This window comes from Eschrichtius robustus, chromosome 3 (genome assembly GCF_028021215.1).
Source record: "Eschrichtius robustus isolate mEscRob2 chromosome 3, mEscRob2.pri, whole genome shotgun sequence".
NCBI classification, from domain to species: domain Eukaryota; kingdom Metazoa; phylum Chordata; class Mammalia; order Artiodactyla; family Eschrichtiidae; genus Eschrichtius; species Eschrichtius robustus.
Window position 1 is genome coordinate 125,377,180 of NC_090826.1, and position 144,179 is coordinate 125,521,358.

Here is a 144,179-nt window from a genome sequence, read left to right on the forward strand (position 1 = left end):
GGTGAAAATGCCATTCATTCCAACTGTTTTGAGTCCCTACTATGGGCATGAAATCATGCTCATACTCAGGGGAGGATCCAGTGACTGAACGTGTGGCTTCTACCCTTTCACACTCAACTATAATAAAAATAATCATGCTATGGTAGAATGAGAGCCAGACTTGGTGTCAAAGGTCTTGGGTTCAAATCCTACCTCTTCTGCTTGACGGCTGTGTAGTACTGAGCAAGGTAGATTTTCAACCTCCGACTCCTCATCTATCAGTAAGGAAGTCATAATATCTGCTGGCAGTGAGGTTGGGTGAGAAATAAATACAGGCAAGTTGTCTATGTGCCTGCAACATAATAGATGCTGAGGAAAGGTTTCCTTCCTTCCTTCCTTAAGGAGTTTAGAGGCTGATAGATAAGAACAGGTTCTGCTATAACTGACACCCACTGTAGACTGACATACAAGCTCAACTAGGGATGCAAATTATGCTAAGACTGCATTCTGTGGTTTGTTGCGCACAGGGTGGGGAGAAACCGTTCAGATTGGCATCACTGGGGACTGTTGGCTGGTTTCCTTCCTGCCAGTTCTGTTCCAGGGTCTCCACCCAAATCCACTTTGTGAGGAGTAAGTTTCAGGGCTTTCATCAGCCACGCATGATTAGAGCACAGAAAGGGCCAGTGGGGCAGGTTACCAGTGACTCTCACCCCAGAGAAGGATGAGAGCCCAGGCACCTGGGGAGAGGTACTTGGTCACAGCGGGGCAGGCTAACCAGGAGAAGCAGATAAGACACACCAAAGTATTCCCCTTTGAGTGGAAATACAAAATAGACATTCCAGATATGTGGTTTTCATCCTAAACCAAGCTGGGGAGCCAGCACCAAGTGCTCACAATTTAAAAAAAAAAAAAAAAAGGAAAACCACATCTGGGTGTCCTAATGCAGTAGCATTTCACTTTTCATGTGACCTCACAGCCTAGGCTCTCAAAGATGTGAGTTTGTTTGTACCTGCCAGCACACCAGTGAGTTAAGCCGACTATCGCTACCTAATTGTACAGAGAGAAAAACTGATATTCAGAGAAGTTACACAGCTAACCAAGATCACACCTAAGTGGCAAAATTGTGGCCCTAAGCTAAGTGATCTGACTCTAAATCCAGACTTCTTACAGAAAACATAATGACTTATCAATTCATGCAAGAGTTTCCCAGTTATTGTGGTGGTGGCTATCTGATCTCTCCAATATCTATTCTCTTTTTCATAGTAATAGAAGTTTTTACTGCACAGGTGACAACTCAGCTGAAAACTACATTTCCCAACTTCCCTTGTAGCCATAATCATCCATGTAACTATGTTTGGATCAATGTGAGATATAAGTAGAAGTGATATGTGCACTCTTCCAGGCCATCCCCTTAAAATGAAGGTACGTGTTCTCCTCTTTCCTGATGGCAGGGATGCAGAATGTGATGGTAGGAGCTGAGACAGCCATTTTGGGGTGTTTCACCTCTGGACTACTCATCTGGAATTTTATATAAGAGAGAAATAAACTTAAGTTTAAGTGATGTATTTTGGGTCTCTTTGTTACGCAGCCTAACTAACTCTTAACTAATGTGGGTATGTGTATCTAATAACAGTAGTAATGAGGAAAGTAGTCTGTGGGATGATTTAAAAAAAAAAAAAAAAGGATGGGAGTTAAAGCAGAACATTCTGAAGGATTTGATACCAGTAGGTTTTGCCTGAGGCAAATCACCTGAATTATAGCCACTCACTCTTAGGCACACAGATGGTGCCTCCAAGTTCTTATTGTATTGAAATTGAGCCAGTGATTACCTGTCTTCTCAAAATGATTTCAAGTGGCATAATTCAAAGAGCACCAAACTTAAGGTCAGAAAGCCTGAGATCTAATTCTAGCTCTGCTTTTTCTGCCTTATACAAGTTATTTAATCTCTCTGAGTTTCCTTATCTGTAAAATGAAGATGATGGTACCTGCCTCCTGGATCACTGTAAAGTTTGGCTTAGCATAACAGACATCACTACTGTCTCCTGCCCTGCCCCTCTGCCTTGCCCCCCACGGAACAGCCTTGTGACACATGAGTGTTGGACAGAGTGGTAGCCCTACCCCTACTGTCTCGTGTCTCATCAGCCCACTGTGGACAAGCACACAGGGATGCATCAGCCCTTACCAAGGAACCTGAACTTTGATGAACACAGAGAAAGTCCCAGAGTAATGCTGGCATAGTCCAGGAGTCTTTTTACAAGCAGAGTGGATCAGCGAAACCTGGAGGGAAGAGAGCATTGTGGCATTTGGGAAACATGACAGTGGGGGCCATTATGTGGCTGAAGTGCTGAAATCATGATCAGAGCCACTGGGCTCTCAACATGACCCTTGGGGTCAGAGGTGCCTGAGCAAGAATGGCTGGTTGGTTTGAGTTCAGGGTGCCCCAATTCTGGTGGCTCCAGTCTCCACCGAGAAACCTGGGAAAACCTCTCTGTTGGACAGCCCCGGGACTGACATCAACCTGAACTGCTACCAAGTATCAGGAGAAGCTTTCTTAACAAATCCAGAACAATTGGACATTGTGCGAGCAGGTAGATCAACAGTCTGTATCCAAATCCCAAAACAAGCATTCTTGGATATCAGCTTACAGCCCCTGGGGAGAGAGGTTGTTCCTCTGGGGATGTAACTCCTCAACCCAACCTCCAGCTAAGTTCTCAGCCCTGACTGGTCCTCATGCAGTTCTTCTCAGGCAGTGGGGCTCCACCACATATGTGCCTCTGCCCCTCTGGGACCTGCTGGACTCCTGGAGGCTGAGCTCCAGTCCCCACTGGCCCGATCCTTATCAGGGGCCTGTCCATCTCCTCCTAATCTAGTAGAGTCAAGTGCAGGTTTATAAGCACACCAGGCCATCCTCCTCCTCATCTGGACAGGGATCAGGGCTCAAGACTGGTTGGGTGGGAGTCAGACCAGCCCAGGCATGGCCCTCCCAACTTTACTGGAATTTCCCAAAGTGTGTATGCAAATCTTAGTTTGTAAGGGAATAAAAAATTTACTTCACAGTCATACATTTATTTTAACTGGTATAGAAAAAAATAACTAGCCCACTAAACTGGTGATTTCATGGATATCATTACTTAGGACAATGCTAAATTTAAAATTGAGTAAATTTAGTATAGATCTAAAAACCATATTGAATAAATGATGCTACGGGGCTTCCCTGGTGGCACAGTGGTTAAGAATCTGCCTGCCAATGCAGGGGACATGGGTTTGAGCCCTGGTCCAGGAAGATCCCACATGCCGCAGAGCAACTAAGCCTATGCGCCACAGCTACTGAGCCTGCGCTCTAGAGCCTGCGAGCCACAACTACTGAGCCCACATGCCACAACTACAGGAGTCCGCATGCCTAGAGCCTGTGCTCTGCAACAAGAGAAGCCACCGCAATGAGAAGCCTGCACCCTGCAATGAAGAGTAGCCCCCGCTCACCACAACTAGAGAGAGCCTGCGCGCAGCAACGAAGACCCAACGCAGCCAAAAATAAATAAATAAAAATTTAAAAAAAATTTTTTTTTAATTTAAATAAAAAAGAATGCCTAAGAAGCTTTAAAAAAAAATGATGCTAAAATAAAAATGATGCTCTTCACTAGGCTGATTGTCCAGCTGAAAGTGAGAAATATGATTGCTCAGTTGACACCAATACTCTTTCCCACTAACAAGTGCAATCTCTTTCCAGGAGGATTATTTACCTGGGGAGTCGAATTAAGATAGCAACGGTTTACTCTTGCACTGTTGGTGGGAATGTAAATTGATACAACCACTATGGAGAACAGTATGGAGGTTCCCTAAAAAACTAAAAATAGAACTAATATATGACCCAGCAATCCCACTACTGGGCATATACCCAGAGAAAACCATAATTCAAAAAGACACATGCACCCCAATGTTCACTGCAGCATTATTTACAATAGCCAGGACATGGAAGCAACCTAAATGTCCATCAGCAGAGGAACGGATAAAGAAGATGTGATACATATATACAATGGAATATTACTCAGCCATAAAAAGGAATGAAATTGGGTCATTTGTAGAGACGTGGATGGACCTAGAGACTGTCATACAGAGTGAAGTAAATCAGAAAGAGAAAAACAAATATCATCTATTAAAGCATATATGTGGAATCTAAAAAATGATATAGATGGTCTTATTTGCAAAGCAGAAATAGAGATACAGATGCAGAGAACAAACGTATGGATACCAAGTGGGAAGAGGGGGTGGGATGATATATAGCTGATTCACTTTGCTGTACAGTAGAAACTAACACAACAATGGAAAACAAGTATACTCCAATAAAAATTTTAAAAATATATATAGCAATGGTTTAAGCAGATCAGATTTGCATTTTAGGGAGATGATTCTGAAATAGAGTTGCCAGATAAAATACAGGACACCCAATTCAGTTTGAATATTAGATTAGTCATTGCATGGGACATACGTATACTAAAAATTATTCACTGATGGTCTGAAATTCAAATTTAAATGGATGCCAGTCCTGTATTTTTGTTTGATAAATCTGGCAAGCCTACCCTGAGAGTTTAAGTTATTCCCAGCTCCTCCTACTTATCCTGCACGCCAGTCCTGGCAAATCAACCTTGTAATATCTTTCAACCCCTTTCCTCCTCTCCAGTTTAGGTCTTTATTGTGTCTCAGCTGACGTCTGCAAACATATTGCCTCTGATTCCTTCTGCTGCCGGAGTCATCTTCCTAAAATGCCATTCTGGCCCCTGCAAAAACAACCTGTGCCATGTTGCCCCCTTTTCTACTAGAGTCCAAACTCCTTAGCATATCCAAATCCAGTCCCCGTTTTTCTCTACCATCCCAGCCACACTGGACTCTGCGTTTCCCTCCCTACTGTGTACCCTTTCACGTATCCTCTGATTAGCTTCTGCTGACCTCACAGCCTGGAAAAATCTGCTTTTGGTCTTCATCCGTAATGCCAGTGTGGACTCCTCAGTGAAGCCTCCCCAGGGCCTAGCTCTCCCTGCACCTGGCAGAGGGCGCCTGGAGGCCACTGGTCACATCTGTGACTCCCCACCCCAGGTCTGCAGTGGAGCACCTGAGAGGAGGTGGCTGAGTGGGGTCCTGACCACAGCAGGAGGGGTCTGGGGACCCTCGAGGCGCTAGGAGGTTAGGAGCAGAAGAAAAGGGATGAGCAGAAGCATGTAAAGAAGAAACTTGTGGGGCTTCCCTGGTGGCGCAGTGGTTGAGAATCTGCCTGCCAATGCAGGGGACACGGGTTCGAGCCCTGGTCTGGGAAGATCCCACAGGCCGCGGAGCTGCTAGGCCCGTGAGCCACAGTTACTGAGCCTGCGGATCTGGAGCCTGTGCTCCGCAACAAGAGAGGCCGCGGTAGTGAGAGGCCCACGCATCGCGATGAAGAGTGGCCCCCGCTTGCTGCAACTAGAGAAAGCCCTCGCACAGAAACGAAGACCCAACACAGCCATAAATAAATAAATTAATTAATTAATTGATTAATTAATAAAAAGAAGAAGAAGAAACTTGGACATGTGGGCGCTTCCTCCTCCTCTTCTATTTTAATCACCCTTTATTGAGCAACAGGAGCTCACTAGCCGCTCTGTGCAGACGACCTCATTAATCCTCATGTCAGCCCTGCAGACATCGCGCCCAATTCTCAAACGGGGGATTGATGATAACAGAGGTTGCATGATTTGCCCACAAAGGCATAACTCGTCAGAACAATAGCTAGACTCAGAGCCCAAGTCTTCTTACTCTAGGTCCAGCACTGTTTATGGAACTCTGCATCCCCCTCCCCCATGTCCCCTCCTCCTCGACGCCCCTGCTATCCCAGAACGAGTTCCTGGAAAACAAACCATTTCTTCTTCGCAGGCTGTATGTTCATTTTCTGAACATGACAGCTTCATTTGGCTTAATATATTGACTTGGCGATGATTAGGATTTTGCCATGAATGTTTTCAGAAAAAAAATAAATAGGAAAAAATAATGGACTCTTTAATTGCTCCTGGGGAAAACAGCTGGCTAAACAGGGAGCTGATGCATTTTGCAAAAGAGAAAAGCAGGATGGAAGTCTGGGGTAGAACAGGAACCCTTTCTCTGACCCCTGGGCTATAGAACATTCCAGGCAGCACTTCCCTAGGAAGAGATTTTTGCTTTCTGAGTCACAAGATCAGAATGGTTTTTTAGACCCAAAAAATATTGTCTTACATTTCACCATCACTTAGGTCTCTCTTGAAAATTCAAAATACTTCTAGGGATTTTTTTCTTTTCCTATTTTTAAAAATTATTATTTTAAAAATTGAGTTATGACATATACTATAGCGTAGACTTCACAAAGCACACTGTTAAATGTCCAGGTCAATGGGTCCTTGCATATGTACACACCAGCACTCAGATCAAGATGTAAGACATTTCCATCGCCTCAAAAGGGTTCCTCAATGCTCTCCCTGGTCAATACCACTACCCAGGAAGAGTTATTCTGGCGCCCATCACCCTCAATTAGTTGTACCTCTTCTTGAACATCACAATATGTATTCTTCTGTGCCTGGCTTCTGCTCTGCACCATGTTTTTTGTTTGTTTGTTGTTGTTTTGGCCACACCGCGTGGCATGCGGATCTTAGTTCCCCGACCAGGGATCAAAGCCGGGGCCCTAGCAGTGAGAGCTGGGGTCCTCATCTCTCCACCGCCAGGGAATTCCCTGCACTATGTTTCTGAAATTCACCTATGTCATGTGTGTCCGTAGTTTGTTTCTTTTAATCGCTAAGTAACGTTTTATTGTGTGAATGATCCGCAATTTATTGACTAGGTATGGGGTTGCTGGGTTATGGAGTTGACTCTCAAAGTTTTAAGGGAATGAATAAAGTAACTCCTCCAACAACCATATGAAGGAAACTGCCTTTAAGCAAAGCTGTAATGTAGATAAAGATGTGTTTGTTGATCTTGAAGCTTTTAGTGCCCCTTCCCTCTCCTACACCAAGACCTGTCCTGGGTACCCAATCAACCTGAGTCTGTTCACTGTTTTCCCGTGACTATGGAAATGTATAAGGATACAGAAACCCAGAGAGAATAGTGCTACGAATTCCCACATGCCCACATCCAGTTTCAACAATGATCAATACATTCCCAGTCAGTCCTACCTCATCTATTCCCCTAACCATTCTTTTTTTCTAGAATATTTTAAAGCAAATCCTGGACCTCACATAATTTTAGCATGAATACGTCAGTATGTATGTCCAACACCTAAGAACTTTTGTATTTAACATGACTCTCACACCTAAAAAAGATAACATGGATTTCTTAACATCATCTGTGTTCAAATTTTCCCATTTGTCTCAAAAACATTAGTGTGTTTGAATCAGGATCCAATGAAGTTCTGCACATTGCATTTTGTTGATTCTTCTCTTAAGTCTTTAAATTTATAAAAGTTCCTTCTTTCTCTGTCTTTACTTTTTAAGTGTTATTTATTCATTGAAGAAACCAGTTCATTTGATCTACAGAAATCCCCCATCCAGGCTTTGTTGATTAAATCCTCATGGGTCATACATGGGCCATATGCCATATTTCCTATAAACTGGGAGTTAGAACTAGAGGCATGATTGGACTCTAGTTTAGTATTTAGGTTTTTTTACTTTTGCAAAATCACATCATATGTGGCCCCATGTACTCCTTATTGCATCATATCAGGAGGAACATAATGTCTTGTTTCCCACTTTGACAAATGCTAAGATTGATAGTGCTATCCACTTTTAAGCATCCCTTCCCCTCTCACTCCTCCCAAGGCTTTGCTGGCTTCCTGATCTACTCCTTGCCCCTCCCTCAGTGCCTGAATACTGCCCCCTCCCCAACCCACCAGACACACCTTGAAATAGCTCTCTTACACCTATCCACTCAAATGGGGCTTCAGTCTGTGGCTGCAGCAGTTAATCTTATGGCCTAATCAGAGAGAATGCGATAGTGTGCAAAGCCAAAGGGCCTTCTGCCTCTCCTATTGCCACTTCTCAGCCCAATTTTGTGGTTTATAATCCAAGAATCTCCACTTTCTTAGTTGGGAACTAAGAAAGTCAAGCAGTTTGAACCTATCGGAACCTGGATGCTTTATAACATCCCCCTAAGTGATTGCCTGAGATTGGCTTGTGATCTCTGCTACTGGAGAGCACACTTCTTCTTCAGAGAGACCACAGCTGGAAGGCTAGTTGTTATAGAGGTTGATGCCTCTTTGTTGATGACAAATCTGCTTTTTAAGAAATTTTTACTCAGTCACAGGCCTGGCCTTTGAAGTAAACCCAGAGGAGTGGCACCAATGGAGGCGATTTATGGTTAGGCACATTCAAAAGTTTATACTTATACTTCTTGTTTTCTCTTTTTTAGTTTTAATTGTGGTAAAGCACACACACATACACTATAAAATTCCTCCTCCTCTTCTTGGTTTTGTGTTTTTGCATTTTTTGTTATTTTTCTCTTAACCATTTTTAAGTGTACAGTTCAGTAGTATTAACCATACTCACGTTGTGTAACAGATCTCTAGAAATTTTTCATCTTGCAAAACGGAAGCTCTATACCCATTGAATAACAACTCCCCTGTTCCCCGTCCCCCAGCCGTGGCAACCACAATTCTACTTTCAGTTTCCATTAATCTGACCACTCTACATACCTCATAAAAGTGGAATCACACATTGCTTGTCCTTTTGTCACTGAATTATTTCACTCAGCAAAATGTCCTTAAGGTTCATACATTTTGTAGCATGTGACAAGACTTCCTTCCTTTTTAAGCCTGAATATTATTCCATTGTGTGTGTGTGTGTGTGTGTGTCTGTGTGTGTGTCTGTGTGTGTGTGTATCACATTTTCTTTACGCATTCGTCAATGGACATCTGGGTTGCTTCTACCTCTCGGCTATTGTGAATAATGCTACAGTGAACATGGGTGTGAAAAAAACTCTTTGAGATCTTGTTTTAAATTTTTTTGGATATATATACTCAGAAGTGGGATTGCTGGATAATATGGTAATTCTATTTTTCATTTTTTGAGGAAACTCCATACTGTTTTGCATAGTGGACGCACCATTTTACATTCCTACCAGCAGTGCATAAGGGTTCCAATTTCTCCACGTCCTTGACAACACTTGTTATTTTCTGTTTTTGTTTTGTTTTTTTTATAGCGGCCATCCTAATAGATGTGAGGTGATGTCTCCTTGTGGTTTTAACTTGCATTTCTCTAATGATTAGTGATGTTAAGCATCTTTTCATATGCTTGTTGGCCATTTGCATATCTTCTTTGAGAAATGTCTAGTTATGTTCTTTGCCTATTTTTAAATTGGGATACTTGGTTTTTTGTTGTTGAGTTGTAGGAGTTCTTTATGTATTCTGTATGTTAACTCCTTATCAGATATATGATTTGCTATTTTCCCCCCCATTCCATAGATCGCCTTTTCACTCTGTTGATTGTTTCCTTTAATGTGCAGAAATTTTAAAGTTTGATGTAGTCCCATTAGTCTATTTTTACTTTTGTTGCCTGTGCTTTTGATTTCATAGCCAAGAAATCATTGCCAAATTCAATGCTATGAAGTGTTTCTCCTATGTTTTCTTCTAGGAGTTTTATAGTTTTAAGTCTTAAGTTTAGGTTTTTAATCCATTTTGAGTTAATTTTTGTATATAGTATAAGGTAAGGGTCTAACGTCATTCTTTGCATGTGAATATCCAAACACGGTTTGTTAAAGAGACTCTCCTTTCCCCATTGTGTAGTCTTGGCATCCTGTTTAAGAGCATTTGACCATAAACACAAAGGTTTATTTCTGGGTTCTCTTTTCTGTTCCACTGGTCTTTGTGTCTGTATTTATGCCTGTACCTCACTGTAGCTTTGTAATATGTTTTGAATCCATGAAGTGTGAGGCCTCCAACTTTGTTCTTTTTCAAGGTATTTTGGCAATTTGGGGTCCCTTGAAATTCCATATGAATTTTAGGACTTTTTTCCTATTTCTGAGAAAAAATGTCTTTGGGATTTTGAAAGGGATTGCATCGAATCTGTAGATAGCTTTGTTAGTATGAACATTTTAACAATATTGTCTTTCAATGCATGGACACATAATGCCTTTCCATTTATTTGTGTCTTCTTTAGTTTCTTTCAGCAATGTTTTGTAGTTTTTAGTGTATTGGTCTTTCACCTCCTTGGTTAAGCTTACTCCAAAGTATTTCACTCTTTTTGATGCTATTGTAACTGGAACTGTTGTCTTAATTTCCTTTCTGGATTGTTCATTGTTAGTTATAGAAATGCAACTGATTTTTGTGTGTCGATTTTGTATCCTGCAACTTTGCTGAATTTGTTTATTAGTTCTAATAGGTTTTTTGGGGGGCGGTGGATCTTCAGGGTTTTCTACATATAAGATCATGTCATCTGCAACAAAGATAATTTTACTTCTTCCTTTCCAACTTGGATGCCTTTTATTTCTTTTTCTTGCCTAATGGCTCTGGCTAGAACTTCTAGTACTATGTTGAATACAAGTGGCAAGAGTGGGCAAACTCGCCTGGTTCCTGATCTTAGAGGGAAAGTTTTATGTTTTTCATTGTTGAGTATCATGTTAATTGCAGACTTATAGTTTACTTTTTAAAATATAGAATTCCTGGACAAATTCTGAAATATAAAATTTGGGCAAACACTAGCAGGCATTTGAAATGATAGCTCAGGATTACCAACTAGCAAAAGAAGATCTGTATATGGATTTTCTAGATGTGGTTTTATGGAGACATATGGTACCATACCTGTTTTGTGAGCTATGTTTTCTCGGACTTAGGTTTCAAGGACAGGGATTGACAAAGCATATCCAACCTGTGTGACTATAAGTCATTTGCCTCATGTGATCCTTTAAAAACCAACCTTGGCAGTTTACACATGTAAGTTCAATGGACCAGCTACTATAATGAATGAGGGATACTCTCTTCTTGGGTCTGTTGAAGAAGAACTTGGAGAGAGAATAATCACCACTTTCCTTCTAGCCACTTAGTGGCTTTAGAGGTTCATGGTCTCTAAGTTTAGAGGTCCTTCCCCTCTAGACTTGAATGAGAGGCAGTAGGAAAAAAGCAACCAGGACAGAACAAAATAATGCCCTCATGAGTCTTGGAACAATGTGCTGCGAATAAAAAATAGACTTTCAGCAAGTAAGGAACTTGCAGGTACAAGAGATTCCGAGATATTATCTTGAATAGACCAAGTTGCATTTGGGAACTGTCTTGGCTTTTTAAGTGTTAGGCTGACTTGGGATAAAAGGAAGGAGAGAAGCTTCATTTGTTTATTTCCCAACTGCTTCCTAAGAGAAAATAAGTATGAATAAGCCATCTGCTGAGTAGGCACTGTAGAATATTGAGAAGACATGCCCACGCATCACTCTGATATGAGGTGCAGATAAGCAATGAGGAGGGGTGGCTCTGGAAGTGCACATTGTTCATGGTTTAGGAATTCCTCCTCAGCATTTACAGTTTCCCCTCAGTAATGATTCCTGAGCAATTGGTCACCTTCCTTAGCTCATCAACAGCTAGTATTACAGTCCCTAAAGTGCTTTCTTCCACCCCCTCCCCATTTCCTTCTTACCAACCCTACTTCTCATTCTGGTCCACCAGCCTTATGGTAACCACGACTTGGTGCATGGGTGTGAGAGAAAAAGCACCAGGCAGACAGTCAGACAGTCCCAAGACACAGAGCCAGACAGAGAATTCATGAAGCCTTAAACACAGCTGCAGAATTAAAACAAAAATGTCAAGGGAACGGAGTGTTCCAGCTGACTTAACTTCCTGTTGATAAGTCTCTGGGGAGGAGGGGTGAGGTCTGGAGTTCTAGAATTGGAGTAGAGGAGTGCAGGGGGCCTGGCCAGAATGGGGTGGAACGCCTTTGCAGGCATGGTCACTAGGAGTCGGGTTCCCATCTGCAAGGCTGTTGACACTCACTTCCTGAGCCTGGTCGTGGTCAGAGGAGGCTTTCAGCTACTGATGTGCCCAACTTACAGAAAAACAGGATATTAGCTTTCAGATCTGATTAAGCCATGAGATGCAAATTCCTTCCCCACCCCCACCCTGCTCCCCGACCACTGCCATCCACACCATTCCCCCTTCCACAGCAGAGATGCATCCATCTCCCTGTGTGACTTCCAGCAGGGGCTGTCTGCGTCCTGTGCTTCATTGCCAACTCGGCTGTGCGAGGCCAGATTGAGTGCTTAACCCATTACATTATGGCTTTAGATTTATGGTCATTTTGATTAGGAGTTCCTTGCCACATCCCTGGGTGACTAATGAGAACTATCATCAATTAGGAAATGAGAATGGTGAAGTAACTTTGCCCTTTAGGGCTTCCCTGGTGGCACAGTGGTTAAGAATCCGCCTGCCAATGCAGGGGACACGGGTTCGAGTCCTGGTCCGGGAAGATCCCACATGCCGCAGAGCAACTAAGCCCACGTGCCACAACTACTCAGCCTGTGCTCTAGAGCCCGCAAGCCACAACTACTGAGCCCGCGTGCCACATCTATTGAAGCCTGCGCGCCTAAAGCCCATGCTCTGCAACAAGAGAAGCCACCGCAATGAGAAGCCCGTGCACCGCAGGGAAGAGTAGCCCCCCGCTCGCCACAACTAGAGAAAGCCCGCGCACAGCAACGAAGACCCGACACAGCCAAAAATAAAAATAAATAAAATAACTAAATTTATTTAAAAACAACAAACAAACAAACAAAAAAACCTTTGCCCCTTAGAAAGCACATATGTGGTAGGGTCCTGGAGTCCCCAGTCCTCAGCTTGGTCCCTTTGCCTACAGAGTCTTTACAGGTAAATGGTTGTCATGTCTCTTTCCCTACTCACTCTCACCCCATCTCTTTGTCTTTATTGCTGCCTAAAATCCCCACCACGTGCAATAAAGGAAACAAGAAACAGAAAATATAAATCAGAAGCAACTCTGCTCAGGTCAGTAATCTTCAAAATGCAAATATCACCTATTTTTACAGAGGCAAATACCAAGCATAAAACATTCTCAGAACAAGACTCCAGGGGCAGCAGGCTCCCTATAAGGAGGCCAGGAAGAATTCCAAACTTAATGCCCACTTAAAGGGCTAATGTGTGCCCTGTTGGAGCCGACACTGCAAACCTGAGAAGAACGGTCAAAGCTGGCAGCTGGGGCTTCCCTGGTGGCGCAGTGGTTGAGAATCTGCCTGCCAATGCAGGGCACACGGGTTCGAGCCCTGGTCTGGGAAGATCCCACATGCCGCGGAGCAACTGGGCCCGTGAGCCACGATTGCTGAGCCTGCGCGTCTGGAGCCTGTGCTCCACAACAGGGGAGGCCGCGATGGTGAGAGGCCTGCGCACCGCAATGAAGAGTGGCCCCCGCTTGCCACAACTGGAGAAAGCCCTAGCACAGAGGCGAAGACCCAACACAGCCAAAGATGGGTAAATAAATAAATTTTAAAAACAAAAAAAACAAAAAAAATGATGCAACTCATTTGAGCAGCTAAAACAATTATTTAAAAAAAAGAAAGCTGGCAGCTGACAAACCCTCTTGCCCCTCTCCACCCCCTCCTCCAGGCTCCTGAGCCCTCTGCTCACACGACCCTTCAAGGCACCCAGAGCCCCACCATCCCCATCTCACCAAGCTCGCCTACGTCAGCTTCCTCTTCCTCCTGCCCCCGAGGCTTTCCTTGAATCCTCCATCCTCGTCCCTCTGGCCTTCCTCAGGACCCAGCAGCATTCAGTTTTATACTGCTTCAGGACATTTAGCATTTAGTTTGCATTATGATTCAAATATTCAAGGGTCTATTAATTATTGCCTTCTCAGATAAATGATAAGTTTATATGATAGGGACCCTCTGTGTGCCTCATGGGCTGAATGATGCTGGAGAGACCAAGATGAGAAAAATATGAAAACATCTCAAATACTATCACAGGGCAGAAAGCAGAAAAGGCGAATGAAGGTGTATGAGGGTAGGAAATGTAGTAATGACATACTCCAAAACTGGAAAAACTTTGGCAACAGGAGTTATGAGGTTATACAATGGGATGAGAGCAAGTAAACTAGTCAATAAGTGGTAAGATTTAGGAAAGAAAGTCAAATCCTTGACTACGCCAGAAAAAAACCATAGTTTAGTTGCATTAAATTTATGCATTATTTAAATCAGTGTAACTTAAAACTGTTTTCCAAAATGAAACACTGTTCAAGATAGTGAAATTTATTCAGAATTGAGATGTGAGGAACTCCCCTCCCACCATTTTTTTTATTTTTGGCATGTACAAGCAAAAAATACAGAATTGAATCTGAACTTAGAATATTCTAGAACAGTCAGGTGGGGAGAAGTAAGACAAAGATGAATCTTTCCTCCAAGGTGAGGCTGCAGCCAAGCAGATAAATGTATTAAAAGTAGGTGAAAATTGGGAATTCCCTGGCGGTCCAGCAGTTAGGACTTGGTGCTTTCACTGCCGAGGGCCCGGGTTTGATCCCTGGTTGGAGAACTAAGATCCCACAAGCTGCGCAGCCTGGCCAAAAAAAAAAAAAAAAAAAGTAGGTGAAATTCATGAGTGGATAGCTTGGGATTGAGAGATGAACATGGAATCAGGTGGCGGCAGCTGCATTTGGTAACTGCCCCTGATTAGAATCATTTCTTCATGATAAAATGCTACTGCTCCTACTTTGTTATAAAGCAGAAGCTAACACACCATTGTAAGACAATTATACTTCAATAAAGATGTTTAAAAAAAAAAATGCTACTGCTCCTATTATTTCTATGACAATAATGACCCAGCCTTTATCCCACTCATTATTTGTTAGCGTTATTTTAAGCATTTCACATGTATTAACTCATTTAATCCTTACAACTCTATGTGGTAAATTCTATTATTATCCCCATTTTACAGATGGAGAAACAGAAGCAAAATTAAGTAACTTGATCAAGGTCACAGTTAAACCCAGGTAGTCTGGTTTCAGTGCTGATCTTTAAATCTCTGTGCTGTCATCTGTGTTACATCTTTCCATGTTTGTACTACATTTTTAAAAATTAATTTATTTTATTTTTGGCTTCGTTGGGTCTTTGTTGCTGTGCGCGGGCTTTCTCTAGTTGTGATGAGCGGGGGCTACTCTTCACTGCAGTGCGTGGGCTTCTTATTGCAGTGGCTTCTCTTGTTTCAGAGTACGGGCTCTAGGCGCGGGCTTCAGTAGTTGTGGTGCGCAGGCTTAGTTGCTCCGCAGCATGTGGGATCTTCCTGGACCAGGACTCAAACTCGTGTCCCCTGCGTTGGCAGGCGGATTCTTAACCGCTGTGCCACCAGGGAAGCCCTGTACTACATTTTTAGGTTGACATTCAAGAACTGGATTACAAAATGGATTATCTACCTCTTTTGCATGGAGCCAGTGTCCATTCACTCATCCAACATGTATTTACTCACCAAATTTGAACCCAACATCAATCATAGGAACTTAACCAAGACAGAATGGAATGTGCTCTCTTTAAGAATAAAGTTTTGTGGTAGGATAAAGAAAGTAAACAAGTAATTATAAAGTAATCCTTGCAAGGACAGGAATAGTGCAGGCATGAGGTGCACATAGGAAGCACATCTCTTCCAGGTGGTGGGAATTGGAGGGGGGTGGTCAGGACCATCTTCCTGGAGGAAGCCTAATCTGAGAACGAAGAGATGAATAAGAGTTAATTTTGTTCTTTGTGCAAAGCAAGGAATGTGTTCCAGGCAGAGCAAAGAGCTCATTCAGGGACCTGAAAGCACATCAGGATGGCTTGACTGTGCAGTACTGGGTGTTCTCTGTTGAGAAGAGGCTGGAGAGGTAAGCATTACCATGTCAGGAAAGTGTGTGAGTTACACCCTCCAAAGTAATCTTTAGAAAGATTACTGCCTGTGGAGTGGAGAATAGATGCAGGGAGATGGTGAGTCACGGTTGGAGTCAAGGACAACAATTAGCAGATATGCAGATGAACTACGACACTGTTTTCTTAATCCAGATGAAAGATGGCAATGACTGTGATTGGTGGGAGGTTGCGGGGAGTAATGTCATTATCTTTTAGAGCTAGAATTGTAGCACCTGGTTGGTGAAGGTGAAGAAAGAATCAAGAATGACTCCCAGGTTTCTGGCATGAACAAATGGATGGATAGCAAGACCACCACACGAAGGAAAGAGAAACAGGTGGGGACACAGGTTTTTAGTAGAATTTTGCAAATGCATACTTTGTGCAGAAAACTTTCCACATAATTCTTTGCCTGTTGCCCATGAAAAAAAACGAAGAGGATGAGTGACCAGTGGGAATTGGGTACTATTCTTTCTTATAACCTGTTTCACTTTATTAGTGTAGAATCACTGAAGATATTCATTGTAAGGCCATGTGGGTAACCTCCAGCTTTGGACAGCTCCTGCCCAATTCAAGCTACTGATTCATATTAGCAAATGCCTTTAGTGGCAAAACTGCAACATCACTTGACGTTACTAACAATATCCTAAAAGAAACTGTGATATGAAATTACTTCATGAAAACATACATTTATTTATTTATTTATTTTTGGCCAGGCTGCGCGGCACGTGGGATTTTCCCCAACCAGGGATCGAACCCGTGCCCCCCGAAGTGGAAGCACGGAGTCTTAACCACTGGACTGCCAGGGAATTCCCAGTTCTTTTCCTTTTTAATAATAAGAAAAGATAAAAGGACTGTATAGCACAGGGAACTATATTCAATGCCCTGTAATAAACCGTAATGGAAAAGAATATGAAAAAGAATGTATATATATATATATGTATAAGTGAATCACTTTGCTGTACAGTAGAAATTAACACAATATTGTAAAGCAACTATACTTCAATAAAATAAATTTTTGAAAAAGAAAAAAGACAAAGGATTATCTAGACCACCTGTTGTCTGAAATTTAGGTAGGAATTAAGACATTTAAAATTCTGACAGTACTCTTATTTTTTCAATCTGAATTTTTTTCTTCCCCAATGGATATTAGTTAGGTTTCCCACTCTCTTTTTCTGTTTCACATTCTCCCATCTCTGTGTGTGTGTGTGTGTGTGTGTGTGTGTGTGTATGCACTTCCATGCCAGTCTTTCTCCACATCTCTGCTGGACATTTATCTGAGGGACTGCTTCTTTCTCTGTACTGGTATATGTGTCTGATTTTGTCTTCTTCTTGTCAGTTTGTGTATATCTGAATCAGTTGGATGCTTTTAGCTATAACAAAAGATCATGCACAAATGGCTTAACTTTGAAATAAAGAAATTTATTGCTTCACATAACAAGAATTCCAGGGATAGTCCCTCCGGAGTTGGTCAATTCAGTACCTCGACAAAATCATTTGGTCAACAAAGCCATTGGTTCCTTGTTCAATGAATATTTATTGAATGACTATTTGTGTCCAGCCTTGATTTAGGTACATGGGATATACACTGACAAAAAAAAGAAACAAAAATCTCTGTCCTCATGGAGTTTATGTCCTGAATCTTCCCAGCTTTGTCTCATGTGGTAGCACAATAGTTGCTGTAGTTCCAGGCATTACATCAGGTAGGACAACACCTTATGTTTACACGGCATCTCTTTGTATGTGTTTCTTTAGCAGAAAGGATAAAGATTTCCCCTTTTATCTCATTGGCCAAAATTTCCTCACATATTTCTCTCTAAACCAATTTCTGGCAAGAGGAATGTTATTTCCATAATTGGCTTAGACTATTCAAGATTTACGTCTTTACTGAAGCTTAAAAATAAACTGACACACCAGGCCCCACTCTGTGTTCACCTACAGGAAGTGGGCGGGTCAGGCATAGCTATTTTTTCAAAGCTCCCTGGGTCATTCTAATCTACATCCAGAGTTGAAGCTGGTGCTCAGATGCTCTGCATGATACACTTTAAGGCTGAGAAGGTTTGGGTTTCCTTGTAGATCTGTATAATTTCATTCCTGAACTTGGACTATGCCTCAGAAGGAGAAGGCTGCAATCTGTTGAGGCCTCCAGGCCGTCCCCTTTGGTTTTTTTGTCAACACTGTTCTTTGGCTTCCCCCAGCCTCACCCCAGGAAATCCCTAGTTGGCCCTTCTCAGCCGTAGACTCCCAACCCCTTTCTCAGTGTATGTCCAGCCTTCCTTCAGTCCAATTTGCTTTGGTTCTTGTGTTTTCTTTCTTCCCTTTTTTTTTTAATGTTAAATCTCTCCTCAAAACTTTAAATATCCATGTGTTTGCTTCGACCACTGAAACATCACAAAGATATTTGTACAAAAAAGATTTGAATAATTTTCCCTTCCTGTCTCCATCCACTATCATTCCAGAAGACTAGGCTCTCTCTCTTCTCCCAATATCTATCTGTCTGTCTATCTATCTATCTATCTATCTATCTATCTATCCATCTATCATCTATCACCAGTGTCAACAGGCCCCTGGCCCATCCTATGGATCTCTGTGGGGGGGGGATGGGGGGGAGGAACAGATGATGAAGGGACTGGGTAGGGAGTTAGTCTGGAAAAAAAAGAAATGGAAGGGCTCAATTCTTATCCCCACCATCTTTTTTCTTAATTTTTTAGTTTGAAATAATTTTTTATTTTATTTTATTTATTTATTTTTGGCTGTGTTGGGTCTTCGTTGCTGCGCGGGCTTTCTCTAGTTGCGGCAAGCGGGGGCTACTCTTCGTTGTGGTGCGCAGGCTTCTCATTGTGGTGGCTTCTCTTGTTGCGGAGCACAGGCTCTAGGTGCACAGGCTTCAGTAGTTGTGACATGTGGGCTCAGTAGTTGTGGCATGTGGGCTTCAGTAGTTGTGGCTCGTGGGCTCTAGGGCGCAGGCTCAGTAGTTGTGGCGCACGGGCTTAGTTGCTCCGTGGCATGTGGGATCTTCCCAGACCAGGGCCCAAACCCATGTCCCCTGTATTGGCAGGCAGATTCTTAACCACTGTGCCACCAGGGAAGCCCTGAAATAATTTTAAACTTTGAAAAAATTGTAAGATTAGTACAAAAGAACTCTCATACATCCTTCACCCGGAATTTCTTACAGTTTTGCCAATTCTAATAATCTTTTTTCAGCTTTATTGAGATATAATTGACAAAATTGTAAGATACTTAAACTATACATTGTGATGATTTGATATGTGTATATAGAATAATTCCTTTAACATACTTTATAGTCAAAGGAGCCAACCTAGAAGCACATGGTCAACCCAATAGTCATGTGGTTCTAGTCTCCTTTAACCTAGAACCCTTCCCCAGCCTTCCCTTGACCTTCTTGACATTGGCACTTTTGGAAATCACAGACTAGTCACTTTAAGGAATGTCTTCCTATTAGACTTGTCCAGTGTTTCTTCATGATTACATTCAGGTTATGCACCTTGGACCAGAATACCACAGAAATGATGGTGTGTTCTTATTGCATCCCATCAGGTAGCATGTGATGTCAATTTGTCCCATCACTGGTGGTGTTTATTTTGACCACTTTCTTAATATGGTGTCTGTTAGCCTTATTCTCTGTAATGTTACTTTTTCCCCTTTGTAATTAATGAGTAATTTATAGGGAGATAATTTGAAATTATGTAAAATCCTATTCCTCATTCAATTTTTACCCACTAGATTTAGCATCCAATGATGGTTCTTGCCTAAAACTATTATAACCGTAATTGTTGTCATATGGCAATTTTCTTTTCTTTTTTTTTTTTTTACATTTGTTAGTCAGCACTGTGCTATGAGAAAGAGCTTTCTCTTCTTCCACTTATTTATTCACTTATTTGTTTATATCAGTGTGGACCCATGAACTCCTATTTTATTTAAAGGGCATAATACATTGCTATCATTGTTTATTTTGATCCTTTTATTATCCCAATATTGCCCTAGGAGTCCCTGCAATCTGTTTTCTATGTTTTTTTTAAACATCTTCCTGTCATTTATGGAGCACTTCCGTATTTTCTGGCACAACAAGATGTTCCAGGCTCATCTGCTTCTTTACCTGCCCCAGCCCTGTAATCAGCCATTTTCTCCAAGGACCCTTGGTTCCTTTAGTGGAGAATGGTATTCAGAAACCAAGATCTGGGCTCTGTGTGCACTGATTGCTACTGGCATATCATTTCTCCCAGGCACTCTCAGTGAATCAAACTAAGAAATGTATGTATGTATGTATACACATTTATATCTACATCTATGTATTTACAGACTGAAAACCATGAGTTGACACCAATACCTCCCACTCCAGTTCAGCACCACAGGGTTCATTCCAGTCCCCACTCCCCTTGCATATTTGTATCTCCCTTCCCCATCAGAGAGAATCTTGTCTCCCATTGGCTTCTACATGTCAATTTCTTTGCTCAATTTCCATACGTAATAAATCTCCCAATCCCCAGAGGGCCAGTCAAAAGACTGCCTCATGAGGTCGCCAACCCCTGCTGGCTGCCTGCTGCACACTTCAACATCCTCCCTGTGGCCCAGCTGTTACCCTGCTACCTTCCTCCTCAATTTACCTTTCGCATGCTACCATCTTCCTCTGAGAAACCCTCCACTGCCATTCCTTGAACACAAAAGCACTCAAGCCTTGGTGCTTTCACTTCAGTATATTCAACTCTGTTCCCCACTGACAGTCACTTGTAGCGGAATGAGTTGTTTTATTTTTGCCACATTCCCAGGACTTAGGGCTGAAGTATATATGTTTTAAAGTTAGTATTTATAGCCATGAAAGAACATCTACTTCTTGCTCTTAATTTTTAAAATGGACAATCAGCAGCACAGTGTGGCCACTTACTAAGAAATGACTGACTGGAGCTCTTTGCAAGTCTGCTTAAAAACTTAGTAACTGCTTAACTGGTACCCTTCCACGATCTTTTCTCCCACGGGGTCTTTTCTCCCACTGAAGACCCATCTATGGAAAAACGCTCTGCCTTTGGTTTAAAAGCAAAGATCCTACTAATTTGCTTCATTCATCCATCCACTCATTCATTCACCAAATATTTATTTGGTGGTATTTGTTTGATGGTAATATGGGCTCCCCTGCTCAAGCTGCTCTGATGTTTCTTGTTCTTCATTCTGCACTGGCCTTTATTTACTGCTTGGCTGATTCAGACTACCAGGGTGTGTGAAGTGGGGAGAGTAAAGGAAGTGGGTCCTTGTGAGCCAACCAGTCACCTACAGAGGGAGGGGGACCACCCCCTCAGAGCCACTTTCCCTTCCCCTTGGGTTGTCAGCTTCTCCCAGCACACAGAGCAGCAAGTCAGAATCCCAGGTAGCCCAGCAAAGGAGGCCGAGCTTATTTGCGTTGTGGGTCATGGGTTCTTACACGGCTGAGGGAAGGCCTGAGCAGGGCGTGGGCTGCAGCTGCAAGTCACCTTGAGTAACTGTGATGCTATCTAAAAGTCTAACGGTTTCTTTTGGGTAGGCACTTCCGCCATCCTGTTTGTGAACCAGAAGCCTGTGCTGGGACAGCCCTGTTCTGAGCAGAAAGGAGGACTAGATGGAGGCAGAAAGGAAAAGGCCCCATGAGTCAGAGTTAGAAGATATGGGAAGAGACTATGCTCCCATCACCAACTCAGTCCTGCACCTGTAAAAAGAAGAAAAGGAAAAAAAAAATCACAAGCACGAGTATGCATCGCAAGGTACCAAGGAACTTCCTTTCTTGCTGCCAACTCTGCCCTAGTGCCCTCACCTCTGTAGCTGTGTGGCTGGAATGAGAAGGGACTCACCATTAATTCCTGGGAGTGGAGGCCCCATTCACTGGGCCTTAGAATGCCTGGCAATAAAAGAAATATTGGGTCCCTATTCATTTGAGCTTGTACATGAGGCTAAGCATTATAAAAGTAGCTACTGTTTTCAGAGTGCCTACCAAACTATGTAGGTGAGGCAAATGAGAATCAGAGTGGGTAAGCGACTTGTCTCAGAAAACATAGCTAGAAAGTAGAAGAGCTGGAATTCAACCTTCAATCTGCTTCTGAAATCGAGGGTCTTATCTTTACACTCAGCTGAGTTAAATGAACTAGAAAACACTTCGGCATTAGGGCTGTTAGTGTTTTAGAGAGACAAGCCTTAGAAGATTCTACAGGGAAGAGGTCATGTTTCTAAGGCTGGTACCCAAAGAAGCAATCTAAGTGCCCGAAAGTCTGCAGGTCGTGTTGGGATAAGGAGCAGAATCAGGGCAGTTCTTTGCAGTCTGAGCAAACTCTCAGCTGGTTTCTTTGATCAGTTTCTCCATATGTCTCTCTTCACAGTGCTGGCGATCACCTGGCCCACCGTCCCTTTCCCAGGGTGAGTTGGGTCAGGGTCTGGGGTAGGGGTGGGAACACTGCAGAAAGACACAGAGGCATCCCTGCCAGCCAATGCCCTTCACACTCACAGGTCCCTGAAGGCATTCCCCCTCTGCCTCTCTGCGAGCAGTGGGGGGGATCCAGAAGGGGCACCTAGAGCTGATGGCCAGTGTTCGAACTGGTAGCAGAGAGAGAAACCGCTCCGGATTCCAGTTCCCCTGTCCCTCCCATGCAGCTTTGTTTTCTTCAGCCTCTTTGCTGCCCAGAGAGCTGGGATGGCCCTGGGGGAGGATTGCTATGTTGGGCCTATGGGAATCGGAAGTTCAGGATCTTGTCCTTTGCGCTATTCCTTAGAGTACACTTAGGAACAGCAAAAGGGCCCTAAGGCAACAAGAAGCTTATGGGGGCTGAAATTCCACAAAATCGAAAAACGCATCAATCGTTCGGGGTGAGAGAAAGATAGACTGCTACAGGGAGCCTGGAAAACTCTGCTTGGCTTACTTTTCTCCTCCTCCTCCTCTTCCTGATACATAGATGAGAGATGGATAGATTGAGAGTGGTTTCCTGAAAATCTGAGACTGCGAGGTGGAGAGGAAAAGAGATGACAGAGGGGAAGGTGGTCGACGCCGTCCAACACAGAGCATTGAATGCACTGTCTGAACAGCCCCTCTTGCGGGTGCGGGGGGTGCGGGGGGCAGTGGGAGAACAACGTATCAATCAGGGAGGGTTCTCACTCTCCGGCCAGGAACGCCAGGAAAACCAGGTATGCTGTGAGTGCAATTTTTCTTTAAATGAGGAAAGACAGGGGGTAGGAATGTACATAAAAGAAGTAAATAGAAAAGAGGGGAGATAAAAAGAATGAAAGAACGACTCTAACCTTTAGGGCAAGAAAAATGAAAGGAGGCATGTTAAAGGAGGAAGAGGTTAAGAAGGACTGACACCGAGGCAACGACCAGGGTCTTGGAGAAACTAAGAGAGAAAGAGGGGCCAAGCGGCTGTCCCATCCCCATGTTTGGGCAGATTAATGGAGTCGTGGCTCCCTCGCTTGCGTCCTGCCCCGGGAGGGGACAGTATCTGTTTAGATTTGTGTCTAAATTTAAACCCTGATTGCCGGCCTCCTTGCCCCTCCCTCCCCCTCCTCCCCCCTCCCTCCTCCTCCTCCCGCTCCTCCACCTCCTACCCCTCCTCCTCCTCCTTCCTCGTTCTCTAGCGCAAGGCGCGGGCGGCCGGGGCAGTCCCGCAGCCAGCGAGCCGGGCGCGCAGCCGCCCACTTGCGCTGTGCCCGCCCCAGCCGAACCCGGCCCCGGCGGGAGCCGAACGGAGAGCGGGGATCGCGAGCCCCGGCCAGAGCGAGCGCGCGCGGCCGCCGCCGAGTCGGCACCTGGAGGACATGGAGGTAAAGGAGCCGGTGGCGCGCGGGCGGGGCGGCGAGCGGGGCCGGGATCCGAGCGGGGAGCCGGGAGCGCCGGGCTCATTGCTGCCGCCCCGGGAGCACGGCGAATGCCCGCCGCTCCCACGCCTCCTGGCCAACTCCGGAGGCTCGCCCCTGGTCCTACCTAGGGGACCCCTCTGAGCAGGCAGGGGGTTGGTGGGGGAAGACCTCAGGGAGAGGGGAGGGGCCTTTCTAGAGATGCAGGTATTTTGCTTAGGGACTTAAATGCTTCAGAAAAAAAAAAGTGCTGTAAACTTTGTAAATGGGCAAACGTGTGAGCAGCAACTCTCAAGAAAGCAGAAGCCGCTGGATCTGAAGATACGGGTATTGAAAGAGAAACAGAACTGTTAACGTGAGGCACTTTTTTGGCCGGTCCGTTGGCTTCCCTTTTCGATGAAAATTGGATTTAGAGTCCGGTCGCCCTCTTGCTTCTCAAGTCCCGCTTCTGTCTGTCACATCTTCTTTCAGAACTTTCTGAAAGGCTCCCCTCGTGGTCAAATGGCGCTCGTTCTGATCAGACTTCAGACTCCCCTGTATGTCCTGCGTGCACAGGAGTGTGCTGGCCACATATCTGTGGGGGGCTCCAGGGTGAAGCCCACCACTGCCCGGCCTGGGATTTTCCTGGGACCGCTCCAGTGGGATCCAGGAACCACCCTCCAGTGGAGGAGTGGCTGGGTGTATTCCCCTCCGCCCTGCCTTCTCCACATCCTGAGACTTCCCCAGATTTTCCCCTTGAAACTGAGGCCTGACATTTAGCCCTAAGCCACTCTTAGCCAGACTTGGGCTTGCTTTTGAAAAGAAGAAAAGAGAAGGTGTGAATGTTACCTAGCTTTCAAGGTGATTCCCACCCTTTTCAAAAGCTGAACTGCTGCTCCCAAGGCTGTGGTCAGCACTCTCAAGATTCACAGTCAGTTCTGCTAGCTCTTCCCCGCTCCTGGCTCTACACCAGAGCCCAGGTTGGCTCTTCTAAGTGAACCTCACTGCTTGGCCTACAAAGCGCTGTGACTTCTCTGTGAGGGCAATAGGTCTGTCCTGGGCAGTTGCATTTAGGCATCCGGCTCTACCAGTTGTCTCCAGATATCACCCTCAGGGAGGCCTTGTAAAGTGCAGGGGACCGTGGGATCCACCAGAGGCTGAGATGGACCCTCTGGAAACATCTGTAAACTGGCGAAACTCCACGCAGATTAGGGCTGGGAAAGGGTGGGAGGGAAACCCAGCAGTGGGTGTTCGCAAGTCTACTCAAAGATAGCCCAGAGAGATAAGATCCTCTCTGGCTGACTACAGCTTCAGGGCAGAGGAGAGAGATGGCCCCGGGGATGCCCACGGGCTGAGTGAAAGTTCCTGAAGAAGTTGCTTTAGGAGTGGGTTTCCTCCTCTGAAAGTACAGGGTGCCTCAGGCCCCCAGGTAGAGGTACAGTGCGATTTAGGACCTGTCTAACCTCTTGCAGAAATGGATGGAAGATGAGAGCAAAGATTTAGGCTTAAAAGCAGGTTGCTTGCTGCTTGGGGGCCAAATGCAAGTTTGAACTTTGTTCTCAGAAGGCACAAGGGACCCCTTCCTAAGGTACTTTTTTCTCCCTCAGTTGAGGAAGGAACAGTGTGTGGCAGAGGCCCTGAAACTGTCGCTTAAGCAACTTCCTGTGTTTGGGGGGTGGTGAAAAGAGAAGGTCCTCCAGTGTACAAACCAAGACGTGTAGTCATTGATGGGGGATTCTACCAAGATGGGGGCATTGCTTGGCCAGCCAGGAAGCCTGTCAGTTCGCGCTGAGTCTGTACAGGGCATGGATTTGCTGGTTGGCAGTGACTGCTTTTGAAGTTCTTTTGTCAAAATGCCTGGAAAAAGAACTGCAACTGCTAGCACTGGTAAAGGAAGTAAAGAGGAAACCAAGAGGCTGGAGAAGTGACGTTTCTCAGCCAGGACGTAAACTTTTCACGGTGGGACATGATATGCAGGAGTAGGGTTTGGGAATTCCTGAAAAATCTCAGAGTAAAACCCTCTTTTGAGAGGTGAAACCCACTTTTGAGACATGCAGGGACCACTATATTTGGTGAGAAACTGAGTTATGTTACTTCCCAGTACTAGGAATTTAAACCAGGCCAACAAGAGTTACTCAGCATTCATTCTCTAGAGCCCACTTGCCTGCTGGAAGTCTTTGGGAAATCTTTTCTTTTTTTAAGTTACTTTACTGCTATCAACATCAATCATTATTTCAGCCCTCTTTAAGCCCTCTGCAATAAACAAGATAAAGATGCCTTTTAAAAGTTCATGATCCAATAGGGAAAATGAGACTTACTATTATATCTAATCATGTATATAATTTTCAAATGCTTAAGTGCCAAAGGTATGGCAGTTGCAGACCAAAAGTTCCACAGTATTTCAGTGTTTCTATTAAGTCTCAAAAGAAGTCATAAAAGAAAGGTAGGTGGTGAGGAGGAGAAGACATAAGGAATGGGTGCCCGGAGAACATGCCAGCTTTGTGTAGGAAAGCAGGCCAGTTGGCTGGAGAGGAAAGTGGGGAAGCAGAGAGAGAAAAAAATGAAAGTAATAAGATAAAAACCACAGGGCCTCTGAGTATAGCGGATGCTGGCCAAGTGGGTGAGTGGGAGCTGGAATTCAAGCCATCTGGAAGAAAGGGTTACTTTTTCTTTGTAAAAAGTCTCCTTGCCTAGCTGTGCCCCAAAGGGGGCCTTTTTCTAATTTAGACAGAGGCCAGCTGCAGCCCTCAAAGGCCAGATAGTGAATGGCCCTGGATTCTGCTCCATGGACAGTAGGAAACTGAGTGGTGTTGAGTAAGATGGCGGCCACCATGTAGCAGGGATGATGTGGCAGAAACACCAATGTGTAGAGTGAGCAAGGAAACCAGACTCAGGAGCTTCTCTGAGAGTCCAGGCATATTCTGACTTTGAGAGAGAGCAAGAATGGAAAAGATGGAAGAGTAAAGGCCACGTGTTATACGAGGAACCAGAAATGACTTCTGTGTTTGAGCTTGCCAGGGTGCCCAGATGAGTAGAGTTCTCTAAGATGCCAAGGAGAATGGCAGTATTGTTTTTATGCTTCTGTAAGCCTTTTGTAGGCAGGGACTGTCTTATTGGTCTTTAGGTCTCCAGAGATTTGCACAGTGCCTAGATGATCATATAATTTCTCGAGAAGAGCTTGCTTGATAAATGAATTGACAGAAACAGGGAACTCTTCCCCTCTCAGCCTGCAGCTCGAATATCTCTACCTTGGGAACCTTCACAGATGCCCTCAGACTCCACAGCACTCTCGGCACTTTTTTCAAACTGGATTAGAGTACCAGGCAGAACTGTAACTGTCTGCTTACCTGGCTCTCTCCCTGGAAAATTCCTGGAGGACGGGGACCATATCTTATATATCTAGGGCCTGATGGCACTCAAATGCTTGTTGAATGAGTAAATAAACGGTTGAAGATGGGAGAAAGATCAGATTTTTTTTTTTTTTAAAAAACAAGGTTTAGGTATGTTAGTTTTGATTGTTCTAAGTAGGACTGTCCAATACTCCACGAGAAGTACAGACCTCTTATGATGAAAATATGATTCTTCTCTAGAAGAAATAATAGGTGAAGTTACTCTGGATAGGAACCCAGAAGGGAGAAATGTATAATAAAGAAAGAGCTGGAGACTTCGGACATCAAAATTAAACTAATATTCTTAGTTGCTTAAATATAAATGGTAGGCAGTACCAAATAGCCTGAGAGTACTTGAAAAAGTTTAATTTTCCACTGAACAAGTAATGAATTTCTAATTTAGATGAAGACAGTTAAGGATCCCTTTTCCTTAAGGTAACTCCAAGTCCCTTCCAGATATTATTTGTCATTCATCCATTTGTTCAGTGTTTATTGAGCATTTATTATGTACTAGATCTTGTGCAGTAAATGTTAATTAAATATTGGGCTATCATGTCTTTTCATCCTCACAGACTATCAGTTTTACTGATGATGGGTCTGTGTGTATGTGTACATACTGGTACATATAATGTGTTCATTTGGTAACCTACTTTTTCAATGATATCTTTTTACTTCTTTACATTTTTTTTTTTTGGCTGCGCCAGGAAGCTCAGAGTCCTAACCACTGGACCGCCAGGGAATTCCCATACTTCATTAAATATTTTCTACCACAATTTCACCCAACAGCCTTTGCTGGTTCTGGACCCAGCCTCTCACTGAGCCATATGTTGGCTGCTGGCTGGAGCCTGTGGGTCATAATTAGGGATTGCTTGGCCTCTGGGAGCTGGAGCATGGCTGGTGGACTTGCAGGCCTGGCCAAATACCCCGCACATTCCTGTCTGGCTCCCACTCTTTGGGACCCTCAAAGTACCACCGGCTTCCAGTTAACAGGCACTTGCATTCACTGGACCGCAATGACAGGGGGAGGTTCGGGTAGGCAGACTGGAAGGGCCCAGGCGCTATCGCAGGAGGGGGTGAGCGTGCATTCCTGGAGCGGAGTCGGGTTTCAGAGCCCGATCCGCAGCGCGGCTGCTCACAGCCAGCCGAGCCAGAGTCTGGCGAGCGCGGCGGTTCCGTGGGAAATCTGAACACTGGAGGCTCAGCAGCCCGGTAATCTTATCAGGGCCTCAAGAGAACGTTTCAGTTCCAGAGAAATCTGAAGGCAGATCTGCCTTCCTCAAGTAATAGTTTTGGGTTTGCAGAGTCAGCTTCACCACCTCTACGCAACTCATTAGAATCTGAACATCTCAGAGCTCTGGGTGGAATGAAACGATCTCTAACTGCCATACTGTAAAGGAGAAAACAAGACGCAGAGACTGAGGCTGCCTGGGGATTTAGGCACCACTGGACCTTTGGAAAGCCAACAGCTTGCAATTTTTCTCTCACCTGGGGAGGAGGAGTTCAGCCTAAACCTTAAGAGGGAGAATGGTCAGTTTCATCACAAAATCAATATCCACCTCATGTTTGGCCTTCAGAGAGTTATGTAGACGTTTTTAATCTCTCTCTGCAGAAGAAGATACAATGAAAATGCTAATACAGTACTAAGGCTTGGTCACCAGCATCAGTATTATTGCTCTAGGGCCCTACAGGAGCTCATCTCCCCAGTGGATCTGCCTGAGTCAGACCAGGGGGGACACTGCCCTCATACCGTGGTCTTTTGGGGAGTGAGCTCCCCATCTATTTCCCTTTGGGTTTCCTGAATATCTGTCTCCTGGGCATTGTGGGAAATGACTGCTGAGCCTCTGAGGCTCACCTGTAAAGTCTCACTTGCATGGGTCAAATCTTATCTTGAGGGAAGGGGCTCCAGCCTCTGCAATTGCAAGCTCTGGCGCCTCCATAGGAGGGGTGAGATGGGCATTCAGGGCCTTTACATCTCCAAGAGACCCTCCTGAGATGCCATCAGAACCCATCCTTAATGGAGAGTGTTGTGGACCCCAGGCTGGAAGCACTGAGAAGTTCCAGACCTTGGAACTGGACATTCTTTCCAGCCAAGATGTCCCCAGCCCTTCATTTTGAACCTGCTTGTAACCATATCAGGGCCACCTTCTTGGCCTTGGGGTAGCAATCACAACTCTCTCCTAAGCTGGATCTTCCATAATCGATTGATAGCAAGTCATAGGACACCACACACTAGCTCTTTAATTAGGTCCAACAGACACGCATTGAGGCCGTACTGCCTGGCAGGCAGTGGAGATACGTGGCAGGCAGTGGAGATACGAAGATGAATGTTTCACACTGCTGGTCTCTGAAGAGCTCGGGTCGAAGAAGGGGGTCAACCACCTACAGGCGTGTGGAGAACAGGAGTTTGAGTTCATGTGGACAGAGGAGAGGTGTCATACCCAGCCTGGGCTTCAGGGGGCTTCCTGTGAGAGATGTTTCTAAGTGGAGTCTGGAGGGATGCGTAGGAGTTGATCAAGTGCAGAAATTTGGGAAGAGCCTTCCAGTCAGAGGGAATGACGAGCAAAGCACTGATGCTAGCAACAATATGGTATGAGTTACGAGCGGTTTGTTTCCGGAGGATAAAGCAAGATAAAGGTACTTGAAGTTGGGGGACTAGATGAGGGATAAGAGAAATATAAGTTACAGCTCCTGCCATAAAAGGAGCTCTCTTCTGTTTGGGGAGACAAGATATACACATATGACACAACAGAAAAAAATACAACATTGTATCTTGATAAGCTCTCAGGTGTGTGGGAGTTCAAAGTCAGCTTCTGTAATGGAAGCTAGAGAAAACTTGCTTTCTGTGCTGGGGATTCCCCCTACAAGTGTGGCTCTTCCCAGGCCCCCTGGCAGCCCTGGTGATGCACAGCTAACAGGGGATTTCAACCCAGTGATTAGCACACTCGGCCTGGAACCTGCACCTAAAAGCTTTTGCTGAGGATATCTAATTTGAAATAGGCTCCAGGCCCCAAGGGAATGCCTTTGGTCACCCCCCACAAGGCCCTCTTGCCTTCTCTGACAGAAGGAGGCCTCTGGGAATAAACCACATTCACACAAAAAATCTCCTCTTTCAGTTCACACCTCCACCTGCAGCCCCATTCATTCCTCCCGGTGTGATCACACATCCTGTGCATGCTCCAAGAAGACAGCATTTCTCCTTTTTGTCCAAAGGCAGCACAGGGACAAGCTGAGGTGGGCCCAGCAGCAGCAGCTAACCACGTGCATCAGCCTGGGCTGGGCCCAGCGAAACAGTGCAACAGAAACGAGAAGCTGAGCCTTGTGGCTGCTATTACACAACCCAAGCACCCACACCAGAGGTCACAGAGAATTTGTATCTCTCAACATGCCATACAGGGCTTCCAGCTTCCTTGGGGCCTCCCTGCTAGACCCTTACCCTCCATAGTTCATTCCAAGCACATGAGCCAGATGGACAGTTCTCCCACCTTGATGGGGCCACGCCCCCCCCCCTCCCCGCCTCCCTCCTCCATCTCTGAAATACATTTCCAGGCTTCAGGCTCCTGGCTTGTCTTGCTTTCGAGATATGTTTTGATGGATAATGGGAAATCCATTTCTGAGCATCCATACTGATGTCAGTGTGGGAGAAACCTAAAGCTTTCTGCATGGTAATCACTACCACTTGTTGAATGCCTACTTATATACAGAAGTTTTGCATAAGTTTATCTTTTTAATCCTCATAAAGTCCTATTCCATCTGTTTTCTCTTTTTTGTTTTAAGGGTTTTTTTTTTTGAAAAATTTATTTGATTTATTTGATTTTTGGCTGTGTTGGGTCTTCGTTGCTGCACGCGGGCTTTCTCTAGTTGTGGCGAGCAGAGGCTGCTCTTCGTTGCGGTGCGCAGGCTTCTCATTGCGGTGGCTTCTCTTGTTGCGGAGCAGGGGCTCTAGGTGCACAGGCTTCAGTAGTTGTAGCACATGGGCTCAGTAGTTGTGGCTCGCGGGCTCTAGAGCACAGGCTCAGTAGTTGTAGCACGCGGGCTCAGTAGTTGTGGCACATGAGCTTAGTTGCTCTGCGGCATGTGGGATCTTCTTGGATGAGGGCTTGAACCCATGTCCCCTGCATTGGCAGGCGGATTCTTAACCACTGCGCCACCAGGGAAGCCCCTTTATCATTGTTTTAAGCAACAAGTGCCAAGAGATCCGGAGCTAAGTCTGGGAGGGCCCCACCCCACCAGGGGCAGTACTACACCCTGTCCTACTAGCCTTCCTTTCTGTGATGCCCTCAAGGGGTCTCTCTGGAGGAGTCCTTGGCCCCTGCTGCCTAGTCATGCCTGAATCCCCTCACAAAAGCCTGAATTGAAGTACTTGGGAGGAGAGGAACAAGGATGATTCCAAGCCCTTGTGGAAATGCATGGGAGACTCAGAGGGATGCCAGTGCTCCAGGCTACTATAGACTGAATGCCAAAGTGCTGCCCAGATGGGCATCTAAAACCAGTGGAGTTGGCAGATGCGTGAGTTTTCTAGGACTGCCATAACACATGACCACAAATGAGGTCACAGAAATCTATTCTCTCACAGTTCTGGAGGCCAGATATCTGAAATCAAGGTGTCACAGGAGACCCTAGGGGAGAATCCATTCCATACCTCCTATAGCTCCTGGTGGTTGTGGCTTTCTTGGCTCGTGGCCACTCTAGTCTTTGCCTCTTGTTCACTTCACCTGCTCTGTGAGTCTCTCACAGGGACATGTGTCATTGGATTTAGGACCCACACTGATAAGCCAGGATGATTTCCTCATCTCAAAATCCTTAGCTACATCTACAAAGATCCTTTTATTAAATAAGGTAACATTTACAGATTCCAGAGACTGGGAAGTGATCATATCTTTTTGGGGGCCACCATTTAGCTCATGACAGCAGACAACGTGCTGTCCATTATAGGCGCAGGGCACTTGGGGCTTGGTAGGGTCAATCCTTGGTTATTGCTAGGTTATATTGTGACACTCCTCCCCCTACTGCCCTGGGGGTGAATAACCCATGAATATTCATTGATTACTGTTGTGTGAATAATTTCCTGTCTCTGGGGTAGCCCACATACACCCTTATTGGCATGGGTCACAGCTACAGTCCTTTCTGTTCAGAACCACAGTTGGGAGAGGAGGCCATGCGGGGCACTGTGGAGTCTTTCCATGTGGCTATGAGGATCATCTCCCCCCTGTTCTGATCCCTTTCCCATGAGATAACTACGGGCGGCGTCAGCAGGCTGGGAAGAGCTACTTAAGATTATCTGGGATCAGGACTTCCCTGGTGGTCCAGTGGTTAAGACTCCGCCTTCCAATGCAGGGTGTGTGGGTTCAATCCCTGGCCAGCGAACTAAGATCCCACATGCCTTGGGGTGTGACCAAAAATTAAAAAAAAAAAAAAAAAAAAGATTATCTGGGATCATCTCCACCCTCAGAGAAGATTGTGCCTAGCAAGATTATAGAATTACATTTTATGTGATCTCATTTGATATTCTGTGATCAAGTACCTTATTCATGCATTCTTCATTCATTTAAGGACGTGTACTGAGCAGCTACCAAATGAGAATTTACAAGACACAGCACCTGTTCTCAAGATCCATACAGTCTGGAGGAAGAGAGCAGGGCAGAAATGGAAGCAATGATTGCAGAACAATGTGATTGGCTCTGTAAAGGCAGTGTGTAAGCAGTCCAACTGGACAAGTGAGGACAGGTGATTGCAGTGGTCCAGGCAGGCTAGTGTCACTGTAAAACAATTCCATAGTCTTACTTGTTGAAAACAATGAAGGCTTATTTCTCACTCTGCGGAGGGTTGGCTGGGGGCTCTGCTGCATGTCACTGTCGTCCTCCCTGTGGGACCCAGGTTGACAGAGCAGCGACCATATGGAACGTTGTCAGTTATCATAGCAGAGGGAGGGAGGGTTCCAAAGGACTTGCCCCAGCCGTGGCTCTGGCCTGGAAGGTTTGGAACTGGCCACATCAACTCGACCACAGGGATGAGGAAGTACAGTCCTCCCACATGCCCCACATGATGAGAGCTAGATACGTTTCGTGAACATCCTTTGGGTCCTGGTGGAATCTTAGAAGACTTCACAGAGCAGATGATCTTTGAGTTGGTCTGGAAGTAAGACTTGTGTCTTTCAGGCTGACAAAGGTGTGAAGGCTGAGGAAGAAAGCATTTATCTGTGCCACTCCGGGCTCACTCACTTGAGACTTAACACAATTCTCATGGTAGGAGATGTTCTTCCTGATTAAAACGAAAGCTGCTTTGCAAGCACAAAAAAATGTTTTTAGTGATTTCAGTTATTCTTCATGCTTTGAGATGTGATAAGGAGGGGCATGTAGGTTTGAAAGGGAAGTCAGAGGGTGAATAGAATATATGCCCCATTTCTATAGGTAAAAATATCAATGAAATAGACATAAGCCATTAGGTGAAGCTGTTTAAAATGTTTCTCAAATATCTTAGCCCCAGAACAGCCAATACCATAGACCATGCCATCAAGAGAGACAGCTTACAGGCATCCTTTTTGATTTGGAAGTGCTCCCCCATAGTGAATAAGGGAATCTATGCCTTTTTCTACATGTAGTTATATAACATTCGGAATTGCCTGTTTTTCCCCCTATAAGCCTGTAAATAAGCCCTGCCCTTGGTGCCTGAGGAAGGCGTTAGTGAAAGTCAGCCTGTGAATAACATGGACATTAGGCAATGGAATTTGAAGGAAATGGAAACACCAGGCTGCCTTCTGCCCTCTGTTCTTTTTAGGTTTCCTTTGTTGGTTGATTGCATCTGGGATAGGCCAAGGGGGTTGCTGTGTAGAGAGATAAACCATGAGACCTGAGTTTCAGGTCCAGAGTCAGTGACTAGCCTTAGGGTTCTGGTTGGTCCCTCCATCTGTAAAACTGGTACCTGCTTTCCCTACCTTATAGGGCTATTTTGAAAAGGAAGTAAGATCATGCATCATAAATAAGATTTAAAAATTTATTTATTTTATTTATTATTTTTGGTTGCATTGGGTCTTTGTTGCTGTGCGCGGGCTTTCTCTAGCTGCTGCGAGCGGGGGCTACTCTTCATTGCGGTGCGCAGGTTTCTCATTGCCGTGGCTTCTCTTGTTGTGGAGCATGGGCTCTAGGTGCGTGGGCTTCAGTAGTTGTGGCACACAGGCTCAGTAGTTGTGGCTCGCGGGCTCTAGAGTGCACGCTCAGTAGTTGTGGCACATGGGCTTAGTTGCTTCATAGCATGTGGGATGTTCCCGGACCAGGCCTCAAACTGTGTCCCCTGCATTGTCAGGCGGGTTCTTAACCACTGCGCCACCAGGGAAGCCCAAGATACTTTTATAAAGTACTTTAAGGTACTTTATGAAAGTACCTTAGAAAGGTAAAATATCCCATAAAGTCATGGTGGTATGATTATTAATATCTATTAAATGGATATTGTGCAAAATTGTGACAACCCTGAGGGTGTCTTCTGTAAGAAAGCTCTGGTGTTCTCTTTGCCTAATAGAAGGTGGCAGAGGGAGTGCAAAGAAGGTGATGTTGGAGAATATGAGCAAAGCTAAGACTTCCATTATGGACCAAAAAGGACACACAAAAGAGGCTTTGATTTGTGCAGAGGTGATAAGGAAAATACTTTACAATTCTGCCATGCTTTTTTGTCAAAGCACTTTCCCATATCTCTTAATTTAAAGCTCTAAAAACTCCCATCATTGGCTCTAGTATGCTACAATGAACATAGTACAGTTGAACCTTGAACAACATGGGTTTGAACTGCATGGGTCCACTTATACTTGGATTTCTTTCACTAAGTGCATCGTATTATAGTCCTACATGATCCATGGTTGGTTGAACCCGTGAGTTCAGAACTTTGGATACAGAGGGTTGACTATAAGGTTATATATATGGATTTTCACAGATTATTGACTTGGGGGAAGGAGGGGGTCTCTAACGCTCTCGTTTTTCAAGGGTCAACTGTATGTATCAACACACCCTTTTGAATGAACACAGGAATGCTTCATATTGCTTCAAGGCAGCACAATGTAGGGGTTAAGAGCACAGATCCAGGAGCCAGGCAGCTGGATTTGAATCCTGACTTTGCCAGCTACTAGCTTGTGGCCTCTCTGTGCCTTGGTTTTCCCATCTGTAAAAATGGAAATAATAATAGTACTTACATGATTGAATTGTTGTGAGGCTTAAATGAATTAATACCAATGTACCTCAGTATCTACAGGGGATTGGTTCCAGGACCCCACCCCCCTCAGATTCTGTGGATGCTCAAGTCCTTATATAAAATGGCATGGTGTTTACATATAACCTACACACATTCTCCCATATACTTTAAATCATCTCTAGATTACTTATAATACCCAATACAATGTAAATGCTGTGTAAATAGTTGCTGACACATGGCAAATTCGAGTTTTGGTTTTTGGAACTTTCTGAAAATTTTTTTCTGAATATTTTTGACTCACAGTGGTTGAATCTAAGTTTACAGAACCTGTGGATACAAAGGGCCAACTGTATTTGTGTAAAGTGTTTAGAACAGTGCCTGGCGCATATTTGATGTGATATGATTGTTGAATAAATAAAGTTTTTATAGTCATTTAAAAGAGAATGGCCTCTTTTGCTTTTGGTGCAGCTTTGACTGGGACCCAGGATGGGCTGAAGTTCTCCTCCAGCCTGAGAGTGTTGGGTGGAGGGGTGGTTAGTGCCCGCTGCGTGCTGACCTCTGCTGGTGGAGCTCTCTGGACTTCTGTATGCGGTTGGTCCTCGGAGGCAGTGCTGGAACAGGACCCACATAAGTCCGGACTAGAACCAAGGAAACAGCCCTGGGGGAGCCTTAGGCATGGAATAGCAAATCCAAGCTGCAGGCTCACAGGGCATCCAGGGCCTGCAAGAAGAAGGGAGTATTATTGGCTCAATAAATGCATTTCAAAGAAAGGGAGACAGCAAGTCTATTCTGTGGTTCACCCTGGTAGAGCGGGTGAAATGAGGAGGTAGGAAAAGGGAAGACAGTCCAACTGAAGTATGGCATCCCTTCCTCTTCCTCCTTCTTGCTTACATTGGTCACCCCTTCCCTGACCTGTCCTCACCTTTCACACCTGCATGGGAGTCCCCTGCTGGGGTGCTGAACAGGGTGGGATTCTGTGATTGCAAAGACAGCTGCAGGGATTGGAGACTGAGAAGCTAACCATTCAGAGCCCTTCTCAGCTGACATCAGTCTCAGCTTGACATCAATCCCGAGCTTCCTGCTGTGCTGAAGGAATTAAGTGCCTTCATATGCCAGCAAGGGTTTTCTGGTTTCTCGAATGGTCAGGGTAGCTCAACCTGCTCTGAATTCATCCTGCCAAAATAATTACTTGCAGTAAGTAATGCAAGTAAGGGGTTTTGGTAAGATGGACTCAGAGGAGGTTGAGCTACCTAACTCCTAGCGTAGCTTCACTGCACTTTTTTTTTTTTAAATAAATTTATTTACTTAATTTATTTTATTTTTGGCTGCATTGAGTCTTCGTTGCTGCACACGGGCTTTCTCTAGTTGCAGAGAGTGGGGGCTCTTTGTTGCAGTGCGCAGGCTTCTCATTACGGTGGCTTCTCTTGTTGCTGAGCACGGGCTCTAGGCTCATGGGCTTCAGTAGTTGTGGCACACGGGCTTAGTTGCTCCACAGCATGTGGGATCTTCCCAGACCAGGGCTCGAACCCGTGTCCCCTGCATTGGCAGGCAGATTCTCAACCACTGAGCCACTAGGGAAGCCCAGCTTCACTACACTTTGCGTCCCAGGTCCTTCCCAAGGGAAGTCTCCAAGGGCAGGACACTGGGCTCTGTTGTTGGCCCTGGCTTGTTAAACATTTTTGTTAATGGCTTGGATGAAAAATAGAAAGAAACCAGATGACCCACAGCTGGGATAGTTAATATGATAGATGACATATTCAAGTTCAAAATGATTTATATAGGATGGTATGCCGGGGCCAAAACCAACATAACGAAATTAAACAGGGATGAACGTCAAGTCCTCTGCTTAGCTTTGGAATGTCAGGCACCAGCGTAGGACAGACCTGGCTTGGAAGTACACACTCATTTGTTCAGTCAATTCCACATATATTTATCGGGCCCACTGTGTGAAAGATGCTGTCTGGATCCTCAGAGGGAGTCAGATATAAAAACAGGATCTCAATAAGCTGAAGGTTTAGTAGCGGTGCAGGGATGTAATACGATGCATCTCCAAATAAATACAGGGTGCCGGGTATGAAGTGTCATGTAAGTGACAAGACCACAGGGCTGGGGGGCTTCCTCAGAGACAGAGCATGCTCAGCTGGTGCAACTGGAAAAGGCTTCATGGGAGAGGGTGAGTTCACAGTGGGCACTGAAAACCAGGAGTTTTTTCCTAAGCAGGTAGCTATAGCGAAGGGCAAAGAAGTAACCGTAGTGGGCAGCTAAGTGATAAGTTGGGGGAGTGGGGAGCTATGAGTACCCTCAGTGACCGAGTGGGTATGTGTGCACACATGTGTGCGTGAGTGAAACTGCCGAAGAGAGAGGATAAAACTGCACTGTGCACAGACCAGAAAGACAGTGTTGATAACTTGTTCTTTCTTCAGTAGGTACTGAGGGTCTTTGAAAAGGGGGCCTTCCGGGATCAAAGGAGCGCTGGAGGCCCGTTCACCTGGCCCCAGTGTGCAGGATGAGTAGGTGGGAGACTCTAGAGGCTGGAATACCAGTTGAGAGGCTAAAGCACCAATGAGAGAGGGCCTTGAGATTGGAAAGGCAATGAAACTGTGGAATAAACCGAGGCAAGGACTCGCAGTATTTGGCATTTGGTGGGAGGCTGCCGTGGGTGTTAGGGTTAGAGAGAAAGTGATCAGCGTGACTGCATTTTCAGTCTGGGAGCAAGGAGAAGAATTGGGCTGGTTTGGGTGGCGGAGGGGCTGCATTTCGGTTGAGGCCTTGACAGGACATTCAGAATTGGAAATTCAGAACTGGAGCATGGAAGGGCATTGTGCTGAGATGGGTTCAGCAGTCATCTGCACAGAAGTGGTCTCTGCAGCCCGAGCAGTGAGAGGCCACTGTAAAGCAAGGAGCAGGCCAAGGACAATGCTGTGGGCATCCCTCGCATTTGAGGAACACCAGGACGACTAAAGTTAGTGAAGGAGCAGTTTATGTGCAGAGGGCTGGGAGTTTTAGCTGACCACAAGCTTCCCGTAACCTAACCCTTTTCTTTAAAAAAAAAAAAAAGGTTCAGTCTCAGGCTTTATCTCTGTATCCCACAAATGTAGGACTTAAAGTTTTTTATCCTGCCCAGATGACCTCTCCAGGACTCTCTGTGTGATCACATCTCCTTTCCCCTAACCCTCTCTCAGCTCCAGGAATGGAGGCCTCAAGGGAATGGGCCTCAGTACTTCTAGACTGTCACCTGAGGCTGGGATGTGGTATAGCCGAGGTGCAGAGAAGGGAGGGAGAGGGGACAGAATTATTTGTCCATTAGGCAAAGGTCTTTTAAGTGCTTTCAGTGGCAATCAGGTCGTGGGTCCCACATCAGATTAATTTATAGAGGCACAGCCACACACTGGGAAGGTCTGAATGAGGCATGTTCTTGTTATTATTTTAAAAACAATGATAAAACCACAACCAACAAAAAAATCCTTTTTTGAAAATCCTAGGACTTGGTGTTCAGGGGTTTCCCTTTAGTCTTAAAATATTACTTTATTATTAAGCTAATATTAAACATTTTAAGGTAAAATTATTAGAATTATCATCCTAACACAGCTATTTTTTTCTCTTTTTCTTGCTCCCTTCTGATCCTCCATTTTACCCCCTTTATCATTTAAAAAAAACAAAACTGGGAGAAAAAGACAATACTACTTAATATAACGACTATGTCTTTATTATTTTTAGCCATATATGTAATTCTTACCAAATTATAATGTGTCTATACAACTCTGTACTGTATCTTTTCACCTAATGCTATTTCCAAGACAATATCCTTGTTCTACAGAGTCACATTTTCACTTAAAATGTCTGCATGATATTATTCTATTACACAAATATAACATCATTTAATCATTTTTCTATTTTGGGACATGGCATTTGCTTCCCTTTTCTCCTTATTGTAAATAACATAGCTATAAACAGTACATGTATCTTTTTTTCTTCTCTTGAATTATTTCTTTGGAGGCAATTCCCAGGAGTGGAATTATTAGGCCAAAGGATATGGCTCTTGGTAAATGTTGCCAAATTAGCCCTGGGCTGCCTTCCTTCTGCAAAGGCTCACTGTACCTGGTACACAAATTGCAGACTTAGCGAGGTGTGCCAGGAAGGGAACGTGAGGTGAGAGCGCCCTGTGGAGGCTGGTTCAGCACAGAGCCCCATCTTCCCACTGTACTCCTGTGGGTTCCCCATCCTGCCAACAGGGAGGGGGAGGGGAGGGCAGGAAAGGGGTGTGGACACCCTGGGAAATGAAGCAACCATCTGGACTTCCTGCTGGAGCAGCTGCAGATAGGGGAAAATTATGTACCAGTGAGAGGGGGGCAGGGCAGAGTGAGCCTGGGGTCACCCAGAACCTCACCCACCGTCAAGGATGGAAGCAGGATAGCCTGCTTGGGCTGGCCTCTAGGAAGCAACGACTCGCTCCTAGGAAATCCCTTGCTGTGGTGGGCAGGAGTGGTCTGGGTTAGGAAGGAGAAGCAATCACCCACTCACTCCCTCACTTCATAAAGATTTCAGGAGTGCCCACTGTGTAAGGTTCTCTGCTGAGAATTCTGGACACAAAAGGGAATACAACTGGGATCCTGCCCTTAGAGAGCCTGCGGTCTAGTAAGGGAATCAGAAGGATAACAGGTGATTATAATAGTTTGGTCAAGTATGCTGATAAATCTGTGCTCAGGACACAGATTTGGGTATGACCTGGGGGCAGGAAAGACTTCCCAAAGGAGGAAGGATGAGGAGGAGCTGGAGAGCTGAAGAGGGAAGAGAAGGATGTTGCAGCTGGAGGGAGTGGCAGGAGGGAGGAGAGCATTTGAAGTACAGTTGGATTTACTGGGTAGGCCATGCTTGACTCCCTAGAACTTGACCTCGGAAGCTCCAGGATTTCCACACGGAGGCCTCTGGAGACACAGTCCTGTTGCACAGGGAGCGCTTACGGGGCTAGCCTTGAAGCTGAACCTGTAGGGCAGGCACACTTCTTAACTTAAACTGGATATGTATTTGGCGTGGCTGCTGAGATTACAGGGAACGTTCGAGCTCTCAAAAGCCACCTCTTTGTGTTGCCACTTGTTTTATTCCCCAAGCTATGGGGGACGGGGGTTAGGTGATCAGATTTACATTTTAGGAAGTTCACTGTGGCTGTGGTCCCCAGAGAATGGATTTGGAGAGAGACCTTTAGGGGGCTGTTCAGTCACCTGGACTAACGACCAGGCAAGGTGGGCTTCGGAAAGGACTGGAGGCGGAGGCGGAGAGAGGAGATTGAGCGGGGACCCTTCCTCACAGGCCGAGAACTTTCTACCTAAGCCCTAGCTGAGGACTAAAAGAAGAGGCAGCACGGTTCCCAGGGGCCTGTGCGCTGATGGGGATGCCCAGGTGTGGCCATAGCATTTAAAGGGCATCAGACGTGGACCTGGGTTTCTCGTGTCTGTAATGAAGAGCAGCTCACCTGTGCCTCCTGGGCACCTGTGCAGGTGCATTGTGTATGCGTGTGGTGGAGGAGAACCAGGTGAGTGTTCCAGTCTAGCTGGAAGAAGCCAGGCATGGTGGTGCAGGAGTTCAGGGCTGTGGACCAAATTCCATTGCTGTGGAAATTGCTGTGCGGTCTTGAATCAATGGCACAAGATTTGGGGCTCTCACCAGGATGATAATTCTGTCCCTGCCTGGCTTACTGGGGGCATTAAATGAGTGAATGTGTTCATCTCCAAGGACTTGGAAGAGGTATAAAGGACTGGACAGATGCAAGGTGTTGTCACCTCTGTGTTTTGGAAAACACAGGGCAATATCTGGAAATAACTTGGTGCCTCAAAGAGAAGCAGGCGCTCTGGAGCGTGTGGGGCAGGGTAGGGGTGAGGGATCTGTGGGGCATGCACTCCCCTTGGGGCTCTGCTTCCTGCTCTTCTTGTGGCGTTTCTTTGAAGCTCAGAGCAGCTGTTACAGATGAGAGGCCAGGTTGGGCCCTGCCCAGATTACTGCTCAGAGGCAGAGGCCGTGTTTGAAGCTACAAAGAGGCAACCAGTGGAGTGGGCAGGACTTCCTGACTCTAGCACGTGGGTCTGTCCCTGGCCTGACACCCCAGGGGCCCACCAGGAGGCCTGGGTCCTGAGGAAAGACCTGCCGTCCACACCAGGGAGACCACTGCCCCGTCCCTCCATGCGAGAGCTCTGTTCCAGCCACAGTCAAGGACAAAGTTCAGGAGCTATAGGCATTCCCCCTCTGTCCAGTGAACTGTTTTGAGTTTTAGAAGCAAAAGCACCAACTAACAGAGCACGGAGGGGAGAGGGCCAGAATTGCAGCCCAGCCAATGGCTCTGCTTGTGTGAAGTTAGGCAGTTTTTTCTTTTGGCCGCGCCTTGCAGCATGCGGGATCTTAGGTCCTGGACCAGGGATGGAACCCGTGCCCCCTGCATTGGAAGGGTGGAGTCTTAACCACTGGTCCACCAGGGAAGTCCCTGGGCAGTTTCTGTAGAGTAGGGAAGAAGGATTCAAGGCGCTTTTACCCTGACAGCATGCTGTGAGTGTGAGTACACATAGCATGATGGGGCGAGGAGGGCATGGGGGCTCAGCCCCAGACGCAGCCTCCACAGGCCAGGTGCAACGCCCGTGTTAGTCTGCTAGGGCTGCCAGCACAAAGTACCATGGGCTGGGGGGCTTCAACCCAGAAAGTTATTTTCTCACACTTCTAGAGGCTAGAAGTCCAAGATTAAGGTGTCAGTAGGATTGTTTTCTTGGGACTTCTCCTCTTGGTTTAAGATGGGCATCTTCTCCCCGTGTCTTCACAGAGTCTTCCCTCCCTGAGTCCTAATCTCCTCATTTTACAAGGACACCAGTCACACTGGATTAGGGCCCACCCTAATGCCTCATTTAACTTATTGACCTCTTTAAACACCCTATCTGCAAATACAGTCTCCTTCTGAGGTACTGGGGGTTAGGACATCAACATATGCATTTGAGGGACACAATTCGGTATATAACAGCACCCCCAGACCCAGAGCCTCACTTCCAGCTGTGAGTGAGAATGGAAAAGTTGCACTGGAGATCACCAAGCCACAGGGGCAGAAATGGAACTCAGAGGGCTCTGAACACCCCGTCTGTGGCCTTTCCCTCCTCGCCTGGCTACTTCCGCCACTCCTGTCCCTCAGCCACATGCTAGAAAGAGAGCCCCAGGGCACCCTGCATTCTGCACTGGCGGTGTTGCTGCGCGGCTCTCCTACTCTCCTGCTCTCCCCTGACCCCAGGCACAGCTTCCGTTACCCCCTTCTGGGTAGATAAACTCATGTCACCTCTCCTGCCAGCACAGAGTGCAACGCGATGGACTCCGACCGAGCTCTCGGCATTCTCTGTCTTGTGGAGCTTTGCTCCCGCTGGTCTCGCTGCCCCGAACTTCCCCATCCTCCTGTGAGTAGTTGCGTTACTCTGGGGCTTTTACTTCCCAGTCACTAGTCCATTTATGGGGCCAGGCCTGCCCAGCCAAGACGAAGGGGTGAGGCAAGACAGGGGGCAGGCATGGCAGGGCCCATGGTCAGCCCTGACCCACCAGCTCCCTGTCTCCCCTCTGTTCTGAGATCACTGGGCCGGCAAGAGGAGGCTGAGCCTCTGACCGGCGTTCGTTCTCCCGGTTGTCCTGAGAGGGACCGCACTCCGCCCCCATCTCCACCCTTATCTGGAGGGTGGGCCTCAGATGCTTCCTCTCCCCCAGTCACCAGCGCCTTTTCCCACAGGAGGGTGGTGCCCTGTTACCAGGTCCTGGGAGGAGATTTCCCCACCCCTGACTCCCATCCCTCCTCACTCTCCATTCCTCGTGGAGCCAGTGATGCCCCCCTTATCATCTGGTCTGGAGAGGATATGAGTTTAAAAGGAACCGGGCCCCTTTAAAGTTGAAACCTCACCATGGCCAGATACTAGAGTGTATTTTCAGCCAAGAGGCCTAGGTAAAGATACAAGCAGTTGTCAGACTGGAACCAGGCCTGCCCCTCCGTAGAGAGGGACCGACCAGTTGCCGCCCCAGCTGGGGGCACACGTTTTCTAATGACAAAACCTGTGAACAACTTCAAAGCTGATGGACATGACGTTTTTTTCCCCCCATCTTTCCAAATTCACTTCCAGTTTTTGTCAAAGGGTATTTGTTTGTTTTTGTGTAACTCTCATCACTGTGTACAAAACGCTGTGAATTTCTCAGCCCTTTTTTTTCCTTTTTGTTCCATACATATCTCCGTGTGTTAGAAAGGGTGAGTGTCATTTTTAATAGGAACATGGTGTTTTATTGCCTTTATGGTCTATAATTTACTTCAACTGTTCTCTGAAATGTAATGTTCAGATGGTTTTTAAGTTTTCACCTCATGTGAATAGCAATGCTATAGATGATTTTGTATAAGCTGCATTTTTCTTTATTTCCTTAGCATATATTCTAAAAATAGAACAAAGCATTTTCAAGCTCTTGTTACATAGTCCCAGATTATTGTCTTGAGAGGGCAGAATTAATCAGTGTGTAATGCTAACAGCAGTTTTTAAGGGAACAGTTTTCCCCATAATCCTGGCAGCTCTGGCTTTTTATTATTATAAGCTTTTGCCAATCTGATAGTTGTGTACTGCTACCTTAAAGCTCATTTGCATTTTAGTATTGACTATCAATGTCCTGTGTCTTCCCAAATGACAACTTTGGGTCAGTATTTTCTCCCCATGCTTTGGAAATTTATCTTTTTTTTTTTTTTTTTTTTAATATATTTATTTATTTATTTTTGGCTGCATTGGGTCTTCGTTGCTGTGCGCGGGCTTTCTCTAGCTGCGGTGAGCGGGGGCTACTCTTTGTTGCAGTGCGCGGGCTTCTCATTGTGGTGGCTTCTCTTTGTTGCTGAGCACGGGGTCTAGGTGCGTGGGCTTCAGTAGTTGTGGTTCACGGGCTCTAGAGCGCGGGCTCAGTAGTTGTGGCGCACGGTCTTAGCTGCTCCATGGCATGTGGGATCTTCCCGGACCAGGGCTCAAACCCGTGTCCCCTGCACTGGCAGGCGGATTCTTAACCACTGCGCCACCAGGGAAGCCCTGGAAGTTTATCTTCTTTGATGCTTTCTGGTGTTCATTTTACACAGATTTCACATGCATAAATACGTTGTGTGATTTCACTTAGCAAGCCTCTCCCTGGCAGGCTTTGTCTCCACTAAGTCTTCTTCAGATCAAGGCCGTGGTTCTCAACCCTGGATGCATGTTAGAGTCCCGTGGAGGGAGTTTCTAAAATACAGGACCTGGGGTCCCTTTGGAAATAAAGGAGAGGAGCTGAGCAGACTGCTGGTCTCATCTAACAGATGGAGATCCCAAGGCCCAGAGACTTGATCCAGAAGCCAGAGCCTCAATCTTTTACAATGGCTGGTGTCTTTAAACAAATAAATATTTATTGCACACGTACTATATGCCAGCCACTCTGCTAGGAATAGGGGAAAGTCGAGATAAAGGCTGTGGTACATGCCTTCAAGGGGCTCATACTCTGGTGAGGGGGACAGACAGCTCAATGTAGCAAGGGAAGTGCTACGAGAGAGGTTTGCATGGCTGGCTGTGATGACACAACCCAGGGGAGAGGTCCATGAAGGCTTTTGGGAGGACGTAGCAAGAAGATGGGTCTTGGATGAAGAAGAAGAGCTATCCAGGTGGCAGGAATAAGGATAAAGGCATCTGAGGTAGAGCAACAGCATGTGTAAAGACATAGAGGCATGGAAATGCATAGTGTGTTTAGAGGGCTTCGGAGAGGTTCACGGCGGGAAGAGTGGGATGTGGAGTTGGACTGCCAGGGTTGGAATCCCAGGTCCACCGCAGCTTTGTCAGCTTGGGCAACTCATTTAGCCTCTCTAAGCTCTGATTCCTCCATCTGCATTGTGACAATCATAATACCTGGCTGGTTGGTGGTAGATCCAATCAGCATCTTTTTTAAGCACTGAACATAGTATTTGGCACATGGTAAATGTTCAGTAAGTGTTGGCTGTTCTTATTGAGAAAAATTATTATCTTCTAGGGAGGAAAGATGGACAGGAGCCTTACATTCTATATACTAAGAGGTACTCTATAGTAGGTAAGCCAAGCAAAGACGGTCAGACAGATTTTAGACAGATTGTTTGGGCAGCAGAGGGGAGAATGGACAAGAGGAAGGAGAGCAGAGGCAAAGAGACCAGTTGGGTGACCACAGTCTCTCCCCACAGTCAAGAGAGAGAGGATAGGGACCCTTAAGTGCAGTGACCACAGTGAAGATGAAGATGCCAGGCTGGAAATAGAGCTAGAAGACAGATGACTAGGCTTGGTGACCTACTGTTTGTGAGAAAGCAGGGGAGAGAGTAGGATCTGAGATTTCCTAATTCCACCACCTTTAAATCCGCTCCTGTGCTCAGCCAGGTCCTGCAGGCTCAGCAATCATGTCCTTTCCGAATGGGCCTGCCATCCCTGATCTTCAGGGCTCCAAGGAACTGACTGCCTGGGATTGGGAAAGCTGTGGAGGAAAAGCACAAGGGCCTTTTATGTCCTAAACTAGATGGAGGCTACCCCTCTCCCCAAGGAAATGAGCTCAGCTTCCTCAAACCCTCCCTCCTACAAAGGAAATCTGAAGCCTGGGGACTTGGACCCTACTCAGGACCCTCACTGACAACCATCTCAGGCATCCGGATGCCCTGGGCTGTCAAAGCGTGTGGTCCAGGCCTATGTCTGCCTGGGGAGGGTGGCCCACAGGAGGGATGTGCTTTGCAGAGCGGAAATGGCTCAAACCAGATATTACCTTGTTTGTTTTCCCGTGTGAAGAAAAGAGACCATTTTACTTTCCTCTTTTATTTATTTTTTAGGGATCAGGCAGATATTTTTAATTCCTCTAGTGTCCTGCTCTCTACAGGTGTTTCCTATGGTGTTGCTCTCAGAAAGGACAGAGCCGTGACATAATCAGTTTTGTTCCTGAGATTTCCAGAAAGTCTCCCCACTCTGTGTGTGCCGCCTCAGGTCCCCTGTGGGCAAGGTGAGGTGAATACAGACCCCCTGCGTAACGGGCTCTGTGTTCTCCACCGTTCACCTGTGGTGCAAGGCAGGGCTTGCTCTGAAGACCAACCTAAGCAGCACTGTTGGGGAGAGAGGATGAGAGGAAGTCTTTGGTTTCCAGCATTACTCTGGTTGTTGAGTCCCTAGCAACTGTGGCCTTACAGAGATGCCAGGTAGCTCCAGTAAAATTACTCTTTTTTTTTTTTTTTTTTTTTGGCCGAGCCACGCGGCATGTGGGATCTTCCCCAACCAGGGATCGAACCTGTGCCCCCTGCATTGGGAGCGCGGAGTCTCAACCAGTGGACCGCCAGGGAAGTCCAGAATTACTCTTTACTTCTCATACGTAGGACAATTCTCCCATCTCCAACCAATTATGACAGCCTCGTAGAACAGGCGAGAATGTCTTTGCTATTGAAAGGGCAGAATGCTTGTTCATTTTTACCCCCAAAGAAGTTATGCATAAACTAAAATTTTAGGGAAATCATCATGTTTTTCATGCACGACAGAAGGCCACAATGGGAAACCCTTTTATCAAGTGAAGAAACCATTGGTAAAGCAACATTATCTCTCTCAATTGATCTGTTTTACAATATTTATGGAGCCTTACACCTGTCTTTTAGGAGGAATGGAACAAATATTTATTGAATACCTTTACTACACAGCTTGTCTTTTAAAACCTTCACAGCTGTCTGTGAGTTGGGTATTACTGATCCATTTTATTGATTAGGAGACCAAGGCTAAGAATGGTTAAGGGGTCTAGTAGCCCTGGCGGGCAGGAACAGAACTTGAACTCTTCTCCTTCCATCTGGAGTTCTATATTCCAATCCCCCTTAGAATTCAATGAGGAGGTAATAATACCTTTGATATTATTTAATATTAAGAACAGTGATACAATGATGTGCATGTAATAATTAAAAACAGATTCATATATTAAACCAAAAGATACCTCCTGGGATTATCCAGGAAAACTGGTCGAATAGGGTAAAAACATTCTTCCCGTGAATCAGAAGTAGCAAACTGGTAGCCTTCTGGGCCAGATGCTGCAGGCAGACATTTTCTACCCGCACTGAGGTTTTCCTTTTTTTTTTTTTTTTTGGTAACTGAGATGATGTTAAAAACGGAATCAATACATGGCACTTAAAAATCTGGATTTTAATCTCTTGAGAATCCAGATCATCTGGTGATGCTGGGCCTTGAATGATCGTTTGAAAAGTGGCTCAGGGTTGCCCCAGGCAGGCAGTGGGCTGGAGCTGTGCAGCAGGATCGCCCACCCCCGCTTTCCATTTCCTGCCTGGCCTCTGAAAGCACTGGAGTTTGCAAGGCCCACCCCAGATGATGCGGGGGAGGGGTGTGGAAACAGGCTGCAAAGTACACCCAGGATCTGCATGGGTCTTACACATTGGGAAAGTCTCCGTCTCCCATCTGCTCCCAAAGAGGTCATTGCTCCCAGCTGTCAGGCTGCGTTCTCAGAATGAAGTTACATCGTTGACATCTAGAGTAGAAGTAGATTTCATAGAAGGGAGGATGGCTGGCTCGTATTAAGAGTCCGAGTGGCCTGGTTTTGAACCCAGCCCCACTACATCAGCATGTGACTCTGAGGAAGTGACTTTATCTCTATGCTTACTTGTAAAATAGGACTAATAATCTAACAATATCTACTTCTCAGGGCTGTTGAGAGAATTCAGTGAGCTCCGTCTGTGATGTGCCCTGCACATAGTAAGCACTCAGTCAATATTGATTCCTGATCTCTTTTTCCTTTCCAAAAGTGATGAATACATAACCCCCCTGAGGGCATTGTTTATCACCAGGGATGTAAATGAGCCCACGCTGAGCTGTACAAGATCTTTAGAAAATCAGGGTGTGGGGTCGAAAGGAAATCACCCTATTTCTTTCACTTTTCTCTGGTCTCGTAATTCGGTTTTTCTTCGTATCTGCTGAGATGGAAGGGGACATTTTGGCTTCACATTGATCGTTTCCTTGAGCAGACAGCAGTTTGTAATAGCGAAGAGAAAACATTTTAAAATGTTTTGGGAGCTACTACAAATGGGGTAAGTGGCCCTAGATCTTAGTAAACCTGAAAACAGCTTTAGGGTGCATGTATATAAACTTAGTGGCACAATAGCTTTATGGAATTATGAAACTCACCTCCTCCTTCCCTCTGGGCATGTGTGTCCTGTCCCCAGATGCTGAAGCCCTTGTTTTGATATTTTGAGAAGACTGACAACTCACTACAAAGTTGTTTTCAGGTATTTGTTCACACCAGACTTTCCCAAAAGATTTGGGGAGTAGAGCTTGAAACTCTCATTTCAGTATTTAAAAAATTGTTTTAATTTGATGTTTTTCATATTATGTCTTGGTGACTTGCTTTCTTTTCCTTGAAAATGTATCATGGACGGCCCTGTGAATTAGTTCCAATTTACTCATTCAAATACACGTACACAATTTTACATGACTGAGATCATAGCAGGCATGCTGGTTTTTTACAGGCAGTGTTTTTCTTTTGGTTTGCCCCTCCCAAGTCATCTCTCCTCCCTATCACCTCAGCTTCCAGAAACCTCATATATATACACCTTTCTGTAGGATATTTCATATTCTTTAACTATATAAATTATTACCTATACATTATACACACACATATGATGGATAGGTATGTGTACACATAGACACATATGGGGGTAGACTGTGTTGCTTTATAAAACTGGGATCATATTATACACATTTCTCTGCATCTAACTGTTCTCACTTTACAGTTTTTCATGGAAGTTTGGAGTGCTCTAATTCATCCTTTTTAGTGGTTTCATGATAGCTTGTTATGTGAATGGACCATAAAACATTTCCCTTTTCATGCGTATTCACTTTGTTTCCAGAGTTTTGCTGCTGTAAACAGTGCTGCAATCAGCCTCCACGTCCTTATATACCGGGGCTTGTGTGTCGGTGGAGTAGATTCTCAGGGGTGTGGGGTTGAGTCGAAAGATTTGTGTAATCTAATATAATAAATGTTCCCAGATAACTTTCCTAAAAGGCTGTACAACTCATATTTCCTCCAGCAATCTGTGGTGGTTCCTTTTTCCTGTTTCTGAAACGGCAATGGCTGTTTTTTTCTCTCTCCCCTCTCCTTGCCTGCCTGATAAGCATAAAGAGAAATCTCAGTGTTAATCGAATTTGCATGTGCCTGACAACTAGTAAGTTTGAACATCTTTTTATGTGTATTGGCTTTTTGAATTTGCCTTTCTATGAATTGCTTATTTATATCCTTTCTTATATATTGTTCTTGTCATTTTGTGAGAGCACTTTGTATAACAGATATCTCCTTTTCATCTGTGTTACAAATAATTTTTCAGATCTATTGTGTTCTGTTTACTTCATTTATAGTATTTTTGCCATTAAAAAGTTTTGCTTTTTTTTTTATAGTAGAGGGGCAAAAAAATATATATATGTGTATGTGTGTGTGTGTGTGTGTGTGTGTATATAAAATTAGCCTCTGGGATTTCTTTCTTAGTGAAAAAGGGAAATGTTTCATTTTAACACTCTTTTATCCTATATTCTGCTATTACATCCTATGTTTCAGCTAACTAATCTCAGTTTGCCTTCAAAATGACCTGAACCCCGGAGGCAGGCATGGGAAATCAGCAAAGCATGCTGGGAACTATTATCACAGGCTCCCCTTAGACCACGTGTCCATTCTCTGGCCAGATCATATAGCTGATACCAGTCTGGAATTTTTCTATCCCCAGCTCTTAGCCTCTGTCTTCTCCTCCCTCCCTTGCCAGTCCCCTCCCCCATTTGCTCCTTAAATAGAAGTTTTCCTTCCATCTTCTCAGCTCTCTTCTATATTTTGTCCTTCTTTCTGGTGGGATAGATGGGGAATGTCCCTGAACTCTCCATGTGCCTGCCCCAGGGCCTCCTAGCATCACAGAGTCCTTTCCAGCCATCTGAGCCGGGTCGACCACCCTTCCCTTAATGTCCAACCCTCTCTCCAAAAGGATGTCTGCATCACTGCGGGGGCTGCCTGACTGCCCCTTTGCAGTTCTGGTTTGCGTAGTGGGAATTCAGGACAAATGTTTTCCTTTAAACTCCTTGCCGGATTTACTTCTTCAGGATAAATTCCAAATACCTTGGCTTCGTGTATAATAATGGCCTGCACTTAACAAGCATTTATTGTGTGCCAGACTCTGCTGAGTACCGTACATCTCTTTTGATTCTTACACAAGCCAATGACGCAAATGTTGCTGTCCTCACTTTGCAGACAAGGCCCCTGAAATTTACAGAAGTTGGTTACCTGCCCTCGGCCACATAAGGAGCAGAGTGGGGATGTGAATCAAACATCCTATCTCCGGAGCACTGTATGTAACCGCCTTCTGACCCAGTCTTACCCCTGATCCTTACTCCAGCACTTCTTCCTGGGTCTTCAGACGCAGCCACATTTACAGCCTGTGCGGCTCCTTGGGCCATTAATCATGCCTACACGGGATACAACTTCTTGTACCACTGTCTGCTTAACTTGCTCTTTTATTGAATCGACCTTTGCTTCATATTTCTCCAAGTGGGCTGTCAGCTTCAACAGAACACGGACCATGACTTAATTTCTCTGTAACTGTCCCCTCCCCGACATGTGTTGGTTGATTGTTTCAGGAACCTTCTCCAGCCTTCACTAAAATGTTTAACCAAGACTCTGTAGGAATATTGAATCTTCTTCTATCTCATCTGGCTCTAAAATACCTGCAACTATGGACCCCCCAAAATCTCTGCTTAGCTTAGGGTCTTGACTACTAAAAAGGTTCTAATGCCAGCGTAAGCCAGTTCTTGGCCTTATTAAGTAAAATCAGTGGAAAGTAGGAACAATCAATCAATCAATATTGGCTTGTAAGACACTTCCCATGCACGTTTCACTTCATCATGATAATGACCCTGTGTAGTAGTTCTCGTTCCCATTTTACGGAGGAGAAAATGAAGTCCAGAGGAGATAGATCTGGGACTATGAGTCCTCTTCAAACCGCATCACAACAACCTGTGCTTGGATGGCAGGATGATTGCAGAAGGGCCGGCATGGGCCAGTCTGATCTCGTCACCAGCACCATGCTGACCTTGGGGTGGAAATGAGCACCATTTCTACTCTCTGCTTTCTGTGGGGGTGGAGGAGGGGTGGGGGAGGTCCTTCTGCAATCCCAGATGCTCTCTGTGTGAAGTGGCCTGGAAGCCACTAAGCGTGGAACCACCTCTCCTGGAAGAGCCACAGCAGCTGCCATCCTGGGCTCCCTGGAGGCGGCCTGGAGGTGTAAGTGTGGGTGTGCTGGAGTGATGGGATAAAGTACTGCTGGACTGTCCATAAGAAAACCAAAGCGTCTTGTGAATCATCCGCTCAGATATCTACATGAGCAGCGCGTTGGCCATTGTCCAAAGAGATTTCTCACGCATGTGGTGGAGGGCGGTACAATTGCTGATAAGAGGGGAGCAAGAGGAGGTTGGTTTACTTGTATCTTAGACCTTCTGCTCATGTTTCTTCTTGCGCTCGGGGCCTGTATATTTCTGTGTTTGCTACTGGGAGGAACTTTCTTGTGAGGAACTTCTGCTCAGAGCCTGGGAGCCCCCCTGCAAGAAGGGCAATCCCTCCCCTCTCCCTTGGGGCCCCAGAGAGTCACTCACTCTAGACGGTCCATGAAAAGCTCTGTCCGTATCTACTCCAAATGCTTTCCTGCAGGCCTGTTCTATTCTTAGAGCCGCCCCTGGTTCCTGCTTCAGAACCGTGAGGCTCTCAAGCTGGCCAAGGCACTGAGCCCTTGGTGTAGTAGATAGTAAAAAAAAGCAACAGGCCGAAGGGTGTGAATGAAAGAAAACAAAACCTGTAGTCATTCCATCTTTGTATGACTTCCCGAGGAAACCAAAATGAGGGTTATTTTTTCCCCCAGCTGGGCAGCAACACGCCTGGGGAAAAACCTGAACTCTCTACTCAGTTACTTTTCCCCCTTTACAGTTTATACTTCTTTCGGCCTTTGTATCCCTTCATTGGTCATTGTTCCTTGTTATTAATTTCTCACCCACTTTCCTCTTTAATGGCTTTTAAACGCCTGAGCTATTTGAGCCCTGTCCTCTCCCTCTCCTGAAACTCTTCTTTTTAAGAGAATTACGAACCCCGGTTTGCTAATTTGGAATGAAGGGATTATACTGCATTGCCATTTGATTCCTGGTTTGAGAATAGGAGAGCATCCCATTCTTAGAATCTTCTTTGGAAGAGGCAGATGCAAGAGGGATGATGGGGTGCTTTACTTTGCAGAGCTGTGTGTCAAGGTGGTGGGGGCCCGGGGGTAATATCGATGCATTTCCGTGGGAATTCCTGAGCTTCCTTGCAGAGTTTGCCCTGATTCTGCCTACATTTAGTCAGGTATCCATCCACCTGTTCATCTACATGAGAAAGGTAACTTAAGCGTTCCCGGTTTTCCTCACAGTGATGTTAAAGTAAAAAAAATAGTTAGGCAGCCGAAAGGGCCTTGGAAAGCATCCTTGGCAAGCCCTTCATTTTACGGGTGAGGAGCCGGAAGGGCAGAGAGGGGTGGAGAGTTCACACAGCGCTCCTGACTGCTGGGCCAGTGGCCTCCCCCGCCCCCAGGGTGCTCAGCTCTAGAAATAACTCACCGGCATCTTCCCTTCTGACTGTGCAGGACAAAGCATGTCTGCCCAGAGACATAACCTCTTATTCCCACTCCCTGCATCATTTGGACCCAAGCATGTTCCCTGGAGAGCTACTCTAGCCATTCACCCACCGTAGCCCCTGAGGGCCCCTGCTCCCACTTGATAAACTAGCCTGATTAGGCTTGGCCCTACAGGGGCAGGCACCACCCTCAAACTCTGGCCATGGGGCTTTCCTTTTATGGCCTTTCATGGTGCAGGGCCCTGGGTGAAAGGCAGGACTCTTCCCTCCTACAGAAGAAGCCAGAGCCAGGCTTCCCTTTGATGGCTCGTCGTGCCCCCATTACTCCACCCACATCCCCGAAACATCCACCTGAAACCCAGCACGTGAACGGCCCTGCTATGAGTGAGGCTACTCATGGCTGGAGTCCAGAATCTCACTCCAATTAGCCAGTCTGCCCTTTTGTGTGATTCAGAAAATTCCCATTTGTAAATTCCTCTGACATGAAGATGCAATGCCAACCCTCCTGGTCTGCAGACTTGCTCTACAGGATGGGAATGGAAATGACTTGGCGGCAGCAGATCCCTGCTGTCCCCCTGCAACTCTTCAGGGCCAACGGGCAACAGCCTGCTATCCCTATAAGGCATGCAAAGGAACCCACATTCCAACTAATACCTACTGAGTGGTGACCAGTGCCTTAGGTGACAACGATAGCTAAAATGGGAGGGAAAGCTTATTATGTACCAGGCATTAATTATCTCATTTGGGCTTTATAACAATCATATGAGACAACTGCTATTATAAGCCTTATTTTACAAGTGGGGAAACTGAGGCTCAGGGAAGTTAAGTCTTGCCTAAGATCACACATCGAGTAAGAGGCAGGATTTGGATTTGGACCCAAACTGTCCTACCAAACACTATCTCTTGGCATCTTCACGACCCCGTCGAGGGTGTATTAGCCGCATTTCACAGATGAGACTCTGAGTAGTTAAGTCAATTGCCTGTGACGCCACAACCCATAAATTAGAGAATGAGATTCAAACCTGAGCTTGTCAAGCGCCAAATTCTGTGCTCTCATCACCGTTCTTGCTTCCTGAGTGCTAGTGGCTGCCCTGGGTTGGACAGGAATGGCTGGGTGTGACCTGTTCCTAGCAGCTGCCAGAGGCTGCCAGCCTCCTGCGGCCACAGCACCTTCTTGCCAGCAGCCAACACCGTGGGGCCCATGGGGCTGGCATCCTGGGACTAAGCCCACTCCCCTACCCCCAGGGCAAATGAACGAAGACCTCATGCAGAGGGAGTGTGCCTCAACCTTTTTTTTTTAAACTATGGTGAGCACATTTTTATTTATTTACTTATTTATTTATGACTGTGTTGAGTCTTCGTTTCTGTGCGAGGGCTTTCTCTAGTTGCGGCAAGTGGGGACCACTCTTCATCGCGGTGCGCGGGCCTCTCACCATCGCGGCCTCTCTTGTTGCGGAGCACAGGCTCCAGATGCGCAGGCTCAGTAATTGTGGCTCACGGGCCCAGTTGCTCCGTGGCATGTGGGATCTTCCCAGACCAGGGCTCGAACCCATGTTCCCTGCATTGGCAGGCAGATTCTCAACCACTGCGCCACCAGGGAAGCCCGAGCACATTTTTTTAATTAAAAAAAATGTATATCACATTTGCGAGATAAGATTTACACACAACAAAATTCACCTATTTTTAAAGTACGATTTGATGAGTATTGACAGCTGTGTATAGTTATGTAACCACCACCATCACAAGATATAGATCACAATCAAGATATAGAACATTTCTTTCACCTCAAATTTCCCTTATACCTTTTGTAGTCAGTCCTCTGCCCCTACCCCTGGTCCCAGGCAATCAGTTAGTTGCTTTCCATCATCATAGCTTTGCCTTTTTAAGAATGTTATGTATATGGAATCATACTGGTAGTCTTTCATGTCTGACTTCTTTCACTTGGCATAATGCGTTTGAGATTCCTCCGTGCCATGTGCATATCACTAGTTTGTTCCTCTTCATTGCTGAGTGGTATTCTGTGATTTGCATATAACATAGTATGTTTGTTTATCCACTCACCAGTTGATGGACATTTGGGTTTCTAGATCTGGGCTATTAATAATAAAGCTGCTCTAAAATTTGCATACAAGTCTTTATGTTGACACGTTTTCATTTCTTTTGGGCAAATACCTGAGTGGGATTGTCTGGTCATCATTTGGTTGGTGTTTATGTTTAACTTGATGAGAAGCTACCAAAGTATTTTTCCAAGCGCCTATACCATTTAGCATTTCCTCTAACCATGTATGAGCATTCCAGTTGCTCTGCAGGCTCACCAACGTTTGGTATTGTCAGTTTATTTTATTTTAGCCATTCTTGTGGGTGTGTAGTGATGTCTCTTTGCAGTCTTAATTTGTGTTATTGATTAATGTGCTGATTAGCCATTCATATATCTTCTTTGGTGAAGTGTCTGTTCAGATCCTTTGCCCTTTTTTTATTGGGTTGTTTGTTTTATTATTATGGAATTTGATGAACCCTTTTTTTTTTTTTTTTTTAATAGGTTTACTTATTTATTTATTTACTTTTGGCTGTGTTGGGTCTTCGTTTCTGTGCGAGGGCTTTCTCTATTTGCGGCAAGTGGGGGCCATTCTTCATCGCGGTGCGCGGGCCTCTCACTATCGCGGCCTCTCTTGTTGCGGAGCACAGGCTCCAGACGCGCAGGCTCAGTAATTGTGGCTCACGGGCCCAGTTGCTCCGCGGCATGTGGGATCTTCCCAGACCAGGGATCGAACCCGTGTCCCCTGCATTGGCAGGCAGATTCTTAACCACTGCGCCACCAGGGAAGCCCTGATGAACACTTTTTAACCCCAAAATGTGAACTCTCAAATGCTTTGGCTCCTGGAGGCATGTAGCATTGTGGTTCGGAACACAGGCCTTCACAGACCATCTGAGAGTGGATTCTAGACCCACCATTAGGAGCTGTGCAATCCTGGACCACTTACTTGAGCTCTCTGAGTATCAGTTTTCTCATGAGTAAAATGGAAGTGATTATGAAACCCATGTCACAGAGATGTGGTGAGGACTGGAAGAGAGAATCTTAACATAGTACCCAGCACAATAAACTTACAGTAAATTAGCTGCTTTATTATTGTTGAGAAAATACGTGACAAAAGGCTACCATTACTAATTCAAAACCAGTTTCTAAAGAGAGCCATTTGAGCAATGGTAGTAGGTGTAGATAGAATCACCCGGTAGGGGGATGATCCTGGGCACAGAGGGGACTTGAGCAGCTCAGCGGGTCTGGACTCCTGTGGGACTCTTGACCCTAGAGTGCCCTCAGTCAGTGCCTGGAGGAGACACTCCCACTGTGAATCAGCCCCAGGCCCAAAGGGAGCAGCCAGAGGGAAGGACAGGTGGAAAAGAGAGATCAGGCCACCTACAAGCCTCTGCAGGCTAACCGTCAACCCTCCGCCCCACCCTTCCCAGTCAGCTGTTTTGTTCTATAAAGCCCAGTAGACCTTTCAGGTGAAGCAACTTAACTCAGCTTGGTGGTTTTCTTTTCTTCTCTCTCCTTTGGAGGGTGTGGCAAGAGGAGATGGGAAAGATAAGTAGAATAACTGCTTCAGGAACCTTTTGGCCCCATCCCAGTGAGTCAGCTTCTAAGGCAGGTGGGGCCTGTCCTGTGTGTTGCATGGGGCCTCTTTGATGTACTGGAGATGATGGACTCCTGCCTGGAGCATCCCGGGGAAGCAAGGTAGGGAAGGACAGCCTTGGTGTCTGAGGACAGCTGCAGAAACAGACCAGAGATGTGGGTTTCAGATCCTGGGCGGACACCATTCCACACCATTCTACCCTGACAGGGAACCCATGTCTCCCTGTGCCTCAGTGCCTCCTTGATGAAATGTGTCTGAAAGTCAGCAGCCAACAGAGAGATTCAACCATTCTAGATAAAGAAATAGACACGTTTAAAGTATTTTTTAGATAGGTCATGTTTTAAGATAGATTGGGTTGGGGCTTCCCTGGTGGCGCAGTGGTTAAGAATCTGCCTGCCAATGCAGGGGACACGGGTTCGAGCCCTGGTCTGGGAAGATCCCACATGCCGCGGAGCAACTAAGCCCGTGAGCCACAACTACTGAGCCTGCGTGTCTGGAGCCTGTGCTCTGCAACGGGAGAGGCCGCGATAGTGAGAGGCCCACGCACCACGATGAAGAGTGGTCCCCACTTGCCGCAACTGGAGAAAGCCCTCGCACAGAAACGAAGACCCAACACAGCCAAAAATAAATATAAATAAATAAATAAATTTAAAAAAAAAAAAAAAAGATAGATTGGGTTATTAAAACTAGAGGAGAAGACAGGTATACCCAGGGATGGGAATATGAAATTATAATGCATTTCTTAGCTCCAAGTAGAGTCTGGAGGCTCAGACTGTTGTTAGGTATTGGATTCATCAGAGAAGGTCTCATTCTTTGCCCTCTAGTTATATTCCAGTGACCTTGGACTAACTATTCAAGCCTGGTATGCCTAGAGCCAACCCTGGCTGACACTTTGTTTCCATTTTTACTTCAAGGCCCTGATCTATGTTTATCAAGCCCTCACAATGTCAGCCCATTGGTGTTGGTTTACTGAGGCATCATTCATTTATTCATTCATTCATTTACCGGCATTTGAGCATTTAATATGGGAATGGGTTAGGGGATGGTGCTTACAGTGGAAAGAAAGAAGCTTGCAAAACCCTGGGTATTTGAGAAGCTCCCTGAGTTCCCCGCCACATTCACTGGCCTTCTTTTATTTCCTCAAACCCCTCCTGCTCTTCTCACTTCCAGGCCTTTGTGTAAACTCTACTTGGAATGCCCTTGGCTACCCCCGCTCCCTTCCCTACCACACACACTTTGCTTGGATCACTTCTACTTATCTTTCACATCTCAGTTTAAACGGCACATCTTTGGGTCGGGTCCCCCTGTCACTTGCTTTCCTAGTCCTTTCCCTCTGCAACACTTATCGCCCTAATAAACAATAAACTGGGATAAAAAATAATGATGGTTGTTGAACAGTTACCCTCACTAGACTGTAACTTACATCATGAAAAGGGTCTGTATCATCTTGTTCGTAGCTATATCCTCGTGCAGGGCCTGGAGTACCGGAAGAATGAATGAATGAATGAATGAATGAATCCAAGATGTGGTAAAAGAAAAAGGAGCAGGGGACCCAGCACCGCACCCTGCCCAGGGCAAACCAACCCACAGAGCATCCCAAGGGGCTTCCTGCTAAGAGTCCAGCTCCAGACTGCAAGGGAGGAGGGGAGGGAGTGAAGAGGAGCCGCTGTAACAGGAGAGGCTGCAGCTGACTGGGAGGCAGGCCCTGGTCCTTGGGCGACTTGTTCTAATCTTAGAAGGTATGCCTGGGCTTTCTGCTGTGGCACGAAGGACAAATGTCCCAGACCTCAGGACACACTCACTGTCACTCCCGCTTGGGAAGCAGAAATGGCCCCCAGGGAAGGATATTCTTGGGGGGCCTCTGGCTGCAGCAAACCCCAGGAGTCAGAGGGGCTCACGGTGAAATCAGGTTTATTACAGGACTAACCAGCACAAGAGAGTACGTGACAGGAGTCTCTGGACTCTCTTTGAAGAGCCAGCGGATTGTAGATTCACTTGTTGGCCTAGGTGAGTGAATCCCTCTGCATCACCTGTGCTAACTATGCAGAAGCACTTCTTCCACAGTCTTCCCCGTTCCTCTAAAAAGAACAAAAAGAAAAAAAAAAAAACAAAAAACAGCTAGCTGCTCTGAGGCTGCCGGACTGACAGGGTTGAATTTGATCCTCCCCCCACCCGCACCTCCACTGGTGGGAGGAGGAAGGAGAAGAGGAAGATGATTATGCGTGCGCCACCTGGACCACGAGGTCGCTGCTTCTGCCCCCTCGTCCCAGCACCGTCTCCATCTCCTTCCCAGCCTCCACTCACCCTGCCTGTCTTCAGACTCGGCCATCACCTTGTAACAGGAGCCAAGTTTCAAACCCAGGTTCATCTGACTCCAGAAATCCCAAGCAGGTCTTTCAAGGGTCTGTCCTGGACCCTCTGCTCTGTTCACTCACCCCTTCTGGGCATCTTTCCCTTCTCTCGCCACCTCTTGCCTCTCTCTTCCCAGCCATGCTCTCCCCGGGGCTCACCATCTCTGTGGATGGCACCCCTGTCCACCCAGCAGACAGAGCCAGAAACCTGGGCAGCGTCTTGGCTCCTCCCTGCACCTAGCTGGTCAGTCACCACTTCCAGTCAATCCTTCTCCTAAGTTGCTTTTTTTTTTTTTTTTTTTTAATTAATTAATTTATTTATTTATGGCTGCGTTGGGTCTTCGTTGCTGCGCGGGCTTTCTCTAGTTGCAGCGAGCAGGGGCTGCTCTTCGTCGCGGTGCGCGGGCTTCTCACTTGCGGTGGCGTCTCTTGTTGCGGAGCACAGGCTCTAAGCACATGGGCTTCAGAAGTTGTGGCCCGCGGGCTCAGTAGTTGTGGCTCACGGGCTCTAGAGCACAGGCTCAGTAGTTGTGGCACATGGGCTCAGTTGCTCCTCGGCATGTGGGATATTCCCGGACCAGGGCTCCAACCCGTGTCCCCGGCATTGGCAGGTGGATTGTTAACCACTGCGCCACCAGGGAAGCCCCTAAGTTGCTTTTGAGTCCTAGTAATGTTCTTCATTCCCATGGACCCTACCCCAGTTCAGGCCACCATTCTGTCTAGTCTCACAGACTCCAGAGATCTACAGAGTGTTGGCTCCAACCCTATGTCTAAGCCATCCTTAAGATAGTTACTAATTCCCAGATGGACTTATCTGCTCATGGTCACCCTTGGTCCCAGTTTTCTGCCTCTACTGGGTCCTTGTTCTCCATTCTCCTATAAGCCTAGTAGACCTAAACACCCTGGGAATCCCTGGCATGTGTAGGGCTCATTAATATCTACTGAATGGTCGAATCAATAACCTCTTCGTGCTGAAGGCATTCCTTTACCAATGGTGAGCCATAGACACTTTTGATTCTCACAGTACCCCTTTCAAAAGCACCCACAAATAAAAAGCTTCTGCTTTCAGTAGAACTTCCACTGAAGATTTGCAGATTGCAGGAGGTGATCATAATGATACGACACAGCTAACAATTGTAAATCAGTGACCAGAGGTTCCTGTTCATCAAAACCCTTTTGGCCACCCCATCATCAGAGGTTTCTTTCATAGTGGCCATTTCCCCCACAAGTGGCTGACCCTGTCCACTCCTCAGGGTCTCAGCTGCCCCGTCCCCTCCTGTTGTCCTCTACACTCTTCTTCCCAGCTCCCTTGGCAGATCCGGACCCAACAGGAGGCTCCGCTCAGTGAAAGGACTTTTGGGGGCCAGGATCCACCCTCCGTACGAGGCAGTAGAAGGGACTCCCCTGGCGGTTCAGTGGTTAAGACTCCGTAGGCGGCAGTGGGTTGTCAATTTGCTCATTTTTTTACCTTTCATGACAACAGCAGTGGCCTCTGAACTGGTCTCCCCACCCCCACTGCAGCCAAAGGGACCATCAAAATAAATCCAGTGGTTTTACTCTTTTGCTAAAATCCCTCCAATGACTTTGCATGGCCCTAAGAACAGGGTCCCAGCTTAGAGGGCCCTGCCTGCTCTGGCCTCTGTTTCCTCTGCAGCCTCATCTTGCCCCTCATGCCGCACGCCCTGTACCAGGCTTAGGGACTTCTAGTAGTTCCCTGAGATGCCCCTGGCCTTGCAACCTTCACGTGCAGCTCCCTCAGCGGGAGAGTGACCAACTCTGCCCACCCTTCAAGCTTGGCCAGGTTGGTGGTTCCTCCTGGAAGCCCTCCTGGATGCCTCTGGCCAGGTTGGGTGCCCCTGCTGTGCTTTTCAGCCTGTCCTTCTCCAGTCACAGCATCCTGAACTCAATGTCACCTCCCTCTGCTTCTCCTCGGGGAGGCCTCCTTTGACATGGCACCTAGCAGTAATCACGTACTACACATGCACTTGCTTATTTGTTCACAGCCTGTCTGTCCCCTGGAACTTGAGCTCCAGTGGGAGTGGGGACTCTCTCTCCTTTAGCACTACCTCCCCAGAGCTCAGAGCCCTTAGTGGGTGCTCAGCAGTACTTGCTGACTGCTTTAGTTTCCTATGGCCAGTGCAACAAATGACCACAAACTTTGCAGCTGAAATAACATAAATTTATTATCTTACAGTTCCGGAGGTCAGAAGTTCAAAACAGATCTCACTGGGACTAAAATCAAGGTGTTAGCAGGGCTGCCTTTCTTCTAGAGGCTCAGGGGGAGAGACTGCTTCCTTGCCTTTTCCAGCTTCTAGAGGCTGCCTGCATTCTGGCTCATGGCCTCTTTCTCCATCTTCAAAGCCAGCGATAGTGGGTCAAGTCTTTCTCACATCCCACCACTCTGACGCTGACTCCTTTGCCATCCTCTCCCACTTTTAAGAAACCTTTGGATTGCATGGGGCCCACTTGGATAATCCAGCATAATCTCCCTATTTTAAGGTCAGCTGATTAGCAAACTTAATTCCACCTGTACCCTTACTTCCCCTTTGCCATGTAACCTAACATATCCACAGGTTCCAGGATTCAGATGTGGACATCTTTGGGGGCTATTATTCTGCCTTCCACACTGGCTGACCCATCATACTTTAAATACTTGCTTAATTGCCCCTGTTCCCCAGTAGGCCGTAAACTCAGGGGTGCAGACAGTATCCATTCCTGCCCATCTCTGGGTACCTCTCCTCCAGTGTGCTATCATTCACTGCGTCCTTAGAGCCTCACAACTATCCCAGGAGGAAGGCAAGGCAGGTGCTGTTCCCATTGTACCGATGAGGAAGCTGAGGCCTCACTAGCCCATGTGACTTGACCAAGGTGGCACGAGAAAGGGCTCCAAGTCCATGCTCAGGACTTAGCCAGCGTCCTTACCGGCAATTCAGTTCCCTGAATTAGGTGGCAGGAGAGCATAAAAAATAATAGCAATAACCATAATCAGACGAAGAAGGAAGAAGAGAGATGGAAGCGTAGAGGAGAAGGAAGAGGGGACATGACCTAGGTCATGACCCTAAAAGCCATAAAATTAAACTTAGCTTTATTATTTTTTTAATTGCTAGTTAGTACGCACATCAGTTTCTCTGGGCTGGTCTGAGAGCTCAGGAATGGAGTGTCTGTTAAGTGCCTGTTAAGTGTAGCCCACCAGTGGCTGACTCGTGACGGCCCACTCCTGAGCTAAGAGTGGCAGGAAGCAGCAGGGAGCACAACCTAGCCAGCTGGGGCTCCCTCTGGGAGACCTGTGCCCCAGAGAGAATGGAAGGGCAAGGGTAGACTAGATGAGACCCTGGGCATCCCTTGGTGTATTCTCCCCATTTTACAAATAGAAACTGAGGCACAAACAAGTTAGGCAACTTGTCCAAGGCCACAGAACGAGTATATGCAGAGGCTGGCTTTGAACCCAGGCAGTCTGGCTCGAAGCCTGAGCTCTGTGCTCTCCTGCCCCAAATACAGCACCATAACCCCATCATCTGTGCACTACGCCTGGCACAGACAGGGCTGATTCTGAATCTTGTGGGGACTCTGGGGATATTGGCTACCTCCTGCTGGCCATGGGAGAAAGGTGGTGCAGCCTCCAGACTACAGGGGACATGTTGCAATTTGGGTTGGGGCAAAGGCTGACGGATGTTAATAATCTCATGTACCAACAAGAATCCTGAGGCTCAGAAATGTCCACCCCAGTATACGTCAGAGCCAAGACTGAAACCCAGATCTGATTCTGAATTAGCTGTTCTTTCCACTCCGGTCATATCGTCCCCGTGCACCCACAACCCCATCAGACTCAAAATAAATTTTTATCCTTACGCTTACACAACAGTTAACAGGTTTCACAGAGAAATTTCACATACGTTATCTCTGAGATTTCACTGATAAGGTCCTACACTACCATGACATTCAGAGTGAACATCTCCCTCCCATTTCTCTGTTGTCCCTGCTGTTACCTGGGGATGTACCTGGACGCTAACCCCGCCTGTGCCACCGCTACCAAACCCGCTGACGCCACCTGGCTGGCCGGCCGGGCATCTGAGACTGTGGGCTACCCTGCTTCTAAAACCACCGAAGCGGTCAGGCCGGCGTCCAGTGACTGAGGGCTGCTGAACCCTGTCCAGGCCACTGGGCTGCAGCACCACGTCCGGGGAGGGAGTGGGAAGCACTGGAGGTCCCACGGAGGGACACTGTACCCGGGGCATGGCCCTGGATCCGTTGTGTGAGCAGAGCATCCTACCTGGGTTTTTCCCTGGGAGAGAATCGCAGAGGCCAAGGACCTGCCATTTTCAGATTCTTAAAGCCGACAAGTGGGTAGGTAGGGGATATTTGGGACCTTTTTGGTCTTATGTGAAATAGTCGATCGGCGTTCACGTGTACCTGTTTCTCTTCTGCCTTGTCTAGTTGTCGTTCTTCTTTTTCACCTCCTCTCCACGCCACCACCCCCACTCCCCCAATCACTGCTATCCCAGTGCCTCCTGCAGTGTCTACAGATGCTCAAGAAGTGACGAATACATGACCCAACAGCACAGATGCAGGACACGAGGTTTATTCCTTCCCGTGGCATTCCAGGGTTTCATCCTCTATCATCTAAGCCAAAGAACTCTTCTGGCCTTGACCCATCCTGGCGGCAATCTGCACCGAAATGTCTGTAAGGCTCCCACTGGGACAACAGGAGCGGTCCTCTCACCTTTGTGAGTGAAAGGCAGCTCAGTGCTAATAAGGAGACACGGCTAATAAGGAGTTCGGTCTTTGGACCTCTCCCCTTCCCTGTTCTATATTTCCTGGTTTTATACCGTCCTGTGACTTCAAATACTATCTCTATCTAGTGACTCTCAAAGTTTTGTTTCCAGCCTGGACACCTCCCCTGAACTCAAGACTTGGGTATATATTCAACTCCCTCCACTGCATCTCAACGTGGATGTCTAATAGACATTTTAAACGTTCATGACCAAGAAAGAAAGAGCTGTTCAGTCCCCATATACCCTCACCCACATCTCTCTCTCCAACAAGCCTTCCCCGACGCAGGAAAAAATACCCCCATGCATCCTGTTGTCCACGTCAAACATCTGGGAGTCATCCTTGATTGCCCTATTTCCCTTACTTCCCACGCCCAGTGCATCAGTAATTCCTAGCTGTCCTACCTCCACATCCACCCCCTCTCACCATCTGCTGCTACAAGCCTGGTCCACTCCACCATCGCTGCTCAGCTGGAGCACCGCCAGAACCGTCCTCCTGGTCTCTCTGCTTCCACTCTCATCCATCCTCCACAGACAGCCTTTTGATGTGTAGCTCAGGCCACATCCCTCCTCGAAACCCTCCAGATGAATAAAATACAAACTGCTGATTTCCCCCTTCCGGAACGAGTGTTGTTCATTTCACTTCCTAAAATAAAATAAAAAACCTAAAGAAAAAGAAAAAAACCAAACTGCTTGCCATGGTCCTCGGGGCCTCACGCAGTGGGCCCCAGACTGCTTCTCATCCTTTGTCTCTCCTCTTCTCTCCTGGATGCAACAGGTCCCTGCCACACCTCTCTTTTTCTCTGTCCCTTAGCCTTTGTTCCTCTCTGTGCTTTCTGCTCAGAACAGTTTTCTTCCCATCTTTTCCCCAGCTGGAATTCAACTCACATGACCCCTTCGCAGAGATGTCTGCCCGTACCCCCATAGATAAAGTGCCCTATTTCCTCTTTTTCATGGCGTTTAACACGCTATCTTACTTGTTTATCTGCCTCTGTGTTTACTGTTTGCTACCCTTGCTGGAGTAGCAACTCCTTAAGGGCAAGAACTCTGTCTTGTTCACTGCTTTACCGCAGGGCCTAGGACAACAATGTTCACTGATGAGAGACTGAATAAGATGACTCTTGCAGTGAAAGTCAAGAGTTAATATAGCATGTCCGTGTGGAAAGAGATCTTCGGAATCCAGATAACGCTGGTGCTGCACTTACTAACTTGAAGAGTGAGTTAGCAACTCTGGGCCATTTTCTGTTCTAGAAGAGGTGTTGTGAGAGTGGTAGAAAATGTATCAAGTGCTGTAAGGACAGTGCCTCCCCGATAGCAGCTGCTCTAAGTAGGTAGGTAAGTCAAACGGGCCAACCTGGTTCCTAGTCCATTGTCCTTTCCATCGTCCCCGGGTGGTAATGGTTAAACACTGGGGGGAATTGAAGAGTTAAGGGTAAGGTAAGTGTAAAGGAAGACCCTGGAATCATTGTGGCATCCCAAAGAGGCTGTCTGTTGTTCCTTTTCAAATGATGGTTTAAGTATGGTTATATTGGAAGGGGGTCAGTGGTCTTAAAATCCACTACAGTTCTAGAAGAGCAAAGAAGCAAGCATACCTTATACTTTGAGGCTCTGGCTTGTCTTGCCTGTCTCTGGTGAGCAAGACAGTCTTCCTTTTAGCTAAGAGCAGGGGTTCCTCGGCCCCCAGGCAGAGCCCTCTCACTGCTTCTCCCCCAAGCTATAGATGAGGAGGCCTCCCCTGGTGCCTTGTTTCCCTGACCCGTGGCCCTGAGACTGGTAGATACTTAGACCTTGGACCAAGGAGGAGGATGGAGAGACAGGGGCAGAGCCAGGGAGGCACGTAGAGCCCGGTTTAGGCCTGTGCACAAAGGTTCCACCATGTGGGTGGTCAGCAGCGTCCAAATGGTATTTACTCAGCATGGCAACAGTGAGGGCGAAGTTCCCTGCTGTCCAGACACAGGGGCTCCTCAGTTCTCAGAAGAAAGTCCCATAGAAACAGAAAATAAACACCAGAGGTGATTTTCTTCTGGCCTCGGCAAAGTCACAGGAACCACAGGAGTGGTTTCCAAGCTTGCTGGCAGAGCCAGGCTGGAACGGTGGCAGTGAGGGCTTGGTAAGCGAGATCTGGGCCCAGGAAGATGGAATGGGGTCAGGGGGACTGCAATCTGTAAAGACGAGGGTCAACTAAAGCAGGACGCAAAGGGGGATGAGTTCAGAAAACAGATTTAAGATGTGGAAACTGGCCCCAAGAAGAAAGGACCAGCTGAGGTCAAAACAGTGACCAAGACCCGGAATGTGGATGCAGGCGAGAGAGGGGTGAGTTTAGGGTATCAGTGACTCTGGGAGCAGGTGCCCAGGCCCTGACATCACAACCGGGTTGGATGGGGGGAGGGGAAGAAAGCACCCTTCGAGGAGAACTTTCTGTGTTCCCGGCTCTATGTTCAACACTTAATGGACATCTTTGGAACAGAGAAAGAACTCTAAGTCCCAGAGAGGTTGAGGTGGGGGCCGGGTTCCCAGGAAAGTTGGGGACTAGGCAGGGACATTGAAGTCATTCTCAGATCTAAGAACAGTCAAGGTAGGAGCAAGACCTTACCAAACCAGCCTCAGGGCTGAGACAGAGAGAGAGAGAAAGACAGAGAACACATGCAAGCGAGCTACGGGAGGAGACTCTCACCTGCCTGGGGCCAAGGTGGTGTGATGTTGAACCACCGGAGGAGGTCAGTAGTGGTACCTGCTAGAATTGCAAGGCAGAAATCCAGGCAAAGCCTCAAACAGGCTGAGCCACGGTGCCTGTCCATGCCCAAAGCCATGCTTCTTCTGCTGTACCTGCGTAACCCAGTGGCTTATTATAGTTTCACTATTTATATATCGCTTTACAGTTTTCAAAGCACCTTCACAAATTAGGATACTTAACTGATGTCCATTGCTGGATTATCAGGCGGTGGGAGTCAAGTGTTTCACAGATTATTCTGTCTGGCTTCTCCTCTGTGACTCTGGCTAAGCTACTTGCCCTCTCTGGGCTTCGATGTGCCCAACTGAGAGGAGGCAACAATCAGTCATTCTTCTGCAACATAGGATAAGAAGCATCTGGAGAGGTGCTGGTAGTGAGCGGATTTGCCAGGCTTCAGCAAGCTCTGGAGTCCATAGACATTCTAAAGAAAACCCATTCACTGGGCTCCAGGAAGACAAATTCAGACGTATTATGATTTTTCCTTCAACCCAGCTTTTAAGCCCTAAATGCTTCCAGAAGCCTTGTCGTTCTCTCGCCCCTTGCCAAGCCTGGTTTTGAGACAGGGAAGTTAGGGAGGAGTTTCTGATTCCTGTACGGCTCTATTTTTATCTGGAATGTATCTTCCTGCACCGCCAGTGATTGGCGCCTTCGGGGCCGAGGGTAAAGTACACTGTCAGCAGGACCCGAGCAGTATATAGCAACGGACAGAGAGACTGAGCTGTTATGGGGGCGGGAAGTTAGACCAGATGGACAAACTGATGGGCCCAGCATCTTTGCCAAGAGCAGCTCAATTAATTAATCACGAGGACAAGATGTTCGCCTGTGACCACGCCCAGCGTGACACATGTAGGGCACTAATCAGAGCGGGCGCTGGGCTCCCCGCGCGCCCCAGCGCTGTCGGGAGCTCTGGCATCTTGAAGAGAGGTGAATCCTTTTGCATCTTTATGTGAAATCAGCATCTGATGTTTAGGCCGGAATGAGAATAAACTTGACTTACAGCAGGAAACAGTAAAGAGGGACCAGTCTTTTCCTCCAGAGCAGCCTGTTCGCAGATCCGAAGGTCCGTGGCCGCAGCAGTTCTTTCCTGTCTCTAAGCAAAGCCCCCTTCACAAAGCTTGGCCCCCACGTAACTTCACGCGAGGCGGTGGGGGGCGGCCGTGCGCGCCTCCCCTGCTCCAGGGGCAGCGTCACGGTGTGACCAGCGACGTTTCCTTTGGAGGGAGCACCCAAGTAAGAAAGCTTGGAGACACTTTTAGCGCGAAAAGGAGGGCCTAGGAAGTGTGAGTGAGTGTGTGTGTGTGTGTGTGTGTGTGGTGTACAGGGATACAAGCTTGCAGCTGGAGTGGAGCATGCTTGGTCTTTGTAGGCCATGAGCCCCGTGGAAAGACAGAAATGGACTTTCTCGGGCAAACTGCTACCCAGATCCTCCCAGTTTCAGGCTAGACGTGAGCAGAGGGAGTGGAGATGGAGTTTGCGGTCTGTGTACGAAATGCCATCATCATGGTCACCAAAAACCAAAGCCGAATGTCTCTGAGACTGGACATTTAAAAAACATTATTAAAACCGTGTGGTTCCATAGGCCGCATGTAACAAGGCAGAAGTGAGGGGGCCGTTTCCAGTGCTTACTGACTCACCGTATGAGTCTTGGCGACAAATGGCACATGGGAGTGAACAGTGGCCAGGGTACATCTTGGCCTCTTCAGGGGGCCTAGAGGCACCTTGGGGGAGGGAAGGCCACAGGAAACCAATGGTTGCATTGGTGGTAGAGCAGGGGCATGGTAACCAGCTGGTAACCAGTTTGCAGAAAGCTCACAGCAAAAAGGAACAGAACGTAAAAGGGGTGAGCGAGCCTCTCTCAGTGAGGACACTGTAGAGAACAGTAATGCAATATGCAAATCCCTATAACTGAAGTCATCGCAGGGTTCTTGGAAGGAAGGACCCCGTTGCCCGTAGTAATAGTAACCCTTCTAAAGCTCTTATTATGTCCTAGGCCTTGTCCCCACACTTTAGATGTATAGTCAATCATTTAATCCACAGAACAGCCTTGTGAGTGATGTGCTACTGTTATCCCTGTCAAGGTACAGAAAGGTAAAATCATTTGCCCAAGGTCACTGAGCTAGGGAGATGGAGCGACTCAGCGGTCAAATCCAGATAGTCTGGTTCTCATCGCCATGCTACTTGACTCTCGTGTTATTTGAATATTTTCTGAACATTTCTATGCCCAAGGCACTCAATTAAGTAGGGGAAACAAGACACAAAAATACTTGTCAAAAGTTCAATCAAGGGGCTTCCCTGGTGGCACAGAGGTTAAGAATCCACCTGCCAATGCAGGGGACACGGGTTCGAGCCCTCATCCAAGAAGATCCCACATGCCGCAGAGCAACTAAGCCCGTGCGCCACAACTACTGAGCCTGCGCTCTAGAGCGACAACTACGGAGCCCGCGTGCCCTAGAGCCCATGCTCTGCAACAAGAGAAGCCACCGCAATGAGAAGCCCGCGCACCACAACGAAGAGTAGCCTCCGCTGGCCGCAACTAGAGAAAGCCCGCGCGCAGCAACGAAGACCCGACGCAGCCAAAATAAATAAATAAATAAAAGTTCAATCAAAGACGTCTGCTCATCCCATTAGATGCACTTACAGGCCCCTCTCTCCAGTGCATTTTGCCAGCCTACAGTTTTCGAAGCCTCATGTGACAACGGGAAGACGCTGTCACCGATAGAGCCCTCTCCGGGCTGGGTCTCCGTGGGATGAGGAACCCGGCTTTGTCCTGCCTCCCAGATCCCTGGGTGCTCCAACCTCCACCCCCAGGGCAGCACCAAGTTTTATTCCTTTCCAGATCCCCAGCGCCACACCCAGGGCCAAGGACACTATAAACATTCACTAAATGCAGTTGACTGAAGGGGGTTTTTTAAGTCTTTGAATGCAGGAGTCAATTGCAAAACGCTGAGAAAAGACCTCACTGTCGCCGCGTCCCCGCTTGCGGCCGCATAGCCAGCACCTCGTGTGGCACCCGGTGCCGATGCTCAGCAGTGCCGAGTGCATATTTGCTGGTTAACTTCGGCTTCCCCTTGGTTTGCCAGGAGAGGCCGGCAGAGACCAACGCCAATGTGGACGACTCGGCGCCCCCCTCGGTGGCCCAGCTGGCCGGGCGATTCAGGGAGCAGGCAGCCGCCGCAAAGGAGGTGAGTCAGGAGGCTTCAGAGCCCCTCTCCTGGGAGGGGGCTGGAGGAAGGGGAAGTCTGGGTCAGGCCCAGAGGAGAGGGAGGGAGGAGGCCTGGTAATTACCAAATTAGGAAGAGAAGGCAGAGAGGGGTCTCTCTGAATGTGAGGAATGTCGCCATGCTGCTGGGCCTGGGCAGGACCGTTCCCCACCAGAGTGAGGCTTACGCTCTGGCCAGGAGGGCTGAGAGCTGAAAGCCCTGCTGTTAGAGACGGGGGTCTGGAACCCGGGGCTTGTCCACCTCAGTCGTCCACTGATAGAGACTTAGATCTTGCCCAGCTGTGCCAGGCCTGGACTGCTTCAGAATAAAGAAGTCCCCACACCAGGCTCCTCCCCGGAGCATAGAAAGCTTAGGAATCCGGAGCAAGGGTGGATTACAAAAGGAGAATTGGGAAGAAAGAGAAGACGGAAAGGGAAGCACATTCAGATAGGAAGCCAGGGATCAGGAAGGAAAGGGATCCGGTGACCAGTGGATTCTAGAATCCTGCTGGAGAGGACAGTGTCAAATGGGGCATTGCAGCATTGGAGAGATTTGGGCTAGATTTTCTTGAGTCCTACAGCCTGAGGAGCTCCTTAGAAGTGAAATGAGGGACGGGAACCCCAGTGTGGGGGGAGGTTTATCGTGGCCCCTTGGGACAAACGAGAGTGTAATTGTCGTGCTTTTTTAGGTACGTTGTTCTGCGTTTTTATTTTCCCATCTGAATAATCGGTCGATAATTTCAGACACAATAGGAATGTCATAAAGGGTGAAGGAGATAGTATTGATCTAAGGTGCTGGCAAGTGCTTAGAAGCTGGGTGTGGGTGTCACTGTGAGATGTTGCTTCAGGCAGGCCAGTGAATCACGAGTAAAAGCGGCTGCTCCGGCAGGAAGGGACTGGGAGAGTCTGAAAATGACTAGAGAGCCTGAAAGTCAGAATGGGTAGACGGTTCACTAGAATGAACTTATAAAGTTAATGGGCAGGCTCAAAGACATGCAATCCCTCCCTTCATTCTTTTCTCCACCAGACATCCCTAAACATTCCTAAAACCAGTTTCTACTTCCTTCCTCTTCCTCCCTGTTGCCTGATTAGCTCTCTCTCTTTTTCTCTCTGTGTGTCTGTCTGTCGCCCTCCCTCTAGACACCAGCCAGTAAACCAACAAGAAGGAAACCGCCCTGCTCCCTCTCTCTGTTCCCTCCCAGGGTAGAGCTGGGCCAGAATGGTGAAGAGGTAAGTGCTGCTGTTGCTGGGGGCTCAGAGGATGCTGGTTATGGATTTTCTTTCTCCTTTCTGTAGGAAGAGGCATGCAATTCACACTTTTAGACTTGAAACCTGTGCAGGGAATTTCTCCATTTCAGATTCAGGGGTGACTCTCCTTAACGCTTCCTGAATCCTTTACTTTGAAAACGAGGTCCCTTCCTACTCCCTCTTACTGAGCCTCCTTTATGGTTTTCAAGGACAGGAGCACTGTTTTTCAAGCCTGAGCATTTCAGCCAAGAGAATGGGTCCATAGAGTATTACCACACCAGATTCAGGAGTCATGAAAGTCATGTTTGACTCCCAGGTCTGACTGATACGATCTTCCATGTATGCAAGGCATCTGGAAAGAGGGCTGCACTCACATAAAGCAGAACTGCAGTGTGAGAGAGTCGCGGGTTTCTGTGGTATCTTGAAAAGGCTGCCTATTGTTCTGGATCACTGAAAGAGAACCAGAGCACACAGGAGGCCTCATTGCCCTCAGATATAAATAGCCAATGTTACCAACATAATAAAGGCTCTGGTATCATAGATCATAGCCAGCAATGGATTCCCGGCCTGCATGTTCACCTACCCTTATTTATCTAATTGTAGCTGTAAGAGCAACTTGTCCACACCCTCCCAGGAAACCATGAACCTTCACTGTGGTCGTGGTCCCCGCCAGAAATGGATTAGCACGTTCTCTTGTCCGGCCTGGGAGGCCAACCCCAAAATAGAGCAGCAAGCCAAAGACAGTCCAATTCCCACATCCCAACTGTGATACCTCTTTCCCCCGCTTCCTTTTTTGGGGGCCAACATCCTGACGACAGACATTGGATAGCCATGTGGACTTGGGCAAGGCCCTTGGTGTCTACATTTTCTCATTTATAAAGTGAAACATTTGGAGTCGATCAACGGTTTTCAAACCTTTTTGTCAACCCAAGGCATATAAGCAGAAGCCCATCAGATAAAGCAGAAACTCAGAACTGCTCTCAACCAAGTGGGAAGGGGGTGGGGCCCCCCATATGCTCTGAGAATACTCCCCCCCAAAACTGGACAGGGGTCTTCTGGGATGAGAAGGCCCCAAGAAGCCCAGTTTAAAAAACACTACATTTTTGTTGGGGTCTCCTCAGGTGCTGACATCATGATTCTGACCCCATCTTCGTGGGGTCATCAGCCAGCATTCCAACCAAAGCCATACCAACAACTTCTCTTTACTGAGGGTGAACTTCTCCTGTGACCTTCACCCTGAGGGCTTGGAGCCTGTGTTAGGCAATCGGCTGAGGCCGTGGCCACTAGGTGCCTACCGTGAGGCTGCCCCCTGATGACCTGGACTCAGCCCCAGAGAAGTCACTGCACTGCGCCTGCTTCCTTTTTTGTAAAATGGGACAAGAACACTAACCCGACATGATGGGGGCCGGGTGGGGACTTTTATCCCCTGGATAAAAGTCCTGGAGAGTCTGAAAAGGACTAGAGAGCCTGAAAGTCAGAATGGGTAGACAGTTATCCCCTGGATAAAAGTGGAGGGAGGGCTTCCCTGGTGACGCAGTGGTTGAGAATCTGCCTGCCAATTCAGGGGACACGGGTTCGAGCCCTGGTCTGGGAAGATCCCACATGCCACGGAGCAACTGGGCCCGTGAGCCACAACTACTGAGCCTGTGCGTCTGGAGCCTGTGCTCCGCAACAAGAGAGGCCGCGACAGTGAGAGGCCCGCGCACCGCGATGAAGAGCGGCCCCCGCTCGCCGCAACTAGAGAAAGCCCTCGCACAGAAACGAAGACCCAACACAGCCATAAATAAATAAAATAAATAAATAATTTAAAAAAAAAAGTGGAGGGAGTTCAGCAGCTCTGGGAGAAATACGTTTACATGTTCCATCCCATGGGGCACCACCAGCAGCTAAATGGCATGTAATAGCCAAGGGCTGGATGAATGGGAGGGTGGATTTAAGAGGGAAGGTCCTGCGTGGAGTGACAGGCTGCTTGCACGTAGGAAGGACGTTGCTTCCAGAGACCAGTGACTTTTTGTCACAAGCTTGAAATTCACATAAAAATAAAATGAGCAGCCGGCTCTGTCTGGCTGGGTTAGAAGATTGTGGAGGCTGCTGCCCACAGTTCTCCTTCTGGACTCCCATGGCACAGCCTGCAGGAGCCCTAGAGCCGGGAGCCTTGGGGGCCTGGGAAGGCCCCAGTCAGGCTACCCCTCGGTTCCCAGTGCACAGTGCCAGAGAGGGTCTTCCCATCCCTTCTTCATCCCTGCCCCCTCCCTTTGCCTGCACAGGCCTGAGATGGTGGAGCCAGGAGTTGCCCCTCTCTGGAGGACCCACCCAAAAGAGTGTTTAATGTGGCCACTGAGCCTGCCTTGCCTGCCCACAACAGGGCTGGAAAACAGTTCCATCTGAAAAATCTGGTCATTATTCTAGACATTATAGGAATGTCATATATGGACATATATACATACATACAGAGAGATGTCAGGCTGACTTTTCTCCACCAACAGTATGAGCGGCGGCCGCTTGTTGAACAGTAAAGAGCTGCTTGTTAAACAGTAAGGGAAATACTGCCACCTGCAGCCGTTCCCAGGAATGGCATCGGCGGCTCTTTCGGATTCTTCCTGCTTTGCAGTTCAGTTCAAATCAACAAGGATTTTGTAGGGCATGAGCTGGGTTCCCGGCACTGTCCTATGGTGAAGGGGCTGTGCTTATTGAATTTTCACTCTCTTCAGAAGATACTAGTCAGTTGCGGAAGAGAATAAAGTATTACATAAAGTGAGCTTTGTCAGCACAATTGTTGCTGCAGTTCCTAAACAGTATCTTCAGAAACCCGGCCTCATCTGAACTTTCACTGTAAAGCCCAGAAATTAAGGACAACTGAGTTTGGGCTGGAAGCTGTTTGTTCTCACGGTGGACGCAAGGCTCCTTGAAAGACTGACGGCTCTGGAAATACGTCTGACGGTGTAAACTCATGGAGCCAGAGGCACCTGAGAGCTGGAGGAGGCCTTAGAATCGTTTATTCCAACCCACCCACCTGCCTGGGTCTTGGCTGGGGAGGCCGAGGCCGGGGCAGCCATCTAGCTCCTGTCAAAGCCGGAGTTAGCAGGGGCTGGGGAAGGGAGCTCCTGAGTCCCAGCCAGTGGCTGCCCCACGCTCCAGCACCTCCCCCTGCAATGCTGGGCCTTAAAAAGGTCACAGGGAGTTCAGATGAGTGAGTCTGTCTCCTTCCATCACTAAAATACAATCATCTCACTCAATGACTATCTCAGAGTATTTATAAGAAATTGTGTTATTCTTCTTATGATTCAAGTAAATTAGCACATGGGTGCGAGGAGCAGGGTCCCCAAACTATAGGAAGATCTGCTCTGGTCTCTGTCCGACATCGTGGAAGTCATCTTTTTCTTCATCATCATCATCATCATCACTGTCAACATTCCTACCTGTTGAGGATCAATATAGCTGTGGAACTAGAATCAAGTTGTAGGGACTTTACACAAAACGGGAAGGAGTCAATCTTTTTAGATAATATAAAATCCAAAGCCAGGCAAGATTCCTGACATACATTCATCACAAAAGTATCCCAACTAACAGAACATATATATGTGTGTGTGTGTGTGTGTGTGTGTGTGTGTGTGTGTGTGTGTATACACACGTATATTCACATATATATATCTCAGACATTGACCACTTTCAGAGGGCAGGCGCTCAATCATATTCATTTTTATGTAACCAACACAATGCCTGGAATGTAGGGGATACTCAATAAATGTCTGTTTAATCAAAATGAATAGTCAGTGTTTTGGAATATGATAATTTATAAACAACACTATTGGTGGGGTTTTCCAAAATATTATTAGTTTAAGGGAAGAATTTCAAGTATACCTCCGTCAGGTTTCACTCCAGCTCTGTGGTTTCTTATGCTGATGACAAACAGAATGGATGATCACTGTGCCCTTTCTCTTTGAAATCCCCTCCAATTGTTGGCTCACGTTGCTGAAGGTCATGAGGTGAAGACCTTGCCCCCCTCAGACACAGTCTGTTCCCTCATAACGACCATGAAGGCATTCTTCCTGGAACAGGAGGCCGCCTGTGTTTCAGACGTCCTGCCTGCTCTGATCCATAGACTCAAGTGGTCTTGTTAGTGGTAGGGTGAGGGAGAGGGGAACGGGAGTCTGCCACGCCCAGGACCTGAGGAGGTAAGTGAGCTCCTGAAGCTAAGTGATGAAGTGGTAAAACCAACTTTTTCTTCTCCTCTTATTCCAACTGTGGCTTCTGGGCTTCAGCCAGAACCCCCCACCTCCCTTCACCTCACTCATTTGCTTGTTCTGGTCCATTTGCTTTTATAGAAGTCACCGCCCAATGCAAACCACCCTCCTAAAGTCAAGGTGAAGAGCTCGCCTCTGATCGAGAAGCTCCAGGTAAGTTCAGAATCATTACCTAACGCTACCTCCTATCCAACCCCCTCTCTTGTCCAACATTTGCATGTCTTTGGGGCTCCTAAGGTAGTCCCAGATGTCACCTGGACAGCTGACCTCTGATAACCAGCTAGTGATCAAATTGCGCTGAAGGATGAGGAGCTCTACCTGGGGGCAAAATGCTAAAATAAGGACCCTATCAAACATGAGCTCGTATCATTAGCACCTAATGGAGATTGAGGATAATCAGATGCCTCAAGAGTCTTATGGGAAAGGATGTTATACACAAGAAACACTCCAAGAATAGCCAAGTCCTTTCCAAGGCCTGAATGCAGCCACAAACCATTTCAGCTTTACACAGGGCTGAAATTCAGCTGCTAGTCATTACACCACTAAGGCCAAGTTCATTGTTTGGAAAGTATTCCATCCTACCTCACCACCTTGTACATCCAGAGCCCTCACCACTGTGCCCACAGTGGGGCTGGCTTTCCTGGGAGTGTAAACGAAGTATATGACACTGCACTTGATCTCACAATCTTGTTGGGGAGACAAGATTTTCACACATGGTACAATAAAAGACATATAGGAGAGTAAATACCAGAGATCTAAATTGTGGGTTAACTATCCGACTCCTACTGCTCTAGACCAGGACTTCTAAACCTCGGCATTATTTGAGCTGGTAAATTTTGTTGCAGGGGCTGCCTTGTACACTGCAAGATGCTTTAGCAGCATCCTTGGTCCCTAGCCACTAGATGCCAGCAGCACTCTTCAGTAAACTGTGACAAAGAAAAATGTCCCTAGGCATTGCCTAATGTCTCCTGGAGACAAAATCATCCCCCTGCCCCCTACCCCAGCTGAGAACCACTGCGGTAAAATTTTAGAGCGAGAAGACAGTCAAGTGGGCAGGAGTAATTAACAGATGCTTTAGGAAATACCTATTTCCTGAGTCCGTCCTTAAGAATAGTGGCTGGAGAGGAGGGAGGAAGGTACTCCTGGTGTGGGGACAGCATGCGCTAAAGCACAGAGGAGGGACAGGCATGATGTATCTGGGTGGGGCCTGTAGAAGATGGTCCAGCGTTCACCGCAGTCTCTGTGCAGTCACCCAGGAGAACAGCAAGGCTCTCCTGCACTGGCTCCTCCCCTCTGGGTCCAACTAATAAAATTGGCTCGTCTACCTCGTTCTGAAGCCATTGTTAGGGGTGTGTCAAGACAAGTAGCCACAGCCTCTGCAGTTCCCAGCTACGTGAGAGACCAGGGATTTGGCCCCCAGCCTGATTTGGGGTTAAGGGAAGCATCTCTGGTTTGGGTTATGAGCCTACCTCATGGCTGGGGTGGGGGGAAGTCTCCCCTGAAGTTTAATTCATACTGAGAAGCCCTGATCCCACCCCAGCTGCAGGGAGGGAGTGGGCGGCCCATCGCTGTAGGAGGCTGCAGGGCTCCCATATACATAACAGGGATCTCTCGGAAGGGACCCCAGAACTCAGACATTCCCTCCTAGCAGCCATCCAAAGGGTGTAGCCGAGGACCCCTACCTCTGTCTCCCGGCAGCCTACCACAGACCTCATCCAAGTGCCAGAAGTTAGTTTGCAAATGCTGTGTACTTAGTCCTCAGCAAATGCTGAGTCTTGGTCAGACTACCCTGCAGTCAAGACTGCCCTGCAGTCTTGGTCTTATTCCCCTTTCTAGTCATTAATAAGCCTCTTTGGGAAACATCGCAACCTGAGAATGAGGTTTTAATCTCTAATGGTTTAATCTCATGAAGAATGTCAGCGACAGTATATAATTTGGCCAAATCCCATAGGAACCTTACTTTGTTGGAAATACGTGGGGAAAGAACTAAGAAATGCATCATCAGCTTCATTTTTCTTCTAAGTATTCTATTGGATGAGTTAGGAACTATGATTTTTCTTCACTAGAATAGTCCATAATTCAAAGTTCAAGTTTTCCGCTGGCTAGCAAGACCCATTTTATTTGCAAGCAGTCTTACAGAGGGAATGTCCCAGCTTGACCCTGAGAGGGCAGGAAGACCTCCTTTAATGCCCAGTTAATATCCCCTCTGCCATGAAGCCCTCTGGGCCATGCCAGCACACCAACTCCCACAGCCTCTGTGGTCCAAACCTGTCCCTTTGTACCTGCAACATGCTGCTTTTAGACATGGCGTGGGCTCACACTGTTGCTATTTAACTTTTATATTTTTAATTGGGCAATGACACAATCTTGTCTATATTATAAATTCTTTCTTAAAATCACAATTGAAATACTAACATCGTCCTAAACATGTGTAATGTTCTATACTGTGCAAGTCCTAAAGTACATGTCGGAGTTCTCCAAGATGACAGAGCCTCGGCTGGCAGGAGGGTGGCACAGAAGGGAGTCTGGAGGGAAAGGGTGTGAGTCGGGTAGTGGCAGGAGAGAGTAATGGGACCAGATCATAAAAGACTCTAAAGGTCAGGCTCAGTCGATGGGACAAATAAAGACTCCGAGACACAGAAAGCCTACTGGACTCGCTGTAGGTCACACAGCTATTAAGTGAAAGAGGCAATACCTGGAGTTGGGTGTGTCTCCGTGGAGAGCATCCTCTGCCCCTCAAGCCTGGTCCCTTCCCTTGGAGGCCTTGCTGCTGGCCCTCCTGCTCTGGAGGATGCAACTGCGCAATGATTTGGAAACGCAGAGGTCAGAGCAGGAGGAGCGAGAGCCCCTAGGTGGCGCTAGAGGACCCAAGGCGCTCACGTTCAGTCCCTCCGTAGACCTCTGCACCACCACCTTCTCTGAGGCAGTCGGAGAGATCTGGGACCACCGCCTCCTCCCCCACCAAACTCATGACGCCCTCAGGCCTCGGTTACCTTTGGGTAACCCCTCCCCTTTGCTTGTCCTCAGGGTTCATTTTGGTCTGGTTGCACCTGCACTGCGATGCTGCAAGTAGGGTCACACACTGGCATCTGCTCTGCTGGCTCCCCCCTGGAAAGGCGTGGTGGCCTGCTGTGTCCACCACTGTGGTCTACCGAGAGAGACCCTGTACTTGGAGACTGAGGGACAAACAGACCTGGCTTGAATCCCAGGGCAGATTCCCTAAACACTTCGCTAATTTGTGCCATGAGAACAAAACTGAACATGTAGGGTGGTTGTAGAGAGGAAAACTGCGCATGCCCAGCAAGGAGTAGGCATCCAGTAAGCGGTAACTGCTCTTGACTCTGATGAGAAAGATGGTAAAGGGCGCTGACAGCATGAGATCCTGGTGCCTGCAGGTGCTGGCAGTGGCTATTCTGGCCTCTTTGTCTATAAATCAGGACTGTTCCAATGCATTTTTGCTGGATCAAATCAGTGCTTCCTGGGCATTATGGAAGGCAGCCTGGGTTTGAAATTCCTCATCTTTTCTCTACAGGCCAATTTAGTCTTTGATCCAGCGGCCCTGCTGCCTGGGGCCTCACCCAAGAGTCCTGGGCTCAAGGCCATGGTGTCACCGTTTCACAGCCCGCCTTCTACCCCCAGCAGCCCTGGCGTGCGGTCTCGGGCCAGCGAGCCAGAGGAGGTGCCCGTCAGCTTTGACCAGCCTCCTGAAGGCAGTCATCTGCCCTCTTACAATAAGGTAATATCTTGATCCTAAGTACTGTGGTGTGTCTGTGGAAATGCGGGCACTGGGCAATCCTGAATCACCTCTACCCTGTTGTCCTGGAGAAAGGAAGACACTTCTAAGCTGTGGTTTATAACAAAGGAAATTTCTCCTCTTCCCTGGCAAGTGATCCCTGAGCTAAGATCACCCTCTACCTAGCCTGCCTCTCTCATCCGCTGTCCCTGTAACTGTGCCACTCACCTGAAAGACAGGTGCAGGGGATGGAGTGCTCCACCCTTTGTGGAGAGAGGGGCAGGAATTCAGTACTGATCCCAGCTGCACAGAGAGTTATGTCAAAAGCTGAAAACAAAAACTAAAGCCCTGATCAGCGACTCAGCAGAAGGGAGGGCAGGGTCACTAGGTTGTCCTGTCCTACCTTGATATGAATACTCCTAAGTGTCCCAGAATGGGCTCAAATCATTCCTACTGCATCTTGCCCCAGTTGAAGAATATCCAAATCGTTCCCTTTGCAAAAAGATGTATGGCAGCACTTGTTTCTGTAGATGCTACCCTAATACTTTGTGTGTGATTTCATCAGATCCCTGCCCTACTAGAAGGAGGTAAGACTCAAGAGAATCAGAGGTACATACAGTCCAATACACTCCAAGCAGGGACCCAGCAAATTTGGACCAGAGCCAGGCAGTGGCTAAGAGTTAAAGGGCTCTTATTCTTTTTTTTGGTTGCACCACGGGCATGTGGGATTTTACTTTCCCGACCAGGGGTCGAACCCGCACCCCCTGCAGTGGCAGCACAGAGTCTTAACCACTTGACCACCAGGGAAGTCCCTGAGTTAAAGGGCTCTGATGCCAGGAAAAGTTAAATGAATGTGACCTGAGAATTAAAGATGGAGAGAGCAGGATCTTCTGGGCCCTTCCAGAGGATCCATCTAGGAAAGAGGTCAAATGTGTCGAAACAGGTAGGGCCCAAAGAAACAAAGTGGTGGTGAGGAGGTGATGGGGTAGGTTTGAGCCTGCTGGCTGGGGACAGAGTGGAGATCCTTCAGCCCAGGGCAATGGAGAGACCCCCGACGGCAGAGAGGAACCCCGGAGAGAGCCCTGTCTTCTCACAGGATGTCAGTGGGATGTAGAGGCAGGGAGGGAGGCTCTGCCACCTGGTCATAGTACTGGGGGCTTTAGTCTGTGACGGCAGTAAGGGAGCAGGCAGGATTATTTCTGAACCCTGCTGGCCATGAGGGCTGGGGCCTTGATAGCCTGCAGGGCTAGCCTCACCGTGGTCTCAGGAAAGTTCCTGGGAAGCCCTTTTAAAACCAAGTATTCAGGGCTTCCCTGATGGTGCAGTGGTTGAGAATCTGCCTGCCAGTGCAGGGGGCACAGGTTCGATCCCTGGTCGGGGAAGATCCCACATGCCGCAGAACAACTAAGCCCGTGTGCCACAACTACTGAGCCTGCGCTCAAGAGCCCACGAGCCACAACTACTGAGCCCACGTGCCACAACTACTGAAGCCCGTGCGCCTAGAGCCCATGCTCCGCAACAAGAGAAGCCACCAGAATGAGAAGCCCGCGAACCGCAACGAGGAGTAGCCCCCACTAGCCGCAACCAGAGAAAAGCCCGCGTGCAGCAACGAAGACCCAATGCAGCCAGAAACAATAAATAAATAAAAATAAAATAATAACATGAATTTATTTTTAAAAAACAAGTATTCATTCCAAACTTCTGAGACAGCTAGGATTGACAAATACCAAAATGCAAATCAGTGAGAAAATAAGATTTAATTTGCACATAAATTTGTAAAGACACATCACTTGAGTAAAGTAGGACACCCACTATAAACACGCCCATTGAACTTCTGACAAAGTCCAGTGGACCCAGGTGAGGCCTGGTTCTGAGATTCACACACTTCCCAGAGAGAAAATGGTTTTCAGGCAGCTCTGCTGGGTGTTTCTAAGGTGTGGCTTCTGCTAGAGTTGGACCTCGCTGGAGAAAGCAAAGGATTCTGGCTGCTCAGCTCTCCCGGGGTTAGCCAGGTTTTTGGGGGGGGGGGGTGGGGCAGGAGGGGAAGGGAGGAAGCTGATCACCAGCTGTCCAGCTCCACACCCATGAGGTCACGGTACCAGCCACCCACAGACCCCCAACCCTCTTTTCTGTTGGGTTCACCTTTGTCAAAGTGGAATCTTCAGAATGTTAAAACATGACTCTGATACAAAACAGAGAGAGATTTTGTTCAACTTGTTAATTTAGGAGGGACCCTGTAAGATGGTAAAGCTCATTCAAAGAACTGCTTATTTATAGGCAATTAAAAAGGACAAATGTTAGAATAAAATTGCTAAGTTAGACACTGAACTGATTGTTATTTTCCAGGCCAGTAAAATCTTAGGTTATCTTTTTTACTGGATAGACAGCATTTTCATCTTCACACACACCGAAAAAAATCTGCAGGTTACCATGGAATACCGCAACCCCACAGGGCTCTAACCTATAATAAATAGCAAGCAATGGTACATCCTCCTAGAAAATCAAATGATCCTCAGGTGGGCTTGGGAAGCTGTGCGTGTGAGACTGACAGTGAAAGGACATGCGCCCTCCCTTTGGCCTTTTTCGCAGGTGTAGATCATTTTCCGTAACACTTTCTTGCAGGTGCGGACAAGGGGCTCCATAAAAAGGCGCCCTCCCTCCAGGCGATTCCGAAGGTCCCAGTCGGAGGACTGTGCGGACCTGGGGGAGCTCAGGGCCGTGGAGTCCTCCCAGGAGAATGGTGCCAAGGAAGAGAATGGGGACGAGGTGTTCCTAGCTAAGAGCAAGACCCCAGGATCCCCTCCTCTGAGGAGGACGCCCAGCAGGACAGAGAAGCAGGAGGAGAAGGGCAGGGCCTTGAGGGTAGCCCAGCAGCACGAAAAGGCCGTGGGGAGCTCCGAGGAGGGGGCCAGCCAGCGTCCAGCCCGAGCCTCCAGCCCAGAGGCAGAGGACGGGGGTGGGAGCCCCACGGAGGAGAAACCGGCTGAGGAGCAGACGCCAGAGCCTGCGGAGGTGAAGGAGAGGGCGGCCGGTGAAGAGGCGGAGCCCGGACAAAGGAGCCGAGATACAAAGGGGCTGGAGGAGGGGGCTGTGGGGGACGAGACCCCCCAAAACCCCCCTGGAGGAGGCGAGGGCGACCACAGTCCTGAGCAGGGGGCTGGCAAGGAAAAACACGATGAGGGGACCATCCTCGAGCCAGGCTGTGACCCTGGCACTGGCCACGCCCAGCCGGACGCCAGCAGTGAGGTCCCCAAGACGGAGGTAGGTGGCCTGGCTTGTCCCCCCGACCCGGACAGGGCAGGGCCAGCGCATCCTATGTCCCATGCCCTGTTCCTTACATCCATCACCAATCAGCTGTGTGTGCAGTAACACAGGGACTGGATTGAGACGGGCTGTCACTGGTGGGGAGGGGACAACAGGACCAGAAAGGGAAGCGTGTCCCATGCTCTCTGCTTCTGGCTGCCTCGGGGTTCTGGCGCCCTTCTGGATGTGACTGAGGCCCACACACCGAGGCCTCCTGATGCAGCGTCCTGGACGGGGCTCGCTGCTGTGGGGCGTTCAGAGAGGAAAAGGGGGTGCTCCTTTCCATACAAAACTCACAGTGATAGCGCCTGAGACCAGCAGCTCCTTGGGGGCGCCGTAAAGAAGGCAGAACACGGCAATGGGCAGGGCTTCTCCTAGGGAAGCTTTAAAGGAGGCTTTATGTTCCATCCATCCACGCACAGGTGTTAGACACCTAGCGCGCATGAGGAGGGGTTGCCTCAGTCCCTGCCCTCCTGCTGTGCCCACACTTAGTCATGTGGCTCCTCCCACCACTCCCAGGAAGCCCACCTTGCGCTCACCTACTTGTGCCCTCAGGAGCACGACCAGCCTTGCTGGTTTCCACGAGAAAAGCTCTGTGTCCCGCCCCCTACTGCCACCCCTAACAATCTTATCAACAACGTCACCCTCCAGTGTTTCCCCCTTCCCTTTATGTTAGTTCATTCATTCATTAACACAAGCCACCGTCAGCTTCTGAGGACATTAGCCTCTTATGTCACTTCCTGCTTCCACTTTCTCTGCCTACTTAGTCCATTCTCTGTACAGCAACCAGAGGGGTGTGTGTGTGTGTGTTTACTCATTGCTAAAATTACTTACGTCCTGTGTTAGTTTCTTAGGGCTGCCATAACAAATTACCACAAATTGGCAGCTTGAAAACAATAGAAATGCATTGTCACACGGTTCTGGAGGCCAGAACTCCAAAATCAAGGTGTTGGCAGGATTGGCTCCCTCTGGAAGCTCTGAGGAAGAGTCTCTTCCAGCCTGTCCCCTAACTTCTGGTGGCTGCTGGCAACCCTGGGAATCCTCTCTTGTTTCTTCCAGCTTCTGGTGGTTGTCGGCAATCCTCGGTGTTCCCTGGTTTGTAGACTCATCACTCCAACCTTTGCCTCTATCTTCACATGGTCTTTCCCTGTGTCTGTGTGTCTCAAATCTCCCTCTCCTTTCTCTTATAAGGACACCCGTCATTGGATGTGGACCCACCCTAAGTCCAGAATGATCTCATCTTAAGATCCTTAATTACATCTACAATGATGCTCTTTCCAAATAAGGTCACATTCACAGGTACTGGGGGTTAGGATTGGACATATCTTTGGAGGAGGACACAACCCATGGCACCTCTGCTCCCCCTTGTCCCAGAGCACTCAAAACACAGCTTCCAAAGCCTCTGTGAGGCCCTGCCTGGGGGGCCCCTGCCCAGCTCTCCCTGACTCTCGCCCATACTGTGCCCCAACTGTGGCGACGTTTTTTGGTTTGGTTTGGTTTTTGTACAGTGGTTAATATCTAGATCCTTGAAGTGACTTGGTGAAGTAATTTATAAGCACAAAATTGGTTGAACAGACTCCGAACCTGTAGCTTTCCAAAATGCCATCTGAGAGCTGTTGTTTAGGACCGTGCCCAAATCACATAGGGCTGGCATGTGTACATCCTTCCAGCCTTTCTTCTTTGTGGTTGTATTTTTATACTCCAAATTGATAGTGTTCAGGTTCTAAATGTGTTGCTTTCGAATGTTCATTAAGCTTTCTTTCATATAGTAATACTTTAAAAAATTGGGGGAGTTCCCTGGTGGTCCAGTGGTTAGGACTCGGAGCTTTCATCGCTGTGGGCCCGGGTCCCATCCCTGGTCGGGGAACTAAGATCACACAGCCGCGCAGCATGGCCAAAAAAATATAAAAATTAAAAAAAACTTTTAAAATTTTGGATTTTTAAATTTTCAAGGCACCATTTTCATTTTTTGTTTCATTACTTAAATGCAAGGTGCTACCTCTTTTCAAGAGCTTAACAGCATATAATTTCTCATTTAATTACACAGGTCAGATCCTCACTATGTGCAGAACACTGTACTAGCTGTAGTGTGTGTGTGTGTGTGTGTGTGTGTGTGTGTTTGCAACAAACATGAACACACATCCACTCCCAAGGAGATTTTAATTAAAGAATATTATAAAATTCTTGAAAAAATTCTTGAGGATTTAATATATTAAATTCTTTAATATACAAGGATAAAGATGGGTATGTGTTTGAGGTGCCAAATAAACAGCAAAAAGACTTGGTTGAAAATATGTCTTTTCCAGAAATTGTACCTCCAAACTTTCCGTTTTTCCCTTGAATCATACTAATAATAATTTGCTACTCACTGGGGCTTTTCAGTTTATTTACTTTTCATGAGGAATTGGCAAAGTTTGATAAGGTGAACAAAAGGTCTGGTCTCTAGATTCCTGTTGTGGTTTTAAAATGGAAGCAGGCAGACATAGCATAGACTTTCTCCTATTTTACCTAGTTAACATCAATTCATAAATTAATGACTTAAGCAGTAACATGTTAGAGTCATTTTCCAACTGATCTATATCTAAAATTACTGGTAAAATTGTCTAGGATAATTTTTATTCCATAGTGCATTGAATACAATCTTTTAAAGATTCTAGCCACATAGAAGTATGGAGAATGAAAAATTTTATTGAAGTATAGTTGTTACAATGTGTTAATTTCTGCTGTACAGCAAAGTGACTCAGTTATACATATATATATTCTTTGTCATATTCTTTTCCATTTTGGTTTATCACAGGATATTGAGTATAGTTCCCTATGCTATACAATAGGACCTTGTTGTTTATCCGTCCTATATATAATAGTTTGCGTCTACTAATCCCAAACTCCCAGTCCTTCCCTCCCCCAACCCCCCTTCCCCTTGGCAACCACAAGTCTGTTCTCTAGGTCTGTGAGTTTGTTTCTGTTTCATAGATATGTTCATTTGTGTCATATTTTAGATTCCACATATAAGTGATATATGAGAATGAATTTTGAATCTCTACCCTCATCTCCCTCTTTGCGCCTCTCTCCTTAGTAGGCATAATCACCATATACAACTCAGTGTTCATATTTTCAGTCCTATTTGGGTTTGATGGACTGAGCTGCAGTTATTTTGGACAAAGATGTATTTTTTTAATTGCTAAATATATTTATCCCTTCCTCTTGACAGTCTGACATTGAGCATATTCCTCTTGTTGTAGTTTATCTGATCAATCTACTTCTACCAATCAAAGAACAAGATGGGGATTAAATCGGGGGGCCGGAAGCCGTCTCTTTAGTGGTGTGTGCTGCCTCTGTGAGATGCAGGAAAGACCTGGGACAGGCATGGCGTGCTGGGGAAGCCCGTGACGCAAGGGGCCCACTTCACAGTTGTCCTCACTGGGGAACCCTTTGGCACCACTGCCCTAGGCATTTTGGTTCTAACTTTGACCAGGCTTGAAAAAACCAAAAGAGGATTGGAAGCAGTGCCCCTCCCAGATTAAATAAATTATGCAGATGTGCAGAGGTGCTTTGTGAAGCAGTTTATTCTGATGAGTAGCGCTGGTGTCCTTCGTGTCAACATCGAGCTCTGTGACCTTGGACAACTCCTGTCCCTTCTTGGAGCCTGGGTTTCTTCCTCTGCAAAACCAGGGGGTTGGACTAAGGTTGTCAGAGTTTTGCCGCCTTCCTCCGCTTGCGTTTCTACCTCAGTCCCTCCCTTAGCCTCTGAACTACCCTCCACTGAGATCCTATGTCCCTGCCCCCCAGGCTCCCTCCGTGGCCAGTCACTTACGAGCTGTCCTTCTGCACCTTAATCTCCCTCTCACCATCGACCTGCTCTATCTTTCTGTATTAATCCCCAAAGCTAAGTCACTCTCACACCCACCTTCTCTGCCAAGACTTGTGAGTGTCATTGGTGGAATTCACGAAACCATGCTGCCTGGATCTCTTATAAAGTCTTACCAACCCAGCTGAACCGTATCCAACCTCAGTGCCGCCTGGACACCCTCTCACTGCTTCTCTATCATCCTGTTTTCATCCGCGTTCTTCCAGCTCACTCCCTACCTCTTCCTCTCCTGCTCTGCAAATGACCTCACCTCCTTCCTGTTTACCTAAAGGGAAGACCAGCCTGTTTGCCACTTGCTCATACGCTCCAAGAGTCTCTTCTTCCTGCACATCTGAAGAGAGGCCCCTTCTCTTTGATAAGACAAACCCCCTTGTCTGCTGTGTCTACCATTTTCTGGACTTTTCTACAAGATATTTGTGGAGCATGTGTGTGCATTTTAAGTGAAGGGTTAGACTAAGATTTTCCCATTCAGTTACTCTTCTGTATTTCCAGCTCCTCACTAGTTCGCCCCTTTCTGCCTACAAACATGTTTGGATCTCTCTAATCCTAAAGAAAAATGTCTCGACTCTGCTCTCTACCCCCAACTCCACCCCCAGTTCTCTCTTTCTCCCCTTGCGATCTCGCTCTTATCAATGACTTTTGAAGCCCACACATGCCCTCCCGGCCACCAAAGACCAGTCATGTCTCCGTTCTTGTCATCCTCACCGCTCTGAAACAGCTGATGCCGGCAACCTGCCCTAAAAACCACCTCCTTCCTTTAACCGCTGTTTGGCTGGGCTGCCCTGGCCCCCTCTCTGCCTCTTAGGGTGGCGTCACCACACCCTGACCTTGGCCCCCACTCCCAGGCTTCATCTCCTTTTGTCAGTGACTCCTACACCTGGTCCTCACCATTACCTGCCGGCCCCTCCTGACTGCTTAGCACCAGCCGGGCTCTCACCACGGCCCCAACCGCACATCCACAGGCCCACCAGTCCCTCACGCTCCGTATCTCCAAAACCAAACTGCTGCTCGCTTTGTTTCTCCACTTACATTCAACCGAAACCTGAAATTCCGTTGTTAGCTGTACGCACTTCTGCTCATGAGGTACTTTTCTTCTTTCTCTTTGATTCTTGAGCAGTGTTTCAGGATGATGAAATTAATGGGAATGAGTGAGGAAGTAAGAAGCTAGGGCAAGGAGGACATGGGAAGCCATGCATCAAGGAATAGGCAGTGTCCTCGTTGAGGGCTCAAGCTCCAGTCCCGGGGTTTAAATCCTGACTCCACCACTTACTAGCTGTGTGACCTAGGGGAAGTCACTTGACCTCTCTGTGCCTTAATTACCCCACCTATAAAACAGAGCTAATAGAACTACCAAACTCATATTGCTTTCATGAGGAATAAATGAGTTGATGCACGTGAAAAACTATGTCAGGCACATAGCATTATTATCACTATTACTACTATCACCCGACCTAGCATCCCCAAGGAGACAGGCTGAGTGTCCAGATTTCCTACTTTCCTCCTCATTTATTCCTTCCTCCTCTGCTCACAGGATAATACCCCTGTCCAGGACACTAAAATGTGAAGAAGATCTCACTGTGCCTAGTGATGAAGCTGCTGGAGCCGTGTCCTTGAAGCGGCAGCAAAGGAAGCCATCGCAGGAGCAGGATGGGCTGAGGGTCTGGAGTCAGCCTGAGGACACAGGGTGCAATTTCCCGACCTCCGCACCATCGTAGACAGAGATTGGATCTGAGGGCAGCAGACTTTTATCAACTTGATCAAAGTTGTGTCACTTGATGAACTTGGTTTAAAAAAAAAACAAAAAAACATTTAAAACAGTTTACCGTGGTGACAACTCCCCAGGGATGCTGGTCAAACTATGGGGCCCATATACTGTCCACACCCACCTAACCCTATAGCTGACCTCAGAACTGGACTGGGATATACCTATTCGGCTTGTGTTTGTGTAAGGTGACAGCCTTTTTATTGTTCTTAAGTTTTCATGATTCTCAAGTGTAAGTAAAAACTCATTGCAAGTAGCTAGAAACAAAGTAGTATCACTGGAAATATAAATCCTGTAAGTTACAGAAGACCTTAAATTGTATGGAGACCCTGAGACAACCTTTCAGCTTGGTCCAAATTTGACTGGCCAACCAATTTTGAAAACATTGGATGAGAAGAGATAATTATTGAAACATTAAAAAATATGTGTCTGTTCCAGCAACAGGAGCTTTTCCATCAGGTAATTCTCTAGCTGGTGATACACTGGGAGGCGACCAGCTCAGCTCACCTGCTTCTGCCAGGGGGAGAGCAGGCAGAGGCAGGCAGCAACTCCTTTGGAGAGGCAGGATGTCTCTGTGCTGCATTTCCTCATCCTGAAAGCAGAGCGGTGACCCCTGGACAATGCCTGCCCTCTGGTTTATCCTGGGAGGATGAAATTTGTGCTTCCAGAGGGGGAGCCTCGAGCATGGATTAGACATCTCCTGGGAAGTGCTTTGAGCATCGTGATGTGCAAGCTACATAATGAGAACATCCTTCCTGGCTTCCCTGACTTGAATGGAAACCCAGGCTCTCCTCCCCGACTCAGGAGGGGTGGGGTGGGTCTTCTGTCTGTTCCTCCTGGGTAGCTCTTGCTTTATCGGTCTGTTTGGAGAGTGCATGCGGCTTCGCCGGGGACAGGGGGCCTGACGACCCCTTCCTTGACATATCCTCTCCCCTCTTCCCACACTCCTGCTGAAAGATGCTCATCCAAATAAATGTTTAATCTCAAGGGTTGGCCCTTATTCAGATTTGAGTATTTCAGTATCTCAACATGCTGATTTGGTAGTTGGAGCAGTCGTTCTTTCTGGAGGTCTCTTAGACCACGCTCTACTCTGACTTCAGAAAGTAGTTTCCCAGACTAAAAGGCCTTATCTCACTGCTGGTACCTCAGTTTATCACCCCATTTACAGTTTTTCTAACTCCAGGATAGTGTTAATATTGGGGATATATATTTTTTCAAAAACTATTTTTAAATCAAATGCAGCTTCTAAGCCTTATAATCTAGTGAAGACTGATACCATAGTAAGCTTTGTATTTTAGCAGAGTTTGGGAGATATGTGTGTCAGTTATTTTGAGATCTGTATAATATCTATCATCTATCATCTATCTGTCTATTGACAGAGATGTATACCCCCTAAACAATACATGGATTTATTTATGTATGTCTTTGGGTTGTTTATATACTCATGCACATATCTGGGCAAGAGTTTTGAGAATGTGAGCATGACTGTGCAATGAAAGGGGCAAATCTGCCACTTCTCTTACTAGAAAAAGGAATGGGACAGATGGGATGTAGATGTAAAAATAAAACTCTATTTTTCTTCTGGAGGGTCCATACCTTACAGTAGCAGATGAAGAAGGAGCAATCAAAAATAAGAATGTGACACTGAAGGAGCATGCGTGACGGTGTCCAAAAATCTCCCCAGTTCCCTATTAGTTACATTATTTGATCTATTTTGTGAGAACACAAAGGCCCCACCGCAGGCATCGTTATTAGTGGTGGGGTTCTTGGTGGGGAATTCATGAAGCGAAGGCAGGACCCGTTCCCTGTGGGCGCTGCAAGCTGGCTGTTTAATGCTCTCCTTTCTCGAAGTGACCCATGATGCAGCGTTGCAACGCCATGGTTGAGACTGGGATTTCACACTGGAGATTAAAGAAATCCATGTGTGTCTTAGGTGGCACAGAGTCATCACCAGGCCAGGAAGACTTTCGTCAGGATTCCTTAATAGGCTTGAAGGAAAACACTGATTCTTCACAGCTACAAGGCTGAAGAGAAGAATCAGAATCATTCTTCCACTACCTTTGTAATCTAGCTTGAATATTAAACTGTGTCCTTCCTTTCTCCAGAGAGGGAGCAAGAAGAAAACTTGAATGCTTTGAAGAAATACGCCAATATTGAAAAGGGGGCTGCATGTGAAACTGGGTAACCAGATATGGCCATGAGGAGCCCAGGGGCCTCAGAATTCCACTCTCCTCACTGAGGTCACCCTCAACAGGACCCTGTTTGCCAGACCAATTTTGGCCTGTGACCCAGCTGACTAGTCACTCCATAAAATGTCAGATAAGGGAATAAAGGAGTGGACAGACAACCAGCTCATCATCATCTTTTGATTCGGTACTCTTGGGAATGTAAAACTTTAATACAGTTGAATGAATGAGGACCTTCAGTTGCTAATGAAAGGAACCCAACTCAAACAGGCTGATGCAAAACAGCTATATCTATGAATCTCCCTCTCTCTCTCTTTCTCTGTCTGTCTGTCCCTCCCTCCTTCTATACACTGAGTAATATGTTTTGACAATCCATGGACAGACCTGAATACAATCACTTAAGCAATGTCAGAAATCTTTCTCTGTTATTGGTCTCTGCTTTCCTCTGTGTTGGCCATATTCTCAGGCACAAACCCAATGGAAAGAGCTTATTTTTTCCCAGTAACTGTGGGAAAAAATCCTGCAAAGGTTTTCTATAGGCTTGGTGGGGATCATATATCTATAGCTGAGCCAATCATTATGACCAAGGAGATGCAGAGATCAGATTGGCCGGCCCTCCGTCACTCTCCTGCAGTTAGGGGCTAGGTGAGTTAATTCTATCTCATCTGCAAGGACTGTGAATGGGGCAACAGGGCGCCTCAAGGTAAAATCAAAGTGCTGTTACTAAAAGATATGATGCTGGGTGGGAAAAACAACAACAACAATAGAGCTCTGAGCAAAATTCGAGGGCTACTCAGATAAAACGGAATTTGTTTTCATAAGCCACCAAAGAAAATCAGTCTCATTTTAAATGTAATAATGTATCACTGTGTCCAGAGCCAGCCTGGAGCTCCATGAGGGTCAAGTCTGTCTGTGTAGTTCATTGTGCCAGTGCCTCATGTGTTATAGGTGCTCAATAAACATTCGGTAAGTAATGAATGATTAAACTGATTTCAGAGCTGGAATAGGATTAGTTTCAACATTTATCGCTGCCCAAAGACTCCCTCACTGATGCCAGATGCCTGAAATGTTAGCAACTGATTCCACTGGCCCTAGTCTTCTTCCCAGTCAAAACATGTATCCTGAGAGAGGTAATATTTTAGGCCCCCTTTGTCATCACATCTTTTTTTTTTCCCCATGGTCTGTTGTCTTCTTGAGGTAAGTGAGAGGAATGATGGGCTTCTTCTTAAGGGGAGGTACTTAAAAGGAGGTCTTTATTCTTGGCTGCTTTGTGTGTTCGTTGCTGTGCGCGGGCTTTCTCTAGTTGCGGTGAGCGGGGGCTACTCTTTGTTGCGGTGCGCAGGCTTCTCATTGCGGTGGCTTCTCTTGGTGCAGAGCACTGTCTCTAGGTGCACGGGCTTCAATAGTTGTGGCACGCAGGCTCGATAGTTGTGGCGCACGGGGGCTTAGTTGCTCCACAGCATGTGGGATCTTCCCGGACCAGGGCTCAAACCCGTGTCCCCTGCATTGGCAAGCGAATTCTTAATCACTGCGCCACCAGGGAAGTCCTGTCATCACACCTTGAGTTGAGTTGGTTCTAGAAAGCCTTCCCAGAAGGGGTTGAAAAAGAAGAGCAAAGTACACGAAACTCTAGGGGCAGTTGACACACTTTCCTGACTTCCCAGTCTTGCTTAGGGTAAGTCAGGCTCCCATTTAGCCCAGTGATGTCCTGACCAGAGTGGCTATGGAGGCTGAGAAAACCATTACTCCAGGTCTGCCCTCAAATTCGAGGAGAGCTGTGGGAGAGGCCCCACTGTGGTCAAATGGGGCAGGAAACTGTGGTTCTTTGATCCTCTGCAGAGGAAAAGGAGGTGAATGTGTTCAATGCCTCACAGCACAAAGGGAGCCACCCACTTCCAAAACTGGAACAAAGAGATTTCTCCTCCTCCTCCTCCTGGAAAGTTCTGGGCTCTCCACGGGACCTGCAACGCCTAGGCACAGCCAGGGAGATGCTATGAAGGAAACAGGATGTAGAAGGAAGAGGTCGAAACAGTCTAGGATTCCCCGCTGGGCACTCCTGTCAAGTAATGACCCTGACCCTTGATGGTGTAGTTTTAAATGAAAATGTGAAAAAAATGACTTAGGCAAACCTGTAATGCCAGTTATTACATTTATCAACTGCTTCTGTTTTAAATCATGAGTGGACTGAATTGCACTTCAGTCAAAATTCAGAAGCAAGATTCTAGAATGATTATATGGTTGGTACTCAAAGGATGGTATTACCAAGGGGCAGATATTCCTTCTGCTCCAAGAAAATAAGAGGACCTCAAACACTAGTCGCTACTGTTGGATCGTCTAAGGGACCTCTGGGTGCTGGGTGGTGCCAGGCACTCACCATCACGGCGGAACCTGGCCCCTCAGGCGCAACAGTAGCAGCCTTCCTGACGAGCTCTGCAAGCAGCCGGGATGGGAAAGGGCAAAAGGGCCTGCTTTGCATCGCCTCTAATTCTGTGCCTCTTTTCATTCTACCAAGCAAAAGGAAACACATAGTTTTAGGAACGCTGTTTTCTCTGTGATTTAAAAATATTCATTACCTTTATTTTTTCTCATTATAAAAGCAATACACATTTATTTTTAAACATGTGTGGAGAAAAAATATTTTAAGTCAATAAAAATTATTCATAATCCCACTACTAAGAGATAACTAGTGTTAATATTTTATGGATTTTCCTCTAGTTTTTTTAATGCATGTATTACATGTTTTGTTTTTAATTCGTTGTTGTTCCAAAACTGGGATCTCACTGTATGTAACTGTGTATTTTTCTCTTCTGTAACATACCATCGTGAGCATGTCTTCCGAAACAATCACAATTTTGATCATGAAAACTGTACACTTTTGTCTTCTTCTATTCAACCAATAACATCCAGAGTGAGACCAAATCTGTATAAAAGAGGGGTAATAATATCCCCTGGTGGAAACGAAGGTGTTGTGGAAAGCAGTTGTTTTCACAGTCTAGATCTTAGATTCCTATCACGTTCATGACCTCATGCACTCTCAAAACTTAAAACAAGTGAAAACATTTGAATGAAAAATGAAAGGGCTGAGGCAACTCCAAAATATCATTCCTAATTATTTAGGGATTGCAAAATCCAGAGGGAGGCATGAGATAAGCTTCTGAGAAAGGATCACTGGAGGAAAACCACAAAGAAATGTTTGCAGTAAAAACTAGCTGAAGCTATTATAGGCTATTGGACTGGAGTCTGGAAAAGGCACAAATGTTCAATCTGATCCCACTTTCTGTGTGGGTCAGGACATGGCTTGCAGTGAACAAAGCAAACCTACCAGCATGACAACGGCGGTGGCCTGCGGGCCAGTTAGTGCTTAACTGCACGGGCAGCAAGTAAGACGCAGCACACAGTCCTGAGGCCAGTCCTGTGGGCCAAGTTAGCCAGAAGTTTCCTTTGAATGGCAGACCCACGCAATTAAATTGTATTCTCACTTCCAAGGGCTGATCATTCCAAGTCAGAGCCAAGTCTGTACCACTTAAGCCCAAACTGTGTCAGAATTCAGTGGCGAGCAAACATTAGTGACAAAATAGTCACAAATCCCTCACCATAAGTGTTTTTAAAAGCCATTCACAATTTCAAGGCATCAACCATGACATCATCCTAGAGTTATTCTAATCATCTCCTAATGGACCTCTTCTTTTTCTCATTTCATCTTCGCCCTCACATGCATCTGAACCCAAGTCAAAATTGTTATGTTCAATAGTACTTTTAACATACCACCATTCTCAAAGGCTTTAATGCCACCAAATCCCTTAAATCAAATTAAAAGATTGAATCATGGCTTTTAAAGTTCTCTGGAGCCACTGGTCCTCTTCTTCCACATCAGTTTTCATCTTACTTGCTAACCAGCTAAGCCCAGCTCATTGGCATGGAATTACATGGAGAGCCACAAAAGCGGTTATCCCAGCTCTGGGAGTAAATCCTAAGGAAATCATGTAATACGTGGGGAAAGTATATACACAAATGGGCCAAACAATATTTATATCAGTGAAATGTTGGACACCAATTATTTATTATGCAGTAGAAGAATTATTAAGAAAATTATGCTATGGGAATTCCCTGGCAGTCCAGTGGTTAGGACTCTGTGTTTCCACTGCAGGGGGCACTGGTTTCGATCCCTGGTCTGGGGGAACTAAGATCCTGCAAGACATGTGGTGCAGCCAAAAAAAAAAAAAAAAAAAGAGAAAAGAAAAGACAGAAAAAAGAAAATTATGCTATATTGTCTTGATGGAATAGTATAAAATTATTACAAACAACTTAAAGGGATGGGAAAACAGGCATGGGGAAATTGGAAAACAATAACAACAGAAACCTTGAGGGTGGACACTGGCAAAGGTAGGAAAGGTCTCCAGTCTTGCCATCTTTCATGGCACCTTGGTGAGTGAGTGAGATACAGCTCAGGCAGGGCAGAGGGAGCCCTCGAAAAGGCACAGTCTGAAAGGGGAGGGCAAAACCTAGATTGCTCAGGACTCCCCCTGAGGAGAACTCCTCCTTCCTCACCCTCCTGAGCCCATTCTCAAACTACAAAAGAGTGGATTAAAAGCAACATCGGGCTCTCAAACCTTAGCTCAGTAGGAGGAAGAAAAGTGATCTCAGACAGGAAGAGGGTGTCAATAAAATGTTTACATACTGAGACTTCCCTGGTGGTGCAGCGGTTAAGAATCCACCTGCTGATTCGGGGGACACGGGTTGGAGCCCCGGTTGCGGAGCAACTTAAGCCTGTGAGCCACAACTATTGCAGCCCACATGACTTGAGCCTGTGCTCCGCAACAGAGAAGCCACCACAGTGAGAAGCCCACACACCACAACGTGCACAGCAACGAAGACCCAAAGCAGCCAAATAAATAAATTCAATTTTTAAAAAAATTTACATACTATCAAAGCAAACGGAAGGCTTAGACAGAGCAGCCCACCCTACACATGTCCTTCTACTCCAGGGAGGAGCACGGCTCTGGGATCTCTCTACATGGCCAGAATGGGTTATAGAAAGGTTTTCCAGCTTTAACTCTTTGTTTTGAAGTGTTTTCACTTGTATTTCCCCTGTCACACTCCCCAAGGGTGTGAGCTCTGGTCCTGACCTTCTATATTCAGTGGCACCCCCAGAGCCCACTGGCATCAGGAGGAAGGAAGGGATCAGGGGATGAGCAGAGAAGCTGGTGCAAATGGAGAGCTTTCAGTCAAAGGGTGAGAGGGCAGAAACACCACCTGGACCCTCAGAGAACAGTCTGACCAGGGTTCGAAGGAAAGTATTCCAGTGACCCCCAAATTCAAGGTAGCTTAAGGATGGAAGAGGGCTTCAGAAATGAGAAGCCTCTGCCACCCAACCACCAACTCAAGGGTGTTGGGGAGGGAGAGGGGAGTGCAGGCCAAAAGCAGGCAAGGCTAGCTTAAGACCCGGCACTCCTGGTCCACCTGGGTTAAGGGCCTTAGGATAGGCTCAAACTATGCGGCAGAAGGGGCGGGGGTCGTGTTAAGGAATCCAAGCTGGTACTGGTCACTCCTCCACAGGGCAACAAATCAAGAGAAGAGTTGCTGGGGCAGGGAATAGCAACTTTATTTGGAAACCCAGCAGACTGAAAAGATGGTGGAATAGTGTCCCAAAGAATCATCTTGCCCAGGTTTGGATGATTGTTTCTTTTATAAAACGAAGAGGGGGAAGTGAGGAGGTAAAGTTTTGTTTTGTTTTGTTTTTTTTAAATGGATGACCACAACAAAAACAATGATTGCAATTACGAAACACACTCATACTATGTCATAATACCGACATTCAGTCCAGTAATCCTCCACTGTAACAGCTCCTTTACTTTGCAGTGAAAATTGATTTGTATATTTTTTGCCTCTGAGTCCTTGTGGGATTTTTTTTTATTATTATTCAAACAGGAAGTCACAAAAATTATAATCATCCTCATCAGTTCACTCAGTCCCATGTAATTAATTTTTTTTTATCTTGATCTTTTGTTAGCACTTTTATGAATTCATCAGTTTTCCATTAGAGTTCTGAAAAAGCCTATTCATTCAGTTCAGCAGTATAGTCAGTTACCAGAAACCTGCACTTGTCAGAGTCTTTTCCATGAATTCCTTGAAGATGAAACACTTTTATAGGAACATATTTGCAAAAGCTTCAGAGTACACCCAGAACTGTCTGTAAATGACAAAAGACTTAAAAATGGCCATGGTTAAAGATTTGATGAAAGTTCATAATAATGCAATTGACAAGGAAATTTAGTTATTTCTGAGATGTACATTTTAAAGTAATAACTAGAATTATGACTTATAACATTATACCAGAACATGTAAGAGGTAAAGTTTAAAAAAAGAGAGAGAGAGAAGTTATTTCAAACATTTCCTGGTTCTGGCCAGACTCTGGAACGGATGTGTTCCTTTCTTCTTTCCTGCAGCCATTCACAGGTGGGCCTGGTCAGGATGTTTCCTGTAAGCTTAAACAAATGTGTTTTAGCTTAACTTTCAGGCATGGGAGGCAGGGTTCCCAGAGATGGGCCATCATGTGTACTTTAAACTACAGGCACCAGCCCTTTAGTAATTAACTTGTAACAAAAGCAATAGAATGCAAAGGTTAAAGTAAAAGAAACAGACCCGGTATGGAGTCAGATTTGTTCTTCCCTATTACAGTAGGGCATGGAGGTGGGGTGGCGCCAGAGCGAAGGTCCTGCCCACTACTACAGCCTTGTCCACTCCTCCAAGCTACCAAGGCACCCAACTCTGCCCCCTCCCTCCCCAGCTCCTTTCACGGCCCTCGCTATTAACCCCACCTTCCAAGACCTCGCTAGTTCCTGTGCCTTCGCCTGCACTTCCTCGCCGCCGTGTGGCCTGAATTACCTCACTGCAAAATGAGGATAACAGTAGTAACTAAGGGAAAATTGTTACAAATATGCAGTGAGTTCAGTATGTAAAACGCCTAAAAGAGTGCAGGATCTCAAAATGAACGTTCGAAAAAAGTTAGCTGTTAATACTCTCTCCTTTGCCAGTTCTTCGCCCCATCACTCCCTCCCAGGGATAAGGTACATCCCTTGCCAACTCTCGCCCGCTCCTCCGCGCTATTGCCCGCTCCTCCGCGCTATTGCCCGCCGCGCGCACCCGCGAGCGTCGTCCCGCTGCAGCACAGGGGACTGGGATGGGGACGGGGACGGGGCACGCGGCACACAGCCAAGTGCTCTGAGGATGGTCTGAGTGGAGAGCGGCGGGAGCTCCCCGCAAGGAGCGAAACTGGCGGCGTGGAGACACTGGGCGGCGGGCACCCGGCGGCGTCCAGTGTGTCCGAGGGGCCCTGCCCGCGCCCTCTTAGCCCGGGCTTCCAGCGCCCGGCCGCCACCGCGCTGCAGGGGCCATCCTGGCTCGGGGGAGGCGGCTTCCCGGATCGAGTGCGGACGGCCGCAGGCCGAGGCGCAGAGCCCGGGCGCTGGGTGATACCACCGGCCCCGCTGGGCAAAGTGCACGTCCCTTCCTGGTGCTCCTTCGGGTGGCGAGGAGGGTTTCGGCCGGAGACCTGGGGAGTAAGAGAAGGGTCGCCGCCGGCTGGGGTGGGTCAGGCGGTGCGGCCAGCGGCGAGGCAAGGCTGAAGAGAGGCGCTGGGAATGGTCTTGCCGAGAGCGGCTCGTTGGTCTAGGGGTATGATTCTCGCTTCGGGTGCGAGAGGTCCCGGGTTCAAATCCCGGACGAGCCCAGGCTTTTTCTGTCTCAGCCTAAAATTTAAGAAACAGTTTCTTTTTCTCACACGGCTCATCTAGAGGCTGAAATGAAACTATTCCGGTCCCATGAGCTCGAATCTTGATCGTCGTAGTTTTAGGAAGTAAAGGATTGAGATCAATTCGTTAAATATGTGGTCTTTGTACGTCTGAGGGCAAGGTATGAAAATGCTTGTACCATTTAAAACACACGTACTCGGAAAAGAGACACGCCTCGTGCGGACTCCTGGGCACCCCTCGGACACTCCAAACGTGAGCAGGGGGCGCCGTGGATTAGCGGGACCAGGGTGATGGGGCGCGCTGTCCTCCTCCAGCGGTCGCTGTGCGTGCGGACATGCGCCGGCCTGGGCAAGTTTAAACCGCACCTGTAGGCAACCGAGATCGGAACTCAGTCCCTAACACAAGCGCTCGACTCCGAAACTGGCAGGAATGGGGACAAGCGTTTTCAAAGTATTACATGGTTAGCAAACTTTCTACGTTTTCATGTTACGTCTTTTAATGGTATTTGAACGTAAAGTGTGCGCTAAGTTCAAAAAGTCTCAACTTTGTATTTTCCACCAACAAATGATGAATTCATGAAGAAAAAAAGAGGGCTCGTCCGGGATTTGAACCCGGGACCTCTCGCACCCTAAGCGAGAATCATACCCCTAGACCAACGAGCCGTCGCATTTTCTGTGTTCCCGTCCTTATAAAAGGAGGAACTACTTAGTCCCGCGCCCCCAAGTGGTTATCTGTGTAATATGTTTATATCCTTCAGCTGTTTCACGTTCTTGTGTTTTCGATTTTTTCTTTTCTCTCTTGATCTTTGAAAATCAATGACAGAGAAGAAAACAACGGTGTCACTACCAGTGGCATATTTATAATTCTATTTATATTTATAGCTGATAAATTGCAGTGAGTGTGTGGCAATATCCCTGTGGCAGGCGGATTCCAGATTCTCTCCCTTGGTGCGTTCAGGATGTTGCTCTTTACAATAATAGTAAAATTGTCGGTTTCTTGCCTACACCTTTCATCCTAGCGTTCAAAGCACCACCTTTCCAGCCTTGCAAATTACCATCACTGTGTTTTTACTCAAACTGTTTTCTTCAGCTGGAAAATCTGTCTCTCCCTCTCTTTTCCATAAATCCCAAACTCTGACCTTCTCAGAAAAAGATCCTTTAACATATTAAAACCAATTTTATGTGGTATATAATTGGGTTGCAGTCTTGTCTCCTCTAATCATTATTTATTAGAGGACAAGACACCAACACTAACAGCAACACTGAATTCTACTGTATAATTAATTGACAACCAATTGTTATATAATTGGTGCCCAATTGTCCCAATATCTTTAACGCATGGCTTCTTTACTATATTTTAAATTATTAAATACTTAGTATTGAGGCTTATGCTGGCAAAACTGGTGCTCAGTGAATAATTTCTGAATGACCGCAATTTGTTCCAAATCTCTTAAAAATACAAATTTTGGTATTTGGACAATCACTAATTGTGAATTGCAACTTTAGTAAATAACTAACCAGATAGGAAACTACAAGTAGACAAGGTGACTATCCTAAACAGGCCTATTTGTTTATTTTATGTCATATAACATTCATTCTCCAGTTTATTCATTCATTTGATTGCTCATTCATTCAACAAACATTTAGAAGCGCTATGTGCCAGACTGTGAGTTGTCAACTTTCTTATGGTTTGACACGAGTAAATTGCAGTTCTGGAGCTCTAATGTTCAGTCCCCACCCTTTGTTTTATTGGAAACTGTCCTAACTTGAGTCTTCAGTCCTCCTTAGGGCCCAAGGCAAGGAGGATAAGAATACCTTTTAAGATGTTCGTTAGTTCTAGATGCCAGCAGAGTTTATTCATCAGAACCTAACTGGAAAAAAATGTGCCCTGGACACTTAAGAAATTTCTATTTCTCCCAAGAATGAGGAAACTACAAAATATAACTCATTAGGTAAAATAATGTAACCACTTCAGTTTTCTGGAAACCTCCATCTCTACAGTTACCAAGAGGTCTGTCGCTATGCTCACCTTTCCTACTTGGACTTACTACAGTTATTATCATTTTAGGGCTTTTTTTTTTTCTTACTCCTACTTCTCTCTAGGGATTGAAAGGGTTTGTCTTTTACTCTGCAGGTGCCACTAGAGTATCACATTTGCCCTCCCAACCATGATACAAGAAGACTGACGGTAGCGAAACTCAGGATATCAATTGACCAACTCACAGTGAGAAATGTCTCTATCCTGGTGAAAGGAATGTCTGTGCTCTCTCTCCAGTGTACATCCTTCCCTCATAGGTGAAGCAGAAGTAGTACATAGGTGGCAGCAGGGCACAGGGAGACAGAGGACCTTGAAGAGCATTTTATTCCAGCCACAGTAAATGAAGAAGCCTGGTGACATATCCTTCTATACAATGAACCCTAAAGACCCCATTACCCATGTTCCCCCAATTTGGTGCCCGGGGGCACTCAAATTTTCAGATTTTCAAAAAGTTCCTAGAAAAATGCAACCCTTTTCCTGGATTGAGACATTCTCTCTGTAGAAATGTTAATGAAACTGATTTCAGGTAAATATTTCTCAGTGTGGCCTGGGATTCATCTCTGACTCTATCTGATATTCATCAAATCTCAGTGATCCTGGAATGACTTGCTATCACCACCCACAGATCACAGCATTCCATTTTCTTCTGGCAACAGATCTGAAAAAACAAGGAGGGAGAGAATGCCAGTGAGAGTACAGGAGGTGGAAGAGAATTCTACTACAATCACAGAGATGTTGGAAATTTTGGTGCCTGACACCCTCTTCCTACTTCTCCCATTAATTCCAGCTCTAGAAAATTCTGTCCATATATATTTGCCATCACTAGTTGCTCCTGGGTGCCCCTTATCTGATCTCTATTAAGAGAAGACTTAACACACTCTGAGATGTTCCCAAGGCAAACCCCTCCTTATTAGTGCATTTATTGTGCGCTGCGTGAAGGAAGTCTTTGAGGCCAAGGGATCTGTACATAGGTAACTATTATCAGACAAGACTCTGCACATGATTTCCCTTCTTACTGACTCTGTGGGGAAAATTCTCCCCAAAGAGCCCATTCTTTTCAGAGGCAAGGCAGCCCATTAAAAATGACTTTTCTCACCTGATGGAAAGTCTTCAGTTGATTCTGACTGTATGCCCGGACTGACTGACCTGGAAAGAGGAGTTTCCAGGAGGAAGAAGGAAGTATCTGAAGAGGAGGTTTGTTGAGTGAGACCTTCAGGCTCACAATAGTGATTGAAATCCAAAGCTTTTGTTTGTTTGTTTGTTTTCCATTTACTATCTCTACAGAAGAATCAGAAACTACAATACAAGGCCTATGGCTAAAACAACCTCACATGATTTTGTTTTTCTTTGTAACTTCTCTAGATTGATTCAATAAACATTCATTCTTCTATTCATTCAACAAATATTTATTAAGTATCTACTGATGGTCTGATATTGTTTATCGTGGAAACACTTTGCTGCCCCAGCAGGCTTCGGTTTCACGGTAGCCCTTCTGTTGCTTCCTTGGGCTCCAGACCTAGATATCTAACTGCCTTCTGATTGACCATCTGGGTGTTCTCAGCACTTTCAGCTGTGTTCAAGGCCCAGCTCATTAGGTTTCCTCACAGACCAGGTTCTCTTCCTGGGTTTTTAGTCTTAGTTAACTGGTAGCAGCATTCACCACTCTGGCTAGAAATTAGAGGTCACATCTGTCTTTGATTAGACTTCCCATCTAATTTATACCCAGTCCTGTCATTCCTTTTGTGAAATGTTTCTCCAGTCCTCATCTTCCTCTCCACCATCACTGCCAACACCTTATCTCATGCTCTCTTCACTCTTGCCTTGTCTTTTGCAGGAGTCATCCTTTTAAAACACAGATCTGAACTTGTCACTTCCCTTTCATCACTCCCCACTGCCTATACAATAAAGACAACCCCAGGCTCTTCAAAATATTACCACAGCCTACTTTTCCAGCATTCTCTCTTTCCCCTCTTTCACTCACTCCCCCTGAAGTTCCAAACCACAGAGGATTAACCCACTATTCCTTGCACCTGATACTGCTTTCTTGTTTCTGAGTTTGCTTTTCCTGTTTCTCTCTGGTGAAAATTTATTCAGCCTTTAAAATCCACCTCAAATGCTACATCTTCTGTGCATCTTTTCCAGACACCTCACAGGCCAGTGGTTCTCAGAAGAGGGAGGTAGCTGTACTGAGGTACATCACAGTCAGTGGAGAAGCTTTTAACATAACCTGTGTCTTTGAGAACCACTGTCCCTGTTGGCCTTACGGTTTCTCCTTTGTTCGACCTTCTCTTCAAGCATTGAAAAAAATTTAGTTCAGTACTTGCTTGCTATACTGACTGGTAGACTCTGTGCTTCTTGAGAGTAAAGTCTAGGTATTCTACATCTACAGCACATAGTAATTGCTCACTTAACGCATTTGTATTCTTTCCAACCTATGACATTCCAGAAACACTTCATGAGGATCTTGCTGAGAGAGAAATAGGGTGAAATGGTTCTGTCTTTTTCTTTTTTTTTTTTAATTCTTTATTTTATTTATTTATTTTTGGCTGTGTTGGGTCCTCGTTTCTGTGCGAGGGCTCTCTCCAGTTGTGGCAAGCGGGGCCACTCTTCATCGCGGTGCGCGGGCCTCTCACTGTCGCGGCCTCTCTTGTTGCTGAGCACAGGCTCCAGACGCGCAGGCTCAGCAGTTGTGGCTCACGGGCCCAGCCGCTCCGCGGCATGTGGGACCCTCCCAGATCAGGGCCCAAACCCGTGTCCCCTGCATTGGCAGGCAGACTCTCAACCACTGCGCCACCAGGGAAGCCCCTGTCTTTTTCTTTTTAGTTTTCCCTCACTAGTGCTAAAGTAATTATTATGAGTTTGCTGAACTATAAGGGTAGCAGGCTAAAACAGCTAAAATATCAGGAAGGGTGTTCATAAGGTTGACTTGAGACAAAACCCTGAAATGAGGGGCTGCATTTGGGTGCTCTCACCATGCTCTTCTCCCACTCTCATCCTAACTGTCTAATACTTGTTTCCTTCTCTCACACTATTGGCCTCCCATCTGGATTTTTTCCTTTTCTTCCTTCACCCTCATTTTTCTTGTGCTCCTGTCCTTCCGTTTCTCCCCTTTGTGGGCTGTTCTCATAAGGACTCTTACAAACACTTTCCAGAATTTATTGGGCAACCAGTAGTAAGTGGCAGACACCGTTCTGGGCCAAGGTAACCAAGTGGAGCCGGCTCAGGAACGGCACTTCAGAGTCTGGGTGGGGAACTTGACAATTTTTATTGATAAATCGAGGGATATTTTGTTTACAAAAGCAAAACAAACAAAACCCCATTCATTTGTGCTCCAGGTAGTAGCAAAGAGTTCCCAGTTCCCAACCCTTCTTAAGCCAAAACGGGGGGCTCCTAAGAGGAGATTCAGACAAGATGGAGACTTCTTTTTAAGCTAGTAGATTTCTCAATATGCACACGTAAATTATCTGATCCAGGCAAAGGACAGGCCTTGGAGACAGGGCAAGGGGAGAGATGTGTTCTACCTGAACGACTGAATCAGAAGTCTCTCCCCATCGTAGCCCTCATTCTTTTTTTTTCTTTTTTCTTTTTTTTTTAATTTTGTAAACGAACTGCTTCTTTTCCTTTAGGTGAGGCTCAGAGAAACCGGGAAAAGCTGAAACAGGCGAAGACAGACAATGAATAGATCTGGAGGACTGGACCCTTAGAGAGGCAGAGGAGACACTGGCGGGGGGGCGGGCGGGCCAGGACAGACCGGCGGACAGCCACGCAGGCAGGCAGGCAGGCAGAGGGCTTGGCGGCGGTCGCCTCGGACAGCCGGGGACCTCCAGCGCCAGCATAAGGAGCCTGGGTGGGACCGAAAAGGCGGGGCCCCGCCTGGAGAGAGGGAGTGATGGACAGTCGGTGCCTTCCAATCGAGTCCTTCAAAGTGCGCGGGGCAGGCCAATGAGCGGACAGCTGGGGCCGGCGCGGGGCCGAGGTCTGGGCGGAGGGCTGGCTGGCAGCGGCTGGGGCCGCGAGCGGGGATCGCGGCGTGGAGGTGCTAGCAGACGCGGGCGGCGGCGAGTCCGGAGACCCCGGGCCAGAGCCGAGCTAACCGTAGTGGGGACCGGGGCCCAGAGCCGCGGCGGCTGCGGCCGGAGGACGATGGCAGCGCCCGCCGGGGCCGGGGCACTGATTGCATCCCCAGACCGCAGGCGCTGGCTGTGGTCGGTGCTTGCGGTGGCGCTCGGGCTCTGTGAGTAAAGCCGGGATGGCGGGGGCGGCGGGGCCAGGTGGCGGGCCCTGCGCGCGCGGGGCGCCGAGGTGGGGAGGGGGCGCGGCCTGCACGCCCTGGGGCCCGGGGAACGGAGCCGGCGGGCCCCGCCACGGGCTGGAGAGGCGCGGAGCCTCTTTCTTCTTCCTGGATCCGTGTGTGTGGAGGAGGCGGGGAGAACTCCCTACCTTGCTCATTCCTGGGGGGCTGTCTGGGGAGCGGGCCCGGCGGGAGGCCGCATTGCGCCCTCGCTGAGTCGCCCACCATCTCCGCCTGGCGACTCTGGGTCGCCCAGGCCCGCTTGGGATTCCGGTTCAGGAACCCGGGCTTCTGGCGTTCTCCACCTTTGGGAGGTGGCGGAAGGTTGCAGGGTTTTCATTTGTAGGGCCTTTGTTGATTGTTTCCCTTTTAAGCGACTGTTTTGTTTTACCTTGTTAGTTCCATTTCCAGTGCTCTCCAACCCATTTTTTAAGCCTCTGAGATAGAAGGGTCCCGGAGTCTCATTTGTCTCATCTCTGTAGTCTTCAGAGCACCAGGAGGAAATTTACATTACTTCTGTGTTAGGATGCAAAGAGCTGGGAATACCACTGGAGTGACCTGGCTTAAAAGAGTTTGGCCAATCCATAATAATTACAGTCATAGTTACCGTAGTTTGACAAGACATAGGACATTAAAAGGCTCATTTTTCTTTAAAAAAAAAAAAAATCACGTTTTTTTCCTTGCCAGATTTCATGAGTGAGGCATAAAGTAAACCTCAGGCTGGATTTATTGAATTGGATGAGTTGCTTTACGGACATCTGCAGTGGTGTCTTGCCACAGGACTTTTTTTGTGTGTGTTGTTCAAAGCAGAGTACTTGTTGCTGTCTCAGAATGTGGTTAAGTAATGGTTATAAAGAGAGCCAACTCCTAAAAAACCACGGAGACTTGTTCATTTCTTTTGTTTTGCAAAATGTCAGTTGCATGACAGTATCTGAACATGAGTATACTCAGTAATTACTTTCATGGAAAAGTTCTTAATGTAATCTTTGGAGCCAGGAGAAATACCAGTTAATGAATGATTCCAGGAGCTGTGAAAGGTAAAAGTCCCCCCGCCCTCTGGAGGTTGATAGATGAATATATACTTTGTATATATAAGACGATCTATTCTGTATAAATGTCTCTCCTGAGGGGGAAAAAAAAGGGTTAAAAGCATGGGGGTTTTTTGGTGGTGATGGTGTTTGTGATGGTGGTAATATTCATGTTTTAAGTGAAGAAGTAGGAAATAGCTTAAAACTAAGGTGTATCAGAAATCTTGTGTGTTCAGACAGAATTATTATGCAGGAGAGGCAGACACCCATCTTTATTGAGGACAAAAGCAGTCAGAGTAATCTTAATTAAACTCAAGGTATTAAAAAGTAGCAGAACTGAATATTAATGGATACTAATACAAAAAGATCATCAGAATAACATCTATACACACCTTGGACATGCGTAGCTCTTCTGTAATGAAAGATGAATGCTGATATGTGAAAGGCAGCAGCTGATGTTATTGGTTAATTTTAGAAAACTATCGAATGTTTCTTCTTTCAAGCTACCATTTCTTGTCATGAATAGTGTGCGTAGCAGTTCATGTTTGACAGAAAGTCTTCTCGAGTTTGATCTAGATACAGTTATTCAGCAAACATTTACTAAGCATTTTTTAAGTATTAAGCACCAAAAGTATTCTAGGAAGGACAGTCCCTGGCCTCACATAATTTATAGTTCAGTGAGAGAAACAAAGTGTGATAAGCAATATGAGAAGTCTTTCATTAATGGTTTGCTGTGAGAGCACTAAGTAGAGTCATCATCTCAGACCGAAGTTCAGGCTGCTAGAGAAAGGGCTGCTTAAGCTAAGTAGGTGTTGGGAGAAAACGGTATAGGCAGAGTCATGAATGAACCTGTTGGTAGGTCAGTGTCGTGAGAGGTTGGAGTGTGTATAGGAGAGATGGTGGGAATTGAGGCAGGAGAGCCAGCCAGAGGCACTAACTCCTAAAGGACCTTGTTTGCCATTCATAAGGCTGAATTTTATCCTAAGGGCTGTGGGGAGCCTGTGAAGGATTTCTGTGTCTATCGAGATGTGAAGATAGATGTGGGATAGAATGGTGTGAGGCTGAAGAAACCAGAGGGTTATTGTAACAATCCAGAGGAGGAGGATTGAAGACCCGAATTAAAGCAGTGGGACATGAAGAGAGGACATATCCATGAGCTTGTTAGAAAGTAAATTTGATGGGGCTTGGAAATCAATTTGATGTGGACTTGAAAGAGAGGAGTGTAAGATGATCCTAAGGTTTTGAGCTTGGAAAGCTGGGCATAGTTTTGGAAAGTAGGGCTTTTCACAGATGAAGATTATGGATGAGGGGAAAAGAGCGTTGGAAGAAGAGGGTGGTAAAGTTACTTTTGGATTTGTTGAGTTTAAGATGCTCCTGATATATCTCAGTAGAAATGGGACATTTGGGTAGATAGTTTTAGAGGTGAGGAGAAAGTTCTGGTAGGAAATAGAGAGCTGGGAGGCTTTATGCGGGTAGTAGTTAAAGCTATGAATTGCTTGGATGAGGTCAGCAAGGAAGAGTGTATTGAAGGAAATAGCAGAAGGCCAAGGACAGAGTCTTGGGGTATACAGAACCTGACAAGGAGGCTCGTTGAGTAAATGAAGAACCAGAAGAGTGTGGTGTCTTGGAAACTGAGAGAGAGTGAAGTTTTAAGGAAGAAGTTTTAACTGTGTCAGATGAAGAGAGAGTGAATACTTCAAGGATTCACTGAATGTGACAATTGGAATGTCTTTGGTAACCCTTAGGTAGGAATGAACACACAGTATATGAAGAATAAATCTCAGTAATTTGCATCACCCATTTCAGTAAATGGCACCACCATCCATCTAACTGCTCAACCCAGAAACCTAGGATCTGCCCTTGATAATGCCCTATCCTTCACTCCCCATATCCAATCAGTTCTCCCATCTCCAAAATACATCTAGGAATCAACCACTTCTTTTTTTTTTTTTTCTCTCACCCACTTTTTTTCTATCTGTGGTCCACTCCTAGCATTTTAGTCGAAATCACTGTCATTTCTTGCCTGTGATACTGTGATAGCCTCCCAGCTGGTCTCCCCATTTTCCCCTCTTGTCTCTTTTTAGTCCATTCTTCACACAACTGCAAGAATGACTTTATAAAAATGCAAATCAGATCATGTTGCCTTCTCGTTTGAAATTCTTAATGGCTTCCCGTTGCACTCTGAATGACATCCCAACTTCTCCCCATGGCCTATAGTTGTCTATGTGATCTGGTTTCTGCCCGCCTCTCTGACTTCAGCTTGTGCCCTTTGCTCACTATATTCAAGCCATGCTGCCATCTTTCTGCTCTTAGACACTCATTCCCACCCCAGGTCCTTTGCACTTGCTTTTCCTGCTGCCTGGTGTGCTCTTTCCCCAAAACTGCCCAGAGCTGTCTCCTTTTCATCCGCGAGGCCTTAGCTTAAATGTCACTTCCTCAGAGAGGCCTTCTCCAACCACCCTATCCAGCGGGGTCCCCTGTTATCATTTCTTGGCCCTTTATGTCCTTATTGTAATTCCTCACTATTTGGTGGTTCTTCTCTTTTCTCCTCCACTAGAATCCAGGACAGAGATAGTGTTGGTCTTGTTTATAGAAGTATCCCTAGTGCTTAGCGTAGTGGATATGATAGATACTAATATTTATTAAATGGCAAGGAGGCGTAGGCGTGTCTTGATAATAGATTGTTAGCAGTTTGCCACACGTAGTTAGGATTTAGCCTGGCACATAGTAGGTATCCAAGAAATGTTTGTTGAAAGAAGGAATATTTTTTCCAAGTGTGATTTTTATACATTATCTGATAATTTTCACTCTTTGAGTACTATTTCGTATTTCTTCAGAAATGTATGGAATGAATTAACATTCTTCAACCACTTTAAACACTATAGTTTTGGAATTACTACTTGTTATATACCAAAATTGTTTTATCATGTTTGTTGTAGTATCTAAGTGTTTTATCAATAAAACTTTTATATTTTTTGATGCTTGTTGACCAAGTGTAGACTTCAAGTACTACCCCTGTAGTTGAAAGGCCACTGATCTAATTACCAGTTCCCACAGCCTTTTACTCCTTATTTACTAGTTGAGATAATAAAACAAAAACTTAGTTTTGTTGTTTTTTTAAAAAAATATTCTACCATTCATTTTTACCCTAACTCCAGGGTATTCACTAGGCTCAGAAGCTGCCAAAAAAAGAAATAAAGACACTATTAAGTGAAAGAGAGATATATGTGAAAAGTATATAAAATGCAAATTTGTGTTTTCACAAAGTCTTCATTCACTTATTCAACCAAATGAACACCTACTGGGTGCCAGGCACTGTTTTAGGTACCGTGGATGCAGCAGGGAGCCTAGATTCTAGTGGGAGGTGACAGACTATTCAAATAAATAATGAACACCAAAGGACGGTTTAAATTCCTGACAGTCACCACGTTTAAGATATTCACCTATTGTGAAAGGTTGCAGTAAAAAAAAAAAAAAAGAAAAGAGGGAGAGGGAATACTCTTGGCATTACAAAATAGATGTTTTTTAAACTTACAAAGGATCCATTGTGGGATTTCATTAATAGTTACTCTCTCCTACTGAGTTTAAAATGTGATTTAATTGGGAAAAACATAATATACACAGTTTTTCAGAAATATTGCTGCCTCCCCTCCACCTAGTTAATGCTGGTCTACCTGCTAAATATTTCTCACATTCCTTTCTATCACCACTGAGGCTGATTTAGTGCAGCCACAATCACATTTCTCCTGGATGATTAGAATCTTTTAACGGGAGCCCAGTTGTTTTTTTATTGAATTGTATCTTTATCTGAGAATTTGGATTCTCTGTGTAGGACATGCATCTCACGTGTACCTAAACCTTGCAAAGATTTTAATCTTGCTAAGACCATTGGTGTCATTTTAAAAAAGAGAATAAATGGTTTGCTTTGACGTGGAATTCATTATAGGTTAGTTTGGTCTTTAGCCTCCATCAAAGGAAATTTAATTATTAGAAGAACTAAAAGCATTGCCTGAGGTCTCAAGTATCAGATGGCTCTGCGTCTGGATCCCTAAGGCTGTTGAGATATGAAGGCTTCGTATATCTTGAGTGATAGTCCTTTCTTCCTTTTCCACTCTTTGCCAAGTGCTTGACATTAGCAATGCCCTAGAGTCTAGACTAAAGTCATTGGAATTTTGGCTGCTAAGAAGGCAGAGGTCAGTTGGCTTTGTGACCATTTGTAGTGCCTGAATTGAGAAATTGCAATTGTCTCCTGGGACCTTTACATCTTTGCCCTTAAACCTCTTTATTTATTTATTATCTTTTTGAATGCTGCTGTAATTTTTTATTCACTTATAATTTTCCCTTGGTCCCATTAGGCCTTTATGAAAAGGATAATTTCATTGATAAATTCTTCTTCAGTGATTTATTCTTTTTTTTTTTCCCTTCCAAACTCAAAGTCTCTTTAGAAATTGTGATCCTTTGTAATACCTTTGATCTACTGTCAGGGCCTGTGGCTTGAATAGTTTTCTAACAACTGTGATGTGTTGTACCCAGTTCTTAGGTTTAACTAATTGGCGTTAGAGATGCAGTATGTCTTTGTTGAGCCTGAGTTATTTATTATTATAGATAAGATTGCCCCTTAGAATGAAATCCCTGACTTGAGTTTGTTAGTACTGTGCTGTAACCAACTGAGCAAATGTCAATGAATTTGCAGTGAACATTTTCTATACTGAGACTCTGATATTCTACTTTGGGATCTGGGGAGTTCGTTATGTGCAATTTAAAACCATTTTTAAAATGCTTTTATCAGAATTAAGAAACGTCTTCTTTTCTCTCCAAACATTAAAGAACCCAGTGTGCAGTTATGTAAGTTTAACATAATCCTGTGCTTCTTCCAGATAACACTTTAAAAGATGAAGGTGCTATATTGTAGGCTAAGCTTCAGTAAGAACTTATATGACCCTGTGCCAGACAGTTTCCTACAGTTACTCACATCCAGGTCATAATTGCTATTTACCTTCCTCTGAAGGGTGTTGCTAGGAAATATAAGCAAAGGACTCAGCTTCCTAAGAGAAAAATGTGTTAAAATGCAAATATTTGAAATCTCCTAAATGGTAAGAAGGGCAGAGAGAAAGTGAGTAATTAGGGAGAAGTCTTGAATTAATTAACTCACATTTTATCTATCTATCTGTCTAGATATAGATACAGATTTTATATATATATTTATCTTTATATATATCTTTTTCTTTTCAGCCAGGTATGACTTAGAAGTTTAGGTATAACACTAGGTTCATGTTATTTCTTTCGTTCTGCCCTCATTTATTGAGTGTGTACCATGTGCCAGGCCTTTGCTAATCAATTTATATCCATCATCTCATCTGCTCCTTACAACTCTGTGTGATAATTATTATTTTTATTAATTTTACAGATGAGGAAACTAAGGATCAGACAGGTTGTGTAACTTGTGCAAAATCACATGGCTACTCTATGGTAGAGTTGGGACTCGAAACTCCAAAGCGTATATTTGCAACCACTCTGCATTATTATAGACTTTCTCCTTCAAAGTTTCTAACCACTTTTTCGGAGGCTTCCAGGATGTCTTAAATGTTTGCAAAGAGTCCTTTCACTGTCCCAGGGCATCCACCAGTGTCCTCGTCTCTGTGGTCATGTTTGTGCTGAGAACCCCATGCCTTGATGCCGCTGGCTCCACCCTAGAGGGATGAGGTTGCGTGTTGAAGCCCTCCTCACTAACGATGCAAAATCCTGCTCTGACTGCTCTTCAGGGATTGCTAAGGCTGTGGTTCTTGTAGTTTCTCACTCTGATACTGCTCTCTCTGGCGAGGACACAGCACGAATCCCTGTATCCAAGTGTCTGACCCCATACGAGGCTCAGAAAGGTTCCTTGCCCTTCATCAGGAGGCACTACATGTTGACAAGCCGCTGAACCTTCCCTCTTCTCTTGGGCTGAGTTCTCCCTGGAGGCTGTGCAGATACTTCTGCAGTTAGACTCCTGGCAGGCTTACCCTGCAGGATGTCCAGACGGGCTCAGGGTGTTCAAACCAGAGGCTTCTCACCGGCGCCTTTCCCTGGCCCCTCCACCCCACTGGAAGAGGTTCTGTAGCCCTGCTGCCTTGCTGCCTACCTTGAACAGAAGTTCCAGCCCTTGTCTCTTAACTAGTAGGGACTTTCAGTCTTGATCACTTTCAGCTGTTTGGAATTTAATTCCTCCCCCCCACCCCGACCCAGTGCCTGCAAATATAGAAGAACCCCAGTAAGGCTTGCTGAATTTTATATACTAGAGAAATTAGAAAATATTTCAATAGTAAGCAGAGGTGATGCTGATTTGTATATGGATTTCAGAACTGAAGATGCTGAGGGGCAATTTCTCATTCTCATTTCAAATTATAGGTCCACAGTCTCTTACCAGCAATTCCAAAATCCCCAAAGCTCTAAAACTGAAAGTTTTTTCCTAAGTTTGATACAAACTCCTTTTTTTTTTAATTTATTTATTCTTGGCTGCGTTGGGTCTTCGTTGCTGCGCGCAGGCTTTTTCTAGTTGCGGTGAGTAGGCTTAGTTGCTCCGTGGTATGTGGGATCTTCCCGGACCAGGGCTTGAACCCGTATCCCCTGCATTGGCAGGCGGATTCTTAACCACCGTGCCACCAGGGAAGTCCCAATATAAACTCTTTTGGCTGCAAAATTTGACCTGAACTAATGAGAGACTATTTTCAATCGTGATCCACTTGGTAAGACTAATTATATGTTTCAATACAGAAATACTTATGTGTTTGTTTATGGAATGCTGCCCTATACCCGGCTGGGGCTGTTATATAATACATAGTATATGCATTGGATTAATTTTCTGAAATCTGAAAAATTCTACCTTCTGAAACACATCTAATACATAAAGCTAATGGCTTGCCACTTTATCGCCTTTAATCTCCTTTCTTAATTTATGCTAGTTTGGACTCGGCCTCCTCTTTATTCAAGGGGTTCTAGATCTGTAAACTGGCACAAGTCTGGGAATTGATGGAGGAGATGTGACTTTTTGTTGTTATGATTCAAGTTAGACTTTTGTTCACATGACCTAGAACTTTTCTGCTTATATAGATCAAGTAAGAATTTAGTTGGCTGCTCATCTATATCATTTCCAGGAGCGCTATGATCAACTAACCAACGTTGCATGTCCCTGTGAGTCAGACTATTCTGGTTGCTGCTTTCCCTCTGTTGTCCATTATGGTAACTATACTTGCCTTTGACAGCTGAGTGCTGCCACTTCCCCTGACACTCCAGGATCCAGTTCCTTCCATTGCATTTAGGGAGCATCACATCAGTGTCAACAATTCCCCCTGTAAGTTCTGGCTTACAGAGAAGAGTGGTCCCAGGGCTCTTCAAAGATGCTGGGGCTCCTGTCACAAATTTATTTCTCATAGTTATGCTGAAAGGCATGTCTTCTGGACCTTCCCAGGGTGGATGATTGTGTCTTTTTTTTTTTTTTTAATTTTTTTTAAAAAAATTTTTATTTATTTATGGCTGTGTTGGGTCTTCGTTTCTGTGCGAGGGCTTTCTCCAGTTGTGGCAAGAGGGGGCCACTCTTCATCGTGGGGCGCGGGCTTCTCACTATCACGGCCTCTCTTCCTGCGGAGCACAGGCTCCAGACGCGCAGGCTCAGTAATTGTGGCTCACGGGCCCGTTGCTCCGTGGCATGTGGGATCCTTCCAGACCAGGGCTCGAACCCGTGTCCCCTGCATTGGCAGGCAGACTCTCAACCACTGCGCCACCAGGGAAGCTCGGATGATTGTGTCCTAAATGACAAATCCACTCTAACTTTCCAATCTCCCTGAACCTTCATTAAATCCCTTCCCCTGGGGACTTCCCTGGTGGCGCAGTAGTTGGGAATTCGCCTGCCAGTTCAGGGGACACAGGTTTGAGCCCTGGTCTAGGAAGATCCCTCATGCCGCGGAGCAACTAAGCTTGTGCACCACAACTACTGAGCCTGTGCTCTAGAGCCCATGAGCCACAACTACTGAGCCCGCATGCCACAACTACTGACGCCTGCGTGCCTAGAGCCCGTGCTCCACAACAAGAGAAGCCACCGCGATGAGAAGCCCACGCACTGCAATGAAGAGTAGCCCCTGCTCACCACAACTAGAGAAAGCCTGCACACAGCAACAAAGACCCAATGCAGCCAAAATAAATAAATAAAGTAATTAATTAAAAAAAAATCCTTTCCTCCACATTAAGCCAAGGCGGGTCTGGCATTCCAAGTTCATTTACTGTGGGCCACTTTTGGTCCATGTTTTAGCCAAGGAACCAAAACAAACTGTTAGAGCTCTTTCTAACGCCCTGAGTTGTGGCATTAAATGCAGAATATCTGTTTAATGGGCTCTTGTCGATCTATTTGGCGTGATTCAACTTTATGTTCCTTCCACCATTATCCCACCTGCTTAGTATCCATTCCACACATATTCCCTGATTTCTGTCTGTGTGAATTAGAAAAATCAAGTAGTTGTTTTGGAGTGTAGTGCATCTCCTCATGGGTCACACTTTGTACCTGTAGGGGCCTTCTATGACTTGAGTCTAGTGATAAGTCTAGAATCAAAGAGTGGGATGGGTGGTCGAGACAATCAGCAGTGTCTTTCAAGGCAGCTGCCTCAGGGGAGGCCATTAAGGTTTCCTCTGGCAAAGCAGGGTTAATCTCAGGCTGGGGTCTGCTTCTACTGGCAGAGAAGACTCTTGATATTTCGGGGTTCAATGTCCCCAGGTTTATCAGGGTCTTCCCATAGGGTCCCCACTCCTTCTCAGTCAGTGCCCTCACTTTAACAGTAGACACCTGTGAAGTTGGGGATTCAAATTGCTTTGTAATTCAGCCAATCTCAGGATGAGATTCTGGATTTGATTTTTAGCAGTCTCAGCCCTGTGGCTGTAGGAGATAAGAGTTCCTTACAGGGTAGACATAGAAGTTTTCTGGTCATTTATGAACACTTGAGCTGGGAATTTGAATCCCTGAGCTCATCCTTTCCCCACTTTCTCTAGTGACTTTAGGAGCAATTAACCAATATCATTATCCTCATTAGTCTAACAGAAATGTTCGAAGGTGTTATTTACATGGTCATCCAGAACCTTGCCTTTGGTAAGTGTTTGATTAGGAGTATTCCCTGGTGATGCTTTTGCATACCTCTGTGGCCACATCGTGCCGTGGGCTGTCAGTGCTCTCTTTACTACTGGAAATAGTCATTAGTGTCTTTAAGTCTCATCAGAGTGGAGAGCCAGTTCCAGAAACCCCAGAACCAATTCAGAAAACTCATCCTTAGGATTCTCTTCTTCTAGAACCATTCTTGGTACCAAAATCTGTATTAGTCAGAATTCTCCACGGAACCAGAACCAGCAGGATAAGTGGATGGATGGATGGATAGATAGATAGATAGATAGATAGATAGATAGATAGATAGATAGATAGATATTTTAAGGAAGTGACTCACACAACGGTGGAGGCTTGGTAAGACTAAAATCTGCAGGATAGGCTGGCAGGCTGGAAATTTAAGGAGGTAGTATAGTTGGAGTCTAAAGGCAGTCTGCTGGTAGAATTCTTTCTCATAGAGGTCAGTCTTTGTTTTTTTTGTTTTTTTTAACTTATTTATTTTATTTATTTATTTTTGGCTGTGTTGGGTCTTCGCTGCTGTGCGTGGGCTTTCTCTAGTTGCGGCGAGCGGGGGCTACTCTTCGTTGCGGTGCACGGGCTTTTCATTGCGGTGGCTTCTCTGGTTGTGGAGCACAGGCTCTAGGGGCGTGGGCTTCAGTAGTTGCAGCATGCAGGCTCAGTAGTTGTGGCTCACGGGCTCTAGAGCACAGGCTCAGTAGTTGTGGCACACAGGCTTAGTTGCTCCGCGGCATGTGGGATCTTCCCGGACCAGGGCTCGAACCCGTGTCCCCTGCATTGGCAGGCGGATTCTCAACCACTGCGCCACCAGGGAAGCCCCAGTCGTCTTCTTTTTTTTTTTTTTTTTTTTTTTTTTTTAAGACCTTCAGCTGATTGGATGAGGCTCACCTAACATTAGGGAGGATAATCTGCTTTACTCAGAGTCGGCCAAATTCAATGGTAATCTCATCCAAAAACACACCTTCACAGAAACATCCACAATAGTCTTTCAACAAAGATTATTGGTCCAGCTGGTGGCCCAGCCAGTTGACCCATAAAATTAACTGCCACACCAGTAATGAATTATAAAAGATAAGCCATAAGTGGAGATCTCAAATTGTTGATTTCCCTTGATTGCAAACAGTTCTCTCCCTTGCTCTATTTTAGCACTTCCTGTTCCCATCTCAGGTCAGTGTGATCTGACTTCTGCCTCCTCTCACCTAGTTAACACTTTGATAAAGGTCACCTGAGGTTGCCAAACCAACTGACCTATCAATATTTCAAGTCTTTTCTTTCTGGACTGTTTTGCTTCCTCGACATTTTTGACCACGTTGATCTTATTTCCTTTGTCTTTGTGACATTACTTGTGATTCTCATCTCTCTTCCCTGTCTGCTCCAAGCATCCTCCCTCTGCCTGTGCCCCAACATTGATTTTGAGGTTCTGTTCTCAGCCATCTGCTAGTCTCGTCACGTGCTCATCTTTGGTGACCTCATCCAATTTTGTTCTTTTTACTGCAATTCATATCTGGCAGGTAAGGCATTCTATAAAGATTTCTTAAATAAATGGTGACTCCCAAATATATCTCCTGTGGTCTGAACTGCAGACTCTTACCCACTGCCCATATCCATTTGAATGTCTAGGGGCACCTCAAACTTTATATGTTCAAAGCTCCACTCCATGTATCTCTCCTTTCCAAACTCTGCCTCTACTTCACTCCAGTGGCCATTATTCTTGTTGTTTCCCACTGTCTCATTTGCCTTTCTCTCAGACAAAATCTTGAACATCATAGAATCCTTCCTTTCCCTCACCCCACCTCCATGGGTTTAATCAGAGCCCTGCCAATGTTTACCTTCTATTTCTGAATCCACCCCTTGTTTTCCATTGCACTTGACAAGTGCCAATCTTTTTAAGTCCAGATGATTGCGAGAGCATCCTAACTGGTCTCCCTAATGCTCGTCATGTTCTGCTCAGGTCCACCCTCCCAGTTGTTGCCAGAGGGATCTGTCATGGGCAGCCTTAATTGTGCTACCCTCTGCTAAGACCCTCCATCCCTTCCCATAGTCTCCAGGGTAAGCTCAGGTCCTTAGCTTGATTCATGTGTTCTGCCCTATCACCTGCCATTCCCTTCCTTGCACTTTATTGATTGTTTGCAACATTTCTGCATGGTTCGCTATTTTGTCTCCTTGATTTTCTGTATGGTATGTTCACTCTCCCTCCTGATTACCCTTCTCCCTATTTATTTACTTGGCTACCCCTCTTTAGCCTTCCTATCGCAAGTGCAAGCTCATCTGGCGGATATTCTGAGGCAAGGCCAAGTGCCCTGCCTCTAAGCTTCTGCTCTGTCACTTCATCTGAAATTATCTTTTTATATGATTGTTTCTCTAAATGCAGAACTGTGCCTTATTCATCTTTAGGTCTCCAATACTTAGCACACTACCTGGAACGTAGTAAGTGTTTAGTAGATATTAGGTGAACTGTTGAATTGAACCCCATGTAGGAACTATAAACATTAGAGCAGAGATTGAGTGAAAATAAGGAGGTAGGTCCTTCTGGAACTTGGAATCTCAAGATCCAGGGAGCAGTCAGATGTCAGTTTTGTAGTTCAGACATTGGATTTGACAGTGATATGACTCAGGGGGGAAACTGTCTAACCAAGCTCTTAAGAGCATTGTATCTAGTAAGAACATCATGTCAGCTTATTGATTTTGAGTGCGCGTTATAAATGCTGGGGTGCTAGAATGTTTAAGTGGATTGAGCTGTTAATGTATTTTTCTCCCTGTCCAAAGACAGACTATCCTCACAAGATTGCCCAGGGATTATGGGATCAACTCAATGGATGTTTATTGAATGACCATGATAACTATGGTCGTCAAGCCGTGATAGCCTGAAACACCCCTCTCTCCATGGTAGGCGTATAATTGGCAGATACATTGGATTGGTTAAGTCATCCTCTTCACTGGAGAGTGCTGTCACATACTGACAATGACACTTTAGACATGAGGAGACAGCCTAGAAACCTTCATTGGAAACCTTAATAGTTTCCTGCATCTTGAGAGTTTTCCTAGACAGAGAGCCTATCGTATAGAGTGGATTCTCTCTACAGATGACTAAGATCATCTATTGAGTGTTGATACTTCTTTCAAAATTCGTAGACCTTCCTTTCTTTTTTTCTTTAAGTAATCAGTTCTATACCAGATTTCAAGGCATATAATATACTAATGTTGAATAGGAAGAACGTTGGACTTAGGAGTCAGAGTACACAAAAGTGAACACTCTTGTCAACTAACAATGCAATGGCACAAAATAAAATGAGCATACAACCACTAACCCCATTATTTGCTGGTCTCCATTGCTCTAGTTTGTATTCTCCCTACTGTTTACAGCTGAAAATACATTATTTCTTCCCTGTATGTTTATTCTTTCTCGGTTCTTCCACTAGAATATAAATCTCCCCTAAGGCCCAGAAAGTGCCTGGGACATAGTGGGAACCCAGTAAGTGTTTGTTGAATATATTTGTTGGGGGTGGGCAGAGTGTTGCTATAGTACTTTATTAAAGTTTTGTTAGTTGAAAGTTTTGAAATAAAAGAGCTTTTTGAATTTTTAAATAAAACTCTCTAAAACTCTAAGGTATAATTTACCTTATACAACTGTGGAAATTGAGCTCTGGAATTCTCAGTAGGTGCTGCCTTCCCATAAGCATTGCCATGACACCCTAAGAAGCCCCAGGGAGCCCATTAAGCAGCTGTATACCTGGGGAATGCAGCCAGAGAACTTGTTTGTCCCTTACTCTCGGAGAGTATCTGGATTTACCCTTTCATTCTTCATATCCCCGTTGGCCACAGTCACCTGTGGGAGGTCCCTGGGTGCATGCCGTCTCTTGAGGAGCTGTTTCTTACTACTGTGAACATCTTCTACCGTGGCCATCTCTCTTACCCTTTTGTCTTCTCTGAGCCTTGTCATCACCAGAAAATGCACCAACTCCAAAATCTCATCCTACTCTTCAAGTGCGACCTCCTTACAGTCTCACTGCAGCACTTTCTGGAACTCATTAAGACATATGATTCTTTCCAACTCTCTTATTTGCATTAGTCACTTCCCTTCTGCTCCTCTCTCTGTCTCCAGCTTGGAGTCCATGGTCCGTTGTTGTAATCACCCCCTTTCAAATACTCCTACTTCCCTTGCCCTTCTGTCCCTCCATTGTAATCAGCTGGCCAACCCCCAACCCTATCATCTCTTTTCATCTCCTCAAGGATCTGTTGCTTTAGTCATTGCCTCTCTTTGGATCATTCTTAGTACAATACAAACAAGCTCTAGAATTTCTAATCTTTAAAAGTCCTTTCTTGGTCCCACAATCTCCTTAGCTACAGTTCTGAAAAGTTGTCTGTACTCCTGTCTTTGTGCACATCTCTGCCCTTCCCACCCGTTCTCACAGGCTGCCCCTTCCACACCTCTGAAACTTCTCACATCAGGGTCACCAGTGCACCCCAAGTTGCCAAACTCTCTAGATCCTTTTCTGTAGTCATCGTCTGAGACCCCCTGCCATTCCTCTTCTCTTTTCTTTCCTGACACCCCATTCTCTAGTTTTCTTCCCCTCTCACAATCTGCTCCCTTTCATCCACCTTTGGCAGGGTCTTCCTTCTCTCCACACCTGACCTTACAGGGTCTGGTGTTCCTCCAGACTTAGGCCTGACCCTCATCTTTCACTACATTATTTTCTGAGGTGATGGCATTTTCTTCTGTGGTTTTCAATGCTGTACCACATGCATGCTGGTAACTTCAGAAATTTATGCACAGCCCAGACCTCTGAGTTTCAGACCTGCGTATCCAGTTCCCTACTTGACTCCATTTGGAGGTCTCATAGACATCGCAAACTTCACATTTCCAAAAATGCAGGTTGATTTCTATTCCTTCTCCCCAGTTAAATCTCTAGCTCTGTAAGCACTTTACTTATTCAGTTGCTCAGGCCAGAAACTCAGGAGTTATTCTTGGTGTATTCTTTTTCTTCATTCCCATATTAAGTTATCAGCAAGAAATCCTTTTGATTGTCCATTTCTCTTTCCATCTTCTCTCCTCTGGTCCAGGTCACCACCGCTGTATCCCAGAACTATTGCGGTAACTTCTTAATGAATTTCCCTCCTGCTGCCCACACTTCCCTCCGTTAGAACTATTTTAAAGTGCGTATCATTTTCCTGAAACGTTTTAAAACCTGTTGGTCTGATCAAATTATTCTTGTTTCCATAATGTCAAAAGCCTGGAATATAAGCATAAGAGTATATTGCTTAATTGTAGTATTATGGGCAGATATATTAATAGTAACTTTCAAATGAAAAAGATACTTTCCAACTTTTAAAATAAATATACATGGATTGCCTTAAGTAATTTTGGTAAGGAGTCTGTTATCAGTCTACCATAGTCAGAATAGATAGTTTCATTTTGTAATTAGAGCACAAACTCTAGATATGTCATTTTCTAGGTGGTGGTGATAGTGGTAACTTTAAACCAATGTGTACTATGTTTGATATGATAGAGAGTTGTAAATGTGATAGAGGGATGTCTTTTCTAACTCATTCAGTTGATAGGTTTGTTGATAGGGTTTATCACTCAAAATCAGACACTTTGTGAGAACGTTCTGCAGATCTTTTTATGGCTGTTGGAGCCAGCTTCATAGGCAGGCAACCAGCACAGTCGCGCAGGTCCTTGCACTCAGAGGACCTTATAACCAGCTTGGGGTTTACTGCTCTGAGGCCACCGTCTTGAAAGTCTTAATAATTTTATCTTTGAATGTGTACTCTGTAAGTGAAGTCTGATGAGGCAGTGGGGTGTGCGTGGGGCTCAGAGCCTGAGCTCACATGGAAGCTTGCCTCCTGCAGCCTCCCTGCCTCCCAGGGATGGGTTTTTGGCCCACTGCTCTCCAGCCCCAGGTGCCTTGGGGTATCCTTGGGTGGAGCAGCACGGTGACCGTTCCCTTCCCCCTAGGCTGGCAGCACCCTGGTGAGTTTGGTGGGCAACTCAGCAGTGTCCTCTTACCCTCCTGATCCAAGTACCAAGCCCTCTCCCACGCCTATCTTGGGCCCTGCAAATTGTGTAGCTCCTGGCTGTGTAGGGTGACTTAGCAAGTACTGTGGGAAGTTTCTGGACTAAAATCATATTGCTTATGCTTTATGGTCTGGAGTTGGCAGTGTGACCAATCATTTGCACTTTATACTGGCGCAATCCCAAAGTCATTCTTTAAGAGAAGTGCTGCTTTGCTTGCCAGGGGCATTCCCATGGCTTACCTCCCACCCATGGGCGAGATGGCCACAGATCTAGGTGAGAGGTTTGATTTGGCACCTCAGTTTTTACAGTCAACCTGCTTTGTTCTTTGATCTGTCAAGAATGTGGATCTACCTTTGATAATCAACACAGACCCGCACTGGCAAAGAATATAACAGGAAATGGTTCGCCAAACAACTTTTATCAGGAGCCCAGTTAAGGGAAGTGATATTTGTAGAGGATTGTTCAAGTGATATGCAGTCCATTTATTTCTGTAGCGGTTCCACGTCCTGTCCTTGGTTTAGCTTTGTACTTGGACAGTCATGCTTTGGATCCTTACACAGTTGCTTTCTTTGAATCCTGTTGTGGTGTAATGTCATCAGCATTTTTTTAAGGGCTGTCAGGAGAGCCTGCTTTATAAAACTCACTGTTGCACTGCTCCAAGTTGTTCTTGATGACATGCCCCCTGCATTACTCAGGGTGCCCTACAGAAGGTATATGAGAAATCTTTCCTGGAGACGGTGGTCAGGCAAAGCTTTGTTTTAGCCAGTATATAGACCATATCTCCTGCATATATGTGTTCTGTTACCCTACCCCCAATATTGATCTTTTAATGGATATTATCCTGATTCCATGTTTTATTTAATATTTATGTTCATACATATTTTTAGGAAGCCACATCAACTCCTTCATATAACTAGGCAAAGTATAAATAAATGAAAGTAACGATGCCTCTTGCTTCCAGTAGTCAAGTCATAGTGTTTTATTTTCCATTGCTCTGATTCCGGTTAACTTGGCCTCTCTCTCTGGACTCTACGTGAACAACTGTTGACCATTATTTACTTAGAGATTACTTTAGAACACCTTCCATTTCAAAAAAAAGTAGATCTCATGGAGGCGGAATGGGCAGCCTTTCTGTCCTCTACTTTCAGCACTGTTTACACCATTCTCAAAGCTAGCCAATCCACTAGCATTGCTGTGTACACCTGGGGATCCTGACCCTGTGAAAGTGCTTGGCAGGTACAGTAGAGGACTGTGGGAATGACCTCTGCCCTCAAGGTGCTTAGAGTCCATTTGGAGAGATAACTAATATGCATGAAGTAAATGGGACTGACATTTTTAGACTCCTTACTAATGCAATAGTTTTTCAGAGAAAAGAGAGGCTATTGTCTTTTTTTTTTATAGAATGATTGATAGCCTTTTTTTTTTAATTAATTAATTAATTTTTAGCTGTGTTGGGTCTTCGTTTCTGTGCGAGGGCTTTCTCTAGCTGCGGCAAGCGGGGGCCACTCTTCATCGCTGTGCGCGGGCCTCTCACTATCGCGGCCTCTCTTGTTGCGGAGCACAGGCTCCAGACGCGCAGGCTCAGTAGTTGTGGCTCACGGGCCTAGTTGCTCCGCGGCATGTGGGATCTTCCCAGACCAGGGCTCGAACCCGTGTCCCTTGCATTGGCAGGCAGATTCTCAACCACTGCGCCACCGGGGAAGCCCTATTGTCTATTTTGATAGATACTTTTTATAGTCCAGAAGCATCACATTGCACAAATACACCTAAAGGTTTTTGCAGCTGCTTATTTATTTATCAAATAGACGTATGGAGCTTATCACATAGGCCAGATACTCTAATAAGCCCTTTATAAATATTAACTCATTTCATTTCCATGATAACCCTATGAGGTAGATACTATTATTAGAGTACATTTACAGTAGAAGCAGCTGAGGCACCAACAGGTTTTTGCCCAAGGTTGTACATTATTCCTTGTTATTTCAGGTAGCTCTCTGGCTGCTGTCGTTGCAGACCACAGAGCCACACTGGTGGTTTCCCAGGAAAAAATGTAGATATCTTGTAAAAAACTTGCCTTACTAGGGGGAGAATTTTTGAAGTGTAAGATAAATAAGATCCATTAGAAAGTATATCTGAATGAAGCCAAGAGTTTTTTTTTGTTTGTTTTTTGTTTTTTGGCCACACGGCTTGCGGGATGTTAGTTCCCCAACCAGGGATCGAAGCAGGCCCCACGGCACCGAAAGTGCCAAGTCCTAACCACTGGACCGCCAGGGAATTCCCCCCAAGAGTTCTGTAAGAACTTACACATCTACCGATGGGTTTTCCCACTTCCTCCCTCTGAAATAAGTTTACATATAGGCCTTAATAAAAGTCCTTATCATGGCTACTTTACAATAGTGGGTGAACATTTGTATCCATTTATATCATTAAATTTATTTACTTTAAATTGGGAGTGAAATCATAACAGAATAATACCTGCTGCCATCAATTCAAGAATAAATATTGCTGTGATCACTCCACAGAGGTGAGATGGACACCACAGCCCCACATCCCATATTTGGTTCAGATATATGAATTGGTGATGCCACAAACGTACCAAGGAGGTATGAAGAGATTTGTTAGTCATGTAATGAGGCTTTCTGGGAAGGGCAGGGCAGGCTTCTCAAGCTGGTCCAAAAGTGGCTTGAAAGAACAGGGAAATAAGTCTGGCTTTGCTTTTATTTTGATTAGATGATGGGGCCTGGGCTCAGAGCTCCCATCTGTGCTTTGGGCCAGGGCTTGGTTTTAGCTTCCCATCTGCTCCAAAGGAGGGATCACCTGGGTTTTCTTATCAGCTTCCCCTCGGGAAAGGGGATTGTAACAGCTTGAAAGTTGTCAGCAAACATCAGACTCTCTATTACAAATATATTTTTAAGTGCTTATCGTTGTTTATATTGTGGGGCAAAAATGTTGTCTCTGTACTAAGTAAACACCATTAATCTAATGTTGCAAATGGAAGATTCAGCACATTCTGTTAAGAATGTTTTTGGAACCCCGGATACAAGGGCATATCCTGTGTATCTTTCAAAAACACTGCAAAATTTAACATCTCCAATATGTGTGGGTTAACAATGATGCTGAAATATTGGGTATTGCCTGGGTCACTGTGGGCAAAGAAGCTTTTTTTTTTAAGCTTTATTTTTTTATTTTTTTTTATTTTTAAAAGGGGGTGGAGGGCTACTTCTATTAATTTATTTATTTATGGCTGTGTTGGGGCTTTGTTTCCGTGCGAGGGCTTCCTCCAGTGCGGCGAGCGGGGGCCACTCTTCATAGCGGTGCGCGGGCCTCTCACTGTCGCGGCCTCTCTCGTTGCGGAGCACAGGCTCCAGACGCGCAGGCTCAGTAGTTGTGGCTCACGGGCCCAGTTGCTCCGCGGCATGTGGGATTTTCCCAGACCGGGGCTCGAACCCTTGTCCCCTGCATTGGCAGGCGGATTCTCAACCACTGCGCCACCAGGGAAGCCCTTTAAGCTTTATTTTTATGGCATTAATGATTTCTAAGTTTTATCACATTCTTTTTGTACTTCATTAGACAGATCCTTAATAAATAGGAACTCTTTTTTAACTGATTTTTTAAAAAAATTTATCTGTATACAATATTTAAAGGTTACTTTCCATTTACAGTTATTACAAAATATTGGCTGTATTCCCCGTGTCATACAGTACATCCTTGAGTTTATCTTACACCCAATAGTTTGTACCTCCCACTCTCCCACCCCTATGTGCTCCTCCCTGCCTCCCCACTGGTAACCACTATATCTGTGAGTCTGCTTATTTTTTGTTATATTCACTCGTTTGTTATATTTTTTAGATTCCACATATAAGTGGTATCATACAGTATTGGTTTTTCTCTGTCTGACTTATTTCACTTAGCATAGTGCTCTCCAGGTCCATCCATGTTAGTGCAAATGGCCAAATTTCGTTCTTTTTTATAGCTGAGTAGTATTCCAGTGTGTGTGTGTGTGTGTGTGTGTGTGTGTATCTCACATCTTTATTATCCATTCGTCTGTTGATGGACACTTAGGTTGTTTCCATGTCTTGGCAATTGTAAATAATGTTTCTATGAACATTGGGGTGCATGCATGTTTTTGAATTAGTGTTTTTGGTTTTTTTCGGATATATACCCAGGAGTGGAATTGCTGGGTCATATGGTAAGGAGGTTGAGAAACCTCCATACTATTCTCCACAGTGGCTGCACCAACTTACATTCCCACCGACAGTGTAGGAGTGTTTCCTTTTCTCCACATCCTTGCCAACGTTTGTTATTTGTAGACATTTTGATAATAGCAATTCTGACAGGTGTGACATGATATCTCATTGTGGTTTTGATTTGCATTTCTCTAATAATTGCGATGTTGAGCATCTTTTCATGTGCCTGTTGGCCATCTGCGTTTCTTCTTTGGAAAAATGTCAGGAACTCTTATTTTTAAATTTAAATAAGTTGGACTCTTATTTTACACTGCATATCTTGGGTTTTAGGTTCTGAGCTAATTATTGGGAAGAAACAAATGTGAGTAAAATCCAAAATCTTAGATGCCAAAGGTCTGGGAGAGACTGGGAAACAATTTACCTATAACAATCAAGAGATGTGTTATAGGTAAACAGACAGATGGAAGACAACATCTTTACCTTTAAGCTTTGTGGTTTACTACATTTTTAAAATTTGAAGACAGTTTTGCACATTTTAATATCTCTGACATTGGGATGTACTTTACAGTCACTGGTGAGTCAGAGCCAGCATTTTTATTTCCCGGTGACACATAAAAATAATGTCTCTTGTCATCAGTGGTGTCTTCAAGTTTATGAAATATCCTAATTTTTTTATTACTTTATAAGTCTTTTTAATATAAATTCATTGAAACTTCAGAAAAAATATCCACGATTAGACCCCAAGTTAGGGGAGACTTTACAGAGGTGATTATCTTGGAGTTGCCTTGAAGGAAGCACAGGCATTGACCCAGTTTGAGTGAGTGAGTTAGTGGAGGTGGCATTCCAGACCAAAAGAATAGCATGTATAAAGCATATTGTTAAAGAGTGTAGTGTTTTGGGGAAAGGGCTAGAAGTTTGATGTGGCAGAAATGTAGGATCTGGGGTGAGATGGGGAGAGTGATAAACTGGCCACAATGGTAACCTGCAGCCAGGCTTTGAAGGGCTTTGTGTGCCCTGAGAGGGAGTCGAGCTGTATTGACACAGCCTTGCAGCCTGGTAAAGCAGCTCTCCCCTCTCTGCATCATCAAGGGGGTGTGTGGCATTGACATAATAATAGAAGAGCGTGGATAAAGCAATATATCAGATAAGATCGACAGTACAGAACTCTCCAAAGTACAGAACTACACTCTGATTCCAGCTGGACAGTGTGGAATTAAGTGGAAGGGAGAACTTCTTCATCAAGTGGGGCTATTTCCTTCTGCCCCTGTTGTGAGCGGAGTTGGGGTTCAGTGGCCTGTTTTGGAAACCTGTTTCTGCACTAGCTCCATGACAGTGCTGGTGAAAAATAGAGAATGGCTTTCAGAGGGCAGTTTTAATCCACTCGGTTGGAAATTTAGGGGTGGAGCATGTAGGAAGTAGTGTTTCGAAACTGTTTTTGACTTTTTCCTAAGGGTCATTTATTCTTAAATTTATTCCTAAATTAAGGGTCATTTATTAGTCTTAATTTCCTCTAAAGTATAATGTCTGGTAGAGGGAGGTTTTATAATAAATTTTTTAAAAATAGGTTTTCTGCTCCTTTTTGTTTTTTTTAAACACGTTTGGGAATTTGATCCAATATAGAAGAAATTTGTTCAGTTTGGGTTTGCAGATAAAAGAGGTACAGAAAATTACTTCATCAAAGAGCCACTGAGACATAAAGAGTTAGAAAACCAAAAGGGAAAAGTTAACGGAAGCAGAATTAAACAGTATAGAAAAGGAAACTGTACTGATTTTTCTGTTACTTCAGGCTAATTTCAGTAACTCATTACCATCTACAGCCCCCGAGTATATTGTTTTGCATAGAGCTTTGCATTGTCAAACCAGTGGAAGGAACTAGTCTATTAAAAATATTTTCTAATTTCATTTGATTTCTAACTAAAAATTTTGAATAGTGCTATGTTGACATAGTTCAAAAGTTAAAAAAGAGTACATAATGAAAAATCTTCCTCTGTCTCCAGCCCCCTTGCCGAGGAAGCGAATGTTAGTTTTCTAACATTGTGTCTTTCCAGAGATACATTATGGAGATGTGAGCAAATCTGTAAGTGGTAGTATCCCATACATTATTACTCAACAGCTTGCTTTTCTTTTTTTTTTTAAACAGCAGCTTTACTGAGATACAGTTTGCATACTATGAAATTCACCCTTTTAGAGCGTAGAATTCAATGTTTTTTAGTAATTCACAGAATAGTACAGCCACCACTACTACCCAGTTTTAGAATGCTCATAACCCCATAATGAAGCCCTGTATTCATGAGTGGGGTCAGTCCCCATTTCCCTCTGCCCACAGCCCCCAGAGTCTACTTCCTGTCGCTATGGGTTTGCCTATTCTGGAAATTTTGTGTAAGTGGAATCACATAGTATGAGGCCTTTTGTATCCAGCTTTCACTTACCATGTTTTCAAGGTTCATCCGTGACATAGCATGTGTCGATATTTTATTTCTTTCTATGTCTAAAAAATATTCCATTGTATGGATGTGCCGCACTTTGTTTATCCACTCATCAGTTGATGGGCATGTTTTCAGTTCTCTTGGATATATATACTTAGGAGTAGAACTGCTAAGTCATATGGTAACCCTTGGATGTATACTTAGGAGTAGAACTGCTAAGTCATATGGTAACCCTTGGATATATACGTAGGAGTAGAACTGCTAAGTCATATGGTAACCCTTGGATATATACGTAGGAGTAGAACTGCTAAGTCATATGGTAACCCTACGTTTAACCGTCGGAGGAACTGCCAGTCTGTTTTCCAAAGGGCTGTGCTACTTTACATTCCCACCAGCGATGGAGAGAGTTCTAAGTTCTCCACATCCTCACCGATACTTGTTAGAGTGTTTTTCAATAGCCAGCCTAGTGGGTGTGAAGTGGTATCTCACTGTGGTTTCATTCGCCTTTCCCTAATGATTAGTAATGTTTGAGCATCTTTTCATTTGCTTATTGGTCATTTGTATATCTTCTTTTGAAGAAATATCTATTCAAGTCCTTTGCTCATCTTTTAATTAGTTTGTCTTTTTATTGTTGAATTATAAGGATTACTTGTAATTTTGGATACAAGTCCCTTAATAGATGATTTGCGAATATTTTCTCCCATTCTATGGGTTGACTTTCTTGATGGTATCCTTTGAGGCCCAAAGGTTTTTAAATTTTGATCAAGTCCAATTTACCTATTGTTTCTTTTGTTGCTCATGCTTTTGATATCATACCTAAAAATTGTGTTGTCTTCTAAGAATTTTATAGTTTTAGCTCTTACATAATGTCAGTGTACATTTTGAGTTAATTTTTGTATATGGTGTGTCTACCTTTTGCTTTTTTCGTTTAATGATATGTCTTGGAGATCATTTCATATCAGCACTAAAGAACTTCCTCATTCTTTCTTATGATACCAGGGTCTTCCATTGTACAGATATATCAAGTTTATTTAAACAGTCCCACCATTGATGGAAATTTACATAAACATTTGGGTTTGGAAATTATTTCAAAATGTACTGTGGCTTGAGACGTTATTTCATACCAGCCTCCTCAAAATGGCAGTTTCAACCATTTGACAGACTTGTTGTTCTAAGCAATTCTTGCCATCCAGAAGCCTTTGAGTAAATGCCAGTCCTCTGGGGAGAATAACCCCAAGGAATTATTTCAAGAGCTTTCCCTCCATTAGATGTTTACAGTAAGTCAGGAGGCAGAAGATTCTTTCAGTTATCTGAAAATATCTGTAAAAATACTTTTGGAAGAACAAGGTGCTCTAACATTTTGTTGTACATTTTAAACTATAGTCGGTTACAGATGACTTAGTAGCATGTGTCCTCCTCTTACTGTTTTGTGGCATTGTTGTCTCTCATGTATGTGAATGTAAGTGGGTAAAAATCTAAACTTTGGGCGATTCTGCCAGCCACTCAGTAAGCGATAGAGTATCCAGAGATTTTGAAACATGTGGTTTTTTTTTTTAAATAAAGAAGAAGGTTAGGGGAAAATCTTGAAATACACCAACACTTTGATAATCTGCAGAGGCTTATCTGGCCACTGGAAAGTAAGCAAAGAAAAGGCCAAGGGACAGCTAAGATTAACATGACAAAGTCCATTTCTTCTAGTTTCTGAGTCTTACTTGTAACACCGTTCTTTTTTTTAATTAAAAGAAATTTTTTTATTGAAGTATAGTTGATTTATAGCATTGTGCCAATCTCTGCTGTACAGCAAAGTGACTCAAGTTTTACACATACATACATTATGTTTTATTTTTTAAAAGATTTATTTATTGGACAACCTGGAAGAAATGGACAAATTCTTAGAAAGGTATAACCTTCCAAGACTGAACCAGGAAGAAACAGAAAATATGAACAGACCAATCACAAGCAATGAAATTGAAACTGTGATTAAAAATCTTCCAGCAAACAAAAGTCCAGGACCAGATGGCTTCACAGGTGAATTCTATCAAACATTTAGAGAAGAGCTAACACCTATCCTTCTCAAACTCTTCCAAAAAATTGCAGAGGAAGGAACACTCCCAAACTCATTCTATGAGGCCACCATCACCCTGATACCAAAACCAGACAAAGACACTACAAAGAAACAAAATTACAGACCGATATCACTGATGAATATAGATGCAAAAATCCTCAACAAAATACTAGCAAACAGAATCCAACAACACATTAAAAGGATCATACACCACGATCAAGTGGGATTTATCCCAGGGATGCAAGGATTCTTCAATATACGCAAATCAATCAATGTGATACACCATATTAACAAATTGAAGAATAAAAACCATATGATCATCTCAATAGATGCAGAAAATGCTTTTGACAAAATTCAACACCCATTTCTGATAAAAACTCTCCAGAAAGTGGGCATAGAGGGAACCTACCTCAACATAATAAAGGCCATATATGACAAACCCACAGCAAACATCATTCTCAACGGTGAAAAACTGAAAGCATTTCCTCTAAGATCAGGAACAAGACAAGGATGTCCACTCTCACCACTATTATTCAACATAGTTCTGGAAGTCTTGGCCACGGCAATCAGAGAAGAAAAAGAAATAAAAGGAATACAAATTGGAAAAGAAGAAGTAAAACTGTCACTGTTTGCGGATGACATGATATTATGCATAGAGAATCCTAAAACTGCCACCAGAAAACTGCTAGAGCTAATTAATGAATATGGTAAAGTTGCAGGATACAAAATTAATGCACAGAAATCTCTTGCATTCCTATACACTAATGATGAAAAATCTGAAAGAGAAATTATGGAAACACTCCCATTTACCATTGCAACAAAAAGAATAAAATACCTAGGAATAAACCTCCCTAGGGAGACAAAAGACCTGTATGCAGAAAACTATAAGACACTGATGAAAGAAATTAAAGATGATACCAACAGATGGAGAGATATACCATGTTCTTGGATTGGAAGAATCAACATTGTGAAAATGACTCTACTACCCAAAGCAATCTACAGATTCAATGCAATCCCTATCAAATTACCAATGGCATTTTTTACGGAACTAGAACAAATCATCTTAAAATTTGTATGGAGACACAAAAGACCCTGAATAGCCAAAGCAGTCTTTTTTTTTTTTTTTTTTACAAATATAAGATTTTTAGAAATTTCATGTAATGTCTGAAACATTTATATTAACATATTTCCATACATATTTCCATACAAATACAAATACAAGATTTTTAGAAATTTCATGTAATGTCTGAAACATTTATATTAACATTTCCATACAAATAACCCAATAAAAGTTTAGTATTAGTTGTTTTGTTTGTTTTTTTATACTGCAGGTTCTTATTAGGCATCAATTTTATACACATCAGTGTATACACGTCAATCCCAATCGCCCAATTCAGCACACCACCATCCCCACCTCACCGCAGTTTTCCCCCCTTGGTGTCCATATGTCCATTCTCTACATCTGTGTCTCAACTTCTGCCCTGCAAACTGGCTCATCTGTACCATTTTTCTAGGTTCCACATACATGCATTAATATACGATATTTGTTTTTCTCTTTCTGACTTACTTCACTCTGTATGACTGTCTCTAGATCCATCCACGTCTCAACAAATGACTCAGTTTCGTTCCTTTTTATGGCTGAGTAATATTCCATTGTATATATGTACCACAACTTCTTTATCCATTCGTCTGTTGATGGGCATTTAGGTTGCTTCCATGACCTGGCTATTGTAAATAGTGCTGCAATGAACATTCGGGTGCATGTGTCTTTTTGAATTACAGTTTTCTCTGGGTATATGCCCAGTAGTGGGATTGCTGGGTCATATGGTAATTCTATTTTTAGTTTTTTAAGGAACCTCCATATTGTTCTCCATAGTGGCTGTATCAATTTACATTCCCACCAACAGTGCAAGAGGGTTCCCTTTTCTCCACACCCTCTCCAGCATTTGTTGTTTGTAGATTTTCTGATGATGCCCATTCTAACAGGAGTGAGGTGATACCTCATTGTAGTTTTGATTTGCATTTCTCCAATAACTAGTGATGTTGAGCATCTTTTCATGTGCCTCGTGGCCGTCTGTATGTCTTCTTTGGAGAAATGTCTATTTAGGTCTTCTGCCCATTTTTGGATTGGGGTGTTTGTTTCTTTGATATTGAGCTGAATGAGCTGTTTATATATTTTGGAGATTAATCCTTTGTCCGTTGATTCATTTGCAAATATTTTCTCCCATTCTGAGGGTTGTCTTTTCGTCTTGTTTATGGTTTCCTTTGCTGTGCAAAAGCTTTGAAGTTTCATTAGGTCCCACTTGTTTATTTTTGTTTTTATTTCCATTACTCTAGGAGGTGGATCAGAAAAGATCTTGCTGTGATTTATGTCAAAGAGTGTTCTTCCTATGTTTTCCTCTAAGAGTTTTATAGTGTCCAGTCTTACATTTAGGTCTAAAATCCATTTTGAGTTCATTTTTGTGTATGGTGTTAGGGAGTATTCTAATTTCATTCTTTTACATGTAGCTGTCCAGTTTTCCCAGCACCACTTATTGAAGAGACTGTCTTTTCTCCATTGTATATCTTTGCCTCCTTTGTCATAGATTAGTTGACCATAGGTGCGTGGGTTAATCTCTGGGCTTTCTATCTTGTTCCATTGATCTATGTTTCTGTTTTTGTGCCAGTACCATATTGTCTTGATTACTGTAGCTTTGTAGTAGAGTCTGAAGTCAGGGAGTCTGATTCCTCCAGCTCCATTTTTTTGCCTCAAGACTGCTTTGGCTATTCGGGGTCTTTTGTGTCTCCATACAAATTTTAAGATGATTTGTTCTAGCTCCGTAAAAAATGCCATTGGTAATTTGATAGGGATTGCATTGAACCTGTAGATTGCTTTGGGTAGTATACTCATTTTCACAATGTTGATTCTTCCAATCCAAGAACATGGTATATCTCTCCATCTGTTGGTAACATCTTTAATTTCTTTCATCAGTGTCTTATAGTTTTCTGCATACAGGTCTTTTGTCTCCCTAGGTAGGTTTATTCCTAAGTATTTTATTCTTTTTGTTGCAATGGTAAATGGGAGTGTTTCCATAATTTCTCTTTCAGATTTTTCATCATTAGTGTATAGGAATGCAAGAGATTTCTGTGCATTAATTTTGTATCCTGCAACTTTACCATATTCATTAATTAGCTCTAGCAGTTTTCTGGTGGCAGTTTTAGGATTCTCTATGTATAGTATCATGTCATCCGCAAACAGTGACCGTTTTACTTCTTCTTTTCCAATTTGTATTCCTTTTATTTCTTTTTCTTCTCTGATTGCCGTGGCTAGGACTTCCAGAACTATGTTGAATAATAGTGGTGAGAGTGGACATCCTTGTCTCGTTCCTGATCTTAGAGGAAATGCTTTCAGTTTTTCACCATTGAGAATGATGTTTGCTGTGGGTTTGTCATATATGGCCTTTATTATGTTGAGGTAGGTTCCCTCTATGCCCACTTTCTGGAGAGTTTTTATCAGAAATGGGTGTTGAATTTTGTCAAAAGCTTTTTCTGCATCTATTGAGATGATCATATGGTTTTTATTCTTCAATTTGTTAATATGGTGTATCACATTGATTGATTTGCGTATATTGAAGAATCCTTGCATCCCTGGGATAAATCCCACTTGATCGTGGTGTATGATCCTTTTAATGTGTTGTTGGATTCTGTTTGCTAGTATTTTGTTGAGGATTTTTGCATCTATATTCATCAGTGATATCGGTCTGTAATTTTCTTTCTTTGTAGTGTCTTTGTCTGGTTTTGGTATCAGGGTGATGGTGGCCTCATAGAATGAGTTTGGGAGTGTTCCTTCCTCTGCAATTTTTTGAAAGAGTTTGAGAAGGATGGGTGTTAGCTCTTCTCTAAATGTTTGATAGAATTCACCTGTGAAGCCACCTGGTCCTGGACTTTTGTTTGCTGGAAGATTTTTAATCACAGTTTCAATTTCATTACTTGTGATTGGTCTGTTCATATTTTCTATTTCTTCCTGATTCAGTCTTGGAAGGTTATACCTTTCTAAGAATTTGTCCATTTCTTCCAGGTTGTCCATTTTATTGGCATAAAGTTGCTTGTAGTAGTCTCTTAGGATGCTTTGTATTTCTGCGGTGTCTGTTGTAACTTCTCCTTTTTCATTTCTGATTTTATTGATTTGAGTCCTCTCCCTCTTTTTCTTGATGAGTCTGGCTAATGGCTTATCAATTTTGTTTATCTTCTCAAAGAACCAACTTTTAGTTTTATTGATCTTTGCTATTGTTTTCTTTGTTTCTATTTCATTTATTTCTGCTCTGATCTTTATGATTTCTTTCCTTCTGCTAACTTTGGGTTTTGTTTGTTCTTCTTTCTCTAGTTTCTTTAGGTGTAAGGTTAGATTGTTTACTTGAGATTTTTCTTGTTTCTTTAGGTAGGCTTGTATAGCTATAAACTTCCCTCTTAGAACCGCTTTTGCTGCATCCCATAGGTTTTGGGTCGTCGTGTTTTCATTGTCATTTGTCTCTAGGTATTTTTTTATTTCCTCTTTGATTTCTTCAGTGATCTCTTGGTTATTTAGTAACGTATGGTTTAGCCTCCATGTGTTTGTCTTTTTTACGTTTTTTCCCCTGTAATTCATTTCTAATCTCATAGCGTTGTGGTCAGAAAAGATGCTTGATATGACTTCAATTTTCTTAAATTTACTGAGGCTTGATTTGTGACCCAAGATGTGATCTATCCTGGAGAATGTTCCGTGCGCACTTGAGAAGAACGTGTAATCTGCTGTTTTTGGATGGAATGTCCTATATATATCAATTAAATCTATCTGGTCTATTGTGTCATTTAAAGCTTCTGTTTCCTTATTTATTTTCATTTTGGATGATCTGTCCATTGGTGTAAGTGAAGTGTTAAAGTCCCCCACTATGATTGTGTTACTGTCGACTTCCTCTTTTTTAGCTGTTAGCAGTTGCCTTATGTATTGAGGTGCTCCTATGTTGGGTGCATATATATTTACAATTGTTATATCTTCTTCTTGGATTGATCCCTGGATCATTATGTAGTGTCCTTCCTTGTCTCTTGTAACATTCTTTATTTTAAAGTCTATTTTATCTGATATGAGTATAGCTACTCCAGCTTTCTTTTGATTTCCATTTGCATGGAATATCTTTTTCCATCCCCTCACTTTCAGTCTGTATGTGTCCCTAGGTCTAAAGTGGGTCTCTTGTAGACAGCATATATATGGGTCTTGTTTTTGTATCCATTCAGCCAGTCTATGTCTTTTGGTTGGGGCATTTAATCCATTCACGTTTAAGGTAATTATCGATATGTATGTTCCTATGACCATTTTCTTAATTGTTTTGGGTTTGTTTTTGTAGGTCCTTTTCTTCTCTTGTGTTTCCCACTTAGAGAAGTTCCTTTAGCATTTGTTGTAGAGCTGGTTTGGTGGTGCTGAATTCTCTTAGCTTTTGCTTGTCTGTAAAGCTTTTGATTTCTCCATCAAATCTAAATGAGATCCTTGCCGGGTAGAGTAATCTTGGTTGTAGGTTCTTCCCTTTCATCACTTTAAGTATATCATGCCACTCCCTTCTGGCTTGCAGAGTTTCTGCTGAGAAATCAGCTGTTAACCTTATGGGAGTTCTCCTTGTATGTTATTTGTCATTTTTCCCTTGCTGCTTTCAATAATTTTTCTTTGTCTTTAATTTTTGCCACTTTGATTACTATGTGTCTCGGCGTGTTTCTCCTTGGGTTTATTCTGTATGGGACTCTCTGCGCTTCCTGGACTTGGGTGGCTATTTCCTTTCCCATGTTAGGGAAGTTTTCGACTATAATCTCTTCAAATATTTTCTCTGGTCCTTTCTCTCTCTCTTCTCCTTCTGGGACCCCTATAATGCGAATGTTGTTGTGTTTAATGTTGTCCCAGAGGTCTCTTAGGCTGTCTTCATTTCTTTTCATTCTTTTTTCTTTAGTCTGTTCCGCAGCAGTGAATTCCACCATTCTGTCTTCCAGGTCACTTCTCCGTTCTTCTGCCTCAGTTATTCTGCTATTGATTCCTTCTAGTGTAGTTTTCATTTCAGTTATTGTATTGGTCATCTCTGTTTGTTTGTTCTTTAATTCTTCTAGGTCTTTGTTAATCATTTCTTGCATCTTCTCAATCTTTGCCTCCATTCTTATTCCGAGGTCCTGGATCATCTTCACTATCATTATTCTGAATTCTTTTTCTGGAAGGTTGCCTATCTCCACTTCATTTAGTTGTTTTTCTGGGGTTTTTTCTTGTTCCTTCATCTGGTACATAGCCCTCTGCCTTTTCATCTTCTCTATCTTTCTGTAACTGTGGTTTTTGGTCCACAGGCTGCAGGATTGTAGTTTTTCTTGCTTCTGTTCGCCAAAGCAGTCTTGAGGGAAAAAAACGGAGCTGGAGGAATCAGACTCCCTGACTTCAGACTATACTACAAAGCTACAGTAATCAAGACAATATGGTACTGGCACAAAAACAGAAACATAGATCAATGGAACAAGATAGAAAGCCCAGAGATAAACCCACGCACCTATGGTCAACTAATCTATGACAAAGGAGGCAAAGATATACAATGGAGAAAAGACAGTCTCTTCAATAAGTGGTGCTGGGAAAACTGGACAGCTACATGTAAAAGAATGAAATTAGAATACTCCCTAACACCATACACAAAAATGAACTCAAAATGGATTTTAGACCTAAATGTAAGACTGGACACTATAAAACTCTTAGAGGAAAACATAGGAAGAACACTCTTTGACATAAATCACAGCAAGATCTTTTTTGAACCACCTCCTAGAGTAATGGAAATAAAAACAAACAAACAAAAAAAGTTTATTTATTTATTTATTTATTTGGCTGCGTCGGATCTTTCGTTGTGGCACATGGGCTCTTTGTTGCGGTGGTGTGTGGGCTTCTCTTTGTGGTGTGCGGGCTCAAGAGCGCACAGGCTTAGTTGCCCTGCAGCCTGTGGGATCTTAGTTCCCTCACCAGGGATCAAACCTGCATCCCCTGCATTGGCAGACAGATTCTTAACCACTGGACCACCAGGGGAGTCCCTACATTCTTTTTTAATATTCTTTTCCATTATGGTTTATCCCAGGAGATTGGATATAGTTCCCTGTACTATACAGTAGGACCTTGTTGCTCATCCATTCCAAATGTAATTGTTTGCATCTACCAACCCCAAATTCCCAGTCCGTCCCTCTCCCTCCCCCCTCCCACCTCCCCTTTGGCAGCCACAAGTCTGATCTCAGTGTAACACAGTTTTTTATTAAGAGATTGTTTCCTCTTATTTATACACTGATCAAATTAGCGTGATGTCACAAAAAGAACTTTGGAATTGTTCAAATCCTTTTTCTGTTCTTGATGACAGTGGATACCTTCAATAAGTTACTTACCCTTTCTGGGTTAGAGTCTTTTCATCTGTAAAATAAACATGAACTAGATGAGTTTCCAAGCCCATAATAGATTAGAGCAATTAATTAGGAGGTGGAATAGAGGATACTGAAGGCAAACTGCCGTCAGCAATGCTGACAACTGATTACCTGATTGGAATGGTAATTGTAAGAAAATTAAAAGCATTTACAAAAGTTCAAAAATAATCATGGCTGGAGACAGCTAGGTAGGGGCAAATAGCCCTACATATCTGAGTGGCCCCAGAGGGTATCACTAAATTATATTATGTTCTTGATGTCCACACAAGTCCTGAGTTACCAAAGAGTTAGCCAAAAATTCAACAAAGTAGTATATTATTTCTTTTCCATTTTTATTTTGATATAATTTTAGACTTACTGAAAAGTGGCAAAAGAATGCAAAGAATACCATCTACCCTTCAACCAGATTTCTCAAATGTTAACATTTTGTTACATTTTCTTAATCCTCAGGTGTGTATCTCTCAACTATGTGAGAGCAGCAGAATTGCTGGTCCTTTATCCTTAAATACCGTGTGTGTGTGTGTGTGTGTGCGCGCGCGCACGCACCTTCCTTTATCCTTAAATATTTTAATGTGTATTTCTTAAAGACTAAGGACAAGGGAACTCCCTGGTGGTCCAGTGGTTAGGACTCGGCACTTTCACTGCCGTGGGCCAGGGTTCAATTCCTGGTCGGGGAACTAAGATCCCACAAGCTATGCCTTGCGGCCAAAAGAAAGAAAGAAAGACTAAGGACATCACCTTATATAACCACAGTGTAATTATCTGACTTTATTCGGGTGTTGCCAGTTGCCCCAATAATGTCCGTCCTAGTAGAAGAAAATCCAGAATGGTGTGTTTCATCCAGATGTCATGTCTCTTTAGTCACCTTTAGTCTGCAGCACTTCCTGAGTCTTTTTTCCCTTAATTTAAATTAACATTCCTGAAGAGTACAAACCAGTTATGTAGTAGAATGTCCCTCCATCGTGTTTGTCTGATGATTCAGGTTATGCACATCTGGCAGGAGTACTGCGGAAGTAATGTTCTGTTCTTCTCAGTGCATCATATAAGGAGACGTTCGTTACCGGTGGTTTCCATTATTAGTGACATTAACATTTGATCCTCAGTTAAGATGGAGTCTGCCATATTTCTCCACTGTAAAGGAACTATCTTTTCCCATTGTAATTAATAACTATCTTGTAGAGGAATGCTTCAAAACTACGTAAATATTGTTTCTCTGCAAATCGTCGCTGTATTATTGTTTTATAAAGACAGAAGAAAAATAATACATTTTAGCAAGATTTTCATCAAAATGGTTGTGGTATTAAAAAAATAACTTCAAGGAACTTGTGGCAACCATATGACAAATATGATCATGTAGAATTCCTTATTATTGGTTATTTAAAAGAAATTAGATATATGCAGTACTTAGTTTTTAAAAATATCCCTCACATATCTAAAGTCAATTTGTAGGTTTATAAATGTAAAAATAATTTGTTTTCTTAGTCTTATTGCTTTTGAAAGATTTAGGGATGAGTCATTCCCGGAAGTTTTTCTCCTTTGTCCAGTGTTAGGGGCAGAATGAACCAAACAAAAATTGTGTGAGAAAAAAAATCTTCTAAATGCCTCTCCTCTCCCTCCTTTTTCTGTGTTTCTTCACATCTCTGCCAAGAAGCCCACTTTTACCTTATTGCCCAGCTTAAAAACATTCAGTGGTACCCATTTCCCCACAGGATCAAGTTCCAACTTCTCAGCCTACCTTTTCAACTTTAAAGTTTTCTTCTACTCCAGCCAAAATAATCTACACAATCCATTTGGAAACAGCAGCTCATGTTTTTCTGTCTCTGCAAAATGCTCTTCCTATCTTGATTCTTCTCAACATTCCAGAAAAAATTCAAGTGTATTTCCCCTAAAACACTCCCTGACCTCTTCATTTTTCAAACTTCAGCATTAATTAACTACATGTAGTCTATTTGCTACTTTATGGAGATGTTTTAGTAGGAAATTTTTTAGGGACGATAAGGTGGTATAAACAAGAAATAAAATACAGACTGGGTAGCCTGTAAGCCTCGTTTGGAAGGCTGTTCTGCCGTGTCCTCCCTTGTGCCCAGACCCTGCACACAGTAGGCACTCAGTGTTTGCTGTATACATTCTTACGTGTGTGTGTGTGTGTGTTCATGCATAGTATCTAAGGAGACTGCATCCCCCATAGAATGTAGCACTTATTTGCTATTCAATAAATGAATAATTTGGACTTCCCTGGCGGTCCAGTGGTTAAGACTCCACACTTCCAACGCAGGGGGCGCAGGTTCAATCCCTGGTCGGGGAACTAAGATCCCACGTGCCGTGCAGCGTGGCCAAAAAAAAAAAAAAAGTTATTTAATTGATATTATTGTCTTTTTTTGTTTTATTCTAACAAAACCTGCGCCTCAACAGGAAAGGGGGCACACATATCCATTCTTGTCCCATATTTTACTTCTGTCCAAAGGTGAGCATTTATACTTAGAACTCTTCCGGGCATTGATAAGGTTGGTGCTGATTAATCTGGACTCTTTTGCCAGAGTTTTCTAAGAGCCAGAGAGAGTTTGACTGAGTAGGATTAGGTTTCCATTTAAGGGCAACTTGGTTTCTTTATTTTTTTTTTAAAGGTGCTTATACATTTCATTAACCAAAGCTTCACGTTATAGGAATCCTAAAAATACAGCTGTTATTGGTCTGTTTACTCCTTAAATGATCCTTGAGAACTTTCTGATCACCAGGAATTGTCTTATGTGTTCGGCGCACACAGGCCAAATAAGATGAGGTTCCATCCCTCAGAGTCTTGAGTGATAGTGGAGTTCAAGACAATTGCGGGGCTAAATACCAAAAAGCTTTGACTTCTCACTTGAAGGTGTAGCTTCAGTAGACTGCAGCATACTGAAGAGGCATACGAGAAACATTGAGTAGTGGGGTGCAAGAGGTGGTCAGATCAGGGAGGGTTTTCCTGAAGTCCTGTTTAGGTGGAGTCGAGATTCTGTAGGATTTCAGAGGTGGCCTCATTCCAAACCGTGCCCAGAGGTATGCCAACTGCGTGGCATGTTGAAGGAAGCAAGAGCAAGCTGATACCAGCTCACCAGCTGTAGCCCTCGCCAAATGTAAGGCAGGAAAGGGGGGATGTTACTTTGAAAAGCTTGGAAGCAATAAGGGAGCTTTTAAACTGGGTTTTAAATAAGAAATTAGAAATTTGCATTTAATTAAGAACCTGTCCAAAGAATCACCAGGTAGAAGATCAGCTCTGACAGTACCTATGGACCTAAAAAGGTTGAAGTATTTCCTCCCTCATTTAATTCACTTCCTCCTGTGTGGTTAAAATGTGGTTAGTCTGTTTGTCCAGTTTCAGGTTGCTATGGCAGCAGACACTGGTTTTACACACTTACAGCAAACCTGAACTTCTCAAAAACCAAGCAGAGAAGTGGTTTTCAAGCTCTCTTCAATAGACTTCTAGGGTATTTCAGGAACAGTGCTTTAGAATTTCCAAATGTTTGATGTACATTTTGTTTGTTTCTAAAGTATATATATATATATATTTTTAATAAATTTATTTATTTATTTTTATTTGTTTATGGCTGTGTTGGGTTTTCGTTGCTGCGCGCGAGCTTTCTCTAGTTGAGAGGGGCGGGGGCTACTCTTCGTTGCGGTACGCAGGCTTCTCATTGCGGTGGCTTCTCTTGTTGCGGAGCACGGGCTCTAAGCACGCAGGCTTCAGTAGTTGTGGCATGTGGGCTCAGTAGTTGTGGCTCGCGGGCTCCAGAGCACAGGCTCAGTAGTTGTGGCGCACGGGCTTAGTTGCTCTGCGGCATGTGGGATCTTCCCAGACCGGGGCTCCGAACGCGTGTCCCCTGCATTGGCAGGCAGATTCTTAACCACTGAGCCACCAGGGAAGTCCTCTAAAGTATATTTTTAACCATTAAAATAATAATAAGGAACAATGTGCCAGACATGAAGTTATATACATGATTTGGGGACTTCGGAGAACACCACCATGTTAACTCTGGCAGCCAATGCATTCTTCAGAATAAAGCACGTTTTTGTAATTTCTATGTATACATTTAAACTTGTAAGTGTGCGTTTGATGAAGAGGGTAGTAGACCATCGCCCCAGTCTTTTGAAAAATTCAGGTCCACACGTGTGCACTAACTTATATTTTACAAGTCAACATACCTGTATCTACATTCAATCAAATGCCAGGCAAGGTTTGGCTCATCTGCTTCAGGCACGGTCTTTTTTATTATAGTATCATAAGTAGAGTCCAGCATCTCATTGGTGTGCTGGATAGTGGTTACAAGTGTAGAATCACCTGAGGGCCTTTTAAAAATCTTGATGCCTAGGCCACACCCCATACTAATTAAATCAGAATCCCTAGGAATAAGGGCAGGACCTAGACATCAGTATTTTTTTTAAAAATAAATTTATTTATTTATTTGTTTTTATTTTTGGCTGTGTTGGGTCTTGTGGTGCGCAGGCTTCTCATTGCGGTGGTTTCTCTTGTTGCGGAGCATGGGCTCTAGGCACGTTGGGCTTCAGTAGTTGTGGCGCATGGGCTCAGTAGTTGCAGCCCACGGGCTCTAGAGCACAGGCTCGGTAGTTGTGGTGCATAGGCTTAGTTGCTCCACGGCATGTGGGATCTTCCTGGACCAGGAATCGAACCCATGTCTCCTGCATTGGCAGGTGGATTCTTAACCACTGCGCCACCAGGGAAGTCCAGTATTTTTTTTAAGTAGACTTTATTTTTCACAGAAAAAATGAGAGGTCATATAGCCATACACCCATATTCCTTCTGCTCCCCACACATGCATAGCCTCCCTCATTACCAACATCCCCTACCAGAGTGGTACATTTATTACAATAGGTAGATCTACACTGACACCTCATAATCACCCAAAGTCCATCGTTTACATTCTTGGTGTTGTACACTCTTGGTATTGTACATTTTGTGGGTTTGGACAAATGTATAATGACATATACCCATCAGTACACAGTACCATACAGAGTAGTTTCAGTAGCCATCACTAATTTTCAAAGCTCTCTAGGTGATTCCAAAATATAACCAAGGTTGAGAACCATTGTGCTGTGTTCTACTTCTGGACTTTATTATTGTAAGTTTTGAGTACTTCTTGCCTGACTTGTATATGAAAACTACCTTTATCTCCATTATATATTGGGTTCCCCATAAGATTTTGTTTGAATAAAGGACTTTCTTAAAGGTTGGTAATCAGCATAGTGAAAAGAGCTAGGCTTTGGAGTCTGAGGGTCCTAGATTCAACTTCTGGCTCCACAGCTGCTGAATAAGTCACTTGGGCAAGTTCCTTAACCTCTCTGAGCTTCTGTCCAATAGGTAATACCCAACAGTGAAGCTGAAAAATAAAAAATGTGCCATAGTTTAATAATGTTTAACCCATGGTAAGCACTTAATAAATGATGGTTTGTCCATTGCTTCTTTACCTTTTGTCCTATTTTGGAGACAAGAAGTACCCTTCTTGCCATCGAACATAGGCACATACTTTACCATCTTTTGTTTTGCTGTTCCTGTAATATTTTGTATTAGCCTTTTCTGGTTTGGATTACATTTTTGTTCAAATATCTCCTAACATACTGTAGGCCTTCTGATAAAATAAATTTGAGAGCTCGGAAATACAGATTTACAGTACAGTGGTCTTTTGCTTGAGTAGAAATCTTGATATGCCATTTCAGCACCTGGGAAGCATAAAGCACATGAGAGTGTTATTCTGTTATCCATGGGTACGCCCCCAGAGCTTTCAACGTGTTCTTTTTTTTTTAAATGTTTTTTTGTAGTAGCAACTCTTTTAAATTTATTTATTTATTTATTTTTGGCTGTGTTGGGTCTTCGTTTCTGCGCGAGGGCTTTCTCCAGTTGCGGAGAGCGGGGGCCACTCTTCATCGCGGTGCGCAGGCCTCTTACTGTCGCGGCCTCTCCCGTTCCGGAGCACAGGTTCCAGACACGCAGGCTCAGTAGTTGTGGTTCACGGGCTTAGTTGCTCCACGGCATGTGGGATCTTCCCAGACCAGGGCTCAAACCCGTGTTCCCTGCATTGGCAGGCAGACTCTCAACCACTGCGCCACCAGGGAAGCCCTCAACGTGTCCTTTATGCTGAGCATTTTAGTCCACTATAATCTGTCAGAAGTAAAATGATCTCATTTCTTTCCAAAAGTGTCTTCTTTTCATCTCCTTGCTAAGAACTGAGAAATGTTTGGACAGTTTTGGACAAACATTTGGACACAGATGATACAATTCAGGTTGACTACAACTGTGGCGGTCGTGTTGACTGCTTGATTGGAGACTTTGGTCTTTAGTGGAATCTGTGCCCTGTCTCTGCACCAGCCCGGGTGCATCCCAGGGGCCAGGCACTGCACTGTAGATGTTTGTTCATTTGTCTCCACGAGACTGTCCGTCCATTAAGGGCAGAAGCCAAGTCCCAGCATGGTTTGAAAGGATAATGGTTGATTGAAAGAAGGAAAGCCGTGGCAGAAAAGAAAGATGAACGGCACATACATAGAGGAGGGCAAACAAGAAATACCAGGGCTTTAAGGAGTCAAGTGATCAGTTCAATGACTAGCCTGATTCAGGACCTTTTGAATATCTCTCATTTGAGAAACAGAAAGATCTTTGCTGGTACAGAAAGGTTAAGGATAAAGATGTGGCCAGCTGGCCATCGATCTGAGTAGAAGGAATCAGCTCTGAGAGGAATTTGGTAATCCTGTGTGTTAGTAAAAGTACATAACTTTTCTTTTCTTTATTTTAATTGAACATTTCAAAAGATGAGTTGCCTTTGGGATTTTCTCATCAAAATAGGAAGGTGACTCTTGGAGGAAACCTATCTAAACTTCCTCTAAGATGATGTCAGCATTCAAACTTGATCCTGAGTAATCTCTGAAGTTCCTTTTGTGTTGGGCATTATGCTGAAGCCATTGGTTGTGAAGCAAGTATAATTTTTTATGGCTGAGCGTAATTGACTTGTGGTTGGTCTCTTTTATCCTTCTGTCCTTCTTTCATTCATTCATTTTTTTTCCAACTTTCAGATAAATGTTTGTCGAGCACACTGACAGGGGCAGGCATTTGCGGGGTAAAGAGGGTGGTTTGGTGAACGAGGTGGACACAGCCACTGGCCCTCCCCTGGTTCCGGGCAGCAGGTCCCTCCCGTAGAGTGTGAAGGGTGCCTTGACGGGAAAGGCAGGATGTAAAGGGGCACAGGGTGAGGGATGTGGGGCAGACACTGGGAGGAAGTCATTTTTAGACTGTGGCCTGGAGCATAACTTCAGACAAAGCGTACGGAAGAGCGTGTGTTCCTGACAAATGAAAAGCTTAATTTATTAATATTTATGGCTCGTTGAATAGAGTAGATTTTTTTAGCCTCCCCTTACTTTGTGCCACCCAACTGAAGCAGGTCCAGAATAGCCCTGATGCGTGGCAGAAAGCAGCCCCCTTCTGCTGCAGAGTGGCCTGGTGCTGAGGGGGGGCGTGAGGCCTCCGCCTAGACCCCCCCGGCAATTTTTCCACCGACACAAAGACATCGTCCGTTGGCTTCCTTTTTATTCAGCCTGTTTAAAACAAGAAATAGCCTGGAAAGCCGTTTGAGTGAATTGCTTGATTGTACTCTTTTAAAGAGGAGAATATACTGGTAACATCAAAGTACTTTAAAAAAAAAAAAAAAAAAAAAAAGTCAGAACAAAAGCCTTTCAATTTCAAGGAAAACCTTAACGGGGTTTGTTAAAAGGGTAAGGTTTTTACAAACCAGGGTGTATCACACGTGGACTCAGCAGCAACACGGCAAGGAATTGCTTTCACAAGAACAGTGAAAACACTTATTTTAAACTAGGCCATGAAAGTGTTTGTTCGTTCGTGATAATGCCACCCCAGTGTATTTTAAATGATTTTGTGGTATCAGAGTTTGAACT

General features: G+C 45.2%; 2 protein-coding genes and 2 non-coding genes across 4 annotated transcripts in view; 3 read left to right on the forward strand and 1 right to left on the reverse strand.

Moving 5' to 3' along the window:
* Positions 1-23,507: 23,507 nt before the first annotated feature.
* On the forward strand, positions 23,508-88,844 carry RCSD1 (RCSD domain containing 1). Its single transcript, XM_068538358.1, has 7 exons — positions 23,508-23,607; positions 69,414-69,515; positions 70,673-70,762; positions 75,106-75,177; positions 78,557-78,760; positions 81,380-82,018; positions 87,460-88,844. The coding sequence occupies exons 1-7, from the start codon at positions 23,602-23,604 to the stop codon at positions 87,490-87,492; spliced, it is 1,146 nt and encodes a 381-aa protein (XP_068394459.1). The 5' UTR covers positions 23,508-23,601; the 3' UTR covers positions 87,493-88,844.
* An 8,689-nt stretch (positions 88,845-97,533) lies between these two features.
* Positions 97,534-97,605, forward strand: TRNAP-CGG (transfer RNA proline (anticodon CGG)). Its single transcript has one exon. It is a non-coding gene; the product is annotated as a tRNA-Pro (tRNA).
* A 612-nt stretch (positions 97,606-98,217) lies between these two features.
* On the reverse strand, positions 98,218-98,289 carry TRNAP-AGG (transfer RNA proline (anticodon AGG)). The gene has a single exon. It is a non-coding gene; the product is annotated as a tRNA-Pro (tRNA).
* A 5,317-nt stretch (positions 98,290-103,606) lies between these two features.
* The window catches only part of MPZL1 (myelin protein zero like 1), a 69,284-nt gene continuing 28,711 nt past the window's right edge, over positions 103,607-144,179 (forward strand). The window contains exon 1 of the mRNA XM_068541196.1: positions 103,607-103,898. Within this exon, the coding sequence (XP_068397297.1) occupies positions 103,607-103,898 (292 nt within the window). The remainder of the gene's footprint in view (positions 103,899-144,179) is intronic.

Excerpts from the sequence above, each read along its gene's own strand:
- RCSD1 (XM_068538358.1), top strand. Across the intron at positions 75,178-78,556 it reads CTCTGATCGAGAAGCTCCAG|GCCAATTTAGTCTTTGATCC; the intron begins GTAAGTTCAGAA and ends TTTTCTCTACAG. Across the intron at positions 82,019-87,459 it reads GTGAGGTCCCCAAGACGGAG|GATAATACCCCTGTCCAGGA; the intron begins GTAGGTGGCCTG and ends CTCTGCTCACAG.